Source organism: Pseudoliparis swirei, chromosome 8 (genome assembly GCF_029220125.1).
Source record: "Pseudoliparis swirei isolate HS2019 ecotype Mariana Trench chromosome 8, NWPU_hadal_v1, whole genome shotgun sequence".
Classification (NCBI taxonomy): Eukaryota; Metazoa; Chordata; class Actinopteri; order Perciformes; family Liparidae; genus Pseudoliparis; species Pseudoliparis swirei.
Window position 1 is genome coordinate 13189857 of NC_079395.1, and position 121429 is coordinate 13311285.

The 121429-nt window shown below is 42.8% G+C and overlaps 8 protein-coding genes across 19 annotated transcripts; 2 read left to right on the forward strand and 6 right to left on the reverse strand.

Moving 5' to 3' along the window:
- Positions 1-4612: 4612 nt before the first annotated feature.
- LOC130198150 (cyclic AMP-responsive element-binding protein 3-like protein 3-B) lies at positions 4613-12069 on the reverse strand. The gene is made up of 9 exons (XM_056421247.1): positions 11488-12069; positions 10962-11235; positions 10217-10335; positions 9763-9873; positions 9413-9519; positions 7873-7941; positions 6805-6889; positions 6418-6511; positions 4613-6334 (listed from the first exon to the last, which is right to left on the reverse strand). The coding sequence occupies exons 1-9, from the start codon at positions 11572-11574 to the stop codon at positions 6222-6224; spliced, it is 1059 nt and encodes a 352-aa protein (XP_056277222.1). The 5' UTR covers positions 11575-12069; the 3' UTR covers positions 4613-6221.
- Positions 12070-17566: 5497 nt separating this feature from the next.
- LOC130197601 (elongation factor 2-like) lies at positions 17567-25248 on the forward strand. The gene is given in 15 exon segments (XM_056420351.1): positions 17567-17649; positions 18944-19158; positions 19761-19942; positions 20011-20196; positions 20199-20221; positions 20330-20505; positions 20890-20995; positions 21271-21523; positions 21689-21884; positions 21984-22107; positions 22238-22480; positions 22644-22997; positions 23151-23333; positions 23669-23801; positions 24038-25248. Coding segments are annotated over 15 exon segments (2571 nt in total). The 5' UTR covers positions 17567-17646; the 3' UTR covers positions 24232-25248.
- Positions 25249-25488: 240 nt separating this feature from the next.
- Positions 25489-29542, reverse strand: LOC130197599 (BTB/POZ domain-containing protein 2). Of its 2 annotated transcripts, none has more exons than XM_056420348.1 (9): positions 28991-29542; positions 28752-28871; positions 28346-28502; positions 28148-28253; positions 27859-28056; positions 27539-27731; positions 27238-27325; positions 27033-27131; positions 25489-26567 (listed from the first exon to the last, which is right to left on the reverse strand). In XM_056420348.1, exons 1-9 carry the CDS (start codon positions 29509-29511, stop codon positions 26406-26408), a joined length of 1644 nt encoding a protein of 547 aa, XP_056276323.1. In that variant the 5' UTR covers positions 29512-29542; the 3' UTR covers positions 25489-26405. The 2 variants fall into 2 exon arrangements, with proteins under 2 accessions (XP_056276323.1, XP_056276322.1); XM_056420347.1 differs by having other exon boundaries at positions 26985-27131; positions 28991-29541.
- A 1152-nt stretch (positions 29543-30694) lies between these two features.
- On the forward strand, positions 30695-58470 carry LOC130197600 (protein unc-13 homolog A-like). Of its 2 annotated transcripts, none has more exons than XM_056420349.1 (41): positions 30695-31247; positions 34986-35015; positions 35233-35332; positions 36926-37043; positions 37191-37314; positions 37887-37957; positions 38166-38220; positions 38626-38655; positions 38849-39062; positions 41300-42385; positions 42528-42630; positions 43840-43883; positions 44469-44547; positions 45131-45205; positions 45310-45529; positions 46159-46386; positions 46549-46690; positions 46948-47117; positions 47242-47357; positions 48101-48264; positions 48465-48618; positions 48894-48962; positions 49237-49326; positions 49650-49784; positions 49941-50068; positions 50560-50645; positions 50797-50923; positions 51008-51104; positions 52488-52631; positions 52749-52826; positions 53261-53338; positions 53419-53507; positions 53616-53759; positions 54131-54254; positions 54857-54913; positions 55019-55099; positions 55320-55467; positions 55773-55829; positions 56176-56262; positions 56366-56522; positions 56619-58470. In XM_056420349.1, exons 1-41 carry the CDS (start codon positions 31226-31228, stop codon positions 56905-56907), a joined length of 5610 nt encoding a protein of 1869 aa, XP_056276324.1. In that variant the 5' UTR covers positions 30695-31225; the 3' UTR covers positions 56908-58470. The 2 variants fall into 2 exon arrangements, with proteins under 2 accessions (XP_056276324.1, XP_056276325.1); XM_056420350.1 differs by having other exon boundaries at positions 38178-38220.
- Positions 58471-63341: 4871 nt separating this feature from the next.
- Positions 63342-72408, reverse strand: LOC130197797 (RNA-binding protein MEX3B). Of its 2 annotated transcripts, XM_056420688.1 has the most exons (4): positions 70982-72408; positions 69952-70500; positions 68418-68725; positions 63342-67789 (listed from the first exon to the last, which is right to left on the reverse strand). In XM_056420688.1, exons 2-4 carry the CDS (start codon positions 70436-70438, stop codon positions 66566-66568), a joined length of 2019 nt encoding a protein of 672 aa, XP_056276663.1. In that variant the 5' UTR covers positions 70439-70500; positions 70982-72408; the 3' UTR covers positions 63342-66565. The 2 variants fall into 2 exon arrangements, with proteins under 2 accessions (XP_056276663.1, XP_056276662.1); XM_056420687.1 differs by having other exon boundaries at positions 69952-72408.
- Positions 72409-72491: 83 nt separating this feature from the next.
- Positions 72492-78980, reverse strand: mbd3a (methyl-CpG binding domain protein 3a). Its single transcript, XM_056420689.1, has 7 exons — positions 78840-78980; positions 77873-78038; positions 76631-76768; positions 76278-76368; positions 76010-76187; positions 73508-73669; positions 72492-73411 (listed from the first exon to the last, which is right to left on the reverse strand). The coding sequence occupies exons 1-6, from the start codon at positions 78851-78853 to the stop codon at positions 73513-73515; spliced, it is 744 nt and encodes a 247-aa protein (XP_056276664.1). The 5' UTR covers positions 78854-78980; the 3' UTR covers positions 72492-73411; positions 73508-73512.
- Positions 78981-79881: 901 nt separating this feature from the next.
- On the reverse strand, positions 79882-83195 carry LOC130197723 (cytochrome b-c1 complex subunit 10). Its single transcript, XM_056420568.1, has 4 exons — positions 83084-83195; positions 82668-82765; positions 81592-81722; positions 79882-80254 (listed from the first exon to the last, which is right to left on the reverse strand). Exons 2-3 carry the CDS (start codon positions 82715-82717, stop codon positions 81602-81604), a joined length of 171 nt encoding a protein of 56 aa, XP_056276543.1. The 5' UTR covers positions 82718-82765; positions 83084-83195; the 3' UTR covers positions 79882-80254; positions 81592-81601.
- Positions 83196-84062: 867 nt separating this feature from the next.
- tcf3a (transcription factor 3a) lies at positions 84063-113275 on the reverse strand. Of its 9 annotated transcripts, XM_056420560.1 has the most exons (21): positions 112958-113273; positions 112760-112857; positions 108357-108453; positions 107895-107982; positions 99423-99496; positions 98366-98441; positions 97651-97691; positions 97352-97487; positions 96885-96934; positions 95402-95501; positions 94875-95011; positions 94596-94740; positions 94429-94487; positions 94206-94284; positions 92705-92781; positions 92383-92556; positions 92096-92207; positions 91817-91949; positions 90409-90647; positions 86708-86836; positions 84063-86585 (listed from the first exon to the last, which is right to left on the reverse strand). In XM_056420560.1, the coding sequence occupies exons 3-20, from the start codon at positions 108408-108410 to the stop codon at positions 86715-86717; spliced, it is 1896 nt and encodes a 631-aa protein (XP_056276535.1). In that variant the 5' UTR covers positions 108411-108453; positions 112760-112857; positions 112958-113273; the 3' UTR covers positions 84063-86585; positions 86708-86714. The 9 variants fall into 9 exon arrangements, with proteins under 9 accessions (XP_056276535.1, XP_056276534.1, XP_056276537.1 ...); XM_056420559.1 differs by having other exon boundaries at positions 112760-113273; XM_056420562.1 differs by having other exon boundaries at positions 107895-107967; positions 112760-113272.
- Positions 113276-121429: the final 8154 nt, after the last annotated feature.

The window sequence follows — 121429 nt, forward strand, 5'->3', positions numbered from 1 at the left end:
CCTTCGCTGCTTTGTGACAACGGGATCATCAAATCTACTTTTGTCTCAGAGCAGACGTCAATGGGAGGAGGACCGCATACCCCAAACAAGCAAACAATGAGCTGTGAGTGTGTAGATCATTACTGCAGGGCACATGTTGAATATGTAAGGCACTTTCTCTCTCCACATCTAAACAAGCTCAAACACAACAGCTGCCACTCAAACGCGACCACACGGTCCTCATGACGGCTCTTATTGTGCTGAGGCTCCTTTTTAATGTACTCGCCCTCGTTTTATGTCTCCATGGCAACCGCAGAGGCATTTTATTTTCAGGTCACTGTCCAGTTCATTCTCGTAAACGGCATGAGGGAATTTCATCGAATTTAGCACATGAACTCATTAGATTTTTTTTGCTCAGAGTTCACTGTGATGTCACAAAACAAATTGTTGAGCGTAACGCAATAGTTAGTTTTCTAATTAGGGCAGAGTTTTGTTTTAAGACAACATTTTGAACTGAGCCATGTTGTTTTTTGACCAGCTGACCTTTCAGAATGAAATGTCTTGTACATGATTTTCATGAAGGAAGTATTTTATTCTCCAAATTTGCCAAGATGTTATCTTATCTATCAAAAATGTGACAATTAAGTTTTTGAGAAAATTAACTACATTTATGTATTTATTGTGAAATGTGAAATTATTTGAGTTAACTTGTGCTTGACACTCCCCGTGGACCAAAGTGTCGGTGTTTCTGTGAGCCAGATCCTCTTTTAGAAATCCTCATTTTTCTGTAGCAGGGTCCACTCGGTCCTGGTTTTGCTAGGTCAAGCTCCAAAAGTGCTTCAGCCTACGTTTCCCACAATGCAACAATGGCATCTTCCAGGAGCCCCTGCCTGGTAAATGACATGTCTCAAACTCCTTGCCTCCTCTTTGTAACGTAGCAATAGAGGAACACCGAGACAGGTTCAAGTCAATTTGGAAGGCGACAGTAACTCATGTAACAGCAGTGCTGTTCAGAGGAGCGTGTCAGACCTTTAAGACGACGCGCTGCAGCAGCAGGAGACCAGCAGGCAGTGTTGCCAGATCCGCGGTTTTCCCGCGGAATTGGGCTACTTTTGAAGTGTTGCCGCGGGTTGAATTTTTTGTCCGTATTCTGGTAGACCTATTTTGCATGCAAATTACATGAATATCTTTAAAGAAAAATCCATATTTTAAATGAAATAATTTATTTATACTCAAATCCTACAAAACTGACTCCAGATCAGCACGTACACACATGGACATGGACTTTAAAAGCAGTGTATATGGTTTGGCACGGGCATATTTTGAGTTCTGATATTGGGCTGGTTTTTGGGCTGGTTTTGTCACACAGACCTGACAACCCTGCCAGCAGGTTCCCTTCCTGGCAGCTCAGAGCAGGAAAGAGAGGCTAAGGAGACTCACCAAGAGGAGATTCAAAACACGCCTGCTGCAACACACTGCGGTCAACTCAGCCGACACTTAAATTTCTGTGCACCTATAGACTGATGTTCACGGTAAACGCATTCGATCGGGAGCGCGCAAGGGTTTTGATAAAGTTAGCGGCAGGATTCACGTGACACAACATCCGGTTTTACAAAGTTAGCGGAAAGAACTACGTGAAACAACATCCGGTTTTCAAAATAAGATGTCGACAAATCATACACTAGCATATACAAGTAAACAATTAACTGATTTTGAATCTTTCTAGATCGTTTCTGAGATTTAGCTTAAATTATGCTAACATTAAAACGTTTTACTGTACCAAGGAAGAGTTTATAAAAATAAAACTCAGACTTTGTATGATAAAAAATTCCTGTTTAAAGAAATCGGTCATTTCTTTCATGTTTGAAGTGCTTTATATATGTTTTTCCTCATAATGCCCGGCATTGACTGATGCAGCTGTGTTTAGGACAATCCAGACTTCCATTATCCTGGGAATCAGACATATTTACCCTCTGACATCATTTTCAAAATGAGCGATATTGATAGACATCAACAGCCAAGAGCAGTGGTCCTCAAACTAAGGCCCGCCTCCACATTTAGCCCGGCCCTCTGAGCAATACCAGAGAGGCCTTATGATTTGTTTTCAGTCTGGCCACGAAAATCCTAGACTAGCCCGTTAAATAGAACGGAATAAGAATTCTCTCTCTCTTTTCTCTCCTCTCTCTCTTCTCTCTCTCTCTCTCTTTTCTCTCTCTCTCTCTCTCTCTCTCTCTCTCTCTTTTCTCTCTCTTCTCTCTCTCTCTCTCTCTTCTCTCTCTCCTCTCTCTCTCTTCTCTCTCTCTCTCTCTCTCTCTCTCTTCTCTCTCTCCTCTCTCTCCCTCCCTCTATTCTCTCAACATAACTAACGTCAGTAAACAGCTGCAAGGCTTTGAAATCACGGATTTCGTGAGTTTTTGTTTATTTATTTTTTAGGAAACGTCGGACCAGTTGTGACGTCATGTTTTCAGCAGCGCTAATGTTGTGGTTGATTTATCACAAAACAACGTCAGGGGACAAACACCGTCAGGTGTGTCTGGTGCTGCGGGTCAGAGGAGAAGGAGGTGCAGCCGTTCGGTGGCGCGAGGAGCACTGCGCGGAGGAGGAAGTGGAGGAGGAGGAGGGAGGGGCGCGGCGGGGGGAGGGAGAGGAGGGGGGGCTCGTGAGCGCCGCGGAGCATGTCGGGGCGACATTCTCACAAGAACTCAAATAAATGCCCCGTCGGATATTGAAACACATTTGGGGGGACTTGATGACAGAGAGAGTAACTTTGATTCTTAAATACGGATGAATAAAAAAAACGTGTCTCCAGCAAAAAGGGCACTTTTCTCATCCAGGGCAAAAGGGGCTGGTGCTTGAGCACCACTAGGGCTCTATCTGTGCACGTGCCTGCTGGGGAGGAATGAAGCTCCACTTATTCTGGAATTCTTTAAAAAAACATGTTGTTTTCTTGCAGAATGCTATTAGTTAAGGATACCCAAAACATAATACAAAATACACAAAGTGCAGATGGGAAGTTTCCTCCCCACCTTTTCTGGATCATTTTGCAGGTTTTGCACTTTGGCCATCGATACGTGAAGTTAAATTACACCGGAGGTTTTTTATCAGAAAGGCTTCCTTGGCCTACACAGGATTGTTAATGCACATCTGAAACAATGCACCAGAGGAATGAGCAATTAGATCAACACAGCAGTCAGTCTTTGTGAGGGAGCCAGATCGATGTCTCCATCCACACCAGTTTGGTCAGGTGTGTGTGCATTGGAAAGAAAGGGAGGCTAAACAAGTAATTCTCTAAAGCAGCTTAACAGAAAGTAATTGATCAACTGCTTTCCACAAATCTAATTTAAAGTCCAGTCAAGACAAATAACTATTCACTCTCATTCATTCCCTTTGTGTGTGGCTCCATGTGCCGTCAGGGACAACTTCAAAAGAAAACATCACTAATTCGTTGACAGTTTCCTTTTATGTTGGACCAAACTAAGTATAGGATGAAGTTTAAATGTTAGGAGTCCGACTCTAAGGATTTCTGTGAAGCTGCTAATTTGCATTCTGCTGGAGCTTTACAAGAAACTCAAAGAAGTCCTTTTATTTTCACACTCTTATGTTTTCGTGGTCCCTTTTGACTGCCTTTGTTTGTCTATTGTCAAGGTGATGGAAAAGTAAGAAACACTTTGTGAAAGTGAACATTTTTCTTGGTCAAGGTGAAACAATTATTATATATATAAGATTAAAAAATAAAAGTGGCATACATTGTTAACTGTGAGCACTGTAAGGGGCTAATCGGTTCTTTGATGACCAAGGACATTTATTGTGCTTGCTTTGTCTCATTCTTTGGAGAATCTTGTAGACAAAGTGACTTTAACGCTCTGTAGGCAAAATGTGAAGTACCCCAGCTCATGTTTGCAGAAATGCTCATGTTTTTGTTTCTTTGCTCAACATGTCATGAAACCACAAATGGACAAACTAAGCTTGCAACAATAATTGCAGGTTTCATTATTTTCCCCCCAGGAGCACTGTGCTCAACTCTGACATGATTGATTATCTGATGTTCAGTTTCAAAGTGAGCTATAGGTTACCTCTATATCACCACCACAGATCACCCTGTTTAAAGCAACATGATCAATAGTTAATCTCCGACTGAGTGCAGATGGTGTACTCACAATATCGTTTGGGTTTCTTCAAATCGTGCATTTTTTTATTCACCTCCTGAGTTCTTCTAACATCTTCTACAAACAACACTCAGAGATAACTGTTTAATATAAATGAAACCTCTTCTGCAAACAAGTTTTTGACAAGCCGCCTACAGAAATCTGTCAACAATAATCACAACAAGTAATTGTTATCACCTTGCCTTATGGTCTGGTTCCAGGTATGTGTGTGTATATATATATATATATATATATATATATACACACACACACACATATGCATATATATGTATGTATATATACAATTATATATATATACATATATATATACACACATATGTATATATATATGTATGTATATATATATATACACACACACATATGCATATATATGTATATATATACAGACATATATATATATATACATATGTGTGTGTGTGTGTGTGTGTGTATATATATATAATAATATATATATAAAATTCTGAAATGTGGTCCAGAACATATCCCCTTACGATGTAATCACTTTGGTGATCCCCTTAACTTTTTATCCAACCTAACCTAAATATGAATATGTCCTGTGACGCCCCTCTGGCTGGAGGCGGGGTTTGCCAGGACTTCATGTGTTGCAGGTGCGGAGGAGGCGGAGCATCATCACAGCCGGGAACAGCTGACGCGTCCCCGGACGCTTTTTAGAGCTGTCAACAGCAGTAGTCGGTGGCTGGAATCTCTGTACTATGTTAATGAGAATTAAAGACTGTTACTCTTGTAAACAACCCGGTGTCTCCCTTGTCTTTGTCGTGGCCTAAGAGCCGGGTCGTGACAGTCCATACTAATGGTAGTACTTACAAAACATACTGTAAATCATGAAGGACATGACCTTGTATATTGTGCTTAATGTAGGAAACTGTATCTAGTGACATTTCAACACATGCTGTGTGTGAATACCATCGTATGGGACTGGCCTCAACTGAGTTCATGTTATTTCAGTGAGCAAAGGATGCTTGAACATCAGCGCTTCATAAATCCACATGTGAAATTGATGTTCCCCGCGTTCCTTCGCTCGGAAGGCATCAATCCTTAAAAAATGTTTTTTTGAGATGCACATTTCGCCCCAGACAAAACAGATGAACTGAATTATGATGCGTTACATTCAACAGAGGAGATGAGCAAGGAAACATTGGAGGTTTTGGACATAATATAGAATATTAATAGAAAATATTATGTGCAGCACCAGCAAACCAGAGACAATAACTAACCAATGAAGTGTGAGGTGGATTAACTCTATGTAACAGAGGGCCGTTCAGTCACTGTCCTTGAAATGCAATGAATGACAGCTTGTTTATGCAACAACTATCTTTGGCATCACTGGAAAAAAGCATGTTACATAATTACATGAGCCGCCAATCATTATATTTCCACAAATAAAATAACAAAGACTTTTGCTCAACAATTTTGATAAAACTGAAGCTTTTCCCACATTGACAGCTTTCATGAACATTTTTTTTAGTTTTCCCTCATTTTTTTGTGTTGCAATCTCTTCCAAATGAGACACATGGCATTACTGGGATAAACAAATCCCACAGGGGCTTCCAAAAAAAATCACTCGAGTAAACATTTTAATTATGTTTTGCTGTTGTCAGCATTGCAAACTAAACGAGTACAAATCTTTTTTGATAAATATTTTTCCTAACATATACTTTAAAAGTAAATAACAAAATACAGCATTTGCAGAATTTACATATAAAACATGTCCCCGAGGCTGTTTTCCAAAGCAACATGAACATATGTTTGGATGACCTCCTCGCTGACCTCCATCTGAGTGAGTGAATTTCATTTACATTACTTTGAACGAGCAGTTTGTATGTGGATGAGTGGATGGCAAACCCACCATAACACACAGCATAACACTCTCAGTCTCTGCAGTAAGAAACAGATTTTGAAAAACGATCAAAATTGCTCATTTGGATACTCCGCCTGCAAACAAGCCCGATTTCCTTTGCTATGTCTTTCTTTTGGGGGTTGCAAGGAGATCAGGGATTGCCTGCAATCCTGGTGGTGGGAAGACGGGAAGTCTACCACGGGGAGATATGTCCAGGCTCAGAGCTTTTCCATCACCTGACCCACAGCCTCAAAGCCTCTGGAGATGGAGAAGAGAGGAACGGGAGCGACGTCTCGCACTTCATCCATCGACTGCAAGGTGCGGGACGGCACTGAGGGGCAGAGACGCGGTGGAGAGGAGTGAATGTGTGTTTGCGCGTGTTGTAAAAGAGAACATGCGTTTATATCTACACACCTTTGGTCTGTGTGTACTCTCCCTGGCTGGGTTGGCTGTAGGAGTCTGGCTGAAGATTTGAGGAAATGATCAGGGAGAAGGAGAGGAGCAAAACCTGGACAGGAAGAAAAAAGAAAGCAGGACAAAAACAGGCCGAAGACAGAGGCCGAAGAGAAGTGACAGAAAGAAATGGAGATTTTAGGCATAACCTACATGCAATTTTGCACAACAGATGAGCACAGGTGCTCACTAAAACCACAAAGGTAATCAAAGCAGTAGTCAACAGTGGGAGTGGTTTAATGATGTGCTCCGGCACTCTAGTGTCTATTGTATAGCCATATACCTTTATTCAAGTGGTGCAGATTATGCAGTCAATGGTGTAAATCAATGTAGAGTCGTGTTTCTCACCAGGAGACAGGTCCCTCTGTGCCTTGTTTTGCTGGAGCAGTTGGGGAGGAACGCCTGTAGCCGGCTGAGCTGCTCCAGCAGATCACTGCAAAGCAAATGCAGAGAGGAAGAAGAAAGAGACTGTGACATGTGTACATGAGGGCCCACCGGTGTTATTTTTTACTGATAACTAAAACAACTGGAAGAAGAGCCGCATGTGGCGGAGAAGTGCAGGTCCGTGGTCTCTTTTACGCTTTGTTTTTTCAGCGTCAGGAAGAAAGTAGCATAATGCGACGGCAGGATGAAGAGGAAGCAGTCAGAGAACGCCGCTTGCCTTATAAATTGAACGAGCTTAGTACCATGGCAATTTTACACTCAGCCTCCTCTGTCCTCATTGTAAATAAGTTAAACATGTTCTGGGTTGCCCGCATCTGAGGCGGCGGGAGGGTCCAGGGTCAGAATCAAGATCATTGAACACTGACTGACGTACTCTAACACAAGGTAATTGGTAAATGGACTTGTACATTCATGCACCGCAGGCAAAGCCCTCGTGGACTAGCGGAGCCGATCCTCTGATTGAAGGCCAACCCTCTACCACTGAGCCACAGTTGACCCCACAACACAGATAAGAGAGGATGACACATGACTCATACACACATTTTAGCCATGATGTCATTGCTGACTTTTTGTCCGGGGCATTACATTACAGATTGAGTGCTTCATATCATCTAAGCATCAACAGCACATATCGACTTTAGGGGGTCATGTAATTCCATTTTTACAAAAAGTCAGCGAGAGTCTGCTATTAACCAAACCGAGGAGCATTATAATGTAAGCCCGATTAATAAGCTATCACTGAGGATATCTGCCAGTGTAGTTAATTATTTGAGATGGCAGTATGTTACATGATATTCTCTCTTCTAAATCACAGTAAACTGCTTATATTTGGGTCTGTCCTGTTGGTCAGACCCAACGAACTACCTGAAAATGTAATTTCAGGCAAATTGTGATGGGCATCTCCCCTCGACTCTCTGAAAGTACCCAAAAAGATCAATAATGAAACGTTAGTTGGCTGATTTGAGGACTCACTTGTTGGTCTCCTCCAGCTGCTGCATCTTTCTCTGCAGCTTGAGGTTGTGAGCACCGCATGCAGACATCCTACAGAAAGCGAAAGAAAAGAAAGAGGGGAAATATAGATACAATTAGTAAATACGGGTGTCGTATAATACTGTGTTGTGATGCTGTTTTGTGACTCCATTTGTTTCTCTCTTTGCCAATATCCGTCTGCTGAGTGCTATCTTGCACCCCATTCTGTCATTCAGCGAATCCACTGCTCCCCCCCCCCCCCCCTTCTTCTGCTGTCGCTCATTTATTTTAGTCTCTATGAGTCATGCTCTATTATGGCCCAATGACTGAGCTGAACCACAATTGATACTGACACCATGTTGATGTGCTCGGCGATGACTGCACACTGGAGTGATAATCTTATTATGAAACTTTTGTTTTACAGAAGCAACAGACTTGTGGTTGAATGCGATGTCGATATCACGCGCGATCAGATATGTAGAGCTCCCATTTGGTTAATACGGTTTCTAAATGGTTATTCTGAAGTGAATCGCTGACGCTTTAGAGTTTAGTGGCGCAATCATCTGAAGCTCAGCATTAGTAAGATTAAGCATTCCTACAAATACCTGCTGAATAGACCGGGAGGGATCTGAGACAGTCGTGTGGGGATGACACGAATCAAACTACAAGCTGTACCACTCTGTCTTGTTTGCGGAGGTGTGATGAGGAGGAAGGGCCAACATGGGGGAGGCAGGCAGGATTACCAATTGTGGGGACAATAGCTCATTTGGTGATACTTCACAGCCTGGAGGAAGAGGAGGAGGAGGAGGCGCAGTAAACTGAGCTCCATCTTGGCAAAACCTCCAGCTGCTCTATTGTGAGATGTTGCATCTTTACAAAGCATTTTCAACTTAATCCCCCCCACACCCACTCACAGCTGCAACAGATCAGACAGGAGAGCTAACTGCTCGCTGCCAGCTGTACTCATCATACTCTCATAGTACTTTCATTTGCCATCAATATAGCCTCATATAATGCATGTGTGATTGTTTATTCTGGAAAAACCTGCAGTTTTGTTGTCTCTGTACAGCTCGTAAATTATTAATAATGTACATTTTTAAAAACATCAGTGGATAGTGAGAGTAAAGATCTGCAGGATCCTTGTTTGACTTTTTCCGACGTCAGGGCTATCTCTTATTTACTTTATGTGTTGGCTGCAGCTCTGTGAAGCCGTTAGAGTTTCTGTAATGTGCTCTTTGTTTGCTCAGTCGTGACAGCTGTCGCAATTCAGCTTGAAGACTTTTATTCCAAACAAACCACTTCTGTTGCTATGAATGTCCTGTGATCTTGAGAAGTCTGATCGTCAATAATGATGACAGTAAAGTGGATATTTTTCTCTCAAATGTTCCCGTCCATGCAGCAGTGCAGGTTGGAGCTCATTACGTGCCTCGCCGAACAGGTTCGACACAGGTGCACAACACATCACCACATTAAAGGTTTAACGTTGCCAGGCCGATGCAGCGGAGGTTATGTCGTGTGAAGCGAGGATGCAGCCGGCTCCTACCTTCCCTCCAGACTATCAACATATTCTCTCTTCTTCTTCCGACTTTCTTGAGCTGAGTGCTTGTTGCGGATTTTCCGCCGGATCTTCTTCAAAACCCTTTCTTCAAACTTGTCAGGGTGATCAAACACATGGGAGGACCGGGACAAGAGGGGAGGAAGAAGGAAAGGGGAAGTGAGAGTAAACTGGGTTGAGGGGGGAGAACCGTCAGAGAGAGGTTGCGTGACTGAGGATGTAGATGTAGGTTGTGATGCGTGCATGTGTGTGTGTGTGTGTGTGTGCCAGAGAGAGAGGAGGCGGTGGATGTGTATGGTGCGTGAAGACGTCCTACATGCGTGAGTGTGCTCGGGTACCTTGGACAGGGGCAGTTTGTTGGGTAAGTTCACCCCTTCTTTAACCAGGAGCTTCTTCTCCTCCTCATTAAGAACCAGCTCCTGTGAGGAATGCTGGGAGATTTGCTGCGCCTGGAAACCAGATGGACAGAATATTCCTGTTAAAGCGACTCTCTGGGCAGTTTACTTAAAGAAGGCCGTGCACGAGGTTCATAACATTCTGTTTAATGTTGTGCAAAAGGGTGCACGCTTGCTCTCCGAGTGGCACAGGTCACCTCGAAAATATCTCACGTGTATTTATTATACAGAGAAGTAGTGGACCGTACAGTGAGTTCATATTTTATTCATTCAGAGCCCGGAGACTGAATTACTTTTTATTTAATGGCCCCGCTGGTAAGAAAAGTCAAGTGAAATAAAGAATCAACTGAAATTTGGTTGGTACTTATTCCACAATATTCCACTCTTCTCTCCTTACTTTCTGTCCCGGACTGGTAAGCAGCAGGTCCTTGACGGTGAGCGTCTGATTGGAGGGTTGGTTCGTGGTGAGGTAGTGTGCGATGCCAAACGGCTGTTGGAGGTCATCAGACTCCCAGCCTACAGATTGAACCAAACTCACCAGTAAATGTCACAGAATTGCCCTCATATGCCATTCAAACAAAACGCTCCATATTTCGGTTGAAGCCCTTTTTCCCAGAATTATCTGAAACTGCGGCACCCAGCTGTTCTTCAACAAAACATTTGACAAAATACATGTCACACTTTCCTCTGTATTCAATATATTTGTGTCATTCATAATTCATAATAAAGTGTTTCAGCACGGTGGGGTCAGCAATCATCAATGCGAAAGAGGACCATATTTCAAAAGAGGACGAAAAAGACAATTTCCTCAGGCGATGAATTTACCCTATATACTGTATACACTCAGAAATGGGAAAACCAAATGATTGGTTATCAGAAAGGAGCCTGAACGGTCAAAAGCCTCAGAAAGCAGCTCTCATTATTCTGCAACAGAAAATCAAAAGGATAAATCTCCCATCAAGGATATTGCAGTCTGACTGTCCAGTGCTCTGTTTCACATTGTCCTTCTAGTTTCTAGTCTTAACATGACATGTGTGCTCAATTTGAAACTATCTACTGTTCACAGCTCAGTCTTTAGCAGCAAGTATCACAGTGTTGTGTTCACCACTATGAAGTTTATAATTCTATCATTCTTGTCCTACCTATATCAATGTAAACGTCGGATGTTCTTTCGTGCGGCGGGAGCTGGTTCTCTGGAAGTGGAAGTTGAGGGAAAGACTGCGTGTCAAAGGCTGTAAACACTGAGCAGTAGGGCGGGTGGAGGGTCTCTCTGGGGTCCACCAGCGCGTCCTCATTGATGCCGCTGTCAGTGGTGCCGGGGGACCACAGGGGGGATGCTGGAGCAGAGGAGGAGTCGCTCCCACCCAGCAGCACACCCAGGAAGTCATCAGCAGCCCTCCTTCTGTGGCTCAGGGTCTGAGGTGGACGAGGAGAGTATGTACTGAATAGACTGATATGCTTAATGAAATAACCATATCCCCACGCACAAGCACAGACAAGATGTCCAACACACCAGCCATTAATGTCCCTGAGCCCATCGGCCCGTGCCTCTTTGCCTCATTGTTGTCAGTCACAGTTGCAGCCACACGAGGAAACACAATGGAACCGAATGTGCTCAGCAACACACGAGCCTCGTTGCATACTGAGCAGAATTACCGCCACACTCACTTCATGAATCGTGATAGTACACGGCTGGTTGCTGTGGCAACCGGTGGTTTCGTCCGGGTTCCTGAGCAAGAGGTCAATGAAATTCATCCCACTACGCACCTGAAACAAAGGACTACTCTGAGCATCGAGTTTAACATGCAGATGATCCTCAGTTTCTCAGAAGTGAAGCTGCGTGTCCGACTGCTTGTTTCTAAAAACACGACTCAGCCCTCCAGTTGTCCCACACTTTGCCTCGGACAAAGACTCCTCAAGTTAACACACATTTAACTTCTTCAAAACTGATTTTTAAGCACACTCAGTCTGAATCCAACTCTTACACACATAGTTGTATCCTGTGGTCGGATAACAAAGCTGTCTTACCGTGTCTGTATTCAGTGTCATAATTCCAACATTAAAGCAGCAGCTGATTAAATTACAGTAAAACTATCCGGCAGGAATAAAAACACAGATCAGTAAGTTCCTCTGCGTGGCGTGGACGTCTTGGAGCAATGCCTGAGCCTGTTGAAAGGGACAAAGTTGAAAGGCCATATCACACAACTGTGTTCTCTGAATCCAGTTTATCACTGTCCAATCAAGCCTTTAGTAGACAGCTGAGCCAATGGGGACAAAAACAAGACTTCCTGGCCAATGAACCAGATGAACTACTCAGAGTAGCTCACTGTGACAGTGACCTTTGATGTCAACATGATAAGGAATTTAATTCCTGGCGTAGTTTCACATTCATTTGTTGTTGGGCAGGGATTTACAGCTTATTTATTGTTGTATTTCTATCTAAGGCAGAAGGTGGAGGGAGTTGAGTTTTTCTAAGTAGAAAACAAAAGATGTATTTGATGATATTATTACCTGATCCCTCACTCAGGATGGTACAAACAAAACTGTCTGCTCTTTTCTTACCTCATCAGTTATCTTTGTCTTTATATCAAACTGACTGCGTGTATTTCATGATTATTATGAATATCATTTTGTAAAGAACTTCACTGTCACATGACAGTGGGTCCCGACAATCATGAGATAATTAACAGGGGAAAACTTTTCTGCCATGTCAGCAGTGTGATTGATTTTTTGGGACAGACATTTCATGGTTCACACTGACGTTGGTGACCCTGACTTTTAATCTCACGGCACCATAACGTTGACTTCAGTGGTTTAGAGTGAAATATCTCTACAACATTTGCAACAACTACTCTTCACACTAACCAAACTTTTACAACACTGACTCACTCTAAAATATATTTAGATCAACTCCAAATGGGTCAGTGAACTTTTTATCAAACCTCTTCCACAGTTTCTTTGTGTCTTTTAAAGAGAGACTCGCTGCTGTGCCGTTTTCAAACATTGAACAATGACAATTTATGTCAGTTTTTCTACAGCAGAACAACCTCCACGTGCCTCACTGTTGCTTATCTTTATTGCTATAATTAGGGGCATCTGTTTCGTGCTATTTCGAATAACATTATAAAGCAAAGAGATTAGTCCTCGGAGCAGTAATACAAGAGGGACATTCACACTTATCCCACTATTATCCCAGTGGGGAAGATATTCGTTAAGTGGCAGAGCTTTTGTACTTATATTCGAAAAAGTACAATCAATAGTTTGTCGTCTAGTTTCCAGAAATAATATCATCAGCACAATCCTTTCATCACTCTCTTGGCTTCAATCGCCTCGGGAGAAAGAGACTCAGCCTCATGTGTAGATCTGGTAGTAGCTCAAATAATTGAATTAATTTATTTTCTCTTTCATCCGCCAGTTAAAAGTTAATAGAGAAATTAACATATTCACTTTTGATTTTGTAAAGTTTATTTTCTCAGGGACATTGTGGGGAGAACAGAAATAGAAAGAACATGGAAGGAATTATTTGTTTTGTCATCTTTTCTGATTATGTGGTACAACACAATTTGAATAAATCAAACTGTAAAGCAGCTCCTAAGAGTTTGATTTTAACACTTTGTGGAGACTGACATTCATTTTGCAGCTCATGTGCGCTTTTCAAAGTGTCTTTGCAGAAGAAAAATGCAATTCAAGAAGGTCTAACAATAAAACAATGAATATACAAGGATAAGGTTCAAGATTAGTAGATGTAAGCCTTGTGAAGCCAGTGTGAGTTAGAATGCATTGCTATTTTATAAAACAATAATAATTGGCCATGCACTGTGGCCCTTGCATGAACCCTGAGTCATCAACATTTCTCAGTCTGTCATGCACTTGCCTTAAATATATATGCATTGCATTAAACTCCAATATTCTATGACAGAGAGCCCAGGATTATCAGTACTGTAATAAGTGTAATTGCAGGAGAGCTGAGCTCCACTATCTTTATTGTTGTTCTTTCTTAGATTAGAGAGTTTCAAAGTACACGCAGATATGATAGAAGGAGATGTTCAGCCCATCACTGGATATCAATAATAGTTTTCAGCTCAGTACAGATAATCGCTGTGTTATTGCAGATTGCTGATATCGCACTGGCAATTCACCTTATCATGTCCATTTTCAATGCACGTGACTGAAGATCAAGAATAGTTACATCCCCTCATAATTATAGTGACGACGAAAGGAGACATATTCAACATTTCTGGGAGTGATTCACCAAATAATAAGAAACGTACCATGAAATCACTGTCAAGCTGCTGAATCTGACGGGTGAAGAAACGTCACAGCTACGAGATGAATCCAGAAAGACCCGTTACTCATCTCCATAGCACAGAGAGCCAGAGACTGTGCTCTAAGAATACAGATCTATCTCCACCAACCGTGAAATGCCTGTTGGGTGGCTCTCATCAGTGATAACTCTGCTGTGCACAAAATGATTCACTACCTGCAGCTTGTGGAACATTCTCTCTATGAGTCAGAGAAACAAAAGCAATTCTGTATTGTGCGGAGTGAAATTGGTTGTTCAGGTCTGGAGCACCTCTTAACTGGTAAAACAAGATTGAGATTAAAGAATTTGGCAACTCAGCACATTTTCATTACCCATCATCATAAACTCGAAGTAACGGCCTCCCTGTCCAGACTGGTCTCCTTAACTTCCTCGCCACAAGTGTTTAGATGGTTTCCCCGACTGCAGGACTGGGATTGTTTTCAGTTGTTGGTCATCTCTCACATTTCTTTAAAGAGCTGGACCCGAGGTACCCCATTACTCTTCATAGGTCTAGATTGAGATCAGTCTCTGCATTGCTCCTCTGAGAAGGATTACAAATCTTGTTCCCAAATATGCCATCAGCATGGGAACCAATATTTAAACGATTCCCGTGTTCAGTGGTGAAATATAATAACATACATTTGATAATCTAATCATATAATTTCAATTGGTATTTATTATTTGTAGTCTAATCTTCTTTTTTTTACGTGTTGGACAGTCCACATCCAAAGAAATGTTTGGCACTATTTTTCAAAGTAATCAGTGCTGATGTCTTTGAGTGACTGGACACTTGGCAGCAGGCTGCCTTCACACCAAGCATCACTGTCAGCATCCTGGTGAAAACATGGCACAGCAAACAGTGCTACTGAAAACAAATAGTGTTTTGTTTCTCTCCAGAAACGTTCATATCTTGCCTCCCTGGTGTTCATAAAGGTTGTAGATATTGTATTTGTTTAACCTGCACCATGGTTAACAATGTTTTTATATTTGTAAAATTAATGAAATGGTATGAAAAATACATTTCACAAGTGCGTATCCTCCTGCAGTATAGCCTTGCTTTGTTATTTCATCTTCCTGTTAAATTCGTAGAAAAAGTGAACCCCTTGCCTATTTAAAAGATAACTAAAAAGCGCCTGGACAAAAGTTTATTTATTGCTAATCATGTAATCTTCGATTGAAAGAAACATGCCCATTTGTGAGATGCTTTTTGTGAAATTATCCCCTATATGGTTGTAATTTATCTATTGTCATTTCAAAAACATCCATACAACAAACTATAATGCGAGGCACGTATCAGCTCTCAGGGCCTGTTGTGGTCCATCCTTACAATGCAAGAGTGCATCTCTCCTCTGAGCATCTTGAGTCTACATTGGTAACAGGACACATCTCACTCAGCAAACACACATGTGCATGTTCATATGAACATGTTCACCACAGCACGGATTCAATCACAGCTTTTCCCTCATTCTGTTCTCATTATTTTGTCCCAATTCAGATTCTGTCAACCATCCTAAGATGTGTTGCCCTGCTCTGCCCTCAGCTGGTGGAAGACTGCTGCAACATCCTGAAACAGTGCCGCCGTGGCTTTGTTCACAGAGGATCCATATCTTCCAATTAGAAAAGCTGTGTGCCCTCTTTATTAAAGGCAAAGACATACCCACCAGCAAAGTTACACCCTGTTAGTTCTATGTCTGTCTCCCCAGTGTCTGTTGATTGTTCATTGCCTTCACCTGCCCCCAGCCACTCCTCTGCCTCCCTGATTGATCATGCCCTACACCTGTGGTTTCCCCCTTTTATATACTGCCATTATTTCCTGTGTACCCTGCCAGTTTGTTATCGTTAATTCCTCTCGTTAATTCCTCTTAGTTCTTGTTAATTCCTGTTGTAAATTCCCATGGTAAATCCTGTGTGTCACTTCGCCTTATAGCCCATGTTCCACATTTGACTTTTTGTCAGTAAAAATAGTGTTTTGTTTCACCTTTACCTGGACCGACTCCTGCTAGTTTCCTCTGCGCCTCAGCTTTTGCCCCACCACACACCCCGTGACAACCGATGGTGGTGCTCCAAGTGGTAGATTTGTCTTACCTGCTCAAATGTCATCAAGACGAAGTCAATCATGTGAACAGGTTGACCACTTTGCTAACATTTTTTAATTAGGATTGCAATGCAGTAATCTAATGATTGTAATGTCTTTTTGTTTGGTATATTCTATAGAATAATATTGTATTGTATTACAATGATTGACTGAATAAAATACACAACAACAACAATGTAAATACCTAATTAAATCAACACTGTTAACAGATACATATTTTCCTACATAAGATGTTTGAAGTAGAGATAAATGTTTCTCTATTTGTATATCATTTATGAGTGTATTGCTAATTTATTCAAACAAAGATAGGACTAATAACATAGTTTAGGAATTGGTAAGTCTATTTCAAATTAAAACAAACCTTTAAAGATGAACCTGACATGTTGGTGGAAATAGACCAGCAGAGTTGACCCTGAAAGGCTCAATCAAAGTCTGACATGTTCTAAAAATAACCACAATAAAGAGAATAAACCGTTCAAATCTAGGTCACAAAATGGCCCTTCTTCTGGCTCCCAAGGTTGCAATTTCCCAGAAGAAAAAAGACAACTGTCTGACAATTCTCCTTGATCATAAACCCATTAAGGGAGTTGTGTTCTCAGAAGGAACGGATCCCACCGGATAGCTCTGTACTCATTGCTTGAACACCAACTGAGTCACAGGCAAGTGTCGGCCTACAAGAGTGATACCCGGCATGTGCTTGAACCAAAAGATACGACTTCTTACTTGTAGTTGAATTACCTTTTCCCTGTGATGAAGATCATGGCCAAGATACATGTTCTCAGCAGGAGTAGTAGTAAGATGAGCAGTAGTATTAGTATTATTCTTATTCTTATGATTGTTATTAGTAGTAGTAGTAGTAGTAGTAGTAGTAGGAGGAGGAGTATCCTAGTTGCAGCAGGAGGAGGAGGAGGAGTAGCAGTATGCACTAATATTCTGATAAGTTGGTTTGTTATCACATAGTTTAATTAACTAATGGAGATATGACACAGATACATTGGTCCTGCTAAAAAGGTAACTATAGTCTAGTTTAGCAGAGTAATGTTAAGCAGTAATCTAACTGCCATTTTAGCTTTTGACTCCAGTTCAATCATTTTTGCTTTCATAGGGCCTCATGATTAAAAATAATAAACAGTCGCAGAAAATGTAATCAAAACACTGAAAATGCATGGTGGTGTTATTTTTGGTTCTCACTCGGGGACACATCGAAACCCAGTCAGCAGCACACCAGTGGACACACATCCGGACGGGAATGGGACCTGACTGTTGAGTAGCAGCGCCCCCTGCTGGTGGAGCCGCGGTACTGAACTCCTCCAGCTCGCCCGCAGCAGCAGCAGCGTCTCTCCTGTCACCAGCGGGACTGCCGCTCCTCCGAGGCAGTGTGTTACAGAAATAAGCCGTTACACGAAAAGACCAACTATCTGCAGACAAAATGGTGAGTATACTGGGCAAATATTCGCAATTGATTGTGTCTTTAATATATTTTTTGGAGGTTAAACGCGCCCCAGCCTGCAACCTTAATGGACTCGGTGCAACACGCTGCAATGAGTCAGCTGTGTGTGAAAAGGATGCCGATGCTCTGGGGGCGTCCTGTGGTCATAGAAAGGCTCTGCAGGCGGTCTGTGGAGACATACGCAGCTGCAGCCAGCTGATAAGGCAGCAGGGCCTTCACCTGCTCGGCCCGCTCTGCCTCACCGTGACGGGCATAGAACTTTAATACCGAGCTGCAGCTCTGACTGCACACACACACACACACAAACACACACACACACACCCACGCACGCACACACACACACACACACACACACACCCACGCACACACACCTACACACACACACACACACACACACACACATCACGTGTTAACAGGCTGTGAGAAAGATGCTGGCACGTCCAATGCACTTATGCGGAATCATGTTTCTACTCAATTGTAGTTTAGATTACATTGGGCCTTCAGCATATACTCTCTCACATAGCAGGTGACACCATATTATGACATATTATACGTCACTGACAGCGAGAGCTGCAGTAGATTAGCTTCCATGGGGATTTCTAATGGCTTATAATAAATTATTATTATTATGTAATAGTATTTGATTGTCTCGGTCAATGTCTGGGAATCCCCAAGCTTCCTATTTCTATATTTTTTACGTGGAGTAGACATTTTACATAATAGACATGATGTAAAATTATGCTGCTTATCTTTTCATATCAACAAATACATGAATGCTACTGAAGCCCACATAGGCTTGCAGTGAAACTGTGATTTCCCTATTCAACAAACATCTCTTTAAAAGCCTTTGTTATCTTTTCAAAATGCCTTAGTCTCTTCTTAATGCATAATTACATTGTATTACTACATAGTAGGCCTCCCTTGTCTTGTATTTGTGATCTCGGAGGATTGAGCATGAGCAACATATATTGCTTAAAATAAAATTCAACATGTACATTCGATTAAATTTGAATAATTCAAGGTATGAAATTCTGATATGCCTTTTCCCTCGTGAAATGGTTCCGCTCGGCCCAGTCAGCTGCAGCATGGTGACTCAGTCATTCCTGGTGTTGCTTGATTAGGAACCAGAAGTATTGATCCAGTGCTCACCCTCCTGCTTGTTCTTTCTTTTAATAACTACTTCCGGATGCAGGGATCTGGTAGTGGACATACATATATTATGATGAATTTGATGAACCTCTGCTGGCTGTAAATGGATGAATGTGACCCCCTCCAGGTGAACTTCACTATGGATCAGATCCGTGCCATCATGGACAAGAAGTCCAACATCAGGAACATTTCTGTGATTGCCCACGTGGATCATGGGAAGTCCACTCTGACGGACTCGCTGGTGTCCAAAGCGGGGATCATTGCTTCATCCCGTGCTGGAGAGACACGTTTTACAGACACGCGCAAAGACGAGCAGGAGCGCTGCATCACCATCAAATCGACGTATGTGTCAGAGAAGTGGCTTTAGAAACAGCTCTGTTTTTGTTTTGGTGCAACATATTAACCTATTAATACGGCAAATATCCTAGTAAACATGAAGTCATTTAAGATGATTGAGTAAAAAAGGTTTTGTTATGTAGTTATGTTCCAGCGGAAAAACACACAGCCGAGTTGAACATGGGGTTTGTAGCTCAACTTATTCACAAGACACACGTGAAGACTCCCACAGGGTCAGGTCTCGGATTATATTTTAACCTTTGCATGGCCACCATTTCGACTTCCTCACTCCTTTTTTACTTCCGTTATTTAAATATCGTGTTCAAAGATGCGTAGCACGTTAGCAGAGATGCTGCTTTCTCAAATGTCTAACAAATAAAATATTCACTGAAATCATTCCAGCTAAGGCAGTTTGAAGCATTTGAACTGGAAAGTCTCCACTCAGCATGTCTGCCTCGTTTAGGGGACCATGTGGCTCATTCCAGTATCGGGATGACTAATTGAACTTCATTTCAACCACCCAGGTCTTTACATTTCTTATAATTAGTAGTGGTAGTGATAGGTGAACAGTGAACAAGCCTTTTCCTGTTCCCTCTGTGACGACGCAGGGCCATCTCTTTGTACTATGAGCTTGGAGATTACGACATGGCGTTTATCAAGCATAGTAAAGATGGAAACGGCTTCCTCATCAACCTGATCGATTCTCCTGGTCACGTTGACTTCTCGTCTGAGGTCACTGCGGCCCTGAGGGTCACTGACGGAGCCCTGGTAGTGGTGGACTGTGTCTCGGGTAATAATCCCTCCACATCCCACACTCGCACTCTTCCCAAAGGCTCACCGGTTTGTGTCCTCCGGCAGGTGTGTGTGTGCAGACAGAGACCGTGCTGCGGCAGGCCATCGCTGAGCGCATCAAGCCGGTCCTGATGATGAACAAGATGGACCGGGCCCTGCTAGAGCTGCAGCTGGAGCCAGATGAACTTTTCCAGATTTTTCAGCGCATCATAGAGAACGTCAATGTCATTATCTCCACCTATGGAGAGGATGAGGGGGCCCCATGGGGAACATCATGGTGAGGCAGATGCTCAGACACAAAGATATGCTATAATAGCTGCGACGTGTTGTTACACATTTACTCTAGCTGCGGTTTCTGAGAATGCTGAACCTTTCTTTCCCTCAGATTGACCCTGTTGTTGGTACCGTTGGGTTCGGCTTAGGCCTCCACGGCTGGGCGTTCACCTTAAAGCAGTTTGCTGAGATGTACGTGACAAAGTTCACTTCGAAAAATGCTCAACTGGGACCAGCAGCGAGGTGTAAGAAAGTAGAGGACATGATGAAGAAACTGTGGGGAGAAAGGTAAACCTGATGACCAACATGGCCAGACAGAAACATGCTTCACTGAGGAACTTAACATGAGGCTGAAAAGCAGCGTTTGACTTCCTTCTCTGGTTGGAAGTTGAACGTTTCTTCTATCTCAGAAGTGTGCTCTGATGCACCTGTAACCACGCCCATCAGTGACGCACGGTGCACACAGCACACACTGAAGGGCACTTCTACATTAAACCCCCAGAGGTCAGCACAACCTAGACTTTCTGCTGGTGTTAAATTGCTCTTTAACATTTTCTTGCACACACCAAGATATTTTCATAATAACTGGCATATATTGCACAATTAAAAGTCATTATGAGCTAGATGCCAATCATCTGAGTGTCATAATATTGTGCAATAATTTATGTACAGATATTTCGATCCAAATGCCGGCAAGTTCAGTAAGACTGCCACCGGTGCTGATGGACAGAAACTTCCCCGCACCTTCAGCCAACTCGTTTTGGACCCCATCTTTAAGGTGAATGGAGAAGTGACATATACCTACAGTTAATATGTTTACGTGAGTCATTCAGGCCTTAATTGTCAGATGACCTTCACATGGATGTACTTAGCACCTTTTAGTGATAACAAAATAAAAGTGTTTGATAGAAAAGGCATAAAACCAGGAGGGTACTAAGATGAAGAGGCTGAAAACAACGCATAGAGCGCACAAACAAATGTTCTCGATGACTACAAGGCGATGGCTTTGGGAGGCGGTTTGATGTTGTCGTTTTGCCCTTTCTCACTGTCTAGGTTTTTGATGCCATCATGAATTTCAAGAAGGACGAGACAGCCAAACTGATTGAGAAGCTGGATGTGAAACTCGACTCGGAGGACAAGCAGAAAGAGGGGAAGCCCCTGCTGAAGGCTGTGATGCGGCGTTGGCTGCCTGCTGGGGAGGCCCTGCTCCAGATGATCACCATCCACCTGCCCTCCCCCGTCACTGCACAGAAATACCGCTGTGAGCTGCTCTATGAAGGGCCGGGGGACGACGAGGCCGCCATGGGCCAGTGGACCATTTTCACAGCACCACACACCTTCACAGTCTGGAGAAGACATTTGAGATGGAGCGTTTAATGATTTGGTTTCAGAAAATAATGACCTCATTTGACCTAAAGTTGTATTTTAGCTTTACTATAGTCAGGGATTACTATCTCTCCTGTCTTCTCAGGTATTAAGAACTGCGATCCTAAGGCTCCTCTGATCATGTACATTTCAAAGATGGTCCCAACCAACGACAAGGGCCGTTTCTACGCATTTGGCCGTGTATTCTCTGGCTGTGTGTCCACTGGCCTGAAAGTGCGTATCATGGGGCCAAACTTCACCCCTGGCAAGAAGGAGGACCTTTACATCAAACCCATCCAGAGGTGAGCAGGTTTGGGAAAAACACTCAACTGATGCCTGAGATGGTAGAAAAGAAAAGCAAATTAGTTTTAAATGAATGTTTTTTTCTTCCCTTCATCCAGGACCGTTCTGATGATGGGCCGCTATGTGGAGCCCATAGAAGATGTCCCATGTGGCAACATCGTGGGTCTTGTTGGAGTAGACCAGTACCTGGTTAAAACAGGGACTATTACCACCTTTGAACACGTAGCGTATTTATTATTTTCCTAATTATTGTAGATCAGTTGGTATTTACACTGAGTTATTGCTTGCTGTCGGCATAATTCTTCCCGTTGCGACAACACTTGTAGCCCGGTGACTCTGGCTCTGTCTGCAGGCCCACAACCTGAGGGTGATGAAGTTCAGTGTGAGCCCTGTGGTCAGAGTCGCTGTGGAGGCCAAGAACCCCGCTGACCTCCCCAAGCTGGTGGAGGGACTGAAGCGTCTGGCCAAGTCTGACCCCATGGTGCAGTGCATCATCGAGGAGTCCGGGGAGCACATCGTTGCTGGAGCGGGAGAGCTGCATCTGGAGATCTGCCTGAAGGACCTGGAGGAAGACCACGCCTGCATTCCCCTGAAGGTGTGCCACGGAGAACCAAGACGTATTAAATTTACAATAGTTCTTTCTGAAACACTTAAACATATGACAGGAGATTAAACACAACCAGTGTGCATTTGCTGTTTACTTTGTTGCACCATCACCACACTGGATTTTGACTGCCAGTTTCTTCATCTGGTTCCAGAAATCAGACCCAGTCGTGTCTTACAGAGAGACGGTGATGGAAGAATCAGATCAGATGTGTCTGTCCAAGTCCCCCAACAAGCACAATCGTCTCTTCATGAAGTCCCGCCCTTTCCCCGACGGCCTGGCTGAAGATATCGAGAAGGGGGAAGTCAGCCATCGCCAGGAGCTCAAGGCCCGTGCTCGTTACCTCACCGACAAGTACGAGTTTGAGGTGACAGAGGCCAGGAAGATCTGGTGCTTCGGCCCGGACGGCAGCGGGGCCAACCTGCTGATCGACATGACCAAAGGGGTTCAGTACCTCAACGAGATCAAGGACAGCGTCGTGGCCGGTTTCCAGTGGGCAACTAAAGAGGTGGGCAGCAGTTCACTTTGACTGCAAGTACATTTCAAATGATTAGCCTCGTGCGAGACACACACACCATCGTTCTGATGCATTTGTGACAGTGTTCTTTTAAAAGTGTGTGCTTGAGTTCGTGAGGCTGCGGTCTCTGTCCTCATCGTGCAGGGTGCTCTGTGTGAGGAGAATATGCGGGCGATTCGCTTTGAGATCCATGACGTGACACTGCACGCCGACGCCATCCACCGTGGAGGAGGACAGATTATTCCCACAGCTCGCCGGGTCCTGTACGCCTGCCAGCTCAGTGCTCAGCCGCGACTCATGGAGCCCATATACCTGGTGGAGATACAGGTGTGTGTGTGTGTGGAGGCCGATTACCTCCAAAGTGTACCTTTAAAAACACAGTGTGAAAAGGTGCAATTGTAAATGACCCCAAATCTGTTTTGTAAATCTATCAATATTATTGTAACATTCAAGTTTCTGTTATAATTGATATCAGACTTAAAGTGATTTTGTTATGATCAGCAAGTAGAAAGCAGGACTCATAGGGCACTTAAAGGAAAACAGGAACACATCATTTTTTGAATGTACCATTATGGGATTGTGTATAATCATAACTATGCTTGACGATTCTCTGACGCCCGTCCACATTTCCGGTCTGACCGCTCTGCGTCTCGTCCCTGCAGTGCCCGGAGCAGGTGGTCGGGGGTATCTACGGTGTGCTGAACAGGAAGCGAGGCCATGTGTTTGAGGAGTCCCAAGTGATCGGCACGCCCATGTTCGTGGTGAAAGCCTACCTGCCGGTCAACGAGTCCTTTGGTGAGTGTTTGAGGATTTTCTTTGTGTGATCTCATAGTCGCTTACGTAGTTTCAGGACAAATCTGTATGAATCCGACTCGATTCTCAAGTTACACCCAAATGTAATGAATTTTTGTAATGCAATAAAATGTGTAGTTCTTTTATAATGTATTGATATATTGATTTGGTTTCAGCTTGTTATGTCCTTATTAATGTCAGATATTTAAAACATGAGTGTTTATCTGTATTGCCTCCAGGGTTTACAGCTGACCTGCGCAGCAACACTGGAGGCCAGGCCTTTCCTCAGTGTGTGTTTGACCACTGGCAGATCCTTCAAGGAGACCCCAGCGACGCCGCCTCCAGAACATGCCAGATTGTCGCTGAAATTAGGAAACGCAAAGGTCTGAAAGAGGGCATTCCTGCCCTCGACAACTACTTTGACAAATTGTAAACAATGAGTCTGGATTATTTAATACCAAATCAATCTCTAAACCTTACCCCGTGGGCACTTTAAAATATTTGCACAGGCTTAAAGAAACATTGCAAAGCTTCAAGCTTCAAGCTTTTGTTGTAGGCTCGTCAAAGCAGCGATGCGTTTGTCCATTTCACAGCTACAGTACACCAAGTGCCTAGGGCGAGGGTTTTGGGGAACAGTGGGATAACAGTTGATTACCATGTTTCTTCTCTTCCTCCACATCACTCCCCTCCCCCTTCATCTGCCATATGGGCCTATAAAGTGCACTGTGATACTGCAATAATGCATATTTAAATGGATTTTGGCCAGATTAAACCACAATAAAGTGTTACAGAAGTCAAATTCTCTGGATTGAACCTTTGTTTAGTCTTTGAGTACTATGAAAAGCGCTATAGAAATTGTATGTCTTATTATTAGTGGATGTAATTAAGAAAAACATTAAACTCATGATGCAACTGTGATTCTGGCCATTTCTCTAATGGACTTCAGGGAATAGTTCACCATTTTGGAACATATTTTATTTGCGATTTAAGATGAATAGCATTCTCACATTTATATGATGAATATAGCCCGAGGCTATAGCCAGCAGATGGTTTACTTAGCTTTGCAAAGAAATGAAAATTGAGAACCCATTCTTCTAAGTCTTCCTAATTCATCTGTGAGACAAATAGCTAGCCAGCCTTTATCCAGCAGTATCTTTAAATAGAGCTCACTAGTTAACACAATGTGAACTTTGTACAAAAACTGTTAAAACAATAAAAACGTTTTCAGGCAACCACCAGAAACCAGTTTCTTCAAATATTGGGTTAAAACACAAAACATGGAAAATAAGCAGTAACATAAACTTTTGTTTTTAATAGAAAATAAGCAGTACTTGTAAGAATATTAAATTGTGTAATAAGAAAACTGAATGACTGCAAATAAGTGTATGAGTTTTAATATCTTTATTTGATTATCTTGTTTTATTTGTATTATAAATATGATCAATTCATATTCTTGAAATTGTGTTCCTATTACTTCGGCACTGTGGACTCCCTCATACCATTTCGTTCACAGGGTTGTACTTTGTCATTCAATTAAGAATGGAAAATTAATAAAAAGTTCCACACAGCCCATCTATTTGAGTTTTAAAAGGTGCTGGAAGGCGATGGACAGAACCGGGCTATTTCGAGACTTCATGCTAAGTTTTACTCCTAAAATGGGTGATTTTCTAAAAACAATAGCAACACAACATCTTTCTTCACACTTTAATCAATAGTTATTTCAAGTTACATATATAATGTTAATAAATGACACTTTAATATACAACCCTTTAAATTCCACACCAAGAGGGAAAGCTCTTCCATCCACACTTTTTAAAACAAAGCTAAAAAGAAACTTATCTGAAGAACTAGTGTGCATCCATAGAACAACCAAATGAACATATGCAAGGCCAAGAAGTGCAAGGTAACTTGGGAATAGGCAACTACCAAGCAAGGACACAAGATATCACAGATTGAACTCTATGTAGAAACCTGGAAATTGCTTACCATTATCATGTCGTCTAGATTAACATGAGGTTTGGTTCAAAGAGTTTATGAAGCCTAAGAGGTCTACCGGTCTATGGAAGTTACAGCTGATGCGGAATTGATGAAATGCTGGTCTGTACAGAGCGGTGATGAGAAACTTGTCTTGGCAGAGCTGTACATTCATACAGTTTGCGACTCCTTTGCACTAATTCTGTGGAGTACAGGAAGGGGAATCGTACAGCTTAAGTAGAATTCAGTGTCAAGCTGTATGCCGTCAATCCACAGCAGTGACATCGATACTGTGACAGATCTGAGAGGCTCCTCCCTCCTTCTTTTCCTCCTTTGTGGAGTCGGTAACAGTCATGTCCGTCTCAGAGGCGGCATCACTACAACACAAAAGGGATAAAAGGAAGCTGCTGATAAAGAGAGGCAGCGTCTCAAATGACAAGCTACGCCCCATGTAGTGACCTACATTGCTTTTTGGCTATTTGTCTTCCCGTGTGGCCAACAGTAGTGCACTATATGGAGGGAACAGTATGATGTCTGAGAGATTAGTCCCCAGAACGGCTGCTGAGGTATGACCCCCCGCGCTGGTGTCACGTCGTCACATTTGATGGAAGATCTTTGCAATGTCAGAGGTGACTATGTGTAGAAGATGACCTCAGGAATCTGTCCGTCCTCTACAGAAGTGCCGTTGTTGTTGCCCGCCGCGTAGCAGAAAGTGAAACACGTCTTTGTGCCAGTAGATGATGACTCGTGCGTTACCTTCCGCATTCCCTTCGTCCCGTAATGAGAGTCTGGGCCCTGCAAGACAGACAGACGGACACGGAGTAAAGCCAACGCTGCATAGTGACGGATTAGATATTCTAAAAATCACACAAAGGGGGGAAAGAAACGATAGCTGAAATGATTTGTCAATTAATCGATAACTCAAATAAACAGATTATTATTTCATAACTATTATTTTTAAAAAGCTTCTCTGTTTTCTCTATCTTTTATGAGAGAATATTTTAATATATTTAGATTTTTACAATGTTGGTGAAGCAAAAAAAGCCCCTTGTGATTACCAGTCTCACTTTCTTTGGACATTTGAAAGACAAACGATGAGGGTAAAAAATCATGAATAAAAATAAAACATGGATCTTTTCCCAGAGTGGAATGCACTCCTAACAAGCTCAGTGCTGCTTGTGTAGCTGGTATTACCACCAACACATTTCAGACCTTCAGTGTAGCACAGGCAGTGTAGTTGACATTGGGTAATATCTCCACCGGTTCTTTGAACATGACTCTGAAGGTGTTGGCTGACCCATCACAGTTGAAGCCTGTATCATTCTGGCCCAGCACCGTGTTGCTGTCTGTGTGAATGATCTACATTGAGAAAAAAACAGAAACACATGTCCAAAATAAGTTATCGCACATGCCTACGACGTACAGTGAAAACAGACACACTTCGTGACGGGTTCAGGGTCCACACCTGTATGTTAACTTGGTAGTCTGTGGGTCCGTGTATAGATCCGTAGAGACCGAAGCCAACCACAAATATCCGCCTGTTTACTGAGAACCTGAGAGGGAAAACCGAACAGGAACACATCAAGAGGGGCGAGCGTATGATAGTGTGGAGATGCATGTACCATGGCTGTATAAAATCATAGGCATTTTCAATTCATAGACAATAACTAAATATTTACAACGTCATTGATGGCTTTTAAATTAATATAACATCACTAACTTCATTGGAAGAAAAGAAAAACACGAGTACGCTGCTCCTCACTCACCGTATGCGGTCGCTTGTCCCGCTGTAACCCCAGCGGCTCTCCACCTGTCCAAAACGTGTGATGTTGCACTCCTTCCCGCGGAGGCAGCAGCGAGGCCGGTCAATGAAATCAACGCGAGGCTTCGGGTTAACAGTGAAGTGAAGGAAGAGACTCACCACCTCTCTGTCAGTCAGAATACTGGACTGGGCTGGACCTGAAAGGGACGAAGACAGGACCCGAGGATCAGGCTCAGAAACACAGGATGCGTGGGGGTTTTAGCGGAGAGTACGGCAGTCGTGAATGTAAAGCTACGCTGTTGGTTGCTTTGTGTTCCTATTCACCTGCAGCAAACTCCTCAATGGTCATGAGAGGGAAGCGGATGAGTGTGAGAGCTTTGCCCAGCACTTTGCGTCTGTTCTCAGGTGTGGGCTGCAGCTGCTGCCTGTGAGCCTCGGCCTCTGCCCAGCGCACCGAAGCACCAAACAAACGCACCTCCCTCACCCCGAGAGTATCCCTCTCCAACACCGCCACCAATGTATCTGACAGAGGGAGAAGTGGAAACTCAATGGTCAGTTAGGCTGTTATTCAGAAAAACAACATGTGACAATGACAAACACAAGGTGTAATTACCCAAATCTACGTCCGTAAAGCCTTCAGCGGCGAGAGCATCTCCAGTGTTCTTATCAATGTTCTCTAGACAAAGGCTGGCAAGCTGCGGCTCATCAAACAACCGTGCCTGAAACAATTAATTCACAACCAATTAAATAAACATTTGACATCAAGTCACATGCAAAAACTGGTCTACATTCATTGCTGGGGTAAGCGGACCTGTGTGAGCAGCATGAAAGCGTTGTCTGCTCTCAGGTTCTTCTTGAGGAACTCCACACAGTGAGCCTCCAGTGCTGGCACGGCATACTTTTTAGCTGTATATAGTGTGGTCATCACCGTCTCCGGCCCAATCTGGACTTCATCAGAGTAGAGAAACCTGCAATAGGCCGACAAGTTTGATCAGACATTGCTTTTTAAAAATCCAACTTATTGACTTGTATGTTCGATGAATTCTAAAAATAATAATAAATGCATCTACAATGTTGCGTCACATTGTTTGAGTGTAATTTCACCGCAAATTCTTGTTATTTCTAAAATGCTGTGATGAAAAAATGTCAACAACAACAAAAAACACGCCCACTTTCAGGGCACCAATCCATCAGTTTAAAAGGCACGCGCGCCTTACTTTAACAGGGCCAGAAAGGCAGCCGGCTCCACATCAGGAAGCTCGATTTCCGTTGAAGTCGTCGCCATCCCGCCGTTGAACATGGCATCAAACACTGCGCTCCCCACAGCCAGAACAAACCTGACAACGTCAACAATCAGCATCAGCAGAGGCAAAGAAGTCGTTTCGCTTTTCAGAGTCAGTTAGCTAGCTAATATTTTGTAAAAACTCAGCTGCCGGCAGTCTTATTGTAACGTTACCTGTGCGCAGGTATCCTCTGAACTCCCAATCCTTTGCCCACCAAAAAATGAACGTCACTGAGCACTTCGTTGTTGAAGAGGAAAGCAAATCTCTCCTTCACGGTGCTCTTCGTCGCCTGCCAGTTGTACACCGGCTCTCGGTACACCAGCACAGACGGAGCCGCCGGAGTGGGGGTCGGTGCTCCGGACGCCAACGCGTTTGACGCTGCGGTGGTTGCCATGTTGGAAGCCGGGGTGGCCATTACTGCGGCTGCCGCAGCACCTGCCGCAGCGGACTGCTGCAGGGAGTTGTGCGCAGTCGGCTGAGCTCCGCTCGAAACGCCGTTGCTGTCTCCGCCGCCAGGCCCCACCTGCGGGTTGGGCCGCCTCGCTGCTCCCTGCGCTCCGCCGGCCTCACCGAGCGCTCCGCCGTTGGACGCCGGCATGGCGAAAACGCTGTTGCTGGGCTGGCTGTTTCCCAAAGGACCCGGACTGGAGAAATTTAGGCAAGGAGGCCTACCGCTGTTGTCTCCAGCAGCCATCTTGAACCGAGTGTAGGCGTAAACAACCCTCTTCGTCGCTTTAAGTATTTATCGTGCTCGACTATCGTCGCGGCCCTGAGCTGCCCCCTGGCGGCGATCGTTGGGACTACTACGTGCTCCCCTGAGCATGAGGTCCATTTTATTCGATAGCAAACACGTCTGCTTATGATTGCTTGTATCTCAAATAGGCTATTTACTTTTAGGGTTATCGCGAGGCACAATCATTTGCATTTGGGAGTTCCGGTTTTAAACATCCCCTCTGAGGAGAGTTTGAGAACTGTTCCATTATAGGCCAGACCTCTGCCTAAACTCAGAGTCCTCTATTTCAACAGTTATTGGGCACAACTGGCCAGATCCCATTTCAACTCAGGATTTGCTTTTGATAGAAACAATGTAAACTCACACATATATTGAAGTTGTTCTATTTGACTAAACAAAATATAAGAATAAATATGAGAATATGATTGCATGAAACAAGTATTTTTTAAATAATCCCAGTTCATCAAAACAACATATAGAGCCTGCAAAATGCCACTCAGACGTTGGTTCTATTACAAATGACTGCTTGTGTAATTGAGCAAACACATTACTTTGGGACATAAAAAATAATGAGTTAATAAAATATTCCTTATTATCCTTATGGGATCTATGCTGTAATATGTGTATAAAGTGCAATCTTTGGAGAGTAAATATTAGGATTCACTTAATTATACAAAAGTACTTCCCGATGTATGTGAGCAAGTCAAGCGATTAGTATTGATCATGTGCTCTGTATTTTTTCTGGGAACACGAGGGTTATAGGAGAGTTTACATTCTACAATTGAAACTAGATACGTTGGTTTACGTACAGGCTGATTCCTGTTTTTTTAAAATTTATCTTATTATACCTGCAGGTCAACCTGATACAAATCCACCCTATAATAATGTTATCCATGGTAGAGTGAAGAAACGAGGACTTGTCCTACGGGAAATCATGACCTTTAGCATTAGGAATCACATCATGTCATTTCCAAATTATTGTAGCCAAACATTAATGTTGACAAGCAGGTAAACATGAAGTGATTGAAGAGTCTGTCGAGTACAATTTAATAAATACAATAATACATTTTAAATTAAGAAAACAAAGCTGGGTATATTAGATCAAACAAATCCTAGAAAAGACAACTTTTCTAAAATGCTTTGCAACTGAAAACAATGAATGAAAACCCTCGAAGACATCATGGAGTGCAGCACACCGGCCAGGCCGCTATTAATTCAGCCCCATCCCGCCTGTGTCCCCTCCGTTCACCCCACGGCGTGCCCCTCTCTCTCTCTCTCTCTCGCTCGCTCGCTGCCTGCTACTCATCAGCCGTGACGTCAGGCCGGCACGGGGGAACTGTCCTCGCGCGCAGGGTGCTGCTGAAACAAGATGGCTGTGCGCGCAGGAGGAGCCGCGGAAGAGAGCTGAGGCAATGCAGAGGAGGATGAAGAGGGGGGCGAGGATTTCACTCCCGTGTGTCTTGTCCTGTCAAAAGAGCAGCAGCTCTGCGGAGAAAGAGAAAAGCGGTTCCGGTATGAAGCTAATTGGTTTCCGTTACCATTTACGGTGACGGTTGGGCGGTTTGAGTTTTTTTTATTTTTTTATTTTTTGTAACCAAGAGACGAACGGACTGACCAAACAAATCCCGGAGCTCTCAGTAGAGGACCGCCGGGGACGCTCCCACCGCTACCAGAGATGTCCCTGCTATGTGTGGGAGGTAAGAGAGGACCCGAGAGGGGCGACGAAACCCCCGGTTTGATGTGATTGAAGTGTCACTTCCTCGCGGTTGGGCTGCACCAGTTGTCTGACAGAGCCTGCGGGCTATCGGCTCCGTGGAAAAGTCGTGTACGGTGAGCAGCGAGAGGGATTGTGCTGATCCATCAGTAAATCACCCGGGAGCCGGGCTCCGTGGCACGTTTTGGGGATGCCACTGGGATACTTCTAAGGGCTCTGTTGCCGAGTGGCATGCTGCTTATTTACTCATGTAACGACGCCTTGTGTGAATGGGTTCTCTGATAGTAAAAAAAAAAAAATAGATAGAATTGTTGATGATCATTCGTTGATCATTCATTGTCTCTTTTGAGTTTCTAAATGGCTTCATGGAGGAGGAGAAGCGGTGTGTGTGTGTGTGTGTGTGTGTGTGTGTCTGTCATCGGCTGTGTTCATTCATGCGTGGGCAGTCAAAGGAGGTGGAGGACGGGGAAAAGCCCCTGGTGCTGATGCTGATGATGCTGATGATGCTGATGCTGATGCTGCTGCCGCACCGCCGCCGCCTCCGCTGTAGTCGTGAGGGAATACTTGTCTCGTCAGCTGGAGATGCTCGTCCCTTCTCAACGTTGTCGTTTCCCCTGAAGCGATGCGTCACCCTTCCCACCAGACTCCCCGATAGCTCGTGATGCTGACACCGTCGCCTCTCGGTGCGACGAGTAAGCATCTGCTGTGATTGCTCTTACGGTAGCACCACCAGGGTGCAGTCATGAGAGGAATATACAACCTGGGTGTAGTGGGGACCCTTCTGACACGCATGTTGTGGTCCTCCGGTGCGTGGTTGGCTTTCGTTGAACAGACAGAGGTTGAATCAGCATAATTGCCAAAACAACTCAACTATCAACTGAGTGTTGTGTTCACACATTGAAACATACACGGATGACAATTAGCGAGGTTTTGCTTTGCAGTTTTACTGCAACGTGACTCGATTTCTAAGCAGAAGAGGACCTGAATGTGTGTCGAGTATCTTTCTACCAACCCCTAAACTGTGAATCAGTAATCTGCAACCAACCATGATTAAGTCTGTATATTAACTGTGTATATATTCTCTCAATGAATCGATACATTGTTGGTCTCTAAGATCCCAAAGTCCCACAAATATTTAGTGTTTGAAAAAAACAAGACCAAAAAATCACACATATTGATGATAAAAACATGTGCGGGTTATTCTCCCGTTCTCTTTTGTTGATCGTCTAACCGATTAATCCACGAATCCATAACGCTCTCAATCTGATCACAACCCGGTCAGTAAGCATGTGTGTGGAGGCGTGTTTGAGTTCAAGACGTGGAGATGGACGAATGGAAACAAGAAGACCGAATGACAATGAAAGTGGTTTCAAAGTCACCTTTTATACATCAGGTGCATCATGGATCCCCCCCCCCCCCCCCTCCTGTCCTGGCCCTGCACCGAGTCGGCCCCCGGTGTCATTCAGACCCCGAGCGTTATTCATTCATAAACACCGGCTGCGGCTGTCAGCGTCGTAGACTACGCGCCTTGGCAGAGAGCCCTCTTTCTGCTCCGTTACATCATTCACGCTTCCCTGACTGGAGCTATTTCTGGCCTCCACAGTACTTTGTCCTTCTTGAACAGGCAGCATTTTTTGGAGCATCTGCAGTCAAAGCAGAATTCAGACACGGATACAGATTAACTTGGAACAAGTCGCCGTCTTCTCCTGCAGATATTACGCATTTTGAAATGTAGTTTCCTCCGTGTCCCGAGATCTGGGGTATAATGTCTCTGTCGGCAGTTGAAAGGACGACTGCAGATCTGCGTGTATGTGTAATCCTTAAAAATGAGGCGGCGTCTATCTAAATCATGTCAGCCCTCAGTTTGTGAGTGGATGGCTGCACTCTCCCGCTCCCCCTGTCAGTCCCTGACAGTTCGTGTTGGAGGGTTTGCTTGACTCCCCGTCAAGTCTCTGTTCTCTTGGCAATCCGCTTAGTTCCCATAAGTCAGAGTCTGCTGTGTCGGAGGTACTTCCTGAATGAAATAATTGGGGCTGCACGAAATGTACTGTTGGGTCTTGCAGAATATTCTGCACATTCTGTGATTTATGAACAAAAACTCTTTGATTTGTTATGTCCTTAAAGACATTTAATCAGATTTTGATCGATAGTAATAGTTGACCTCATTTTCTGAACCTAGGCTACTACCTATAACCTATATTTGAGTCAGTTTATCCTTCCTGTCTATGAGTTATGGGCCCTGACGTGGACAGTAATTGTGTCGTGGTCCTCTTATCTGCTTAAAAACGTGTGGAGCTTGTGGACATTTCTCATTGTAACTCACCTTGTCAGAGAGATTTATGATTGTGTGCTATTATCCAATTCCATTTGTATTGATCCTCCTCATGCTCTGATATATTTCCCGGGCTGTTTTAGTGTTGACACTAAAAGACAGCATGAAGCCGGCTCTGATCCGCCGAAACAATGTGGAAGAACTGCTCAAAGCACCGCTTGGTTCCCGTCGTGTCTTCATTCGTTGCATTGAGTGATGTCATTTTCTTTAACATTTACAGCGCGCATTCAGCTGCATTAAAAACTGAACTGGACATTAAATGGATGTTGAGTCAGAAGGGCACAGCGTGTGTGTCTATGTGTGTTGCGTTTTCAGTTGAAATGAAGATTGGTGAGGTATGAATGGAAGCAGAGATTTCTATTTTTATTTCATTTTTAGTCATTACTGCAGGTGTATGTGAGTGAGTCACTGCAGTTGTGTGTGTGTGTGTGTGTGTGTGCGCGCGCGTTTCTGTGCCTGCTGATGTAACAGCATGGCACTTAAACTGCAGATTGAGCTTGGATTGGTGTGTTTCATGAAAGAAATACAAAGTAAAAGTCGTGAGCAAAAGAAACAAGAAAAGTGCGTTGCTGACTCGGGCAATTTTATGTCAACTTTTATTTTTTTGGTGGTTACTATGGCGACTGGTTCTGGTGTGGATGGATGGTCTGTGGAGAACATTGTGAGATAAGTCGTGAATTGGTGAGAGAGAGAGAGAGAGAGCTACTCTTAAAAACCCTCTGACACTGTTTTATAAAGGTGGTATTGACCATTTGAATGTTTGTACAATAAATACATTATTGTACACTTGCATCTTTATTTTATTACTATGAAATATGAAATGGTTTTATACCACATCTACTATTACAACTGGAATTCCTTCTCATATAAACATGTTGTTAATGAAAATATGAGTATTTAGGACTTTTAAATATGTGCTATATGGTTGTTTTTATTTGCATGTACCGGTGGGTAAAGTGTACTTCCAGGTTCTGTATCCCGAACTGATGAAGCGCAGCAGGAAAGCTGTCCATGTTTTTCCAGCTCTGTCTGTTTCTATATTTTGCTGCCACACTCAGTGCCAACATGGACCGACCTTTTGGCAAAAAAGGGAGAGCACTTATTCCAAATCTTCCTAGTTGCAAACTCAGTTTCCTGGGTTAACACTCAAGTAGTAAGTGAGTATCCACTGAATACATGTCAGTCAGTGGGGATTAGAACATACATGTCTGACATGTATTAAAATGGTTAGTCCAGTTCAATGTAGCATAAGACTGACTTAATTTATCACGCTTATCCTCTTGTTGCCTGTTCTCTGTGTAAAAGCCAGAAATAGGGGAGGCAGGAGCGCTCTGAGGTGAAAGCAGATGGCGTTCCTCTGTGTGACTTTGTCCCTCTCTGTGTCCACAGTGAAGAAAGCCAAGCTGGATGGACCCCAAGGTAAGACCTGGGATCCTGGCAATGGAAAGAGAGACTCGCTGTTATCTGACATAAATCTATAAGCAGACTGGGGACACATTACATGCTGCAGCCATTACTGGAATAGACGGGATGTAATTCTCTGTCGACTGTAATATCTAGAGCTCACATTCTTATTACGAATGCAGACACATTTCACTGTAACCCATCTCTTTCTTCATCCCTCTCTCCTGAACAGAGAAATTCAACACTTATGTGACTCTAAAGGTACAAAATGTGAAGAGCACAACCATTGCTGTCAGGGGCAACTTGCCCAGCTGGGAGCAAGACTTCATGTTGTGAGTCCCTCATTATCTTCAGACAGAACTCTCTCTCTTCTTCTCCTTCTGTTCCTCCCTCGCTCTTCCGTCTGCTTTCTCTTTTCATCCTTTCGTCTCCTCCACTTCAGCAGCTTGAGTGCTTTAAAAAATCTCCTACTTTCTATCAAGACCCCTCTACTCTTTTTTCGCTCCTTCATCCCTGTATTGTTTTAAGCTGCTCTTCCTCATCTTCACCTCCAACATCCACCTCATCCTCTTTTTCATCTGCTCTCCCTCGACCCTATTGCCCCTCTCATCCTCGTTCTCAACCGTGGCTCCTTCCCAGCCCATCCTTCCTCTCCTCTGTCACTTCTTCTAAACACAACTCCTTGATCGTTATCTACCCCCCCCCCCCCCCTCGCCTTCCCAATTCAGCCGTACCTTTGCCCGCATATTCCCTCTCCTCCTATCAATGCTCTCTAGGCGTCATGTGCAGCAACGCTCATCTTAAATGAGTTTGTTTGAGATTATATTTCATTAACTATTGGAACGATAGCTTGTTGCAGTCATTAAAACATTATATGGTGTTTAGCATACAAAGAGATTACCAGTGTCGCATTGAAAATGTAGCAGCATACGGGCGATAAGTGGTGAGATCCGTTCAGCGTGTGGGATGCGGCAGGCAGGCTGACAGCGAAGTCCTGCGCATTTGTAAGATGTTCGGAGGCGTTGAGCGTTGTACCGGGCTGGCATCAGGGAAGCTGTGTTATGTAATGTTTGGGCTGCTGAGCGAGCCTCTTCCCCTCCGTCAACCTGCCTCTTCATGCCCGGCCCCCTCAGTCACAGCCCGGCAAACAGGCCCGTATCCTGAGAGGAGCCACCACTGAGACGGGAAAGACAGTCCCCTATTTCTGAAATAAACGTCCCACTCTCTTCCTCATGGCATGCGATACAATCACCTCCTCCCTTTATCACACTCCTCTTCTCTCTCTCCCTCTCTTTCTCTCCCTCTCTTTCTCTCTCTGTCTCTGCCTGTCTCTGTCTCTCTCTCTGTCTGTCTATGTCTCTCTGTCTCTGTTTCTCTCTCTCTCTCTCTCTCTCTCTGTCCTGCTTTCTGCTGTTTTGTAAATGTTTTATGTTAGATTCTTTCAGCCTTGCTCCCACAGAGACACGTCTTATATTTGGCACAATGAAGCCCATGAGTACTTCCTGTGCGTTGTGTGTGTATATGGCTGCCTCTGTGTGTTTAGCATTTTTAAATATCTTTTGTTCAAACACCTACTTAAGTAAAAGTATTTTCAGCAAAATATACTTTTCTCCTGTAAAATATTGGGATAATTTGACCTTGAACGACTACAAGTTTAATCTTTTAAAATGCCCTGTATTTTATAAGTTAATAATATGTTCTTTAATGTAAAAACTTAATCTGAGTAACTACAGCGGTCAAATAAATATTTCCTTTTGAAATGAAGTGGAGTATAATTATAAAAAAATTAAAGGCAAGTCAAGTACTCGCAAAAACGTATTTAAGTCTAGTTGTTCAGTAAATGCACTTAATTACTTTGCACAGCTGTCTTTACATTTACTTTGTTATATTAAAGCAGTTTTGTTTGTCTTTCTTCTTCTATCCAGCGAAATTAACCGATTGGACCTGGGTCTGACGGTAGAAGTGTGGAACAAAGGGTTAATCTGGGACACCATGGTTGGCACTGTGTGGATTCCCCTCCATGACATCCGACAGTCAAATGAGGTTTGCCACTAATCACTGGAGGAATACTGTAGCTGAACACTCTGTAGTCAAGGGACTCGCTCAGCTGGTGGTTGGGCATGTTTTCATCATGCTCATCCATTAGTGTGTTGTTTGTGTGTCAGCTGCTAAATGTCTTTCTGTACGCAGGAGGGTCCGGGGGAGTGGCTCACACTGGACTCTCAGGTCATCATGACTGATAATGAGATCTGTGGCACCAAAGAGCCCACTCTCCACCTGGTGCTGCTCGACACACGCTTTGAGCTGCCCCTCGGTGAGCAATCAATATTCACATCAATGTCAGACACTGTTGATAGTATGGAGCAGATGAGAATATGAAAATATAGGAAATCATCAACCCTTGAAGGAAGGAGAAGAGGACTTGAATAAATGATGTCTCTCTGTATATTTCCACACCAAACAGTGATAGATTGACACCAAGAATCTCTCACTGATTAATATAACTGACCCACTTTTCAGGGATGTGTATTCAACGCTGTCTGTGTGTATGTGGGGAAAGTGTTACTGTCCTTTCTCTCTCAGCTGTGTTCCTCTTAACATTGATTGGGTGTTATTTTCTTACTGTTTCTTTTTCCTCAAGTCGATACTTTAGGAGACCTGTCTCCTCAGCTTGTGAACCTATTGATAGGGGCTTGGCTTTCAGGCTGTAAGTGAAAAGGCCAATTGTCTATGTCTCAGGCCAGAGTATATGGGTCAAATAATATTAGAAAATGGGTTGTATTAAAAAACTTTTTTCAGAATCCATTTGAGTTTGTATGGATTTCAAAACAGTCTTCATATGGGTTGTTTTTGTCCACCTGAAACTGTCTGGCTTGTCGTTTTCAGATATCCCCGAGGATGAGGCACGATACTGGGCTAAAAAACTGGAGCAGCTCAATGCCATGAGGGACCAAGATGTAAGCTGTCAACCCATTTAATTTAATACCTCAGCAATCATATTCAGGGAGCATGCCAACATGATTCATTAGTGTATGAACTATATCATACTTTATAAGATGAAATCCAACTCTACATTTTCTTCACAAACTACATATAGGCATAAGTTATATTTCTTTAAATGTTAGTGCCTTTCATAGTGTACATTTGATGTTTGTCTGACTCCAGTATTCTTACCAGGAGGAGCAGGAACGCCCTCTACGTGCACCAGGAACCCAGTGCTGTAAGTGACAGTCACTGTTCGTATTAAACCACTCGTTTGTTTGTGCCAGAGAAGATAATTATGTGTTTAGCTGTTGAGATGTAATTAGTTTGCTTAAGATCAGTGTGTGTTATGCGTGTAAACACACAATGGTTTTTATGTGTTAAACGGTAAAAGATTGCTGCGTTGTACAGGATGGATAGGGGCATCAGATGTCTGCAGCCATGTTCCACCAAGGTGCTGAACAAGCTGACAGGTGCAGGTGCAAAGACTTGGAGGCACAGCCCTCCCTCTGTGTCCCCCTCTCTCTTCCCATTCACCAGATCAGTGTGGGAACATTGATGGTTACATCGTGTAAATGTATGTTCATGTTCGGACACCAGCGCAATTTAGAATCAATACTGACACCATCCTGTCTCATTGCAGGTAACTGGAGTCTATGGGGAGAACAACAAAGTAAGTGTACACAGGGTACACACATCAGATTCTGGAGAATTAAATAGGTGCTAAAATGTATATTGTGATGAACATATTTACTTTCTTATCTCTTTCTCTCACTTCTCTGTTCTCCTATTACTGCACATTGCGAGGAGACCTTAAAAGACTGCTGAATGTGTTTCTCTTGCCATGCGCATGTACCTCTGTGCAGATGAAGACCCAGACAGTGCTGTGGACGACAGGGACAGCGACTACCGCAGTGAAACCAGTAACAGCATCCCCCCTCCCTACTACAGCACATCCCAGCCCAACGCTTCTGTCCACCAGTATCCCATCAGCCAGCAGCACCGCAACTCCAGAAGCTTGACTTACCCCCGCTCGGGCGTCAGCCATGACCACGACTACCAACATCAGAGGACTGTCAGGTGTGTAGCTGCTTCAGTGCAGTTAGAAAGTTCAAGATACATTTTAGCAAACCGTGGAGAGATTTCACTGTGTAACTGATCTTTTGTAGTTAGTTTGATGACTTTATTATGACACTTCTGTTCGAGCACATTTTCTCACATGTATCATTTTATTGTATGGGACATGTCATGCTCACATTCATGTTCATGATTGTATTTTGGATTTCTACATCTTTATCCACCCGTTTGGTGAAAGTCTAGTTCTGATTGGTTTACCAGAAAAGTTGAGTTGAGCTATTCAGATGGTTGGCGGCATATTCTACTGAGCCTGCATTTGACGAAGAGAGAGGAGCTAAATCTGAGTGGCTTGTTGAGTCACATTTTTTCTAATCAGCCAACAAAAACATTACATCATTGTCTTATTTCACAGTTTGTGGGTTGGTACTCCAGATACCCAAATCTTTGTTCATGAACACTGAAAATGGGAGTTTTCATTATATGTCCTATTTCAATGATCAATTTATATCAAAGTTAATAATTGACGTTCATTTTCTGTCGATATCCTTCAAGATTAATTATACATAATATTTTATTCTAAATGATGATGAAGTGCTTTGAGAAGAAACGGTTCCCCAGCACCCCTCCTGCTGACGCTGTCGTCCCACGACGCCGCTGACATGAAGAGAACTCTCTTGTGAAGTTTGCAGATCACACTGTTGTCATCGGAAGATCACAAACCACAGTGAAACTTCATGTTTGAGGAAACAACAGGTTCTCAAAGAACATCCTGCTGTTTAACATTAATAAAACCAACGACTTGATGGGTAATTTTAGGAAAGGGAGGCAAAGACGCACACTCTCTACATTAATGGAGGTGAGGTGGAGCAAGTGAACTGTTTTAATTTCCTGGTAATCCGCATCACAAACAATCTGACTTGGTCACCATCATTCAGTTTATTATTTAGACCTGTCCTTTTTCCTTGTGTGTGTGTGTGTGTGTGTGTGTGTGTGTGTGTGTGTGTGTGTGTGTGTGTGTGTGTGTGTGTGTGTGTGTGTGTGTGTGTGTGTGTGTGTGTGTGTGTGTGTGTGTGTGTGTGTGTGTGTGTGTGTGTGTGTGTGTGTGTGCTTCAAAGGGTCATAAGGACCAACTGTTGTTTACAATTCAGTTTACTTTCTCATCTTGTATTGACATACAGGACTGTCTCGAAAAAAATATATTGTGATAAATAATTTTATTTTTTTCTTGCATTTTAAAAAAAAAAAAATAAATGTTCTTCATTCTTTCAAAAATCAAACTGAAATAAAAAAAACCTTTATTCTTTTTTATATATTGATTGCCAGACCAAGTAAAAAAAGAAGTTTTCTTAAGCTGTAAACATATATTAAAAAATAAAAAGCTTTGCAATATTTCAGTTGATTTGTATGAATCCCAGAATGCATTTTTTTTTTTTTTTAATTGCATTACAGAAAATAAAGAACTTTATCACAATATTCTAATTTTCTGAGACAGTCCTGTATATCTCAGGGTCTGGGATTGAAACTATGCATCCCTTCACCTCTTGTGTTATGCATTATTCAACTGGCAATCTAATGGTCAATACTGCACATAAGATTAGCTGCTTGTGTGAGTGTATTGGACAGGGCAACATCCTCTAGCCCTGCCCATTGTTATTCATCTCTTTCCTCTCAGCGCTCCACACTCATTCCCTCACTCCCTGTGCTCTCTCCTTCTATGTTATCTCTGTGCCCACCACTCCCTCATTGTCTTCACTATCCCCCTCTACCCCCAACCATCCTCCTTCCTCTCTGTGCCTCGATTCTGTTTTTAAAATCCCCATTCATCCAGGACCAAAAATACTTTGTTCCTGTTTCCGGAGTTTTCTTTTGTCGGCTTCCTGGAGGCCTCTCACCTTTCTGTTCTGCTGTATTTCTCGCTGCTTGTCTGGTACTCTTGTATCTCCAGTGCTTTTCATCGATTAGCCATCAACAATACTCAGGCTGCCAAAAGACATGTAGAAACGTTTTTTAGTTAGGCTGTCCGAGTGCAAAGTGTACAGGCCATGGAGCGCTCTAATAAAGTGCTCTAGAAGCAGTTTTGAGATTATGGTAAATGGGGGGAAAACCATTTATTTAAAATGCTTATATATACATACAATAATAGCCTGAATGGAAGTGCCTGTACAATACTGCATCCCTCAATCATTATAATTAGCCTCCTCTGAGCTCCGTTTCTGTTTTCTCCTCACTTCTCCCTTCAGTCCGTCGGGGAGCTATGCATCGTCTGCAGAGCTGAGTCGGTGCAGCAGTCAGCTGAGCGAGGAGGACTATGGGGTTGAGTATGCAGAGAGGGACCCTTACGATGAGAACGACTCTTACCACTCCTGCCACTCCTCGGTTAGCTGCAGTAAAGGCTCTCCAGACTGGGACCCCGATGAGACCCAGGGGGCGTACAGCGACGAGGGCGGCTACAGCAAAGACGGAGGAGAGGAAGGGGCTCTGTACGAGGAGGAGGATGGAAGACTGTATGAGGGAGAAGTGGAGGGCCTCTATGAGAATGAGGAGATGATATATGATGATGAGGATTTGTACAACTTGGAAGGGACCCTCAGTGAGGACATGGAGCCCCCGTTTACCCCCACCCCAACGTCAACAGCTCCCCCAACTCTGGATGTACCAAGCTCCAGACCTCCTCTGGAGAAACAGCCTACTTTACACCAACAGCAGCCCCCTACTCAACCTCCCAACCAAACATCCAACCAGTGTCATCCACCTGGCGGGGCACCATCAGCACAGCCCCCCTCTGGTCAACCAACAGCCCAACCACCTAAACAGCCACAAGCACAGCCAGCCCCATCTGCCACTTCCTTCTTCTCAATGGCCAATCCTCTAACTGCTGCAGTCTCAGGCTTGGCCTCTACTTTCTTGTCTTCTGTTCCCACCAGTCATCCTGCCCAGTCTCACCCTCCCGCCTCAGCCGTAGCGCAACCAAGCCAGTCTGCTGCCGCCACTGTTGTCCTTCCATCCCACCCAGCCCCCGTGGCTAACTCATCCTCCCAGCCCCCCTCGACTGCCATCGGTCCTTCCTCCCAACAGACCCAATCCTCCGGGCAGCCTCAATCCAATCTCGATGGAGCGGCCACCACAAAGTCAGCTTCCCCTGAGGACCAGGCGCTACAGCTGGAGGAAGAAGAGCCTTTGTTAGAGGAGGAAATCATGTTGAAAAAAGAGGCCAAGACGCCACCTGCTCAGCCAGAGGAGACATTCCCCATGGAGGAGAAAGAGGAGGAGTTTGACGAGAGCTGTCCGCCCACACCAGAAGAGGAAGAAGAGATGTTTCCTGAAAGGTAGGGGTGAAGGGTGACGGAATCAGATCAATTCATTCAACCACAAAAATAGACTAGAGGAGTAACAACACGTTTACCACTAATCATATAAATGTTTTAGCTATAGACATTTTGGCTCAAAGTCAAACTCTGTTTGTTTTAGTCCTCCTGTCATAGAAGAGCCCAAAGAGCCCGTGGATCCAGCAGTCAGAGCCAAAGAGAACTGGCTCCGGCTCTACAATAAAGTCTTAGAACAGCTTCGGGAGGTAAGATCACTGGTTTGAACCCCACCCTCTCGTTCCACATTTAAATTCTGTCCTCCACAACAGTCCAGTCCAAATCTTCTTAACAGTTCCACCCTGGTAACGAAAAGATATACCCGAGTTAAAGAGACTCTAAAAGTGTTTTTTAAATATGTATGTGCAGTGCATTATTTATGTGACGGACAGGGCACACACAGTCAGCTCTTGAGTTCTATTTTGATCATGTTTTTTGCAAGACAGCAGAAAGCAGACTGAATGTGTTTCATATTCTATGGCTGCTACCGTTTAGTTTTCTTAAAATACAAATACTGATGGCTCCAAAGACAGAAAACCTTATATTTGAGTTGAGGTGCTGCTCCACACCATTCCTTCACAAAACTGCTTGACATTTTTTTTTTTTACACATTAAGTTCCGCTTGATCCGTTTTCACTTGCATATTTTATCCACATATTATGTTGCTATTCATTCCCTTTGAATTCAGTTGGGCAGAAAATGAATCACTTTCTTTGATGTTTATGTTGATGTGTGTCACGTTTGCATTTTAGTCCATTTGGCTTCTTTTTGCTCGTCTTTTTATTTCTTTTGTTTGTGCCGAAACCCCCTTTGTTTGCTTTCCAGTTTCATGTCATTGCCATCGTGACACTCGCATGCACTTTGCTCGGCCACCATTGGAGCATGCTGACAGGTAGGTACAACCTGATTGGATGCTTGAGCGAAAGAAGGAAAGCAAACTTCTCACTGTGTGTCACTAGACATCTTCACCATGCTCACTCATCTTCACAGCAGTTTGATCTTTTCTGTTATCTTAAGAGCTGTGATCATAATCCACACTGTAAAGATGCCAAACCGGTATTCTCTAATGACATGAATACGGGTGATATTTACTGAGTGACTAGTTCCTATGGAGTTCCCAGCTGTGCTGGCCCGATTCTTTTAAGTCTTGGCAGGTTTATTTCTCAGTTTTAAATTGTGAGGAGCATCTCTGATGTTATGCTGTTGCTCAACAGTTGTTACTGACCCAGCCCACTTTTAACCACCAATGAAATAAATACACAAATGAGATAGACATGTAGCTATTTCATAATGAGATGCTTAAACCCTACTGATGCAGCCTTGTTTATAAGGTACATGAATGCTAGAAAAAGCTGGAGGGGATGGGCTTACGGCTGCTTGTGTCTTAGTCTGATATTCCTTCTTTGTTTTTCTCTCAGGCTCGAGGAGAGACCTCCAGCTCACTATGGTTTGGGAAAGGAGGGTGAGTGTCTGCTCTCAGTTCCTCAAGTAGTATGCTTTTTCTTACTCAGAACAAATTGTACGTTACACATTGTATTAGTCAAGCTATTGCAATAACTCCATAACCTCAACTAAAAGGATTTTCAGATCATTGTTGAAATCTGCCACCACTGCTTTGGATTGAAAATGCTTTTCTTTAGTCTGGGAATCCTCCGTTCAGGCTCATTCCCTTCATGGCATTTGGCCAGTGAGTATCGAATGCGGTGGGCTGCCCTGACTTAGCTGGCAGGTCATTTGTCGATGAGGCAGACCTCAGACTGGAACTGAGGCTGCATACTGAACAAGTGCTAAGTTAGCTAAATAAAAACTCAGAAATAATACCCTGGTGTGTGTAGTGTCACTCCCACTATTTGAGACGAGGCAGTCTGCACAACTCTCCAGTCCTTGACGGGAGCAGCGTTAGGAACAATGATAGAGGGAATTACATCTGCCCCATGGTAACAACACACAATTTCATAGGAAAACTTTTGATGATCGTTAGCTCTGCTGTAAATATTGATGAAGATATTTATATGAATGTATAATGGTTCATTCCTTTCTCATTCAGAGTGGGAGGTGCACTCTACAGTATTGACAGCATGCCTGATCTTCGCAAGAGGAAATCCATGCCGCCTATACGAGATCTGGTGAGAAACAAACATGGACACACATACGAGCAGTCATGTTTACCAATATTGTGAGGTGGCCTGAAATCCTTCTTGTTCATCATCAGTTTCACTAAGTCTCAGTTTACTCTGACCCAATCATCTATTCCTGTCTCTAATGCTTTAGTTGTAGTTAGTTTCCCTTACTCTGAAAACAGCTAATCATATTCATGCTGAGCTTTGTGAATATACTCATAAAGGCTACTCGTGTTGGTATCCCTTCATATGCTTGATTTGTTGATGAATGAAATGCTTGGATATCTGATATTATTATAATTATAGTAAGTAATCAATATAGTTAAAATGTTCTCTGGAGTTTAGGGCATACCTTTCAGATGCATAGTGGCTCACACACACAATGCATCGTACATATTTCTGCAGCTCGTTGTTTGAAATTCCTAATAGAGTGTTTCTTTTTCACTGCCTGGACCCATCAGTTAATGGTGAGTGCTTGTTCACCCCATACAAATGTACCCATTGCTAAATCCAACAACAATATGAGGTTCAGTGTGTAGTTCACATTGAAACATGAACCGTTTGGTTGTGTTTGCCCTCTTGTCCCCAGTCTCTAGTGCAGAACTCTCGTAAAGCTGGAATCACCTCCGCCATGGCTTCCACCACGCTCGGCAATGAAGAGCTGGTGGGTTTCCTCATCTCACTTCCACACTATTCTGTTCAGGATGCTCCAACCTTCAATCACTGCTGGCATCAAACTCACATTTTTCTCCTCCCTGTCCTTTACAGAAAAGTCATGTCTATAAAAAGACCCTGCAGGCTCTGCTCTACCCCATCTCCTCCACTACCCCACACAACTTTGAGGTGTGGACTGCCACCACACCCACCTACTGCTACGAATGCGAGGGGCTGCTTTGGGGTATCGCCCGGCAAGGCATGCGCTGCTCTGAGTGCGGCGTCAAATGCCATGATAAGTGCCAAGATCTGCTCAATGCCGACTGTCTGCAGAGTAAGAGTCGCAGAATCAACTCACGCACACATTTCTGTACACCTGCAAAGACACACTTTTAACCAAATGCATATGTTGTACTTTATACACATACTCATTGCTCCACACAAACCATAAACCTATTTTTGCACCTCCTGCACATCACATTATTATTGTTCTCTATCCACTCTCACATTCTCCTCCCTCTTCCCTTCCAATTTATCTCTTGAGTAGTGTGCTGTCATACCCATGCCTCTCCTTTCTTTTCTACTCATAGCCTTTGCATCCATACGGCTTTAACTAATTCTGCTCCACACGGGGTGACTTATCCAATTCCTATACTGAGTCAATCTATAGAATGCATAAGTCATCACTCCGCTGTCTAAGGAGTCTCATAAGATCGTGACAACATCTTTTGGTCTTTTACTCTCTGACTATCTAATTTTTCCTGACCAGATCAGAGGTTAAATGGAAACAGTTTCCGCCATAATAGTGAAATATTTTGGGGAAGATCCCTAGTCAACGAAATGTCTAAGATGTTTTAGATTGATTGGGAGGAGATAAGCTGCGAGCACATGCACCATATTGCCTTAAATATACACTATAAACTGTTGTTCCTACATCCCTCTCTTCATTCATCCGTCTCATAGGAGCTGCAGAGAAGAGCTCCAAGCACGGGGCAGAGGACCGGACACAGAATATCATCATGGTCCTGAAGGACCGCATGAAGATCCGAGAGAGGAACAAACCAGAAATCTTTGAACTAATTCTGGAAGTGTTCGCCTTCGATAAAACAACACACGGCACGCAGATGAAACAAATCAAGCAGAGTGTGCTTGATGGGACCTCCAAATGGTCCGCGAAGATCAGCATCACTGGTGAGTTACAGGGTTCATCTGTCGTACAGAACAAAACTGACATGCTGTTTCTGATATTAAATATCATGTTGTTTTCTTTTGTTGTTATCGATAAAATAAAAGAGCAAATAGTCACAGAGCTGCATGGGTAATTGTTTTAATGTTTTACTGTCTCTTCCTCAGTGGCTTGTGCTCAGGGCCTGCAGGCTAAAGACAAAACCGGCTCCAGTGACCCGTATGTAACTGTTCAAGTTGGGAAGACCAAGAAGAGAACCAAGACCATCTATGGAAACCTCAACCCTGTCTGGGAAGAAAACTTTTTCTTGTGAGTTCAGTGGGATGTTTGAAATGCTGATATGCCATTGTATGTCACTATTTGGTGTAGTGCTCTATTTTAGGGTTATATCTCAGGAAATGTATTTAAAACACTCCATTGACTTTTTCTTTACTCACCAGACTAACATACAGAAATTAGAGATTAGTCTATTTTCCCATGTTTCCTCCACCATTAGGATGTGTTCCTCTGCATCACAGTCGTTGACCTCTACTGTTGCCAACAATGTTGGTCTCTGCATTATACAGTGAATGCCACAACTCGTCTGACCGCATCAAAGTCCGCGTGTGGGACGAGGATGATGACATCAAGTCACGCGTGAAACAGAAGTTCAAACGTGAGAGCGATGACTTCTTGGGCCAAACCATCATCGAAGTCCGGACTCTGAGCGGGGAGATGGACGTTTGGTACAACCTGGGTGAGTTGCTAGTTAAGAGAAAAGATGCTGGAGAATTGGAGACAGCAGCAGGTCACACTGAGAAAACAGGACAAGAAATGGATGATGTAATGCATGTACTGTATATCTTACTTTCTTTTGACAGACAAGAGAACTGATAAGTCTGCTGTGTCGGGAGCCATCCGGATGCACATAAGTGTGGAGATCAAAGGAGAGGAGACGGTGGCTCCTTACCATGTCCAGTACACCTGTTTGCATGAGGTCAGTCAAGTGGACATCTGGTGGAAATCTTCTCAATGTTGTTGTGGTTATTTTCACTTGAAATTACAACATTAGAGATGCAAGAGCAACCCTGTCAGGTTATAAGTTCCAGTTTAACGTTAACACACTCAATCACCTTGTGAATTCTGTGTTTCGGCCCTTATATCCTGGGAAAATTTGTTGGTATTATTAAATGGCCAACATCAGTTTTGTCGTAACAGTCGTTCAGTTTAATTGTCTTTAATTATTGAGCCATTTTCATAAATACATATCGGGGTGCCCTGGACAGGCACAGACACAGTTTTTCATATGAGACTCTCACAAAGTCCAATTGACTATTTCACAGTTTCATATCTAATCCTGTTACACTACAGGATTGTAAGAAGGGGATGCAATTATTGAGGAGCTGTGTTCAAATTATGAACTTGAGTGTTAAAATGGATTTGGGGATATTTTTAGTTACAGACTGTTTACCTGAACCAAATGTATCTGCCTCTATATTGTCTCCTCACACCAGCTGGATGTGCATTTTAGATCAGCAGATAATTAAAAGTCTTCTAATCATATAAAAACACATGAATAAGTTGTTGTGTTCCCTCGCGGTCACTTGGTTGGTGTCATTAAGGCGTCTGACTACCCAAACATTAACGCTGACAGTAGATCTAAGGCCTCAGATAATTCATCTGTATGGCTTTGCCTTTATGAGATGTACATGTATTTAAAATTCTATTCATTTCTTTCAGCATCTGTTCCAGTACACCACTGAGGATCAGAATGGCGGTGTCGTAAAGATCCCGGATGCCAAAGGGGACGATGCCTGGAAGGTGTATTTTGAGGAGACTGCTCAGGAGATCGTGGATGAGTTTGCCATGAGATACGGAGTAGAGTCCATCTACCAGGCCATGACGTCAGTCCCTCAGCCATTACTCTCTGCTTACCTTTGAAAGTTAAATAAGAAAGATCATATCCTGAGTTAGAAGCATTGGATTTATTATACCTGTGTACAGACAGGGATATGTTGACTACTGTACATATAATTTATTTCTCCAATCCACGGGTAACAGAAGCAAGTAAAAGCAGTAAATGTTGTTTTTGCCACTTCCACAGCCACTTTGCCTGCTTGTCATCGAAGTACATGTGCCCAGGCGTGCCGGCTGTGATGAGCACCCTGCTTGCCAACATCAACGCGTACTACGCCCACACCACCCAGTCCTCCAACAATGTTTCTGCCTCGGACAGATTTGCTGCATCAAACTTTGGCGTGAGTCCATTCTTCATATATGTGACTATATTCTACAAGAAGCCCCATATTCAAACTGTAAAATGCTATACTTCAGAATATTGCTTTTAATAACTCCTTAGAAATGACTCTTCGGTCCCTTAGGCTGTAGATGAGTCAGTTCAATGTGGCCCCGCCTACTTATCCAAACATCCAATAGGCTGAGCCTCGTCAGTTCCAGTCGAGTGTTTGTGTAGTTAAATTGTAACAAATAATCTTTCAGCCGCGGTTTCTTCTGTTTTGTGTCTTTGGTTTAGAAGGAGAGGTTTGTCAAACTGTTGGATCAGCTGCACAACTCGCTGAGGATTGACCTGTCCATGTACCGGGTACTGACCGTATCTCTGTCGTGACTAATGCAAGACGCTTCGATTCTAAGTTACTTACGTCTTCAATCCAGTTTAGCTTGTGCTCTTTCTGTGTGTACATGTGTAGGAATGTCTGTTCTGTGTTTGGGATGAAATGAAAATGATGTTGTTTTTATTTGGTCACTGCTGTGTTCGGTGTTTATTTCCTTCATGTTATTACTTGAAGAAAAAGAAACTTAGGTGAACATTTTGGGCCGTTTTCTAATTCTCGCTTTGTTTGTGAATTTGTTTTCAGAATAATTTCCCTGCCAGCAGTCCTGAAAGACTCCAAGACCTTAAGTCTACAGTTGACCTCTTGACAAGCATCACATTCTTCAGGATGAAGGTAAGGATCACTTGAATATTGATCTGATCTTTTCTTTTCACTTAAGCACGTAACAACTAACATGGTACAAATTCACAGAACTTTCTGGAAAGTAGCCTACGGCATGAACTGAGAATCAACTTAACATTACCCTATCCTAACACAAGCGATTATCATTTAACTCTGTGTGTGAGTCAGCGTGTTATTGTATTTTGGTTGACTTTGTGCAGCTCAGTGAGTTTATGATTAAATTCCTACTAAGATAACCTCCGAGACTGTGTGTCTGACAGCTCTTTGAGGTGAACTGGATTCAACCATATTGTTGTTGTAACATTTGTGTTCAGGTTCAAGAGCTGCAGAGCCCCCCCAGGGCGAGCCAGGTGGTGAAGGACTGTGTGAAGGCCTGTCTTAACTCCACCTACGAGTACATTTTCAACAACTGCCACGACCTCTACAACAGGGAATATCAGACAGACCCTGTAAGTGTGTGTGTGTGTGTGTGTGTGTGTGCATTTGCAATCAATGCCATTACAGTATTCCTGCTCTTTAGTGCCAATACTGTGCTCTCACTGCAGATACATTCTTTCTAAGTGTAGCTGTTACGATATGAATCCAGAACTTCTTTGTGTCTCCAGTCCAAGGCCGTCCCTTCAGACGAGCAGGGCCCCAGCACCAAGAACCTGGACTTCTGGTCCAAACTTATCACCCTCATCGTCTCCATCATAGAGGAGGACAAAAACTCCTACACTCCTTGCCTTAATCAGTGAGTCTCTGTTCATATCATCGACTTACTTCCTCAAACTATTCATGCAGAGGCACTGTTGGAACTTTTGAGGCCAGTCTTGGAAAAACTAAGCCTTCATGAGCAGCTGTATGGGATCTGTTTAAATAAAAAAGGTAAAGCAACAGAATATAAGGTGAGGAGTGTTGAGCTATTTGTTTGTGTGTTACTGTGTGTAGACAGACGAGTCATTCCTGTACAACAGCCGCTTTGGTGGGTGGGAATCGTTTGATGGGGATCCAATGCTACTTTTAAAATCCATTCATTTATTATTTATGATTATGGATTTAAAAGGAACTCATTGGCTTTATTTTGGGTGACAATTATAATAACTGTCTTGTTAATATAGAAATGCAGAAGAAGCACTGATGGAGTTAGATCAACAATGAGGCTGGGGTATCTTGTGAAACAATAGATTACTGTTACTGGGTACAGAGCTGGATTAAGACTGAGTGCTGCCTCTCCTCTCAAAGGTTTCCCCAGGAACTGAACGTTGGCAAGATCAGCGCCGAAGTCATGTGGAACATGTTTGCACAAGATATGAAATACGCCATGGAGGGTAGGTGTTTGTGTGTTGTTGGGATGGGGAAGATCCCAGGCCTCTTAGTAAGAGGAGTCATTAGCTTGGTGATGAGTGTGTTTTGTGTGTAAACTACTGTATATAAGGAAAAGAGTGATGACATGGGCCTTTGTTTCTCTTTGATATTCAGAGCATGAAAAGAACCGCCTGTGTAAAAGCGCAGATTACATGAATTTACACTTCAAGGTGAAGTGGCTCTACAATGAGTACTGCAAGGAGCTGTCCACCTTCCAGAAGCACGTACCTGAATATCCAGCGTAAGTATGAACAGCGGCTTGTCCTCTAGAGCTACCTCTTTGGCACGAGACTCATGTTGTCTCTGCTCCTTCCTCGTCCTGCAGCTGGTTTGAACCATTTGTCGTCATGTGGTTGGACGAGAATGAAGAAGTGTCCAGAGATTTTCTGCATGGAGCCTTGGAGAGAGACAAAAAAGACGGGGTAATTGCTTTCATATATATCCTTCACAAGTAAGATGCTAGTGCTATAAAACACAACCTCACAATATGAGACGACAACCCCCAGTTTTCAAATGTTCCTTTTTAAATGCCAGGTTTAAGTTTTTTACTGCCCTAATTTTTATTCGTAAGGACTACTTTTGTTCATCAGGGAAATACATTTATTTACTTTTTGTCCAAGAGTTAGATGAGAGGATCAAACATCTGTAACGTATGAAACTACCATCAGCAGCGAGCTAATTTAATTTAGCAAACAGACGGGAGGAAACAGCCAGCTGGGCTCTGGACAACAGGAACAAGATCTACTTACCAGCACCTGTGAAGCTCACTAATTAACATGTTATCCGTTGTTTGTTAAATACATACAAAAAATGTGAAAACAACACTGGTTGTACTGGTTTTACGAGTGGTTCTTGGTAGGGTGCCATGTCTTCCTCTAGACTGTTTTCAGTCTTTGTGCCGAGAGAAGCTGCAGGTGGAGAATTCATATTTACTGAAGAGACACGAGTGGCATCTTCTCATCCAATTTCAGGAACAAAAAGGAAACAAGCATATATCTCAAAATGTCTAACCATTCCTTTAATAAACAATATCAGTTTACACGGCAAAGTGAGCTGGAAAAAACGTGGAGAAAAGAGTTTGGAAAGAAAAAGTCATGTGAGATCAAAGTTTGACTAAAATTCAACAATCCAATTCTGCTGACAGTAATAAAATACACGATGAAAGCTTAAATCTGACCTCCTACATGCAGCATTTCCCTCTCATGAAACGTATTCATGCGTTTCTCATGAAAATTCCGGCAACTCACACATTTCCTCCTGACTCGGCACATTCAAGGGGCTGAGAAGAACAGGTCGAAGGCCTCAAGGCGATCAATAACGACTCAATACCAAAGGCAAATGAAAAAGAAAAGTCGATGTAGGCGCACACACACACAAGCACACTCAGTCTCACCCGCGCCGACATCTACACACAACCAGAAGGTCGATCCACAGCAGCTGAAGATTCCTCCAGCTCGTATGTCGGGACTTCTTTGGGTCCAATTACTGTCGCCAGAGACAGCTTCTGCATCCCTGCGTCAGCAGAAATAGCGGCCCCCAGGCCCAGTCACATACCATAACACTATATTCACTAATGGCCAAGCTGGAGGTCCTGCAACTCTTCATAACCTCTCAGCCGAAGACTGTCGGAGGAACCAGCTCACAGTCGTGTGCCGTAGAAAAAGGGTTCCATTTCACTGTCGATAAAGCGTAGCAGCACTGAGAACTTCTCCCACGGGGTGGCCTTCAGGGGCATCCGACTCCTCACTTCCTGTGCTGCAGCATCACACATCCACACGTTCCCCCCTTTCTTCTCGTGTCTCCAGTTCCAGGTTACTTCAGAGCACGCGTTGTTCTCCTGCTCGGTGGTCGACGTGTTCTCTCAGCTCAATCAGAGTTTTGAAATCATCCGCAAACTGGAGTGTCCCGACCCTCAGATCGTCGGCAACTACATGAAGAGATTTGCCAAGGTGACTTCCAGCTGCTCATGCTCTCACACACGCTGCCTGTACCCGAGTAGTCGCTCTCAACACGATATATTCTCACTGCGAGTGTGCACTTATTCCACTGTTGCTTCTTTCCCGCAGACCATTGGCAACGTCCTGCTGTCTTACGCTGACATCATCGACAAGGACTTTCTAAATCATGTCAAGAAGGAGAAAGTGGTAGGTGTGAACAGTGTTTTAAAGTAGAAGACATTACAGTGTGTACAAAGTTTGAAATAACAAGACACCAGATACAAATTGTGATTCAGTGGAATAAGTGACTGAATTAATAGTCGTTGGCGTATGTGGTCGAGTTGATAAATTTAATGAAGACTAAACTGCTCTTTACTGTTGGAGCCATGCAGTGCTTCACAGTGAGTCGCGCTGTGTAATTAGCTGAACGTGGAGTCGGCTCTCCCAGAGGGACCAGGAGCCCCTGGAGGAGCAGTAATTACTGACAACTCTCCTGACCTGCATCAACAAGTTATTTTGCCAAAGATGCCATACAAAAGTTAGGAGGAATAACCGTGATTGATTACAATAAAACACTGGGAGCAGACAGAGGAAAGGGAGTGAGGAGAGTGTAATGATGTTTTTTCTTTTTCTCCCCTCAGCCATGTATCATCATCAATAACATCCAGCAGCTCAGAGTTCAGTTGGAGAAGATGTTTGAGGCCATGGGAGGCAAAGATGTGAGTTTACATACGTGCTGTTGTTGTGCTTGTGCTATAACATCGTGGTTGTTGTATTTATCCCATGTGTCTTCTTCCAGCTCAATCTGGAGGCGAGCGACTTCCTCAAGGAGCTGCAGAACAAGCTCAACATCGTCATGGACGACCTCAGCCGCATCTTTGCTGTCAGGTGGGTGTGCAGCTCGATTCCCGTGCGGAACTAAGATATATTGGAATCACTTTGTCCCGATGAATTCAAAGTCCGTTTGCATGTTTCTCCTTCTGTGCGGCGATTCAGTTTCCAGCCGCAGATCGAGGACAACGTGAGGCAAATGGGAGACATCCTAGCCCAGGTCAAAGGTCAAACTGTCCCGGCCAACGGCAGCGTGGTTCAGGAGGCCGACAACGTCCTGCAGCCCATAATGGACTTCCTGGACAGCAAGTAAGTATCAATACTGTTCAATAATAGATGTGTCTCAGAAGTTGGCAGTGAATGTTTGGTCTGATTCTTAGACTTCAGGGTTCAGGATCAGGGTTTTACTAAGACAACATTCAATATTTAGTTTGAGGTATGAATTATTTATGGGAAAAATGTAGATTTTCCTCAAACTAAGCAAGTGAAAATAAGTTTTGTTTAGATACTGACGCTCAAGTATTGCATGGTATCAAAAGGCTTCAAACGATACCAAGTGAGTTATATATTCTGAGTACCTTTATGAATATCAACAAGGCCTCCACCAGCACACACACTCCACACACACGTGTTTCAGTGCCACGTGTCTGTCAGTTGAAAGCTTTGTGTTTGTGTTTCAGCCTGTCGCTGTTTGCTAAGATCTGTGAGAAGACCGTCCTCAAGAGAGTGCTGAAGGAGCTCTGGAAACTGGTGATGAATACAATGGAAAAAACTATTGTGCTTCCGACTCTCACCGACCAGACGGTATGTGGTTAAAAAAAGACATCTACTCCTAAATGTCTTCACTTTTTTTTCTTCTTCTTCTGCTTTTGAATTTCCATGTCCACTGTGATCGTACATTAACCCATCTACCTGGCAATTTCCCCGTTCTCTCGCCCCTTCCTTCTTTTCTTAGGTTATTGTAAGTATGTGTGTGTGTTCTTGCTTGTGCATGTGCGTGTGTGTGTTTGCAGAATCTGTCTGCATGAAGAAACACTTGTTCTGTTTTCCAACTCTTTGTCCTCCTCTGTGGATCTCCGTGCATCCAACCCGTTTCAATGGCAGCATGTTGCACCAGAAGCAGCATCTCCTGCCATGAGAGCTGCAATACTGACTGACACCAACGCACTAGAACCTTCTTCCTCTCCCGAGATATAGCTTGTTGTCTGAATGTTTGGTTCATATATATATATATATATATATATATATAGAGAGTAATATTGCATTTGCAGTTTGACTCTTCCCCCTCTTGTCTTGCATACGCTGCTGTCTGTCCTCACTAAAGCTCCTCAACTCGCATCTCACTAAACTGCACACCGCCCTTTTGTATCTCTCCCCTCTCCACTCGCCTGGCTGTCCCATCACAGGGCACTCAGATGATCTTCAACGCTGCCAAGGAGTTGGGCCAGCTCTCCAAGCTCAAGGTGAGGAAAATAGACGGCGTCGACTAGAAAAACATTTTGGAAAAATAAATAGCACATTTTTAGAGGAATCTGTTTTGTGGACTGACTCCTTGGTTTGTCCTGCAGGAGCACATGAACCGAGAGGAGGCCAAGGCCCTCAGCCCCAAACAGTGTGCAGTCATAGAGCTGGCGCTGGACACCATTAAGGTATTGTACGCCGTGTCACGCAAACACAACAGCTGGCAGGGAAACTGAGGCTTGTGTGTTACTTTTACAATATCTAGTGTATATTGAAATATAAATCACAAAAACATGTAGCCGTAAGCATCATAAACATGAGTGTGTGTGTGTGCGTTAGCTGACGCTGTGTGTTGTCCTCCTCGCCTCTCTGCATGTTCATCTGCAACGCGTCATATCGGATACGCAGCAATACTTCCATGCGGGCGGCGTGGGCCTGAAGAAGACCTTCTTGGAGAAGAGTCCGGACCTCCAGTCGCTGCGCTACGCCTTATCTCTGTACACGCAGGCCACAGACAACCTCATCAGGAAGTTCGTGCTCTCGCAGAGCGCTCAGGGTACGACTTCACTTCTTCTCAGAGAGCTCTGCTGCTTATTCCTACTCTTACCAAGGTCTATGGAATTAAAATTGGATTATGAGATGAAAAATTAAACCTGTTCACAGTGTTGGTAGAAATTATTTTATTACAGTATATCAGCAAATACTGGTTTCAGATGGATTTTAGATGAGGAAAACATGAATGATGGACACTTTAAAATGTCTTGCTCCGCGACACACAGCCGTCTCTGTTTTTGTTGACATGCTCTTCTCCCGTTTCTCCGTCGTTTCCGTCCTCCAACGCTTTCTTTTGTCACCTCTCAGTCCACGGAGGGAAAGGGATCAGGTGCACCGCAAATGAAGACACACCGCCGGAGAAAGGTGTGCATCAACAGTGTTGTTTGACTGACATCTTTGCATTTTACTGTTATTTCTCACCATTTGATGAACAAAAATGTCTATTATGGTTGAGTAAAAACCCGTTTAAAAGACTGGTTGAACTAGAATTACTGACTCGAGGTGTTAGCCTCCACCAAGCAGTTAAGTTGTGTGTATGTGTGTGTTTGTGTCTGTGTGTGTGTGTGTAGTTCCGCAAGTTCAAATTTAGTTCAAAACCTGCTGATTCTGCAGTTCTATACCTCAGCTGTGCTACATTCTGGAGCACAAACATCAGCGGAGACAAATGTGCTCCCATTCAACGAGGTAATCGCTGCGTGTGTGTTCACAGCATCTGGAGTGGATGCAGTCGGCGAGGTGGTCATGGGCGTGGACATTCTACCCCAACCCAACGGAGAGCACAAGATCAGTGTCAAAGGTGAGAGGATACAAAACAAATGAAAACCTGAGCGGACGGCGACGTCGTCTCCATGTTGTTCTCACGTGTCGTTTCTTTCATTCGACCTCCGTCTGTCCCCCAGTGGTGGCTGCTAACGACCTGCAGTGGAAGGCTCAGGGCTTCAGGCCCTTCGTGGAGGTCTACATCATCGGCCCTCACCTCAGCGACAAGAAGAGGAAATTTGCCACAAAGTCCAAGAACAACAGCTGGTCACCAAAGTTCATTGAGAGCTTCCAGTTGTGAGTATCAGCCATGTGTGAACATACGAGGCGACCGAGTCAAACTCCAAGGCAGACGGGGAAGTAAAACGTGGACGTGACTCCTTCTTGTTTTAGCTCCCTGGGCACCGAGGTCGGCCCCGAGAGCTACGAGCTGCAGGTGTGCGTGAAGGACTACTGCTTCGCCCGAGAGGACCGCACCGTGGGCGTGGCCGTGGTGCAGGTGAAGGACATCGCCGGCAAGGGCAGCGTCACCTGCTGGATGCCGCTGGGCCGGCGCGTCAACATGGACGAGACGGGCCTGACGGTGCTGCGCATCCTCTCTCAGCGCAACAACGACGACGTGGCCAAAGAGTTCGTGAAGCTCAAGTCGGACCAGCGCTCGGCGGAGGAGGGCCGCAGCTGAGGAGGACGCGCCTCTCGTAGCCACGCCCACATAGATACACCGCCGTGTGAAGATGCTCCAGTGTACATAGACCTGCAGACATTATGCAACATTCACATGACCAATGCAGACAGGAAGGAGGATGTTTATGCATATTCACGTTTTCACTCTGAATATTTCAACAGCTCGACTCCAAGCTTTCAGTTTGCGGTTCTCCTCCTCACATTAATTAGCGAGCGCTTGTCAACCCGTCACTCCAGCTCACATCGCACCTTTTAGACGGCGTGCGTTGAGGTGTGATGTGACGACGACGACACCGCGAGACAGTTTGAGGACGACCACTTTGCACTTTTGCTTCTCTGTCTTCAGGAGAACTGTCCCCCTCCCCCCCCCTCCGTCTGTCTGCTTGCCTGTCCAACTGTGTATCGTTCTTCTCGTACGTTGGTCTCTCTCTCCCCCCTCGTCGTTTGCTCTGGGTAGTCCCCCCGCCCCCTGTGATGTGTTGCGTGGGTTGGAGAGTTCAGGCACGGATCTGAGGTCCTGAAAAAAAGTCTGTGCACAGCCACTGCTAGTCTGTCGTCCTAACGTCCTGCATGTTGACCCCAGGAACACTGTGATTCACTTTGCTGTAACCATGGCAACCGCACCCCCTCCCTACATAAAAGTCGGGGGCCTTTCAATATTTTACCGCGTGTGAGCATGGTGCATATATAACCCCGGTATAATAGGGTTTTATAATTTGGTGTGTGTGTGTGTGTGTCGACAGAGACGAAGGTCGTGGTCACGATGCGCTTCTTGCTTTTCTCGACTTGCTTCAACATCACAACAAACGAAGCAATACCCCCCCCCCCCCCCCCCCCGAGAGCGCACATTAACTCCAACAAGGGCTACAGGATTAGTGGTCTGGGATGTTTGTTTACGCACTAATACACACTGTCCATGCTTCTTTTGGCAGCGTGCCCTCCTCCTCCTCCTCCTCCTGCTCCTCCTCCTCCTCCTCCTCCTCCTGCTCCTCCTTTGTGTCGTAGAGACACCGCCACACAGAAGGTTTCTCATGAGTGACACTGGAGGAGCCCACAGGACGTGCGATGCAGAAGTCCCTTCTGGTCGCCTGCACACTGAACATCTCTTTAAGGCAATAGTGGTTTGTTTTGTATGTTCACGGAACCTTCTGGTTTTTACCAAGTACAAACCCCTGAGAACACTGTGTGTCTTTGTTATTGTGTGTGTGTGTGCGTGTGCGTGTGTGTGGGCTGATTGTCACACCTGGAAAAATGGGATTTGAGATTGTGAGCAATATATTCTATTTACACACCGACATGTATGGGCTGTCGATATAAATACAGGAGCACCGACTGCAATATCCAGACCCGAGGAATGGGAAAGTTATTACGATTGTTTATTTTATTTTATTCTCGTTGTAGATTCATTTCCACTTGACGCGTGGAAGCTTGTTCTCACATTTTGGATAACAAAGAGAGTGTTTTGTCCTTGAATTCCTATTTGCCTTTTGGACCAAATTTGCACGAACCACAGCTTGTTTTTCTTTTCTCAAATAAAAAAGCCATCGGAGTCACCGCCAAGCATCCATGTTGTTTTCAGTCTTGTCCCGTGCGTTAGCGGAGCGCTTCACGAGCAGAGCGGACACCACCGGCCTTCACACGCCGTCTGAAGACTGTTGAATCCCACCAAGAACAACACTGCTGATGCTCTTCATCCTCAGCTGGGCCTTCTGTTTACGGTCAAAAGCGAGAGAGTTCAACCCAAAACCACGACGAGCTCGGGGACACCAGCTCAACGCTTTTTAAAGTCGGCATCCAAGAGTCACTGAAGTAAACTAAATATAATAAACAAGAGCTTTAACTCACAGTGCAGACGCAATGTTTTTATGGGTTTAATAACTCCAGGGTACAAGACAAAACTTGACATGTCAGGTTGTCGCTGAAAAAGCAACAACAACAACAACACATTTCTAACCCATCATTTCGGGCTCGTTGGTTGCCTGCTTCATGTATGTACGCACACACACACACTGACGACACATGTAAGATGACACATGTAAGATGGCTCTGTAAGATGGCACATGTAAGATGACACATGTAAGATGACATGTAAGATGACACATGTAAGATGGCACATGTAAGATGACATGTAAGATGGCACATGTAAGATGACATGTAAGATGGCACATGTAAGATGACACATGTAAGATGACACATGTAAGATGACACATGTAAGATGGCACATGTAAGATGACACATGTAAGATGACATGTAAGATGGCACATGTAAGATGACACATGTAAGATGGCACATGTAAGATGACACATGTAAGATGACACATGTAAGATGACATGTAAGATGACACATGTAAGATGACATGTAAGATGGCACATGTAAGATGACATGTAAGATGACACATGTAAGATGACATGTAAGATGACACATGTAAGATGGCACATGTAAGATGACACATGTAAGATGGCACATGTAAGATGGCACATGTAAGATGACATGTAAGATGGCACATGTAAGATGGCACATGTAAGATGGCACATGTAAGATGACATGTAAGATGACACATGTAAGATGACACATGTAAGATGACATGTAAGATGGCACATGTAAGATGACATGTAAGATGACACATGTAAGATGACACATGTAAGATGACACATGTAAGATGACATGTAAGATGACACATGTAAGATGACATGTAAGATGACACATGTAAGATGACATGTAAGATGACACATGTAAGATGACACATGTAAGATGGCACATGTAAGATGACATGTAAGATGACACATGTAAGATGACACATGTAAGATGACATGTAAGATGACATGTAAGATGGCACATGTAAGATGACACATGTAAGATGGCACATGTAAGATGACACATGTAAGATGACACATGTAAGATGGCACATGTAAGATGGCACATGTAAGATGACACATGTAAGATGACACATGTAAGATGGCACATGTAAGATGACATGTAAGATGGCACATGTAAGATGACATGTAAGATGGCACATGTAAGATGACATGTAAGATGGCACATGTAAGATGACATGTAAGATGACACATGTAAGATGGCACATGTAAGATGGCACATGTAAGATGGCACATGTAAGATGGCACATGTAAGATGACACATGTAAGATGGCACATGTAAGATGACATGTAAGATGGCACATGTAAGATGACACATGTAAGATGGCACATGTAAGATGACACATGTAAGATGACATGTAAGATGGCACATGTAAGATGACACATGTAAGATGACATGTAAGATGGCACATGTAAGATGACACATGTAAGATGGCACATGTAAGATGGCACATGTAAGATGGCACATGTAAGATGACATGTAAGATGGCACATGTAAGATGGCACATGTAAGATGACATGTAAGATGGCACATGTAAGATGGCACATGTAAGATGGCACATGTAAGATGACACATGTAAGATGGCACATGTAAGATGACATGTAAGATGACACATGTAAGATGACACATGTAAGATGGCACATGTAAGATGACACATGTAAGATGGCACATGTAAGATGACACATGTAAGATGGCACATGTAAGATGACATGTAAGATGGCACATGTAAGATGGCACATGTAAGATGACATGTAAGATGGCACATGTAAGATGACACATGTAAGATGACATGTAAGATGGCACATGTAAGATGACACATGTAAGATGACACATGTAAGATGGCACATGTAAGATGACATGTAAGATGGCACATGTAAGATGACACATGTAAGATGGCACATGTAAGATGGCACATGTAAGATGGCACATGTAAGATGACACATGTAAGATGACACATGTAAGATGGCACATGTAAGATGGCACATGTAAGATGGCACATGTAAGATGACATGTAAGATGGCACATGTAAGATGGCACATGTAAGATGGCACATGTAAGATGACATGTAAGATGGCACATGTAAGATGACATGTAAGATGGCACATGTAAGATGGCACATGTAAGATGACATGTAAGATGGCACATGTAAGATGACATGTAAGATGGCACATGTAAGATGACATGTAAGATGGCACATGTAAGATGGCACATGTAAGATGACACATGTAAGATGGCACATGTAAGATGACACATGTAAGATGGCACATGTAAGATGACACATGTAAGATGACATGTAAGATGGCACATGTAAGATGACATGTAAGATGACACATGTAAGATGACACATGTAAGATGACACATGTAAGATGACATGTAAGATGGCACATGTAAGATGACACATGTAAGATGACACATGTAAGATGGCACATGTAAGATGACATGTAAGATGGCACATGTAAGATGACACATGTAAGATGGCACATGTAAGATGACATGTAAGATGACACATGTAAGATGGCACATGTAAGATGGCACATGTAAGATGACACATGTAAGATGACATGTAAGATGACATGTAAGATGGCACATGTAAGATGGCACATGTAAGATGACACATGTAAGATGGCACATGTAAGATGACATGTAAGATGGCACATGTAAGATGGCACATGTAAGATGACATGTAAGATGACATGTAAGATGGCACATGTAAGATGACATATAAGATGGCACATGTAAGATGACACATGTAAGATGGCACATGTAAGATGACACATGTAAGATGGCACATGTAAGATGACATGTAAGATGGCACATGTAAGATGGCACATGTAAGATGACACATGTAAGATGACATGTAAGATGACATGTAAGATGACACATGTAAGATGGCACATGTAAGATGACACATGTAAGATGACATGTAAGATGGCACATGCATGCGTGTGCGCCGACACAACTCCGTGGAGACCAATGACGCCCACCCTGTGAATAGAATCTACCTACAACTGCATGATGGGAAACTTTATCGTGCCGGCACGTGTCTCTTTGATGTAACTTTTTAATTTCCTTTTCTTTTTAATTTCCATAGCTATGTAAACGATAAGTCATCAATGTTTTTTATTTTTTCTTGTGAATACGTCATCTGTAACCAATATGAATGTAGTGTCAACACAGAACTCGCATGAGAGAATTATTTTCTACAAAGGATATTTCTAATTTGTTTCTTATCATTCTTGATTGTTCTTCGGCGAGGAGACGGGGAACTGGAATGCAGCCTGATTGTGATCTGCTTCCTATTAAAGGGACATTTGTGTCATGATCTACACGTCTGTTATATTATTTACTCCGGTACCTAAGGGGTCGCATTACTGCACTTTGATTTGAATGTGTGGGAATGTGTTTGTTAAATTATTAAGTCGGAATACATATCCTTCAAAGCAATAAGTTACGAAAAGATTTGTAAAGGTTTTTCCCTCAAGACGAGTCGTTCTATTGACACGCACCTTCAGCAAGTCTGTTCTCAATGTGACTTCTTACCTCTCTCTGGGTGGGGGAGGGGGACCAGGTGTTTCAGCTCCTCGACAGTCGACAGAGGTGTGGGGGAGAAGCTGTTGCATTTAGTCTAAAAAAAAAAGTGTTTTTCACACTTAACTTCACACCATTTTATTTTAATTTCCAGCTGAAATACTTGAAAAAACCTGCTGAAGATTAAAGAAACCACACCTGGAGAACATGGATTGTGCTACACTGTGCCACTTTGATGTCGAGACATGTTCTGTCGTTCATATTGTGTTTTAAAATCAGCCTGATCTCTGCTTTGGGAAGGCCTGGGGAAAGGGGGACGTGCATGGACTCTGGTGAGGGCGGTTTGAGCCACCTTCAGTACAACCTCCCCAAAAGGCTTTCCTATGAACAATAAGCCCAGACCGGAGCACTGGGCCCATCACGATGTTGCACTGCCAACATTTGGGATCCTGCATTGAGCTCCTTTTAAACAGGGAGTCAAACAATATCTATAAACTTGCTTATCTCTAATCTCATTCCCAAGAATTTGAACGTTGTAAAAGGTAAAAGAACAGCATGCAACGCTATTAAATAAAAGCAAATGTATAGTAAAAATGTATGCCAAAAAAAATCTTATAGAATTTTTCATTAAAGTAATGCCATAGAAACTATTTGTTTAATACAATTACTGAAAACTGACCAATTTCCACTAGAAACTCTCTAAACCCAAACTGACATAAGCAATGGACTAAGCAGTAAACCATCATTCATAATATATTAAATAACATTTTAAAATGCTTGACAAAAGGGCACTTTTGCTTGATAAAGCACCGTAAACAAACTAAAATGGTTAATGTACTGTTGACTGATGATTTCAGCTCCACTTGTTTCTATTGAAATGGTTGTGGCCCATCCCAAAGTTCTATTTATAATCTGGAGGACTTCACCGACAGCCTCAGCCTCACAGCCTCAGAGCCGCCACGTGTCCGCGCTGCCACCGTGTGGCAGAGACTGCAGCACATTGACCTCAAATAAAGACACGGACACAAGTTCTTATTTTACAGTAAAAAAATGAAACCAAAAACAAGACTTTATTAAAGAAGCATAAAAAATAAAACTCTTGATACATTTCTCATAACCGTCAAGTCAGCTCAAATCATACGATTATACAATTTTTCCAGCTCTTGGTTAAAAGGTCCATAAACTTTCAAATAAAATATATTTCAATTTAAAAATTTCTTCAATATTTTTTCTCAGTTATAAATTGCCTATAATGTAGTACACAGGAAATAAGGAAAATTAAAAAAATGGAAAATAAAAATAAATTTTAAGTAATATAAAGGGTCACATTATTGTCTGGGATATTTAGGTAAGCAAATAAATTGTAAAAAATAAAATGTGTAAAAAGTTTTTTTTTTTTTATATCTTAAAAATTATTAGCTAATGCCAGATGGCTTGAAGACATGCAGATGGTTAACTTACAAACAATGATACATGTTCTTTAGAAACTACTTATCTTCATTTGTCATTTTGCTTTTGAAAACAAGATCCCAATGATTGTATTCAGGGTATTTACACACAGGTCAGGCCTGAAACCTACTGTCAACGTTTTACATTTTGGTTCTGCATACAAAGAATTAAAGCCAAAAATAGGAGAGCGGCGGCTTGAGGGGTGTCACCCCTTACTGGCATGGCTCTCTTTGCATCCCCCCCCCCTCTAATCACAAAAAAGGTCAGAGGTCACTGGCTAGCATGACTCAGGAAACCCTGTTTTCAAACCTTTAGGAAGGAAATGGGGGAGGGGAGATTTTGGCTCAAAAAAATACAAAAATCAGCAGTCAATCTGAAAAACTTTGTACCTTTTAAACAATTAAACTACTGTACATTAAACCATAACATTCTCTCATAGGCCAGAAATATCCCAGTGCAACACGAGGATTTACATTAGACCCTTCTGGCAAATATAACACGTTTAATTCCTTTAACACGTCGCCGTGAACGGTTTGAAAAGGAGCTTGAATGATCGCCTCGGACTCGACGGATGTTCGTTTTGACGCGCGTGCGCACAAGTAACGCAACGCTCGACACCAGAGAGGGGGGGGGGTGTCGGGGGGTTCCCCACTTCTGACGGGAATGATAACGGCGTGTCGGGTCTACTGCGCACGGCTGAGTTTGAGAAGCAAGAGGCCTCCCACTAGCGACGGGGTTTGCGGGTCGCAGTGTTTCAGGAGGGACCAAAGCACCAAGGGGCGCCTTCACGAAGACGACCGCCGTCGCTCCTGGCAGATCGTTCCTACACACGTGGACACATCGATTAGTGCATGGCTGCAACAGGACAGCGGCTTATTAGATTCCTCTGTGCAGCTGCTGCTGCCCCCGTCACCTAACTTCGCAAATGTCGGACAAAAAAAAAAAAAGAGTCCGCCATCATCCAGGCTGGAGCACCCCAACCCCATTAACTGATCTGAGACTCCGTCCAGAGGGGCGGACACACCGGGGCCGCGATGCCCTGCGCTCCAGCGACCGAATACGGATGTGATGACCGCGTAGGAACAGTTAGAAAAAGAGGGGGAAAAAGAAAAAAACATTCTGCAGCAGCTGGGATTTGAACACAAAGTGTGTCTGGAAGCCCTGGATGACCTAGCTACTAGCTGCCGTAAAGGAGAACATCGACCCCCTGCGGGCGAGCCGGAACACGCGAGTGTGTGTCTGGAGTCAGAGGAAGCCCTTGAGAATTAAATGTGTCCTTTAAATTCCGTCGTCATGGCTTGCGTCTCATTCAATGAGCCGATTCCACGCGCGGTCAACCGAGAGCCGCGCAGGGTTAACACGAGAGGAGGCGGCCGCTGCACACGCACTTCTGTTTAAAACCACAAACACAAAACAGAATGCAACCGCCTGGAGTTCCTCGGTAATGCTTTGAAAACATTGGACACGTCTCAGAACGACCCGCGGCGGACAGCTTCGCTGTCAGGGAGGGGGGGGAGACCAAAACAAACAGTAAGAGCCGTTTCTTATCTCTTTAGAGGGGCCGGGAGTTACAGTGCATGAAGAGAAATTGTTCGATCGAGTCCCTTGTTATTGTGTGACGTGGGGAGGAGGAGGAGCAAACCGCAAGGGACAAAACATTCACGTGTGATATCAGAAAAGCCCTATCTTATCCTAGAGTTCAAAATATGTCTGCGAGCCCCACACTCGACAGCCACGAGTCAAAAACTAGTTAACGACAACACTAAGCGAGCCGATCCGAGTGTAACAGGCAGGATGTGAAGGTGTCCTGGTTCTGATGAATCAGAGCGAGGTCCTCCTGTAGGACGGAGACGGAGCGGGGCAGCGGGACCGGAGCCACATCTTCTCCTGGCGAGGACGACATCATGGCGCCGATGTGAAACGGCACGAGTGGCCATCATTCAGACACGCAAGAGAGATGTGGGAACGGACCTCAAACATTCCTATTGTATTACTAATGGTACGTTTCTCCTAAAAGGATAATTCCTGTGAATTAATGCGGCGGCCACATTTGAAATGCGGGGCGTCCAAATTCATCCAACACACTGGTAGATTTGATCAATTTAAGAAGTCTATTAATAGCCTTCATCTGGCATCACTGGTGGCTTTTGTGTGGCAAAGAGAGACAGGAAGTCGTCCGTCAGAGGTCCCTCGGTGTATTGTTCCGATAGGTGCCAGACTATACGTGGATCTTTAGAAAAAAGTTCCACGCTTGCAGAAAAATAGCACCCATGCCGCTCAAACAACAGCACGAGTGGGTCAAGAGGAGACAGCGAGGAGCTTTGTTGGAACGGTTTGCGTCCCGTCAAGAACATTAAAACAAGGAGTAAAAAAGTGCAGGCATCATCGACAGCTTCATTGAAAAATATCTGTTACGTACAAAAGTGTCAAAAGGAAAGGCTGTGAGAGAAAGCAGGTAGACGTCTGAATGAAGAAGAGTTGAGACGGACCGGCAGCCAGCGGGCGGCTTCAGGTCCAAATGAAGGCCTGAAGAGAGATAAGACACTAGTTTCCTTCCAGAGGCTCCCACTGAACCCCACTGTCTGAAGATCCAGTTTCAATTAGCATCGCTCTGAAAATAAGCCATTGTAATTATTATTAATATTGACAACAACAAAAACATCCGTATCGTATCATCATCATCTCCATTATGCATTTATTATGGTCCATCGTGTGTGTGAAAGTTATTAGTGTGAATCCTTCCGTTGCCCCACTCCAGTCTTCTTCCTGCCCCCTCATGTGTGACCTCCTCCCGCTCCCGGGCATTAGGAGAAGATGCGGATGCACTGTGTGGTGGGGGTGTGGCAGACGGGGCATTCTGCATCAGCTGACTGGCAGATTTGGCCGGCGCACTCCATGCAGAACAGGTTGTGGCCACAGGGCACCAGGGCTGCCGTCACCTCGCTCTCAAAGCACACAAAGCAGTCCCTGTTGATCCCGGGGCTGATGCCGACAAGACCCGGGGCCCCGGGGCCGAAGCTTCCCTTCAGCCGGCTCAGCATCACAGAACTGAGGGCCACGCCGCTGCCGCCGCCCTCGGAGTCAGTGGGCGAGCCCCCGGGCAGGGAGGAGGCGGAGCAAGAGGAGTACCCGGTCGAAGAGCCACCGGAGCTGGAGCTAGACGCTCCGGAGAAGGAGCCGCCTCCCGCGCTGCCGGACTGTAACCAGGAGAGCGTGCTGAGGGGGTCGCTCTGTGCGCGGCGGGCCAAGGGGTGGTCCAGGGGGCCCGCGCCCGCGTCCTGAGGCAGAGTTGGAGACAATCGTGGAGTGATGGCGCCGCCGCTGAGGCCGCTGCTGTTGCGACGTAGAGGCTGCTGCTGGGAGGAGGAGCCGGCCGTCTTATTGCCCGGTCCACCGTTGACGAAAGGTGCCCAGATGTTAGCGGCGCTGAACTCAAAGCCCAGTTCCTCTGAGGAGGGCAGTCCTGGGGTGGCGTCGCCCCCGAAGGTGAACCCCCCCCCAGCGCTGCTGGAGCCGGTGCTAAAGGGGCTCGTGGGGCTGCCGCCCTCGTTGGCCTTGCGGCTGCCGCTAAAGTTGTCTGAGCTCATCGCACCGTTGTGACTGTGATAGGTTACCGAGGACGACATCTTCCGGTTAGATGAGTGATGCATGGACATGGGAATAGGAGGAGGGGGTGGGGAGGCTGGCGGAGGAGGGGGGGCAGAATGGTGGGCGGTCGCCCGAGACCACAGAGACGACCCTAGTCCTCCGCTGAGGGCGCCCAGGCCTTCTAGGCTGACATCGGTGCCGTTCGAGTGGAAGTCGTTGTCCCCCTGCAGGTCGACAAAGGTTCCGGTCCGCAGGGTGATGTGGGTCTCGATCTCCTCTCTGGCTCGGTCTACGTTCTCCGGCATGCCGGTCACCTCAAACACCGGGTCTTTCTCTCTACTCGGTGTCACGATGTAGGTGTGGGTCTGCTGCTGGATGCGCTTAATTGTTGCTCCTTTTGGTCCAACCACTAAACCGACTACTCTGTAGGGCACCCTGACCTGGAAGAAGGACAGAAGAAATGCTTTAATGCAACTACAGGAAGTAGAATTGTGTCAAAACATGTTATACATCTAACATCCAGTTAAACCAGGGGTCAGGAACCTTTTTGACTGGGAGAGCCATAAACGCCAAATATATTTCATTGAGAGCATATAGTATTTGTAACGTATAATTTTAATGCGACCACTGGTGCTGCATGATGCTACGGGGGGGGGGGGGGGGCAGGTGACTTTTTCTTTGCTCCGCCCCGATGTGCGCGCACACGCCGGCATCGGAGCTCTGCGGCGCGCGAGGCGGAGAGCCGAGAAGTGTTAACGCGACACGTAGAGAGAGTGACATGCTGCTGGTTAGATACGCTCAATAACAGACGGCTGTTTAGTTTAATAAAAGAACAAAGATGTGCTCTTTAAGAAAAGGGACCGTAAATTACTTCTGCTGTAATCTGGCGCGATAGAGAAAATTATAGGGTGGCGGGCGGAGATTTTTTTCCCCCCAACTCAAAATTGTCTGGGAGCCATATGCCGTCACCGGAAGAGCCATAGGTTCCCGACCCCTGAGTTAAACCTTTGTTGTCATGCAGAGCAAAACAAAAACACTGTATGAAGGCCAAGCGCAGGGTTTCTGTACCTGTATGGTGGTTTGTCCAGGTAAGTGTGGTGGACCAGGAAGAGAGCCACCCCCACCGCTACTGGTGCCTCCTGTCGCCGATGCCGTTGCTGCTGCTGCTCCTCCACCTCCTGCTCCTCCTCCAGGCCCTCCCGCTTTGCAGCGGGACGCCCGGATCATAGAGAAATGCTCAGCTGCAGAGACAATCTCACGCTTCGCCATCTCCACGTCCTCCCTGCGTCCCGTCACGATGAAGATGGGCTCCTCGCCTCGGACTGGAGTCTTTATGTAGGTATTTGTTTTGGCACGCAAGGCCTTAATCTTACAACCTGGAAGATGCAGAAACACAAAACATTTTAATGTTTACAAATTGAAAACACAAAGTAAAAAACACATATTCCCAAAAAAAAGTGATGTTGTTTAGCCTAGTTTATTGGTATAGATAAGATAAGATAATTCCTTATGAGTCCCAAATGAGGCAGACTGTTATAACAAAACTAAAGTATGTGTACCGTATTAACTGGCAATTGTGTTACAGGCCACAAAAAACAAGTATTCAATTTAAAACGGCTACATACATGTTAACGGCAGAAGGCAACACACCTGGTTGCATTAACACGTTAACAGAAACGACACACATGTCGCAACGAAAGCAGTCGACGCCGTGCAGGATGGTCCCGAGGAGTCCGTCACAACACCGCGCGGCCGCTCCGCGCGAGCTCTGTTTCTTTAAATATGGACGCTTCGTTCCCGGCGACCAATGAGGCTCGCGGAGCGTGATGTCATTGTGGGAGCAGAAAGCATGGCTTTTTCAAACAAAGAGAACAATGCCGGAACGATGCCGCGGCTGCGGCGCACGAACCGAGCCCACGACACCGGTCCATTTAAAGTGGGGAGCATACGCTGAGGGTAAACTACCGGGACACGTAAAAAAACGACATGTAAACAAGTGTCGCTCGCGCAGCAGCCTCGGCAGACGACGGCTGGGTGCAGGGCGTAACACCGCCCAGCCCCGTGTGTGTGTGCGTGCGTGCGTGTGTGTTGCTCGGGTTCAGCTTCAAATCTGCTCCGCAGAGACAACAATAAAACACCACGAACGTAGACGTGAGATGTAAAACGTGAGTTCGGTGTCCGCCGCTGCTACTTAAGACCTGTGATTCATAAAATGAGCACATTTTCTTTGTTTGGCGCAGGCTGCTAGACAAGTCCAGACTCCCGACAATCTGCCGCTTTGTCCGACCCTCTCCACCCCTCCCCCTCTCTCCTGCTCATCAACCGCACTCTCACCCACTCCACGTTCAGGCATTGTCTCAAATACGGTTACAAATGTAACGTGAATATCGCAGGTGAAGCTGTGAGCTGGTGTTCCCGCAGTATGCTGCCATTAAAGACAGAAACAGTGGCTGCATACCGAGCAGTTGTAAAAGTTCAGAGACCCTCATCTCACCAGACTGCCACCCAAACAAAGGACACCCGGGCTGCACGCTGCCTCCACGAGCCGTACATAAACACCAAATAATGCTAAACACACACACACACACTCTCGGGGTCTTACCTTGTCTGCCCACTATCTCCGCCACATGTTCAGAGCTGGGCACAGGTACACATTCAGTCATGTTGACACTTCTCTTCCTGCTGCAGAGGACGGAGCTTTGTTCTCCGTGGAGCATCGCGTGCGAGCCGGCCATGTGGTACCCGCCCGAGCCGTAGTACTCCGGAGATGGAGAACAAGACGTCGGCGAGTCCTGGGACCCGTTGGGATGCTCCAGCATCTGCAGGTCCGCGTAGCCCCCTCCGCCCACGCCGTTGCAGCCCTCGGAGCCCTGAGTCCCGTCCATGGTGTCGACTAGCCCGCCGCCCCCACAGTCTACCTTCTCCAGGGCCATGAGTGACAGCTGGTCCAGGGCGAAGCGGAGCGCCTCTTGGTGGTCCTCTTCCCGGATCTCCTGGTCCGTCTCTCGGGACAGACCGACCCCGTTGTGCTGGCTGCTGATCCCCACGTCGTGGTCCATAATCTCGGGGTGGAATAAAGGACTAGGCATAGTGTCTCCGTGGATCTCACATCAGATCGCGAGTGCCTGATGGGGAGTGAGTTCACCCCGTTCTGAAAATTTAAAAATACACACAAAGAGTCAAGTGTTTGTTTACCAATACAACCTCCAGCCGGAGCGGGTCTCCGTGCAGCCACCTGTCCCCGAGCAGCGGGCTGGTTTGGGCGCCTCGCTTTGTCTGCTGTTGCTTCTCGTCTGACAACTGAAACCATCCGGAGGCAGAAAGAAACCTCTCCGAGTAAAACACGTGAATAAAGTGTTCCCCCCTGCGCATTCACGAATACCCCGCGTGGCAGTAACTTCAGAGCCCCGCTCGTGCTCCGCTGGTATTAAAACGTGAAAGAGTGCCCTGTATATTCTGTTGTTAGCTTCGAGCTAGCGGCTAACAGGCTGCACACAGTCACGTTGTCGACCCCTTTGTTTGGGAGCGCAGCTAGCCGCTTAGCTCCGCTCTGACAGTCTCGTGCTCGCCTCTCCTGGCCAGTCGCGTGGCTTTCTGAGAATTAAACAAGTGCGGAAACCACACGAACTTACTTTATCTCGCCTTCGTCGACGAGGTCCTGCCTTCGCTCGACGCCCAGTTCTCGGGGAGGAAAATGCGGAGCAGCCGGGGAGACGAGGAGCTAGCGGGTTAGCGGGCTAGCTCTCCAGACGGGGGGCGTTGGAAGGAAAAACGTTCAAACCCGAAAAGAGAGCGCTGTTGTTTTTCTCTCTTTCCGTGGGAGTCAACGCGTATTCCTGGGTGTGTCACTGGGTCCTCATGCTGCGCACCGTCGGCAGGACGGCGGCTGAAATCCAAGGTTAGCGGGTTCCTCAGAGTTAAAACACACACACACACACACACACACACACAGTGGCTCTCGGCTCTCTGCTGCTGCCTGACCCCGGTCGGTCCGCCGCCTTTGTCTCGCCAGGCGCACACGCCGCTCCGTCTCCCGCACACAGCACTGACGTCACCCGCGACACAACAATAGGTTCAAGGGCCACATGCAGCAAGAAGGAGAGCATCCACGGCGAGTCACCTCTGCTGGCACTCTTGTGTCTGTCAGTCTGGTGGGCACTATTTCATCCCTCTCTCTCGCTCTCCACGCGCGGTGTGCAGCCCGACAGTTAACGCATTGATACGTTTTTTTTATTTAAAGAAATGTGGTCATATCTGGGTGTGTTCATCATGGCTACCAATGAAGAGTTTTGGGTGGTTCGTTGAATGGTGCTCATGCAGTGTGTGTCGGCTGTTCCTTGTGCTTTTTAGGTAGTATGAAAATAATAACTAATAATCCTTGGCAATATGTTCATTTCAAAGCATGTAAACACGTTTTATTATTCAAGGAGCCACCTTTCCGTGCAGATGAGCTGAAAGGAACAAAGGGATAGGTTTGTTTTTTTCACATTGTTACAAAAAATAAATTTTAATACCATCAGTGATGACGTAAATGTTATTGAAACTGTTCATACCGACTGTAAAGATAGTCCTTTCCTAAAATAATTCGTTGTTTCAAGCTCTCTTTGTTCCCCCAGGCAGTGTCTCCTTGCTCATAAGATACAAAGAGGGAGTTTATTAGGTATCGCATTTATGAGAATAGATGTTATGTGTTAGTTATGTGCTCAATTTTACTCATGCACTCCTTAATGCAGTGTTGAGACCTTTTTCAGAAGAAAAGCCGTACATTGGATAGAGGTCACACATTAGCCGTGGCAAGAAAATCCTATATGCAACACACATCTGTATTATGCATTTGTAACCTGTTACAATGATTAATGCATAGTCTCTGACAAATAAATGTAAATTGACTAGTATTCAAAAGATTGAAGCTTTGGAAGATATCAACTTATGAGCTTTGGCTCTACAGACAGCAGCTTTTGGAAGGGAGGAACATTACAGGGTCTAAGGTCCCCATGCATGTGGGCATGTGGATATTGTATTAAGAATAACTTGAACGCCTCCTTTTTTAAAGACGATGGACCTTTGATCACAAAATCTAAAAACATGTCCACCTACTACTAACTGAGAATTATAATGACCAAGAAAAAACTAAACACCAGCCATAAAAGAGCTGCATTTATTTCAGTGGCAGAGAGACAAATAACAATTATTGTAATGAGGTACAGTACATCATGTTACATCAGTGTTTTATTGTTTTTTGTATTTTCTGAAGGTACATACTTGTTCTGTTACATATCAAACTCAAATGTAGCTGGCGAAACACAAATACTGTGACCTAAACTTCAAAACCATGTAAACTTAAGTTATTGTGAGAAATAACACTGCTTTGAACTGCAAAAATTTGAAACCAAGCTAACTACATTTGATTATTCACAGCCACAACAGTGCCGTGTGCATGTAAACATACTGCAACCGTTCTATGCTTCCAAACAACACAATACCTGCAGTGCCAGAGTAAAATATAAAAGAGCAACATGTCAAAAAAGAAACACTCAAGACACCAACATGAAGTGATACATTCAACACAAGCACACACACACACACACACACACACACAGACACCAGGTTTGTGTTTTGTACTTTACTTTGAGCTTGAACAGCCGTTTATTAACTGTAACACTGCCTTGTGTAGAGAATCATCCACAACTGCCGTGAACTGCCTTAAAAGTAAAAGGACTTACAGGAACAGTAATTTCATTTGACTCGATATAGGATCAATGATGAGGAGGTGACGTCATTGTGACATGAAAACGCTAAACAGTATGGAAAGTCTAAAGAAAGTTGCCTTACATTAGTAGAGGTAAAAGTGAACTGGAAATCCAAAGCACCCTTCCAGAATTACACTTGAATGTAAAAAATAATAATAATATTAAAGAAAAGTCTTTTTTTTTTTAGGTAAACAAAATCTGCAGAATGTCTGCATTTAGGGTCTTTTTCAGTTCAAAGTGTATAAAAATCTTCATGGAGCCAATTATTTGAAAAAGAAAGGAGTTTACCAGCAAACTTCATGTCAAATAAGCCTGTGGAGGAAGAGAAAGAGACGTCACGTGAAGGTCAGAACAAGACAAGACACTCAAACAGAAGAGGACTGGAACCTGTTCTGCAGTGTTGTGTACCTTGGCTATAATTCCTCCTTGTCCACCTGCTCAACCTTCTCCTCCACTTTGTTGGCTGCGGCTGCGGCTGCTGCGGTGGCATCCTCTATATGAGCCAACATATCCGCGGTGAGGGCTTCCTCCAGCCGCCTCCTCACATTCTGCACCAGGTCCTCTTGCTTCCTAAGAGACACAGACGAGCATTACGGCTTCGGCTAACCATCATCTTCAGTGAATGGTGACAACTGTGCCTCCCAGTTCCTAGAAGTCTTTAAATGCATCGTTTGGCCAGTCTAACCCCCCAAATGTTTAATACGATACAGACAAGCAGGAATTCTCCATATCTGAGACTGACATGTTCTGCCATTACTGCTTGAAACATTATTTACACTTTCAGGGCAAAGACTTGATAAACAGGATTTAGTTTTCAAACGTAGACAAACATTTATATCAATGTAATATGTTCAGTCCTTGTCCTCTGATGGCCACCAAAGCCACTTAAGGACTGCACACTGTGTGCATGACGGAGGGACGGTTTGCCCTGTGTACCTCGTCTCTGTGCATGACGGAGCTTCACCGGAGGTTCTTTGCATCGACACGAGACCACACCAGTGCAGAAGTGCTGAGACGTGTCAAAATCTGCCGGTCAGCCATTTGGTCAGATACAGGACAGAGAGTAAGTTTACGATACCGCTGCAAGATTCCCTTCACCAGCACGTTGATGTGGTTCTATAAACCGCAGAATAGATTTTTTATCAATGCAAAACAAACAAGACGGAGAAGGTTACACTCAACAGCCAACGGCTGAGCACCATGTGTGTGTATTTTGTGTAATGTATCATGTAGTAGCAGGCATATAGGTGAATACAATACAATAGGAGAGACTATTAATAGTTGTAAAAGCATCATAAAATAACTGTTGAAGCTCTACATGTCAAGATAAATAAGGGGAGCCTTGAGACGTAGAGACAGTCCTCACAATACTAGAGCAACTGAAACAAACCATGTGGACTGGGTGACATGGCATCTTCACAATGTAGTTCATTTTATAGCTTGATAACGATTTCTATAAAAAAACAAGGCATTTTCTTTTAATTCAATGAATGGTCGATATGAAAGAACCACGTGGTAATGCTCTTTACTCATGTGTGAAATAAATACTTTTTTCTCAATGAATTTAGAGCTTTTGTGCAACAAGAACACAAGTTACAAAAACACTGCAGAGAACCAAATAATAAATATATACAGCAATACGCATTTACACACAAAGATAGTCAGATTAGGATAAGGGTTTGATGCAACTACTCTGGGTATTCCCATTGCAGAATTATTATACATTTAGTGTTTTGTTTATATATCCTTGTTTATCAACTTAGACGCTGCAATTGTGTATACCGATATCTTAATGTGATTTTGTCACAATAAGATTCCATTAAAAGACGATAAAGTATCTTTGAATTAGTCACCCAGCCCTACTTTATAAGTGACACAAACACACAAAAACATCCTGGAGCCATTGAAGTTGACTTTAGCTCATTTGCTGCTATCTTTCCTCTTGTGTGACCTTTCTTTCGTATGCAACAGCAATAACACTCGTTCCACTCGTTCAGTAACTCAACATGATAACCCACAACTAGCAAAAGGCAAAACCTGTTCCACTACCGTGTTACTACATTGGACAGCTTGAATGAACAACTTAAAATGTGCAACCAACAGTGGATTGTCATTTTCCAACCAATTCATGATGTTGATCAACTCTACATTAGAGTTGTGGAAATTAATCAATTCTACGGTGTATTGCAATGTGGACAACGACAATTCTGCACTGATGCAGAGAAAGAAAATAAATCGGGAGTCAGGATTAACTTTAGCGCAGTTTAACCCTCCTGTTACCTTTACATTTACTAACATATTTTACCCTCGGGGTCAATTTGACCCCAGCAATTAAAACCTCCAGAAAATTATTAGAATTAATATTGTTTCCCAAGTTTAAGTGTGAGGTACTTTATGTTTGTTTGTTGACTACCTAAATAGCCCTTTAAATATATAAAAAAGTTGATATTTCTCACATGTTTCACAGTGAAAAACAGCCTGGGGTCAAATTGACCCTAAAGGTAACAGGAGGGTTAAGTGTATTTAGCAGTCATTCACTGGTGCGTCCCCTCTCCACAGCGTGGAGCAGAGAGACGACACTCGGGAGCCCCCTTGCCTGTTGCTCTTCCTTCAAATATTCGCTGCCGTTTCAACAATGTTGAATCCCATGTGGATCCCACAGACATTGGTGTTGAAAAGATGCATCTTTTTACATTAAAACCCCATTAAATCAGATTTTTGAAAGCACGCTTTTAGATTTTAAAAAGCCCTTCTGACTGATAATTGATGATAAAGTATTTAAGTGCCGTAATATAGAAAATTGACAATGACGATTCGGTGAATCGTAAAGGAATTGGGGGATCTGTGAAGATTCACATTTCTACTCTACGGTGGGGGAACCACAGCTGTGCCGCTGTGTAGACGTCTTACCTGATGTCATCATCAGTCACTACAAAGGCTTTGCAGAGAGGCTGAGATGTGTTGAGCCAGACTCCAGGATTTTTCTCCACGGCAGCAGTGAGTTGTCCGGTGACCGGTGAGGGGCTGGTGTGCAGAGCGCTGGCGATGGCAGAAAGAAGTGTTTTATCTGAACATGCAGGCCCAACCCCTAGAAAGAGGAAAACAGTTAGCTCAAGTCAAGCACAAATTAATTGCTTTGAATCATGCACGGTTGTTAAATTGTTTTAGTTACTCTCACCCTGTAAGCCTTTAGGAAGATCCATAGTTTTCACCAGCTCCTCTGCGATATCGAATGCATTTAACCCGCCCAACTTCCTCTCCCAGAACAACTGAAAAATAATTTCCTTGTTAAGTTTCGAGCAAAATGTTCCACGAACTGAATAATGTATAAGGGCATTGAAACAGGTTGAGTCAACCCTTCAGCGCCCTCTAAATAACAGAAAAGCCAGCAAGGCACAGAGCACTAGGTTTCATCGTGGTCAGACAGCAATGCAAAACATGACAGATACTTCCAGGAACTGCGATACAATTCACTTTTCTGCAGTATTAAAGATGTAAAGAAATGTGCATGTTTTCTGCTCTTTGGCTTACTTGTTTCGGCTGGTCCACAGCCTTCTGCGGGTCTGTCTTCACCTTGTTGTTGGGGTGGTTTGTAACCTTGGTCACTGGCTGTTTGAAGATGGATGCCGTCTGTCGTACTGGTAGTGTTGTGTTTAAATCAGGCTTGGCCTTTAAGAGAGACAATATGACAACTGATTAGAGTGACATGTTACACAGAAGATACCGTACAAAACTACATAGTCGTATGACTGAGTTATTGTTAGTTTAGTTAGTACCGAAACAACTGTCGCATCCCATAATGAATTCCTTTTGAGTGTGAAGAGACGATGTAACCATTACAATGAACTGGGATTATGAAAAATAATATGTCCTATAGCAGACGTCACCATTTCACAAAAGCACTGAATATCCCGTGTAGTTCAGTCATCAGTCGTAAAACCCTGTCTGTGGGAGAGGGTTAACATTTAGGGAGGTAACAGCACGGTGTACTGTACCTCTGAATGAGCAGCAGGCCATTGCTAAGATTTAGATGTGTCCAAAATCATTTGCTACCTAGTAAACTATACAGTGTCAAAATATACACACGATATCAATATAATCGTGTCAGAAATCTAGTTTTGAAGCGCACTAGATTGAATTATTTAATGATTATCATGTAGACCATAGTCACTGCTGCTTGGGCGATTTATTGGTTGCAACTCTATGGCAGTGTGGCAAAAAAAAGCAACTGTTAAGAATAAGTCTCAAGACATAACTAGTGTTTTAAAAAAGGTGTTTGGATTAATACGAAGTAAAAGGGAAGACATACAATGAGACGTAAACTGAGCTATTTGACAGTACTATTTATACTTAACTATGTTTTGGGTCGAGAGACACATGTTGGATGTGTCCTGGAGACCCGACGTCAATCCAAAATATGTCAATCCACATGTAACTTGGGCTCCAGCAGGTTTGTATGGAAAAAGGCCGTTTCAGAAATACAAAGCTGACATAAACCTATGGCTGTACTTATTGGAAACTCTGCCTTGACCAACTACGATGGTTACCTTTAACATTGAGATACTGCTTTAGTGGTTATGGTCAGAAAGTGTATTTAGAACATTGATTCAATTAAGTAAAAACAATAACATGAAAACCTCCGGGGGGGGGGGGGGGGGCGAAACAAATATAATGTATGAGTATATACACTAATTTAATGGTCCAGAGATCCCTTACAGTAGCACGGCAAAGTCCTTTACGCCTCATAAATCCCAAAACCAAACACATTCTCACCCTATTTTGATGGTTGACTTCATACAGATTCTTGTGCCTGCTGCGCTGCACTTTGCTCAGGAGCGACCATCCAGCCCGGGAGTGGCTGGCGTTCACATCAGGGTGGAGGTTGCTGCCCAGACTGCGGACTATCTGGGGCTTGTTGAGGATGCGCTTAATGGGTACACTGGAGAGAGAGAACAGAGAACTGGTCATCACAAGCTTTACCTCTTTAATAGCCGAGGCATTGAAGCACTCAGGGCACCAACACATGGCATCCCAGTTATTCCAAGTGGTTGGAGTGGACTATAGTTTCGTGGGAGTGACGGTAACTTTGTAAATAAAACATTGTACGTCGTCCCGCAGGTGTAATAACAAGGAGTCGGGAAACATCAGGCGAACACACATCTGCACACGCCCACAGGTGGTGATGTGACTCATCAGTCGGTCGCCCTCCCGGCGGGTGATCTCTGGGCGGTGATCGTCGGTGACTCGTTAACTGAAATACAACAGGCTGCCTTTCCGAGCTCACCGCTGACGTCACTAGCGTTACTCACATTAGGGATTTGCAAACGGATAAGTGGACTACGCACGAGGCAGCATCTCCTTCGTCGCCCACTAGTTTTTAACACGACCACCGAGCTCCGGCCGGTGGTTGGCATCGTGCAGTCGGCCCCCGACGCGCCGCAAGTCATGCGTGTGTAAACAATGAAACTTAGCTAGCTAATCAAGCTAGCGGCGGTCCAGCGTCAACGTACCAACGGCCGCTTCCTCAATTACTATTGTTCAAAGTTGCAAGTTTGCAAACTTAATTAAGTCGGAACGGTCTGAGGCCAACGTTTGGTCAACGTACCAAAAGTGTAAATAACACGGACTTGACAATTAGCTTAGTGTTGTTCTCAACTGCATAACGCATGTATGCATGCGTGCATTTCCTGCTGAGAAACTTTCATCTTGAGTCCTTCGATCGAGCGGTTTAAAGTCTCACCCTTTTCTCTCCATGGCCTCGGTCGTCTTGATTCTCTTGCCTGGGATTCTGGCTTATAAAAAGATAAGAAGCCAGCTAGCTGCCTATTGTTGCAGTCATATTTTTTCGCCGAGTCTGGTTTGTTATCGATCCACTGCCTGTCTCCCTTCAGGACCTTCACAACTGCAGATCACTCCGCCAGAGGGACTTGTAACACAATGAGCGGAAGACATCCGCGGCTCCCCTGTAAAATAGTGCGACAATTACGCGCTTTGTCTCAAATGATGCGTTAGCTGTAAGAGGTGCAGAGTAACTTATCTTAAACTACATTTTATCAAGTGACACACTTTTTTACAACTTTGAGGTTCTTTTTTACCTAACTATATTTAAGATACATAATTATACTTCCTAACTCACAGCTCTGTAAACTGAGTAGTGACAATACTGTAAATACATCTATAAATTAAACTGAGTAAAGTAGTTTGTTTGACAAAACACAAACTGGACCTGGCTCCATTTGAATGCTGCTTAAACTTATAAACAAAATACTTTTGTACAAGTAATTTTACTTATATTTAGAAAATGTTGCTGCAATGTCCTTTTGTGTAATTTTATTCCAGAACCAATACCAGTAATGGGCTGATTTTACAAAATTTCATTATACTCTGCAACCTGTAGTTACATTTGGAAAAAGACTTACAGAACTCCTCTTATACAGAAAGAGGAGCCCCACGATATAAAATGTAAATTCATAGGAACAATCCTCACTGTCAGATTGTTGCTCTTTTAACTCATGGACTGTGTGATGATTTCCGAAGGCTTGTTTTCATCACTGATGCCTGTTAATTAAGCCTTGATTAATATCAGCTGTAGATTTTAGGTATAGACCAACAAGTTAGAGGCTTAATTCTGGATTTTTAATTACTCTCCTTGATCCGACCCAATGTTAAGTCCATGGAATGTGTACTGCTCTGCATTCAGGATACAAATACACATCCATTTATTTGACTTAATATTGAACCATAAGTAACCATAAGGGAAATAATTATACACAACCACGATATAGGATACATCTCACATACTTTACTTCTTTTCAAAACAATTACAGTGTGACATGAAGACAGGTTTTTCCATTTGTGAATCAGGTCTGACACACGAGACCGATGACTAAAATAAATACCTGACCCCCAAATTAAGTGGGAAAAGAAAAGAAAAGTCCATTTATCGTTGTTTTCATATTCCTTCCATCCAAGTTTTCACTGGTTGAGCAACTTTGAAAAGACGAACTCCAGAGCATATCATGTGATGGTGGTGAACAGTTCAATGTTGACAGAGCTGCAGGATGAAGATGACAGCTTTCAGTGGCCTGGCACGCGATGCGGGCTGCAGCCGTTCTGGTTCATTATTGAAGTCTTTGTGTAAAAATCAGCACCGACCTGAGTGGGGAACAGAGTCGTTGGTTTGAAACAGTAGACATTTGGTTTTCCTGTGACAGGCAATTCAAAGCCGGATGTGAAGTCAGCGAGTTCACTGGAAACATGGTGTGTTTAAGTGACACTTAAAGCCCATTTGTATTTGTTTGTTTATAAATGATGCCACTCAAAGTCACTCAACATCAAACACGGTTTGTGAACTTTATTGGATTTGTGGGTTATACATCGACTGATTTTGACATTTTCAAACCAAATAACTAAGCCGCAGAGTGGTTGAAGGATAAAGAGGCATTCCTGGCTCCATCTGGTCTTAAACGGGTCACGGTCCTGGATGCTGGTCCCCTGACGCCTCTGAACTATCTGCCATTTTGTCTCTGAATTTCCCATTGTTTCCTCAGTCCTGACAGTTTGCGTAAACCCGTTTCATGAACCAAGTTTACCAAATAAGCAAGGCTCATTTCAGGTAGTCTGAATAATTTTAAGTTGATTTGGTTCCATAAAGCAAATTTAACATCGGTTTAGCTCAGTTACTGTGGCAACTTCTACTGGGAAACGGACCTGGTTTGGTTTGGAGCAACTAGCTAACGAGCCTGAGTTGATGTCTAACCAGGTTCCCGTAACACGGACCTGAAAGCAATGATTCGAACGCTGACTTTCTGCGTGCTGAAATATTATTTGACTTTATAGACCCCTATCGGTCAACAATGTAATGGAAAACTACTTAAACTAAATTAATTACATTTAATTGCTTCATTCCTACCCCCCCCCCCCCAATACATGTCCATAACTTTACATAAACAAAAAGAGATTTTACAAGATTTACAAACCTTTTATATTTATAACAATACAGTTATAAATATATATACGAATTATAATATTAACCTCTGCTTCTTTTATATGAAAAAGGATCCTGGTCATGAGATGTCAAAGTAAGGACCGGGCATTATGAGAATTTACAAATCGTCAACAAGTACAAGCTGCCTCTCAGCTCGGAGCGTAACGTGACTCCACGCAGAGAACGACCGACTGTTCAGTGACTTTACTGACCGGCACTAACAATAAAGCAATGTTTAACAAAGATAGATTCATGTTTGCTTTGTAATTATTATTATTATTATTATCTAATGTTTGGTTTAGATAATTGGAAATAGATAGTTGTGGAGCATTTTAAATGAACACATGTAAGAATTGTGAGTCTGTTTTGCTTTCGAAGCTCAGGCGTAACGACACTGACCAAAACGTGATCAATCTTCAACTGTGCTCATTCCCCACATGCCGCTCCAGCTCCTCTCTTGTCCCAGTACACATCTGTACACATGCACAACCATTCTGAGACCAACCTGAGTGGCGCTAATCGTCGTTCTTGAATTTGCCGCTGATGTAGGGGACATAATCCAAAATCAATCGCCAATCTGTGAAGTGGACCAGAGCCACTCCTCCAACTGTGCCCCAAACCGCCAGAGTTGGCATCCTGTGGAGCGACATCATGTCAGGAGGTACGAATCGTTCTTCCATTGAAAATAGATATCCACTTAATGAAAAGGACCTGTAGAGACGCGTGTGTATTTCATGGACAAACATTAAGCGGACCAGTTAAGCGAGAGGTGTTTGAGTGTGTATGAGCTTTGAGCAACTTTAATCTTGATGGTCGATTGCTTTGTTTATAGTGTACAAATAACAATAGATCTGATGGTTAAATATGCATAAATACAAATGTTGTTTAATTCAATTCAATTCAGTTTATTTGTATAGCCCAATTTCACAAATTACAAATTAGTCTCGGAGTGCTTTACAATCTGTACACATAGACATCCCTGTCCCAAAACCTCACATCGGATCAGGAAAAACTCCCAAATAACCCTTCAGGGGGGGAAATGGAAGAAACCTTCAGGAGAGCAACAGAGGAGGATCCCTCTCCAGGATGGACAGAACAATAGATGCCATGTGTACAGTTATAAAGCACGGTTATCTGTTTATGGTTTACCATGATGATCTATTATTGCATTATTGTATATTAATAAATTGTTCATTCTATTTTTATTGTTATGCATCTTTCACAGTCAAATTCCAATACATGATTCAGTTCCCACCAGTTACCTGGTTAGACTGCGCACACATTTAACCATCAGTTTGACCTCACACTTGACTCGAGACTAAATGGTGGAAGGACACAGAAGCTTTTTGACTCAACTTAAAACGGAATTCACATGTTTGCTGTGATCACGTACACAATGACGCCATCGAGGACAGGCAGCGCTGACTTGTTTACTTCGTCCCGACGGTAAGTTCACTGACAGGAGCTAAAGTCAAAGCTATGACCTCGGCTATGCTAACAGCTAACGAGGATGTCAGCGAACAATAATCGACAATCTGTTGACCCGCGTGTTACCACCAGGACAACAGAGGCCACACGTACCATGATTTGGCGATGGACACATACTTCGGACCGACCACTTTACTGATCATGTTGGCTGAATGGTCCTCCGACGAGCGCAGGACGTGCGGATTGAAAAGCTGTAAAAGAACTTCTGATGTAGTTTCATGACTATGAGCAGTGCGCATGCGCCGTGTACGACTTTCCGGCAATAACAATCAATCAGAGATGCAATAAAATAGCATATCGTAGCATTTTAAACCAACGGGGATACCATGTCTCACATTGGGGGTTGTACCGTTTCCAAAACACATTTGTTACACCTTTATGATTTCAGTTGATGTTCTTACATGGTGATTATTGAACAAATATATCTGCGTTTATTCAAACTAATACATATTTACACACAGCGAACCAGCAGAGGGCCGATTTGTTTGCAAGGCTCTGTAAAAACCAACCGAGTGCAGTTCTTCATTGGCATCGGGAGTTGGTGAGCGCAGCTCTTTTCTGCCCCACAGCGGGCAAGTCGAGCCAAGGCTCTTCCAGGAACTACCCGGTGGGTCTGTCCCAGTTAGGCCAACTGGATCGGCCGCTACCCGAGGCCTGTCGCGCGGAGCAGGGTGACGTCACGATCACTGCGCGCGCACAAAGCGTGGTACGGAGATCGGAAATGAATATTACACTATTACAAATAATGTAATGTGATAATACAGAAAGCAACACCGCTGAAACAGTTACATGCAACAACAAAAAAGACAGATGGCAATAAATCGCCGCCAGTGTAAATGTTTAAATTAACATATTTATATCTCTGCTGTATCTAGAGCACAATATCTGAATATATGTGTGTATTGTAAAATGAATGGTGCGTGTGACATTTTAGTGAAAGGGACGTGTGAATACACAAATGTATGTAAAAAAATAAATACAGATTTATTCCCTTATAGCATTCACTTAGCCTACCCATATCTCAGTCACAACTTCTCTCCGGTTACTTTTATGCACACTGGATAAGTTATTGATAAAATCCTTCTTACTGCTTAGAATTATTAGTTTTAACACGTACGTTTTTTTTACACAGCCGGGGTTGCAGCTTAAGGATAAAACTGCTTAAATAGTCACACACGCCAAAAGAAAACATCTCAGCACACATCTATTGAACAGAATACACACACATTGTCAGCTGTACTCTCAGTAAGCAGTGGTATTATCGTAGACCTGTCAGAGTACACATTCCCACAGTAGGCAGTGTATTACCAGCTGTCCCTCCTTCATTGGGCAGTTTAACCTCAATTCCCAGTGGTTTGGGTTCGTTAAGCCAGATAACCAGAAGTAACCTGGTATGTTGAACTCGTTGTGCTACAGGCCTCTGGTTGCATTGCAGAAAGAAAAATGCACTTGCACGGCTTGAAAAAAAAAGACATTGGATAAACGTGGTGTTTGTTATTAAAAATGGCACATTTATTGCTACATTACTGTTATATACACAACAGTTCTCTATATCTACTTTATATATAAAAAATAGGAAACTGGAGGCACTTTGAGGACATAGCCTACATAGATGTTGTCCCCAAACATGAGTGAAGACAGAGAGATTTGTAGCAGGTCATCTGTTGTAGAGGACAAAAAGGGTCTGTTAACAAAGAATATCCGGTGCATTTTTGATCCTTGGATACTGCAGACATATCTTTCATGTAAAGAAATAAAAGTACAAGTCTTTAGTAGAGATTTCATATCACAACACCACATTTTTCTGCAGAAAGGTTAGATTGACTTGACAAAGAAAATAATGTTTGGGGCAAGATTTGGGATAAATGACAGGTAGAAAACCAAATACTGTTACATATCAGTATCAGCTTATAATGATAAAGCTGATATATCACAGCTGTACATACATATCAATGCACATGCCAGTCAAGGACAAAATTATACTTAACAAAATCAGTACATAAAAGATGAAACATATTAAGTAGTTTTCAGCATCAAAGTTGAAGACCGGGTTATTAGTCATCTTACATTTAATGACACAGACACTGAAGCATCAGCGTCAGCGGGTGTGATTCTTCATTTAGATGTTCTGAGACACCGTCAGATGTTACTGAAGTATATATGTTTTTATACATCTGTATTATAAAAAGGTACAACCTATAAATCATCAAATGCAACATCATCCACCATGTAGCAGAGAAGTATTCAGGCACTGGTGAGTAACCATTATCAAAACTCCCAAAGTCAGGAAAATGACTAAGGCCACCCTTTTGATTCGTTTTATGCTTCATTTCATAATGAAACAGTGAATTGTGTTGCAGATTGTGCAGACCGCCCCTTCTGCCCCTTCCTCACGAATCAAAACAAGCTCGTCAGAGAACCGGACATCCAAGGAGAGCAGAGGGGGGTGTGCCGAAGAAAAATATTGTGTTTCATTTAAGAAAAACTGTCGCAAACACCAGAACAATCCAATTACAACTGGCATGACAGGTTTGTTTTCAAACATGCATTAAAAAAAAGAAAAGAGCAATATCACAACATGTGATGTTACAGCCAGATAAGTTTGTCATTTCTAACATTTCTAAGCACCTGGCACAAAAGAAAACACCTCACTTTGTTCCTGGAATCTAAATTGAGAGTCGTCTTACATTTAAACAACGTAAACAAAAAAAGAAAGAGCATTCCAAATGATAAAAACAAAACTCATACATCTATCTTACAAAGTAAAAAAAAAAAGAAACAATAAAAAACGATAAGTCAATTCTACAAAAGGAAGATCCTTACAACAGGCTTTGCAATTGTTCAAAAGGGGGAAAAAAACAAAACACCAAATGCTCAACACACAGCAACAACCAAAACAAGTCTGTCAATGGCGAGTGAATTCTCTACAGGGTAGCAGGAACACTCATGATCCCTTTCAATACTCAATTATTTCTGTCTTCTAGCAAAATGCGATTTACCATAATACAAATTGCTCTTCAGTTTAGTCAGTTCACCATGCTGGAACAGAGTCTTCGGGTATGATTCGACCGGGGCAGGCGGCTGTGACACTGGCTGACCACGAGGCCGAGAGCGACTGATGCTGGGCAGTGAGGATGGCGTCTGGATGCTCGAGTCCCGCCTGTCGCGATGTGCATCTGCACATTTGATTCGACGTCACTGCGGTTCCTGGATTTGGAGCGAGTCTTTGCTTGTGTCTGTGTCCGTGGAGGGTCTCTCTCCAGCAGTCTCCACAAGTACAAATCAACAAAAAGTATAACCTAGCACATGTATAACACAGTGACTGTGGCTCCTTTTCAGCCAAAGCAAGAAATAAAAATAAAAAACACATCCAGAAACTCCAGCACACCACAAAGAAAGGAGTCGTCTCTCTGATGTCACCAGGCCGACCTCTGTAATTCAGTCATCACGAAAGAAGATAATAATGATGGCTATTTTATCTGAATGAAACACTATGCATTCGGCCTCATGTGGGCACATGTTTAAACAGGTTGTTCCATCCTAAGATGTGAACCCGGGTGTCCCTCTTTGCCCGTGAAGAATGCAAGACCTGCTTTTCAGATGGGAATGCCAATAATCATCCAACAATACAAATCCTAACTGTGCTTACACAAGCAGTTGATCCAAAAGGTTTCATTTGATCCAAACAAGTTTTGCTCCCAACATGTAAAGCAATTTTTCAAAATGTCTTACAAAAACATGATCATAAGAATGTCCTTATGTCCAATTTCCACTGTCTCCAAACCGGTGTCCTCGGTTCAAAGTGTTGTCTTGTTAAGATTAATACATTTTCCCTCTTCCTGTAAGAGTGTGCTTGTTACTTTTGTATTCATATCAGGAATGTGGCCACCTGCTTTGTCAGTAATGAGGTGTGTGCGTGTGTGCTTTCCAAAAGTTGATTAACACACACTGAGATGCATGACAATGATAGATTAAGGCCACGTGTTCTAAGGGCTGTACAATCAACAGGAACTGGAAGGGAAAGGAGAAAAAACAATGAACATTTTCCCACAATACACAACAGGCTATTGTTTATTATATTATTGTGCAGCGAACGCTCCGCAAACCCGACTGTACAAACTGTGTAGACTGACCTGAGAATCACATATGTCCATCTCCTCCAAGACCAGGGTGACCCCCACCAAGCATCTGGGGGTCAACGCCTGACACTTTTTCCTCCTCTCTCCTCTTGAGGCAGGCGGCCTTTGGGTTCAAATTACGCTCTTTAAAAAAAAAAAAAGGACCAACACACAAATTAAAATACAGTAATGGAAGAAGAATCGGAATTCTTGCGATTATATCATTATGCTTCTCCTTTAGAAATATTTTAAGACATAAAAGCAGAGTTTTGAACATAAAAAAGGTCAACAACAGACTGGGAGAACAGAAAATGGGAAAAGCAAGAAAAGGAAGAGAGACGAGAATTGCAGACGTTTGGCAGAAAAGCAGGGATATACTTCCTCGAATATTCTCCCCTTCTTCTCCTTTTTTCAAAGTGTTACGAGCAAATAGCAAAGAGAAATGCAAAGTGAATGCTACACAGTAAGTAATCAAAATTAAAGAGGAGATTTTCCTATGGGTGAATGACTGGCAACTTGTCCAGCTATGACAAGAGATGATTGGTTGTTTATATGGATCAGACCTTCCTGTATTGGCTGACCTACCTCGCACCTGCTTCTCCAGGCCCATTATGACCTGGACAGCCTGTTGCAGGATGATAAGCTTGGTCTGGGCCTTGTCACTCTGCAGGTGGACCTGAACCATCCTGCCCAGGTCTCTGAAGGCTCCGTTAATGTCACGCACACGCACCCTCTCCCTAGTGTTGTTAGCGTGGCGGCGCTCACGCTCCCTCTGCTCCTTCTCCTCGGCAGTCAGGTTCTCATCGGTCACCGAAACAACACTGCAGCCAGGAGGAGAAGTGGGGGTGGGAGGGGCTGGTTAACAAACCCAAATCACAGCCCTCGCTGAACCCGGGCTAGACGTTCTCCCTTTAACTGCAGTTATACAGTCGTAAGCCTATGATAGAACTTTATCTACGTTTTTCTGCACAGAACCCTTATTTTGTTATTGGTCATTTTAGTTTTTTTCCTATGTCTATGTATGATTCAAATTTCAAGCTCTTCAACCAAGAGGAGACCAGTGGAATTGCTGAAGAAGATCGCAGTCGAGTAGGGCTGTGTTGCAGGAGAGGGCGCGGAGGAGGGGCAACAGTTTTTTCGTCGATCTACAAATATGAATGATAAATAATACATCGCTGTAAACATAAAGGTAACGTCAATCAGTCAGAAATGTAAGCGTTGTGGGTTGAGCAAGCGCGACACTAAATGATCTCAAGCCAAGATACAACAGTCAACCTGAGCGACCAGGTTTGATTAAGCTGTCCAACCAATCAACATTTTAATTTGGTCATTGGGGTCCAGGATGGAAGTTGAGGGGATTTGGTGACTGTCCAGCAGAATGAGAGAAGTTATGAGGAGGGAGAGAGAAAGGGAGAGAGGAAGCAACACCCTCTGCCAACATAGAAAGAGCCACATAGAGAGACACAGAGAAGAGAGACTGAGGGCATCATGTTAAATACATCAGCAGTAGATGTATTTATCTGAATGTGAGGAAGAGGAGGTCCCCGTTGACATCTGTAAAAAGAAAATGACAGACAGGGGAGTGAATGAAGAAATGAAAAGGTTGGTCTCAAAAATAGGATGGCAAAAAAATGTAAAAAAGGGGTTAATGCTTTAAAGGCGGTGGGTGACATGCAGCACAGAGACAGACACTGCAACAAAGCTGAAGACGGGTTAATACACAACACTACTGACAGCCCTGCGGTCATGCTAACCAGGGTGTCAGAGGACAGACAGGTACACGAGAGGGGAAGGTTTACACCAACAACAACAAAAATATTGTGAAGCTGAAATAACATGAAATTATGAATTTGCTACATGAGGCAACGGTGGAAATGAGCACAACAAGATGTGTTAATACAGTCAACGGGTAAGGCGGAGAGACATATAAGCATTTTCACAGTGGAAACAGACAGCCAATTATGAGACAAGGCAACACATACTGCACGAGGACAGCAGTCCTGTATGTGTTACCGGAGGACAAACACCGTAGAAGATGAACAGGAGAATGGGCATGTCTTAAAACAGTCACACAGCCTAACTTCCTTCTGCTATGCCCTCATGTTATTGATCACTTTCAGGATGCTCTGTACAATGTGCTTTGACTCCCTGGTATGAGGCAGGGACAAAGGGCCTCATTCACAGGCAGGATGTACAGCACCGCTCTGCGCTTCGACCATGCGCACCGAGGTTTTACGCACAATCAGTATCTTCTTAAATTAATTTGTTCTTACTCTGCAAAATAATTGAGAATCGTCTCAGACCATGCGCACGCAAACATGATGACGGCCCGCCGGCTGTCTGCATTCATGAGAAAAGGCTCCGATAGACAAAATAATAACATTGTTTATTTGTTTTACTAATGCATTGGCCAAGTTTTATAACAAATGATGACATTGAAGCTCGTATCAATTATTTTCACAATTCAAATATATTGAATGTTTTTAAGCATTATTTGAGGTTTTATAATGACGGTTCATATTTTATGACGCCATAACATCAAAAGAAAAAAACTATCCGATTTGTTTTTATTGTGATTATATAACTGTAATTTATGGTGTTGATTGCTGCCAGCCTGCCCAGTTAAGGGGCAAAGCAGACAGTATTTTGTCAGCATGAAAATGTGGCTTTTGAAAGCGAAAATAAAAATCTATAAAGATTGAAGTAGAATATATTGATAAACATGGCTACTTCTTCCTTTTCTCAATTTGTTTTTACCTTTTGGATAACGCAAGGGAGTCATTGGACATGTTTGAACCACAAAAGTCATAAAACAACGTGGCCACCACTGAAGTCCAGGTCTACAAATAGTAGAACACTAATAGGATTAGTGTCGCCGGATCTTTATCTGCAAAATACAGAGTTAGAAGCATGAATAGACGTGCGAAAATAGAAGCGTTGCAGCATTAAAATGGTGATTTAGAATTTGAATGTCAACGTTATAACTGAAGGCTCAAAGTGTTTGGTACGGCACTTAGGTACCACTTATGAAACAAACGACATCTAGGTGAAGATCTTTGCTGGATGTCATCACTTCCACATACTCCACTTCTCATAATGAGTCTCTCTGACAAATCAGGTGGCCTTTGTCCACCTGTTTCCTTATTTTTCTTCATAAACTTTAATATTAAACCTTAGCCAGACTCCATATCTGAGGGGAGACGACATTCACCACCTGCCATCTCAAATGGCTTTATATTTAATCCTCGTCACTCCTGTGGAAACACGTTGTCACGGTGCGCCTTCCTGCCTTCCACCTCGGTTACACCATTGACTGTCTTCAGTAGTTTTTTTTCAAGTCATGGCCGTGCTTCTCCTTTTTAGGACTACAACGCTTTTTCCACGATAATCTTTGAGCATAACATATTTCTATATTTAGAGAAATGGGGATATGGCAGTATGCTGACCGCGGAGAGCCGGCACATTTCAATTTGTGTGGTTAAAAGGGAGGACATGAATCCGATGGTAATTTATTCTTGGTCACGTGATAACATATATTAGTGAATGAGGCCCAATGTGTTACCAGCACAAGTGGAGTCAAATGAGGTTCCACCAGTCATTAAACAAATAATTAAAAAAAGGACATGTAAGGATCTGGGAAGTGAAGCTGTGTGGGAGTTTTATTTAGTAAAGAGGCCCTTTCCCTCTTTTTCCTTCCTCCCTGGACACCCACTGACCTCGAACTTGCTGCTCCAGGTTGAGTATAACGTTAACGGCCTGTTGCAGTACGATCAATTTGGTCTGCGGTTTCTCGTGGCTCAGATGGAGCTGACACATGCGGCCCAGCTCCTTAAAAGCCTCGTTGATGTCCCGCACACGTAGTCGTTCACGGGTGTTGTTTGCCATCCTCCTCACTTTCTCCCGCTCAGCCTTAACCTCCACTGGTAGATCTTCATCGTCTTCCTCATCATCCAGACTAGCAAAGAGCCAATGGCAGATGAGGCAGGAATGAAACAAAGGTATGGGTACAGTTCACTGATAATAGGTTTCCAATTATGGTGTGAAATCTATTTTTCGAGTAATGTCAACACCACATGTAAGAGGAGCGACACTCTGGAGTCATTTCATGACAATTACAAACACTGCTACAAAAGTAGGCAACATTAGGTTTGGCTTTGGCAATTTTTCAGCTTTTGACCAAAAAAGTACCGTGAACAATGAAGCCCCAGGAACTAAAAGTTTCTACCACATCTGAAGAACCATGAAGATGAACTTCATGTCAGAAAGGTTAAAGCGCTCATCTGAACTACAGCAAAGCTCGCAAACCTACATCTGAACTTGGTTCCTGTGGTCGCATTGCTGCTAAAGAATTCAGAGAGCGTATCCCAACAGAAATAAACCCCATTAACAATGAAACTCGTTGAAAAATAATAGTCGGTAAGATAAGGTGATCGACAAACTGTGGCAGTGTTTACAATTGTGATTTATTTGCTTTCAGGTTGACGTCCCATTGCATGAAGAGTTGATCATGTTTAAAATTAAAAATCTTTTGTCTGTACTTTTGCCGACTGAATTAGAGCCTTCCTGTTCATTAATCGTTATATTGGGTACAGATGTTGTTACGCCTGGATGTCAGATTTAGAAACATAATTATCATTTTACTCTGCCATATCTTGGATGTGGATTTAGATTTTTGGTCTCTACTGGTTATATTTGGTTTAATTGTTTCCTCTTTAATCTTCCACTTTCACTTTTTTTATGTAAATGAAAGCTCCAGCTAGGTATCTTACTCAAGGAAGATTAATCTTGTAAAAACAGAATTGATTGTGTGTAATAATCCAGTGTGTGTAATAATCCAGCTCCACTGATTTATTTATAATGTGTATATATATATATATACACATATATATATATATAAATAAATAAATATAAATAAACCCGTCAGTCCGTCTTACCAACTGAAGTCCTTTCAAAAACCGCCTGTTTTGATTTTGTTGAATTAAATTAGAAATTAATTACTTTAATTATGAAATACCATTTCCTGACACATATTATACTTAAACCACAGCAGCATCTTTATGCCATGAAATATCATGCAGTGATAAAGGAGTATAAATCTTGTGTGGAATAAAAGGTTTTAGACACCTTGATCCAAGCCGATCCTTCATGTCTTTTATCTCATCCTCTGACCTGTCGGTGATTGAGCAGTTTTCATCGTCCTCCTTGTCCTCTCGTTTGATATCAGAACCACTGGAGCGCTTCAGGCTACCAGAGAGGCCTGCACCGGGAGTTCAGAAACAAGGATACCAAATAAGATAACATTATATAAAACCCCAAAAATATGACTTCACCCCCAATGTTGACAAACTACTATAGTCCTTTCTGCCATGAACAATAAATAGAGTACAGAACAATTAGACTCACCTGTAAAACCTTCAGGCTGAGAGCCTGGCTGGACAGATGTGGGGCCGTGGTGACCATGCACCAGTCCGCCACTAGAGGGCAGACCAGCAGACTCCTCGTGGTGACCAGACATCTTCAGGACAACAATTAAAGTGTTTAATGACCGTGTAAAAAGTTTGTAGTACGAACAGAAGAGCATCAACACAGGTTTACCGCTCTCACAATTTACCGTTACTTTAATTTAAAATATCACACTTAATTTAGTCATTTGTGGGTAGATTTCCTGTGCCGCTATCAATTAATCTCACCAATCCAGTCACGCGACTGGCCAATCCAAGTGCTGCACTGGTGAAGGCTGGAGGTAACCCTAAGCCAGACGAGAGCAGATTGTGCATCTCAGCCAGGCCTGGCACTCCTTGTCCGCTGGCGTGACGCTGTAGAACATGGATGGCTTCGTCCAGACGGTCCTCCATTTTACTCGGCTACAGAGAATGAAGAATAACGGACGATGAGACTGCAGAAGGCGATGCGTGAATGACTGTAGCATCCTGTCTTTGCCTCTGTAATTTACTTCAACAATCTTTTTGTGCATCTCTCGCATGAAAAGAAAAAGACGACATGTTGACTCACCATGGACTGAATTCCACCCTCAAAGTTGGGTGACGGTGTGGCCTGGCCAGAGGACCGAGTCCACTGTGATGCAGAGCCTAGAAAAAAGCAGATGCATGGTTTTGCTAAGTACATTTGCACCTCATTGACACAGAAGTATTCTTCCACGCTCGATATTGGATGTTTGACAATACATTTATATATTTTGTGCTTGCCCCCATGTTCACAGGGAGATGGATCGGTCAACAGGAACCACTCCTGTAAATATTGGGGTTCAGTGTCTCGCTCAAGGACACTTTGACATATGGACATTAGGAGGTTTGGATCGAACCGACAAACTTGTGTTTAAAGGAAAACTCGCTCTACACATTGCTTTATATGATAAATATTCAAAAGACACTCTAATTATTATAATACACAGGATTGCAGAAATTGTTTTTGATTGTACATTTGCATCATGTGAAACTAATGTGATGGAGCTATGAAACAAGTAATATGAAATCCTAATTTGTCATCCATACTTGGCCATAGTAGGAATGAGATCCATAATTTTAATGAAAGGCGTTTCCTTATTTCATGCATTATTGGGTTTGCGACAATTATCATGTTTTCCAATGTTTGTTCTTCTCTCACCTTGTGCCAGCAGAAGTATTTAATGTATGAAGTGTGTGATGAGCTCACTCGTGAACTCAATGCAGAGAGAAATGGGGAAGTGGGACCCCACCCTATTTTTATTGTTCTTTCCTTTCTACGGTTATATTTGGATGTTGTGTGTGTGTGTATGTATGTCTGTATGTACACTTTGGATGGTGCACCATGATTTACATTTACAGTATGTACAGCTAAAAGAGCCATTGAGCTATTTGCAAAATACCTGTTTAAAAAATGTATAGAAATTTCAACAAAAATCTGAAAAAATTCTGTAACACAAGTATCTTTTAATCTTGAAAAGAGTTAAGTGAATAAGTGAGACATTTCCTACAACGAGCTTATTGCTAAATCAGATGACCTAAATGTCAAGGCAACACTATTTTATATTTTGTAAACCAATCCAGACTCTAAACTATGCTTCAACCATGCTCTTACTAATTTAAAATGCTGGAGACATTTTGGTTGTAGCGTATAGACTCCTTGTATGTATGTATTTATGATTCAGACATATATACATAATTTGTACATACGCTAGTCATTGTTTCAAATATAAATTAGTAATTGAGAGTACTGATCGAGTCTAACTGACGGCAAGATAAATCCGAGCCAGTATACAGGTGTCCATTTAATGTATTTTAAGTAATATGTTTCACTGACAATATTGAGTCATATCGTGATGGAATGAGAAAGTAAACAGATATAAAGAAATGTAACAGAAAGTTTTACTTTCACCTTTAACCCAATAGATGGAGCTGCATTGGTATTAAGAACCATTCAGAGGTTTTTGTGCACATGTTTAAAGATCGTATCATCCCCTTACACAACAGTAGAAACCCTGCCTATGAAAATAGGACTTGAGCTATTCCCTCACCTGAAACAGCCTGGGGAGAGCCGGAGGGAGTAGATGGAGACGGTGGGAAGGTGTTACTCTGTGGGTCTGAAGGGTAGATCTGGACAGAGGAAAAATGTGCTTGTAATGAAATTAAATGCAACAAATTCCTTTACATTTCTGTTTTTATAGAAATAGGATACTATACAACATTTAAAGTTTTGTGGAAAAATTGCCAATAAATATGTATTCTATTATTACTTACAGATGCCAGGGCTTTTCCAATTTCTTCTCCTGAACTCCCAGGTGCTGTTCCTTGATTGGCTTTTAGGAAACAAAAAAGCATGTCAAATCGATCCTATGCTTAATACATATTCTGCTATGTGACCATTTTCACAAAGAAAAGATCATAGCATGCATTAAAGGGTTTACCCATAACAGGGTCAGCCATAGGGGGTGTGTGGCTGGGGACTCCAAAGCTGCTAGGGCCAGAGTGGAAGCCAGAGGGATGAGTCCCGTTCACCTCACTGCCATGCATGGGGAAGTTCTGGGGAGAGAGGGGCAGCGGCTGCCGTTTCTGGAAAGCAAAGACACAAAAATGATTTACACAGAACCAGAGAGAAGCCCATCAACGATGCATTATTCAAAAAGTGTCAAAGACCTTGTTATCTTTAGAGATAAACAAGAACAAAGTGAGAAGGCACAACTCACCAGTCTGTCTTGGGGGTTGATGGCAGTGAAGGGAGCATGCTGGCTCAGATGGGGGGAATTGCCCAGCATGGCAGAATAACCAGGCTGAACCATCGACCTGGCAGAGCCCCATGGATCAGAGGGCGGGTGGAGGCCTTCTGTAAGGGGGCATCCAGCGGAGGAGGGGGAGTAAGAGGGGCGAGGGATAACCAGTCACAGCAGAAGAGAAAACAATAAAGGCCACATATGAGACATGTCACATTACCGTGATGACTTCATTCAACTGTAATGCACTATTCGGCACCCAGGCACCATAGGGTGTTCACTGGCATACGGCTGGAGCACCTTGGTGCATCCAGACATCCCTAAGGATATTGTGAGGACGTATACACACACACAACCAGACTGGATATAAAGGAATAGTATTATCTTTGGTCGTGTCTGATACATTTACCCCCATTAATAAAAGTGTCTCAGTCAGACGGAACTTGTCAACCCAACACAATGAACAAGGGGAGGCTCTGAAAGCAAGTCTTGTTTTGACTGACCTTGCACATAGAACGGTGGTGGGAAGACGTTTCCTGCCTTGGAGACCGGGTAGCCAGCATTGTCCCTGTTAAAATCCTCTCCTGAGGCAGATGCATAAACCTACAAAGGATACACAGAGGAAACAAAGACCTGTTTAGTTCAGTGCTTTACAACTTATTATATATACACTATATAATTATAAATTATTTACTAATAAATACTAGAAGCAAACTATATAGTGTAACTTACCATTTGCATTAACGTCATGATACTATATATGTAGATACTATATTTGGTCTATTCCTTTTGAGATACTCAGAGCAAAGTTCCCCGGAGCTTCCTTGTGCTTTGTACTAAGCAGGATGACCACCAATTGATTTCCCAATAAAATATGATCTGTACATGTATTAAGTTAAAAAAATTAAAAAGCATTGTATACACCTCATTAAACACACCACTAAAAGTATTATCCTTACTAGCTAGAATATATTTTTACAATCTGGTTTTACTACTCAATTCAATAAACAGGCTGTTGCGACATTGCTGCAGTCTGGAGCACTGAGCGTATTGAATATGCAGTGTCAGTGAATTTACTGGGCTCTGTTTCCCATCTCTGTAGTGCTTTTACATTTCATTCTGTTGAACAGAAACACACTGCGAATGGTTTACAGATACATAATTCACACTCTTTAACACAGTAAGATGAGAGCACACAATGGGAGATGCAGTCAGATTTAGTGCATGTCTAATGGGTGTTAAGCCAATGTTCTGTACCACAATAACAGTCTCAATCAAGACTATTACTATTTTCTACTATAGAAAAGCAAGTATCAAACTGCATCTGCAATACTCAAATCCAAATGGACTGAAGTTTTCTTCTGTAATTTGATTAAACAGAGAGAAAAGGAGAGAAAAAAGAGGGGAGAGGAGAAGAGGGAATGAAGAGATGCACTCCTAATTACTGAACCATCTGCCGAATGCTGGATGGCGGCCAACTCCACTGGCAGCTGGGAAAGAGGGATGGGGGAGGGAGAGAGAGAGAGAGAGAAAGGGGAGGGAGGCGGGGGGAGGGGGGGTAGAGAGGAGGGGGAGGGGGGAGCAAAGAAACAGGAAGAAAAAGAGTGTCCGGAGAGCGAGAGGGAAAAAATGAGGTGAAGTACGAAGCCCAGTATAAATTTCCTTCAATGATCCGAAGTGGCCATAAAGTAAAGCGCCTACAAATACAACACACTATAAATACATACTGCAAACGAGTGACTTGGTTAATGAGTGGCTTTTTCCCTTTGCTTTTCCATTTTTCCCCATGTTGGTGGTTTAGATGCACAGCTGTAAGAGCTGGATATCCTGTATAGCAGCAATTCCCCTTTGCAAGCTAAGGAGAGGCTTAAGATGTCGATGGTATGTGAAAAGGGGCGTAAACATGACAACATGAGCTCCCATGGACTGACTGCAAGGGCTGGGATATAGTTCATGGCTGCAACGTTTTTTGATGCTAGTACTCACCGAGGAGGGCAGGCCAGGGGGCACCTTCCGGATCTTTTTGGGTTGTGGTCCTGAGGGAAGGAAGAAGGTAGTCACATAAGCATTCATACACACACAAAAAGCTTAACTTAAGTGAATTTACAACCACCAATGTAGGGATTCATTCATGTAGCGCACTACTTTGTCTACTTTTCGTCCTGCTAATCTAATCTAACCATCTGTCATGTGACCACTCATTAATGCGTGATAAAAAGGTATTCTAGTCTGATGTTATTCAATTTCACTTTCCTCATTGACAACTCAGGGATTTCACTTTCTTAAATTACCCGTGTATTCTCAAAGTATGATTTCTCAAACACTTTCAAAAACCTCAGCAGGAGAAGTGAAGATATACAAAAATATAAAATCCGAACAAAGAACACTTTTTCTAATATGATATCTATGACTATGTTCAACCCTGTGCTTGAAACTATCCGTAACAACCTTACCAATAGGCTCCTGTGAGGGTCTCCTGCGAGAGTTGCTTCCCTCATAGGAGGAATAAAACTGGGAGTTGGACTTCAGGCCAGATGGGGAGAGGGCATCAGGACTGGGCATGGGCATCTCACTGGGCATAAAGCCCGGCTAGAGGCGGTGAAAAAAGAAGAAGCACAAGCGTGTGTATTAAGTAAAGTAATTCATTGTGGCAGTAAATTCAGAATAATATAGGAAGATAAAACTGACTAAGCGACTAAATTTCCCCCAAAGAGCATGAGGAGAGAAGAGGCGACGCGCCTGACTGGTTTACCTGTGCTGTAAATGACGAGTATGGTCCTCGCTCAGCCTTCCCTGTTAGGAGAACGGAATATAAAATGAGGTCATGATTGGGAATATTGGGCTTTTATTTCAGCATTAAATCTCAATCTGGTCATTCCCCTTTCTCCATTTGGGTGCCTCCCATCTGCTGTGTGAGTGCATTATGATGATGTGTGGTATTTATGGCGGTGGACAGCAAAACAACAACAAATTGGCCCATTATAAATGGTCAGGGGCAATTGTGCCAAACCTCTGTCCCCTCCCCTGACAGTTAAACAGAGGAGAGCTATAGGCTACCATCGTCCCATGGGACAGCCTTGTTTGTGCATGGGTGCCCTTTACCCCCCCCACGCCCCCTCCCGCCCTGAACACATAAACTGCAACAACAACACACACAAAAAAGAACAAACCTCCTCCACATCCTCCCTGATTACTCTGCTCCCTTCATCCACTGCCACCTAAGCATAAATATGGCGTGCACTAAAGTGGTACATTAGTGTCCAACCGATGAACGACTGCCCTCTTAAACAAACAACTCATTGTGTTGATTTGGTCACTCAGTCCATTGATAGAAACGTGTGCATTTCAATCAGCATGTTCTTCTTTCATTAAGTCCTACATTGGCCCCAAATTTCTCAGATTCTCTTTGAATTTATAAAAAGAAGACTATGTGAAGGTTGTGTTTCCTAGTTCAATGAAAACCTTACCAACAATCCCTGATCCATACATGGGGGCCGAGGCAATGCCCTCTTGCTCATTGTAAAGGCCTTGTTCTGCATAACCCTGTGGGAAAGACAACAGAGACATTAGGGATATAAAAATAGATACAAATAAATTAAGCCCCAAAGAAACTGCTGTGTGTTCATGTGAATGGGTTGATAAACATTATACAACTTGGCTGACCGTGCACCATACCTAGTTTTACAAAGGCAGGTCTGAAACCGTTTTGGGATGAGACAGTCAGAAACTACAGGGTTACTATAAAATAACCACTGGATTACGATAGAAATCTATAAACATCAATATTTCTTATTGTTTCTAATGAAAAACAGATGTTTTTTTGTTTTAAACAACAGTATATTGGGATATTTTGTTAAAGATGGAGACAGGTTGACATGCCAGAATATCCATTTATTTGCACACGGTATAATAAATCTATCCAGTAGAATCTGAATCATCCATAACATCTAATCTTCCCAAGATACCCCGGTACCCACCCTGTTCAAGGTATCTCAGATGAAATATGGCATTGTTATTACCAATATTCAACCAGGGATATCTGGTAATTTGATTGGTGTAGAGATGAGATCATAACCCTTCTGAATTGCTGCTCCTACAAATGGAAACCCGTTTTCTATAGTAAGAATCTGGACGGTAACATTTAGGCTTTTTGAGCGTCACAATATTCTATACTGTGTGATGAACAATTGTTATAGGATTCAGTGTGAATGTGTTTATGTTTTTGTTTGTAGATCACATGTCAAATGTCTCCCCGTGAATGTAATATATATTAAATTTCTAGTTAACGTCTCAAATCTGAGTCTCATCTAAGCAGTAAAGTGTTTTAGACTAAGAGCTAGATAGAGTCCATAGATTATTGTTTTACCAACGACCAAACTGGTGCTGTATCAGTGGTTAAAATGTTATTAACCCATATTAGACATTTTGTTTGTGTGTGACAGTGGTATAAACTACATGATCACTCCAAACTTGCATTGCGTTTCGCTCAATAGCAAGACAGCTACAAGGCCAGAGAACACGTACCCTTCCCTGGTTGAAAGATGGACTGTTCTGTTCTGCTGGGCCCCAGGGACCGGACCCACTCCTGTCATCCATACCTGTAAGACAAAGAACTGGGTTAGGCCTATAACCACCAAAATGCACACATTCTTAACAAGGATTTGCGCTTGGGCTTTGCAAAACTAAGTCGAACTTCACGGAATGATAAAGTTGACCTGCTTTGATTCAGTTTTTTCAGGCTGCTCAAAGTAACCTCAATTGAAGAGCTTCACTTGACAGCTCACACAGAGACAGCATAGTGACAGCGCTGTCACATAGCGTGGATATGAGCTGTAGGAAGTTTGAATAATTAACACCCAGTATGAGGTTCCCAGAATCATCCTCGGCATTCTTCATTCTCCCACTCCACTCCTTTACATTTTCCATGGCAACAGTCACTCGTCCACCATCCATTCTCTCACATTTAGCCAACGCCGTTGTCTTAACACAGGACGCATGCCGAAGGTCTCAATCTTACATGGCTGACACACGTATTCTCTGGCCAAAGCTCTACAGCTTTGTTTTTCAAAAAGGAGTGATTTTACAGATTGGTGAAGCAGAAATTCCTGCCCGTCCCCTTTCTCTCAATCTCCTCTCGTACTGCAACACAGCATCTCTGGGGGAAAGCTGAAGCTTAATTGCGTACTGATTTGCATAATTGTGCATATTAATGAAGCTCGGGCCTATGAATATTCATATTTTTGTTTTGTTGCCTAATTAAAAAGGGGGAGATGGGAGAGGGGAGGGGGTAGAGGAGGGCTAGAATCATGACAGGATCAGCAGTAGAACAGACTGATGGGTCCACAGTGCTGAGAGCAGCTAGATTACCGTGACAACTCTGATCTATACACACGACACCAGCGGAATAAGAGATGAAGGAGACAATGTCTTGTCCCCTCTCTATGGCTGACTGTCACTCTCCACGTCAATCAAACGCCATAAAGAAAATGTAGGAACTATTTGTTTCCGCTGCGTGTCATCAGAACCCAAGCTCCAGACAAGAAAAGGCTCCAATTCAACATGTAATGTTCCAGACAATTTTCAGGGTAACACAAATGTAAGTAAGCTAGTTTCAGTGTCAAAGTATTGCCAGACAAGTTGAACAAGCTTTAATTTTTGGGGAAAAATGTTATCTTCCACTCACCTACATTATTACCATGTATTTAGAACCAAGTAGGATATCAGAACAGTCTGGAAAAAAAGATGTACCGCTAATTATCGAGACATTTTTACTCTTTCGAAGAAATGAGGATTGAAGGCACTCGGAAAAAAGCACAAACTGTCACCTTTCATTCCACAAACAGCAGGGTGCATATAGCACTTTGCAGAAAACTAACACACAACCCCTCTCGTATAAGAATACCCATTTTAAGGATCTTGAGTGTAGGGTGAACAGGTGTTAGTTATACATGAATTTGTGATCACATTTAATTGAATCAATGGATTGTGTGAGGATATAATGGGAGGATTAATGTGAATAGTCACACCTGAAGGAGTGGAATTATGGGATCAAGGCGAGAGGAAATAAGATGAACCAAGAGACAGTAGAGCCATTTTAATTAATGTAAATTCTTTCTAATCAACTGATCTGATGATAAGCAGATGAACACAACTGAGTGAGCTCCCTTTAAATCAATTGGAAATGTCATCTTGTTTTTAGAATGAGTCAACGCATTAGAAATTAAATTTAACACGAAAAACTGATTACACCGGGGGTCCTATAGTTGTCGTCGCTGTATTGTTTATTTGTATTAATGTGCCGGAAAAATAGTACCTCTATACACAAATCTATTGTGGTTTGAACCACAGGAGTCAAACAATAGAAATAACATGCAAATATACATATATGCATGTGAAAATAGGGGGAGAAAGAGAAGAAGGCGGGTGGTGAGCGAGAGACAACGAGAGGTTCCGACTTACTCGCCACTAATGAGGAGGCAGGGAGAGACTGAGCCAGTGTCATTAATTATCGTACAGTATATACTCAAGATATTTTACTTCAGAAAATTTACTAAAACCACTTTTTTTAAACACGGTTTGAAAAAGTATGTATGAGCATAATAAAGAAAATGTACTTTACGATTCTCTAGATCACATTCAGGGCATTAATATAGCAGCAATGATCCATTATCAGATATGATGGAATATACTCAAGTACCGGAGTAGAGTATGATGTCACTCTCTCTCTGTATGTGTTGTAATCCGAGCTTCTCTATGTTTTGTTTACATAGCCACCCACACGTGCCTTCTAGTGTCTGCGCTCTTACAGCGGTTACAGCTGATAATGCTGTTGCTGCCGACAGCATCCTCGTAGAAGCGTAGCGCCCACCATCCAGTTCCCCCTCGGCGTTACACCGTTAGCTCCGACAGCACCCGAGCTGGGAGCCGCCTGCACAGCGTCGCCACGTTGACACAATAGAAACCCTTTGAATTTTGACTTTAGCACCATTGAGGTAGAACGCTCAAAGTATTCACTCAAAAGCCAAATGGACTCTTTAGTTGTTACATTACATTATACTAGATTATTAGATTCATATTATTAGTGATGAACTAATATGATGCATTTAAAATGTGTAGCTGATTGCAATGTAGCTGATTTTATAAATGTGTATACTGTCGAGTGGTTTAAGTTACAGTTTAACAATGCATTGTATTTAATTATAAATAAATGTAGTTTAGTAAAAACAGACCAACTGAGAACGTGTGTAGCGCTGTTAGTCTGGAGTCCTGAGTAAAGTAACCTTGTCTAAGTGACTACACACAACAACACAAACCAGTTTTATTGGGGAACAACTTCATAGTTTGCAACTTAATAACTGTGTTGTAGTTTTGGTGATTTTTAAGGCCCCTTTGATACTTTTACTTTCACAGAAGATCCAAGAATTGAAACTCGCTGAAGCTCGGCTGCATTTCGTGATCGGTAGAGGAGGCGCGTTCAGTTTGCTCTCCATCGGCCAGGTTGAAACAGTTCAAAGCAATCATGTGAAAATGGTATCGTTGACTTGTTTTGGTCATTTTGTTATCTTATCGATGTGCTCCAGAAAAACTAGGCCTGCCTGGTCTTCTCTGCCTGTGAATGTTAGCGAGTTCTGATGGGCAGGTAGTTGCCAATAATGACAAAAAAAATATTATCATTCGTTTAAAAAAACACGCACATGAGTTTCATGTTGTGAACAAGCACAGTTTTTGTCAGCACTGGGGTTAGATATGTTTTTCTTTCTCTCTTGTTTTCCCCCTCACTATTACCAGCAGGATTTCCTTGATCTCGACACATGTTGTTAATTCAGTTGGTATAACAGTTAATAGTTATTTATTTTTTCTATTTGTAAAGTGTTGCTTTTTCCTTAGCTGTGTAATTTTTACGATTTCCATTAGCGACACCAGAAGTGCCAAAACCATTAGAAAACCATGAGTAGTGCACCCCTCAGACCGTCTCACAGGACCGGAGGAAGAAACCCCAATGCACTTCTCCTCCCAGCGTCAAACGCCCCTTTAAGCATGGCTAGTCTTTAATTACACAGGAAGAGATACTGGAAACAGACAGCCAGCCTGAGTCACAGGCTTCATGAGCAAAAACTCCTGCACATACATTGACCAAACTTGCAGACATGCCTTGGCTTTTATGTGAACAGAGCCCCAGGCACCTAAAACCGAGTGTGCCATTTTGTCCACATACATTCTTCCTTCCTTTGCCAAAATGAGTCACACAGACACAACGCATGATGTCAGGTCAAATCTTGAGAATGAGCACTGTTAATGAAAAAGTTAACAATGTACAATGTACAATAACACAGGCATTGCTTTTTTAACCTGTGAGTCACTGGTGACTTCTGAAACACAACAGTGTTCAACCCACTAAGAAATACAGCAACCTCCTGGTTCTGACTCTTAATGAAATCATATACATTCTGACAGCAATATGAGGAAGAAATAGGAATGCACCAATATCAATTTATTATTTTATTAATATATAACAATTCAGTAAAATTGGATCCGAGTACTTAATTGTTATATGTTGTATGACAAAGTTAGATAAGCAATTTTTAAGTCAAGTTTGATGTTACCTTACAAATAAAAGAATGATCCCAGTCACTTCCACATAGTGAGGCCAACGGGCCGGCCAAGCAAACACTCAAATCGGTACTGAAAACGTTGCATCAGTGCATCCCTAGCTAGAAATTCCAATTTGGGACCAGCAAATTACTTGTGACTTAAACATCCTTTAGTCTTTGTGATTATCTAACACTTCGATTTGAAAAAGCCCAAAAAGCATGCAAATGTCAAACTCTTCCCCTTCTGCATTTCAGCCCTACCCAAGTTTAAAAATACCTTATAGGATTCTCAGTTTCCAGTCACCAAAAAACGAAAGTGCACTGAAATTACTTTAGTCACAGGAATTGAACGGGCGCAAATGACCAAAGCAGAGATATTATCTTCACCAAGACTCTAAAAAGGAGGTTCCCCATAGCCACACATGTTAAACCTCCACATATCCCAAACCTTAACCATACGGGGGGAAAATGGGATCCAACTGACTTTATAAGGAAAACACGTGGCAGCTGCTCCACAAAAAAACTACCGAGACTAAGTTCGGTTCTTTGAAACCAATCGTATGATAGGCTGCCAGAAAAACTGAAAAGCATTTCCCAACTTTACTACATACAGACATGCATTATTCTTTAGAAAATATATATTTTAACCACAGACGCCATAACAATATTCAGCCGTACTGCTCCAACGTATTTTAAAAAGTAGAGCCTTGTACCAGATGGAGTAATTTAACATTTAGTAAAATATGCTTTCTTTCTGGGAGTGAACACAGATTTTCGTACAGATCTCTGTAGGGGGTTTGTGTCATCAAAACTGGCAACCTCACAGTGACAACAAGGCTTCAGATGCTGTTACAGCATGTAACCAACTACTCCTAAAACCACAAATGGTTCTTTTTACACAGAGCAAACAAATTAGTGTTTAATCATAGTGAGCTTTTGAGATGTTGGGAGACAATATTTTTTACTTTGTAAAGAGCCTGGCTTCTTAATTACCCCCGCATCCAGTCTTGATGGCTAGATAAGCGAAGCTAACGGTTTCCTCCTGGCCCCAGCTTCGTACACACACTAAAGCTCGAAAGACGTTTTAAATTTCTAATTTGCTCCTTTACAAAGAACATTCGTGCTGTAGTCAATCAAAGAAAATCTTGTTTGACTGAAATTCTTCCTATTTTTCCACCAATGGATTGGTGATCCATGAGGGGACCATCAGTTATGTTATTTAGATTAACAAAATGGACACAATGCACTCCTGGTAGCCTAAATGAATGATACATAATGCACATACCTGCCTACATTAAGGAACATGTGGGTAGTAGCTAGAGGGCTTATTTGTAGATATTGAATATAATATTCATAACTACATTTTAATCAGTGTATAATAACCCAGAACAAAGAATCGTTATGTTTTCTTAGCTTAGAAAAAGCCATCTATGTCTACATGGGAGCCTCTTCCTCAATGTCTGCCATCTTGCGTCGCCATGTTTCTACAGCAACCCAGATTGAACACGGGCTGTGGCGAGAGCCTTTTGCATTTTACATCATCTGAACGCAAGGATGCGTTCCAAAACACATTATCAAACGGGCCCCGGGGCTAAATAATTAAAGATCGTAGTATTGATCGACGTCACTGGTGTTTTTTTAATGTTTTGGTGTCATGTATTTTCACACAGCATTTACTCTGCTCTCGGGGTTGATCTACTCCAACTACACTCACACATAGACACACACGAGCAGATAGGCCGCGAGTGAAGATTACTAGAGTGACAGCAACTACTCTTGTTACTGTATGTGCAATAAAACATTTTAAATAAAAAGCCAATATGTTATTTTTACCTGTGCAACAACCAGACATGTAAACGAAAGTTCACAAAATGTTCTATGGACCCCATGAAACTTGATTCCTGGTGTGAAAACGGATCTCTAAGGAAGAATCCAGTGGATATTGCATTTATTTAAGCAGATCGCAGTATCTGCTCTTTGTGACAAAGCAAGCTGCATTTTTAGATTGTGATTAGCAAACAGGGGTGAGTGTTTGGTACTTAAAATTATTTTGGGAGGAGCATAATTTTGCGCCTTTGGGACAATGCCATGAGCAGCCGTTGGATTGATAACATCAATGGGTCTCTTTTGTAAGTACACACCTTGCTCTAACAAAAGAACATGCAAGTGGCCCTCAAGTGAATGGAAGAAATAGAGCCCCCCAAACCCCACCCAGTCAACGCTTGTCTTGTCTTTCATCTTAGCTTCAATATCCTGTTTCATTTATATTACCAACCGAAAGGCCTACTGCACTTCTGGAGATTCAAGGCTGACAGAACGGTTGCTACAGGGGAAGTGGATCTGCTACAGTACGAATAGCAATGGACAGGTAGTCATTTTTAAAAGCCAACTACTTTTTGTGGAAGACAGTAATACACATACCTGCAAACTCATGAGGGGTGAAAAAGGTGACAACGGGGGGGGGTGCAGGTGATTTTTTTTTTTTGTCACCACACCACATCCACGTTGTTTGAAGCCTCAAAGCTTTTAGAACCACAACTACAGTCATTTTATTGTTCTGACCACAAATCTAAATAATGATAATAAACAGTTTAAGAACAAAAGTTCCTCCGCTCTGACTCAGCCCTATAATGATAGTAATAACAAATATACATTGTCATTATATATAATATGGTTAAAGTCATTCATGAACCAACTTCCTTTTTTTTTCCTGAACAGTCCTCATGGACTTCTCCCTGAATCTGTTCTGTCTCTACCTGTTTGTCACGATACTCATATTATAACTTCTATACATATTACATACCTGCCATAAATATCATGATACCCGATACCAGAATTCAATACAATAAAAACAATATGGTACCATAAATACGAGACTGGTATATGTATCTATAATAGTAATAAATAAAACATCTGTATGGTTCACTTTTTACCAACTTTTTCAACACTTAACAAATGTCAGTAATATTAGTATTAATACAGCCAGATATGAATGAAACTACATGGTTCCATCATAGCATTGATTATACACTATGAGGCCGTTAGTCTCTGACCAGATGATACAGAGTTCATCAGGATGAGCAGCTGTAGTTACAGAACTTTACAGACAAACATTTCACTTCTGGCATCTTTTTATTTTTTAAGCCGAAGTCTCTAAAGCTGCGCCACTTCTCTCGCTGTGAGCTGCGCAGCGCAGTGTGCGCAGACAGCTCGACACGGAGCAGCGCGTGCGCTCTGATCGCTCTCTTAATGAAGTATCGATACTAAAAATATGGTAAATCACATCGTGTTTAACGTACGGGTACTTTGTTAGCATCGCTACACCGTGCAGCGTGACAGCTGCAGCGGTGTAACATTCAAGCTAACCTGAACCCCCAAACGCTGTCGACATCTGAACGCTGATTGGCCGAGACGCGACACGTCCCATCAAAGATGTTTTATTGCGAAGAGCAACACTTCACACTTTTCTCCGCGTCTCACTGCAATCTCAACGGCAGCGGGCCAGGTGACCCCCCCCAAAAAAAAAACTCTTCGGATCTCAACGATTCACGTGGATGACCTATTTTGAGTTCAAAACGGTGAATTTCACCGAAAGGTGACAAGTTTGCAGGTATGAATACAAAACATAAAATAAAGGAAACTGTTATAGATATTGAGTATCTCTGAAGCTGTTTGTTTACAGTAACCTGCATGCATGTCACAGAACTGATGAGCTAACTTATGGTCTAAGCTAATGGTGAAGATGGGGCATGGCTCTAAGTGAAAATGAGTTATGTGAAGAGGATAAGTAGGGTAGGAGATTGCAGGACACGGGAAAGCACTTAGTCACAGTGTAAGCAGAGAAGATTAATTGGGCTATTCCCATCAACTCCCACCCTCTGTCTTTATCCACAAGTGATTGAATGGCAATAGCTGAGTAGGTGAGGGAAGGACACCTGCAAGGCGAGGATGAGAAAGTGCTGAGAAGATGACGCCTGATCTACATAAGATTAAATAAACTTGTAATTTTCCTGAGGTTTCTTCCAATAATCTGTGATCTGAAATACAATTAATGAGAACAAGAGGAGAACAGGAAGAATTTCCTTTTCTATTCCCATTTAAAACACCACGGAGGAATGAAAGGTGGAGTAGTGAGATGACGGTCAGAAAACTGCCAGGCTTTACTTTCTAGAGTTGTACTAAGGAGCATTACAAACTAGTACAAAGCTTTATGAGAGAGGAAGGAACGTGATTTTTTCTTTTCTTTATCATAACATTTTAATGACATTTCTTTTTTTCTAATCAAGATATTAGAATTTAAAAACGAACAAAGTATTTAATTTACTCTGGAAGCAAAAATAAAAGAAGAAGACAAAGTAAATCCGAAAAATATATATAGAGAAAAACAATTTGTTTATTTTCTTACCCGAACCTCCAAACTGACTGCTGGCGAGAGTAGTCGGACGGTTCTTGCCGTTTGAAACTGGAGGCTCAAACATCTGAAAAGAGACAAACTAAACTATCAACTGTAATCCATCTAATACTTTGTCGAGTTGTATCATTTTTACTTGTGTAAAGGTTGATTAGGTGGTAATTCAAAGTATTCTTTCATGTATCCTATCCTATTCATGAAGTAATCTACACATTCTCACCTTGACTGAGTGACGAACGTTTAAGTGACACAACAACAATCTCGGAAAATAATGTCATGTTGCTATCCCTGAAAAGCCGGACCGACAGGCCCATTCACGGATGCTCTGATATTCATTCACATTTCAACCTACTTGACAACTGTTCAGAATGATAAAAGTTGAATAAAAGTGTGTGCAAGCGTAGAATGAAATGTATAGGATGCACATTCAATTCAAGCAATGTTCAGAGATCTTACCGCGCTAAAATCCAGCAAGTCGTTGAGCTCCTTGTCTGTTTCCACTGCAGCCATTCTCTGCTGCTGTTAACTTGGCCCTTTCAGTCTCAGCAAGCGACTACAAGCAGAGGTAAGGAGAATGTGAGTATATTTGTGCCCTATTCTGACCAGCAAAGGTATGCAGGATTAGAGCTAGTTATCACCAAAGTCAAGTATCAGTGTTTTTCCATACCTCAATCTGACAATATTGTGACTATTGGTATGTACTAAGCCATTTCGTGCATTCATTTTTTTCCCCATTAAGCTGGAGCAGTCTATTAAAAAATTAGGAAATTGCATTTACAGCCTTTAAAAGTAACATTATCCAATATGTTATACAAATGTGGTCATATTGTCAGTGTTTAGTTCATACTGTGTTCATGTTAACAGTTCAAGTGATTAAATATGGTCATGGGACATTAAAGGTGTCTTCCTTTTCAGTGACAAACAAGTCAGTGAAAATAATAAGTGAAAATATTGTTGAACTTGAGCCTCATTTAAACATGTTTGCCTAAGGTGTCCACAGTGTTGTCTCTTCCATTGTTGAGTTGTTTCTCGTGGTGCTGTTGAGTGCCCATAGATCAACAATAAAGCTGAGGAATCAAATGTTGCCACATCCACTAGGTGGCAAAAGTTATGAGAATAACAAAGAAGATATGCACCAGAAAATCTTACAATCAGCACCACTCCATGTCCAAACCTATAACCATTATTAACCTTTACCATTAACAAAACATAATGATTCAAATGACTCAAAAGTATCCACGTTGCTCAATTTGACTATGAAAAGTAAATTAAATGACATATATATATGCATATATACAGGACTGTCTCAGAAAATTAGAATATTGTGATAAAGTTCTTTATTTTCTGTAATGCAATTAAAAAAACAAAAATGTCATGCATTCTGGATTCATTACAAATCAACTGAAATATTGCAAGCCTTTTATTTTTTTTAATATTGCTGATTATGGCTTACAGCTTAAGAAAACTCTAAAATCCTATCTCATAAAATTTTAATATTTCCTCAGACCAAGTAAAAAAAAAGATTTATAACAGCTGAGTGTTTGTCAAGGCTCAGGAAACCCTTGCAGGTGTTTCGAGTTAATTAGACAATTCAAGTGATTTGTTTAATACCCTACTAGTATACTTTTTCATGATATTCTAATATTTAGAGATAGGATATTTGAGTTTTCTTAAGCTGTAAGCCATAATCAGCAATATTAAAAGAATAAAAGGCTTGCAATATTTCAGTTGATTTGTAATGAATCCAGAATGCATGACATTTGTTTTTTTAATTGCATTACAGAAAATAAAGAACTTCATCACAATATTCTAATTTTCTGAGACAGTCCTGTATATATATATATTTTTTAAACTACACTCAGAGAAAATGTTTCTATTGATACAATTAAACCTGAAGAACTAATGCCTACATTGTAAGATGTAATTGACATTCTAGTAGCACATTCAGTAGCACATACGTTCTCCTTTTTAAACGCATGACCTTTATGTATAGCATTCTCACTACTACTTTGTAGAACCCCTTAAAAGGAGACCGCTTAAGGCCTTTTAGTTTGAAAACTGTGGGGTTGTGTTTTAGTTTGACGGGCAGTAACAGGGATATGGGTTCCATTGCCTACACGCTAATGCTTCGTGACCATTCCTGTGTCCAGCAGTGTTGAGGAGCTGGTCTTGGGTAAAGACAGGAGGAAAGAGCGCATGTTGGAATAATTCTACGAATGAAGTTGTGGTATGCCCCGCACATGGCGAGTGTATGTGAATGTTTATGTGATAAGCATTTTCAGGCATGGTAGTATGGTTGAGATCATTTATGGAATGTGGCTGAAACGCTCATGGAGAACGAGATCATCTTCATTTCAAATGAAAATGTGGTCCTGTAGATGGAGCCTCCGTGCGAGATCATCCAACTATTGAACAAGTACTGAGAAATCCACTTAGTTCTAAGAGTTTCCCTGCTAGCCCACATCTAACATGTGTGACGACGGTTCTCAGCCACAGGCCACACTGCATTGGTTGTTAGTTGGGCCCTGAACTCCGGCAGCTTCCTCTACCTCAAATACCTACATGCTCTAACAGCTCTTTAGACAAACTTAAGAGGAATAACAGGACATGCTTAATTCTCAAATAAGAAATGTATGGTCTGACCAGCCAGTAGAAAATGGAAATTCAGGCAATGTGTGTTAAACATCTAACTAAGTCATCATTTGTACACAAGGCGAGCAAACCAGCAGACGCTTTACAATACAAAAGCACCGCAGTCAATACCAGCAAGGCGAAATCATAATGTTATGACGATATGCCACTTTAAATAGATTTGAATTGTTTGACAATGATGCAGAAACGCTACACCTCTGTTAATTGCCCTAAAACTAGCCTATACTGGCCTAAGACGTTTCGTACATCTGCAAATGTTGATATAACGTATTCACTATCTGGGTACAATAAATATTATCGAATCGCTGAAATTACTATGACTGCAAAATGATAAGTACTAGCAAAAAAAAACATTGGAAAACTGTGTTGCTGGAAAGAGAACATTGGGTGCAGAGATCTGATACTAACTAACATGTCACTTCAAGTATAAAAACTACTATAACTTCAAAAACGTATATATAATTGAATTAGCAATTTGGCAGTTAACCAACAAAAGCAATGAAATGTTCCAAATTTATATTTTGTCTACTTGTTGCAAGTAGTTAGTCCAGTCAAAACGGTCAAATAACAAATACGACAACGGTCATACAGTATTTTAAACCATTTGGGTGGGGTTTTAGATTCTTCTGAGTCATGACCTCAAGTAGGCTACATATGTAAATGCTCCTGAGATGATTTCCCTTCTAACACAAAAATAACTGAGTGTCATTTTCAGGGCATGACTGAAGATTCACTTTAAGTCTAAAAAGATGTATGAGACAGAGAAATTATTTTAATAATGTGTTGCAGTTCATGGCAACTACAATAATATTCATTAAATGTATCTAACTTATGTTATATGCACTACAGTGAAACTTTTACCAGTGGTCCTCTTGGAATATTGGGAGTAATGTCACTACTTTGTTTATAATCAAGTAAATCTAGTCATAACGCCAAACATCAAAACAATTATTGTTGAACATCCGATTCTGAAGGCACGAAAGGATGCAACCATTACATCCATCTTAACAGAAAAATGTATAATACAAATAATGGTACAACATGTAATCATTTCTGAAAGAGAAACGAGTAATGAGAATTGTGTTCTTACATAAGCACAAGCGAAAATACGTTGACACTACATAATCTGGTAATTTCTGTCTTCCACTGGGCTGAGGTCAAAATGGGGGATAAGTGTTAGCCCCTCCTAACAAATGGAAGTTGCATACGCTTGTCTTGAGCACCCCCACCTCCGGCCTTCCCATTTGGCGAAAAGTTTAAAGGCAGAAATACCCCCACAACATTTCATACCTGGCGTCAAAAAGAAGATTTCAGAGTTTTAACGCCTCATCGCGAGGTTTAAAGCCAGTGGGATGTTTAAAAGGGCATTAAAACCTGTTGCCTGCCCCTCACGTCGAGCAGCAGAATGGGGCACTAGTGAACACAAAGACTCGGGCCACCAAAGTTTCAGTTGAACGGCCACAACGCAAAAAAATGAGAATAAAAGTCAAGAATTCTTGAAATAATGGTTCGAAACGTGTTTTAAATTCAGCCCGATGGAGTAAATCCGGCGTTAGCTGCATTCGTGTAGCTCGTTAAAGTGTAAAGCTGTTGGTGGAGGGGGGTAAAAAAAAAAAGAGAGAGAGAGAGCGAATACCCCGAGAGTTATACTTATAACTAGGCTTGTATTATCCTTGCACAATGTTGTGTTTACGCCTACGAGTAAAGAGACCAAAGCTACACGAGTGAAAGTCTTACATATTGATACTAGGCGGAAAATACTGGTGTGGTAGCTCCAACCGGGACCGCGGTACCGTTAGACCGAACAAACCACCGACGTATGTAGACGGTAACGCTTCATGGCTAACGTTCACACGTTTGCTTCGCGAAACCCCACATACTGCAGACAGATAGATTCTGGGGGAGCTCATTTGGTCCGGCAGTTTGCTAATGTACCGTAACAGCTAACGTTAGAGCCCACTGAAGTGAACAAAGAAACCTTTTCCACCGCATACGAGCCCCTGGTACTCAGAATAGTAACAACGCCGCGAGCTCGCTCAGGCCGAAGGGACGAAAATCCAAGACCCCGCTTTTCCCGGCTGTGACACTCGGTTACAACTTGAACGATGCGCTTAAAACTTGATTATTACTCCGGTAACAACGCGACAGACGACTTCTGTTTGACATGCATACGTTTCTCACGGATGTATATGTACACACATATTTACCTGGATTCAATTATATGGCATCCAACAGGGAGAAATCGACGGCTGCAGTATAGAGAAAAACAAAGTTGGGGATCGGATCCTTCCCCCCGTGGTCCGGACTGTGGGCTCGATGAAAAGGAGGAAAGACAATATGAACCACTCCTCCGTCGCCTCGTCTTCTTGTTGCTTTCGTCACGAAACTGAAAACACGTTACTAACCATAACGCTGAAGCCGCTCTGTTTCCTTATTGTTTGAGAAAATGTAACAATTTCATTTTCCAAGTAGACATTTTAACAGCCTCCACATTGTCGGTTCCAATGAAGTAAAGATCACTCCGCAGCAGCACAGCCTACGGGCTGACATGGACGCTGAAACACCAGCGATGTCCAATCTCGACTCAAATGAACAAACCAAAAAAAGCAGGCTTCGATAATCCGTGTATTGACGCGGCAGTTATCTTAAATGACACACAATACCTATGTTCTGTAGGTGTAAACACGGCACTAAATGACCGTACTTTGCAATTCGCAGGGACCTATGTCGACTGGCGGATGAGGACAACGGAAAGACCAACAGCCTCGACCAGTAGAAGATGGAATGATAATATCAGAGGGTGGACCAATGGGAAGCGGCGAAAGTGTGATTGACAGGTGGAACGTCCAAGTATATTTCATCATCCACCTTTAGGGCAGTCTCATTTTGCCTTAGGGTTGCTCGCGTTTTAATTTTGTTCTCAAGCGGTCCTTGCGCTACAAAAACATTTCGCGTTTGTTTGTGAGTATAAGAGCGATAGGAGTAATGGTAAATGGAGTCGGCCGTCGTCAGTTATTCCCTTTTGCTATACATGGTTACTTAAGACCGTAAGAAAGTTTTTCTTGTGAGGATTGTAATTGGCCATGTTGTCTGAATTCATGCCCACAAACCTATTGTGCGACCTGGCTGTGAATAAATGCCACAATAAGATATATATTTGATACCATGTACAAGATTGTACATGGTATCAAATATTACTTATTATGCATTCGCAATACCCATTTTTTCTTCAAATAGTTTCAGTTTAGTGCCTAGTTCCCAGGTTAGGGTTAGTAGTACATGAATATATCCCTAATAAGTAGCTAATTTATAGCCTTAACAGTAGCACGTATGATCATATTTGACAACTTTTTATATTACACAATCACAATGTGTCCAATGGGCATACCTTAGGTTTAGATAAGTGATTAGGGAGGGACGAAAACATGTGCAGTTAGGGAATGAGTGCAACATGTGTGAATGCACAAGTGTGTGTTGTTTTATCTATGTATGGAAGAGAGAAAGACAGTGACTAATAACATGGGACAGCTACTTTCTTTTGCTAAGCTGGAATCAAAAGAGTTTGCAAGAACCCACATCTAACTCACAGAAATGGGTTGGCTGCTGTTTTCTCTTGAGTTGTACCTTGGTGGTTATGTAAACAAGTCTGCAGTTAATGTCAGCGTTTGCTTGGAGACCTTTCTAAAGAAAACCTCAACTGGTTTGAGGGGAAACAACCTAAATAACATCTGTGCTGGCCTTTATGAGAAAACTCAGCCATCCACTTTGTGGTTCACACACAGACACACACATGCTCAGCATGCCTTGCACACATGCAACTCAAGCACACACCTGTATGTCATTAACAGTGATACTAAAGACTGATTACCATGTTATCTTTTAGGACTAAATGAATGTATAACAATGGAGGCTACAATAGTATATTTTAGCCAATGCATGCTAAGAAATGCATTGTTAAAGACAGATGCAGTTAAACACAACTTTATGTTTTTCCAACAGGGTGAGAAGCATTCACTCAACGCGAGCAGATCAACCTCATTATGACAAAACTGGTCTCATGTCACAGATTCACTTGAGAAGCTCCTGCAGCCCACCTGGGGCAAGATGGTGCATATATTTTCCATGGAAGTGATCGTATCAAAGCTCTACACAAAACATCAATTGTTTGGTTTGTTGCCTCTTAAAAAGTAGGACACACGGCATGAAGACAAACCAACGTCAAGTGTATACGATAAGGCGCAAGACAAAAAAAGCTATATTTAGAGTGGAATTCCATTTTCTTAACCCGAAATGTGTACCCTCCCCTCCACCCACTCTTTCCTGGGATCTCTCTTCTTCTAGGGGATAACTATGTAAATGGGTTACCCCATGCGGCCACCCACGCTTCAGGTACAGTATGCAAACCTGGGGCATCCTGTTATGACTTCTGGTTTCCTGTTTCCTGCGAAGAATACAGACCCCCCTCTCTTTCACACACATGCAAACACACTCATATACTCCACCACTCGTCACATAGAGCAGGCCTGGGATCAGCTGCTACAACAAACCATTCCAAATATATCAGTTCGAGTGTGTGCACTTATAATCCTGGCTCAAGTAATTGGGAGTGTACTCAAAATATAAATATAAAATGTATTCAGTGGCATGCTTTCTCTTTTAGGATTATTCCCAACAAGACTGCATCTAATATCCAATGTATTTCTGACTGGCTATCACAGACATTGACATTGTTGTGGCGAGTATGCAGTACTGTGAAAAACTGCTGCATTGTGAGAAAGTCATTATGCTGTAAGGTGACAAGAGCAGCTGTTTTGCCCCATTCTTCACAACATTTAATTTGTTTTTATTCCTTGTATACACATTCTCATTTCACATGCCAAGGAGGGAGGAAGACGTACAAGTGTCAAGGGACCACTGAAACAACGATAACAGCAGTGTGTGCTCATGTGTGAACTATAGGCGCCGGTTCTCCAGATATATGAAAATAACAGTTTGTGACACACAACATGCTGCAACTGCACACCCCCTGCCCAGATACCTGAGCATCTCTCTCAACAGGGGTCAGCCACATCGCTCTTAATGACCACAAATCTCTATTCCTGGCTGTAGTGGCTTTAGTGCGTCATGCCGAATGCTTAGTGACGGTGTATATGGTTAATTGTCCTGGCACAAACTCATAGCCCTGTTTCCCCCTTTTATGCTGTGGCTTCTCTTAGTGCTCAAACAGAATTATAACATACTCACTTGTGCCATGCGATTATAAAAAATCAGTTTTGGTTGGGCGTTGTCGTCTTTCTTCTATCGGATGCGAGTCTAAAAGCATCAATGGTCAGTATTTTCTTCTGTTAAATAGGGCCTTTACATTCTATAGACCACTCACTATTCTTTCTTTCTTTTTTGCAAGCAAAAGCACAATAGCATCCTGTTCTTTTTTCGTTTTTTAGCTCATCCTCCCCTCCCCCTTTCTTGCAGATTTGAATTCATTAGCAATCAAAGAGCCACTGACAAACGCCCAATCTTAATTACCCTCTCATTTGCATATTTGCATATTAATGACTGCAGACTTTGCTGTTTTTCTGCTGCAGTAGTCCCCCTCCCATCAACATTGCTCAGACTAGCCACCCCACACATTGCAACACTACGTCTTTATATTAGCTCAACGGCTCACATCTTCCGCCTAAAGTTAACAAGACATTCAAGGGAAGACATTTCATTATTACTCCAGACTCGAGCTAAACAGATGAATCATTGTGCTAGTAATTTAAATGGAGGACTAATGTATTTCAGCACGTTTTTTTATTTTACGCTCCTGCTTTTCATTTCAGTCAACACACGCTTGTTAACTTGGTTGTAGCAATGTAGGCACAATACACTACACATACACTACCAAGTATATTGTGATATTTCTGTTTGGTAGCATATAGTTTGGTTAGTAATTGAACCAAAGTCTACAGTGCATTTCATGTTAGTGCTTCCCCCTTCTGGTGAAACGAGTGCTGAAACAGTGAAGTGATAGTCTGGAAAAATGCAGACATAATCTTACAATACATGCCAATCATCGACAATTCAGACCTAATGATGAGCTTTCAATAACACTATACAAACAATCTAAACGGTTACTTAACAAATAGAACAAAACAAAAGAGGAAAAATGCCCAAATTCTGCCTTAACACAGGATGATGCACTCTAATGGAGAATATGTGTCCTGTTGTTTATAGTACTGCAAACAACACAATAATATTTTGCTTCCGTCAGAGAGCCGCGATGCAGCTTGCTCACATGATAAAAGCAGTCTGGTTACAGCAGGTACTGTCCAGGGATGAATCTCCAGCATGTTCAAAAGCAACCTCTGCCCCAGTAGAGCTAATCTGAAGCTAATGGTAACACAATGAGGATGCTGAGTTAACAACCCTGACCTACAGAGGAAACAGAGAGTACATTTATGGTTGTAACATCTTTTTTATTTTTTAACTTTGACACAAGGCTCATGCTAACATGTATTAAAATGTGTGCTTCACCTCTAGACATCAGTCACATCACCAAATGCAGAAAACATCCCAGAATCAATCATCTCTTGCTAACACAGGCACACCTGAGGTCGTAACCGGAGGTCAAAATTGACATTTATTTAATAAAATAAACACATTTTGCATTAAACATACACAAACAAATGGATATACATCTTCCAGTACACATGTTCGGATGCATAACCATGATTGTAGTAACTGGGCTTCACACACACCTGGCTTACTTGTCAGTAGAGTTCATTTGAGATGAATATGGAAACTTCGGAGGTTCACCTGAGGGAGGAGGTGGCAAACAGGGTGTGAACGTGGGTGTAAGGTTTTAGGCAGCAGCTTCTCCATGTGTTTACATGTAGAGACAGTGCATGAGTGTGTGTGTGTATGTGTGAGTGTGTGTGTGTGTTCAGTCTGCAGTGCAGACATGGAATATTTTACAGACTGGCCAGGTTGGTATACCTTAGTGCTTAATTTACTTAGGTTGCATTACTTCTCATGCTGCCACCTAGAGCTACATGATTGCACAGTTACCTACTGTAATTAAAAATAACCATTTTACACAGCTGTGTGAGTTGCTCACCGCTGACAGGTCTACCTGATGGTTTAAATCTGGGTGAAGTGCTGAGCGTCTCTCCTTCACTACCAATGAAGATGGGACGTCCAAATATGGCCTCCAGTTCTTTAGCATTTGGAGGAGGGATGGGTGGCGTCCGATTGAAACTCCACAAGGGACAGCCCCATTCTCCACACATCTGACTGCACATAATAGTGGGTTCCCTGCAACATCTCAGGCTATTCAGCAAAAAAAATACAGCATGAAAAACACAGAACAATAAAATAAACAATTACATTTCATCATCAAATAGAGGGAAATGTTGCTTACTGCACTAGTCTTAAATGATCTGAAATCAGATGGCTGGGATATTGTTTATTTCTATTACAGTAAAGTGAAGGAACTAAACTAAGTTGATCTTCTCTGTGTTATTGCTGAATAAGCACAGGTCTTCTGTGGGATATAAGGTCAGATAGTCATTTTATTTCCCGATTATCACAATAAATTTGTTTGACATTTTACTATGAAAAATAAATCTCACGCCACATAATTTAAATTTACATTTAATCATTCTACAAATGTTTTTGTCTAATCCACACAAGTTAAGTACAATTAGATCAGTAGATCATGTTAAAACATTTTATTTTAATTGTTTATCATTTGCTTTATATTTACTTAAACATGGGATTCTAGGAGCCATCTTTAGATAAAGGTGTTCTGTACCTGACCTTCAGTCGGGTACATAAGATAATAACAATGTGCAAAGGGGCAAAAGAAGATAATATCCCTTAGAGGATGAGTTGGTCAATACAGAAATATATGTAATACCGTAACCTGCTATCCACACACAGTCACTTCCTTTCTCCCCATGTGCTCCATAAAGACGCTGTTGGTGGAGGTGGGGAACCCATCACCAGCAGGAGCCATGTTTAAGGCCACTGGTCTCTTTTTAGGAGTCATGTCCACTTTTGGATAAACTATGGGGTGGGTTTAAGTTTCCTTTGGGTTACAACTGATAATTTACTTATCTCAAGTGGAGTCTTCTAAGATGGAAAGTAAAGTTACAGTATTTGTGATTATAGCAAAACTGGTTATCGTGTAGATGCTATCTGGACTAACTCATCTATGGGAACTGTTAGTATTCAGCAGGACTGTTAACCTAGGTGTCTCCTCTCTAAACTAGATTATAGTAATGGTGTCTAGTTGTGTCCCCTCTGACCTAGACTAAAGTAATGTTGTCTAGGTGTCTCCTCTCTAAACTAGGTTATAGTAACATTGTCTAGGTGTCTCCTCTCTAAACTAGGTTATAGTAACATTGTCTAGGTGTCTCCTCTCTAAACTAGATTATAGTAATAGTGTCTAGTTGTCTCTCCTCTATACTATGTTATACTAACGTTATCTCCCCTCTAAACTAGGTTATAGACAGTAATAGTGTCTAGTTGTCTCTCATCTATACTAGGTTATAGTAATAGTGTCTAGTTGTCTCTCCTCTATACTAGGTTATAGTAACGTTGTCTCCCCTCTAAACTAGTTTATAGTAAGTGTCTAGTTGTCTCTCCTCTATACTAGGTTATAGTAACGTTGTCTCCTCTAAACTAGGTTATAGTAACGGTGTCTCGTCGTCTCTTACACTGGTAAACACGATAACTAGCCGTGTGGTTGCACTAAAGGGGAATATGGATTTTAACTACACCGCTCCAACGCACCATATTAACAACCACAGCCATCAGCAGCAGCACGTGAGCCCGCTCGCGAGCTGCTGCTCGGTGATAGCAGCACATGCAGCACATGTACCGCTAGCTGATAGCAAGCGACTGTTCCCCTGCGGACGCGGTTACCGCGTCGCGTGCCCGCCCGGTCCGTTACGACCGGAACACCAGCCTAACGAGGCGGTGGCGTCCGGCGAGGATCATCCTCGTCATTTATTTAGTTCTCTAGCGGGCGTGTGGTCGCTGCAGACAGAAAGACAGACACCGTAGAGTATCAGCAGCGATAGGGCCCATCGCAGCTGGACGGGGCCGACCAGCAGCCACACGCGCGCCAGGCTCGGCCTCTGATTGGCAGAGACAGCCACATGCGCGCCAGACTCGGCCTCTGATTGGCAGAGATAGAGCAGCGCTGGCAGCCATATCTTTTTTACACATGGGAGAAGTTCGCCTTCGAGGCTTTCTGCCAGAAATGTAATTAGGTTTGGGGAACACGCGTACATAGTTAGGTTTAGGAAAACATCACGATCTGTCAGAAGCCCTGAAGGCAACCGTGTGCTCGTTTGTTTGTCTAAGTATATTGTGAACAACGCAGGGAAATGGGATTATGTCGTGGCCAAACTCTTCACGCATTGAATACAAAATGTACATCCACAATCATCTGTAGCCTGTGTTCCACCCATGTATTATGTTATAGCTTTGCAATATGTGCTGTTGGGCCCTTATTGACACCACCCAATACATATTGCTCTGTATTGTGAAGAATGAACGGTTTTACAAGTTCCTATTTGAAACAGTATAAACAGTCAATGCATGACCACATTTTGGGGTATACCAGTGCTATTTTACCAGCATAGCCTAATAAGGACTGTTTTCAAGTTAAATATAATTCCAACGAGTTGTGCCGTAAACCACTCAAATAAATACAAACAAATTAGATTATAGCTGTAGGAGTGCATTGTGCTGTGTTTTACTTACAAGCAGTGTGTGTGTGTGTGTGTGTGTGGGGGGGGGTCATAAAGCGACTGTGCAACCATGTGTTGTACATTAACAATAAATCAACCCAGAATCTTGATCTTTGAAGTCTGTATTGTCACAAAGAAACCATAGTTTCAGAAAATGTAACCCAGCTACCAGCTACCTTATTGTATAAACACTGATACACATCATTTCGAGACCTGAGAAGCTCAGAAGTTCCCTCCTATAAACAACATTAATGTCTGCTCAACTACAGTAAACAGTGGACTGCCTGTGTGTTATGGTCTGTCAGCAGAGGGCGCTATTGCTCATTACTTTACAAAGTTGTATCTGACTGGGGTTGTAGCATGGATTAAAACCCATTTAATCCAATTGGTAAACACTAGGTTTTAATTTATTCATAAGGCTCTTTAAAAAATTTTTTGTGAATAATGTATCAATACATTTCCAGCAAATATTGAAATAATAGTGTGTGTAAATGTGTGTAGAGCCACATGTTTATACATGGTCACATGACCAGATCTGATCACTTCCTCACTGCATCATAACAAGAGGATGGCTGAACCAAAGCTCCCAGACAAAATGATACGAAAGAATCTTAAAATTAAGAGTGTATTGTGTTTCTATATGCATTTGCATTTACTGAACTTTGTTCAGTGTGTATGACTAAACATGTTGACGGCATCAACAGTATTTCTCTTCACTTTTTTCTTCCCATCATTCTAGTACAAGTTCATCTTGGTTTCATCTTCCAAAGAACCTTCATCTAAAACTGATCAGGCTTATTCAGATGTTTTCTTCCAACATCTGGCCTTCCTGTTCTTTAGTATTCTTCAGTGGTTTGCACCTTGGTGTAAACTTTCTGTATTCAGATTCATGAAGACACCTCATATTGTACACTTTGACGAGATCACAACCCACGTCCTCCAGAGTATTCTTGACCTCAGTATTCATGTTATGAAGGGTTTCCTTCACCAAGGAAATAATTCTGCTAAATATTTACTTGTCTTTTGTGTTCTTCCGTGCCTTTTGATCTGGTCAATCCTAATGTTTCTGCTATGCCTGATAGGTTTGTCAGCCTTCTAATGGCCTCCTTCACTTACATTAACACCTCTTTG

Bases quoted from the DNA above. Each gene is read 5' to 3' on its own strand.
- tcf3a (XM_056420560.1), bottom strand. From the start codon at position 108,410: ATGGCTGCAGTGGAAACAGACAAGGAGCTCAACGACTTGCTGGATTTT. The intron at 95,502-96,884 runs GTGAGTACTAGC...TATCCTTTGTAG, and splicing joins CCCCTGGCCTGCCCTCCTCG to GTTTATGCATCTGCCTCAGG. The intron at 92,782-94,205 runs GTGAGGGAATAG...GCTTTTTTCTAG, and splicing joins CTCTCCCCAGGCTGTTTCAG to GCTCTGCATCACAGTGGACT.
- LOC130197723 (XM_056420568.1), bottom strand. From the start codon at position 82,717: ATGATCAGTAAAGTGGTCGGTCCGAAGTATGTGTCCATCGCCAAATCA. The intron at 81,723-82,667 runs GTACGTGTGGCC...GTCGCTCCACAG, and splicing joins GTGTCCATCGCCAAATCATG to GATGCCAACTCTGGCGGTTT.
- mbd3a (XM_056420689.1), bottom strand. The intron at 76,369-76,630 runs GTAAGCCAAAGA...ATTATTTTTCAG, and splicing joins CTGTGGACCAGCCGAAACAA to TTGTTCTGGGAGAGGAAGTT. The intron at 73,670-76,009 runs GTAAGACGTCTA...TGTGTCTCTTAG, and splicing joins GTGACTGATGATGACATCAG to GAAGCAAGAGGACCTGGTGC.
- LOC130197599 (XM_056420347.1), bottom strand. From the start codon at position 29,511: ATGGCTGCTGGAGACAACAGCGGTAGGCCTCCTTGCCTAAATTTCTCC. The intron at 28,503-28,751 runs GTAAGGCGCGCG...GGCCTATTGCAG, and splicing joins GCCTTTCTGGCCCTGTTAAA to GTTTCTCTACTCTGATGAAG. The intron at 28,254-28,345 runs GTCCGCTTACCC...TAATTGTTTCAG, and splicing joins CTTTCATGCTGCTCACACAG to GCACGGTTGTTTGATGAGCC.
- LOC130198150 (XM_056421247.1), bottom strand. From the start codon at position 11,574: ATGAATTTCATTGACCTCTTGCTCAGGAACCCGGACGAAACCACCGGT. The intron at 9,874-10,216 runs GTAAGGAGAGAA...TCTGGTTTCCAG, and splicing joins TTACCAGTCCGGGACAGAAA to GCGCAGCAAATCTCCCAGCA. The intron at 6,512-6,804 runs GTGAGAAACACG...CTTCCTGTCCAG, and splicing joins ACAGAGGGACCTGTCTCCTG to GTTTTGCTCCTCTCCTTCTC.
- LOC130197797 (XM_056420688.1), bottom strand. From the start codon at position 70,438: ATGCCTAGTCCTTTATTCCACCCCGAGATTATGGACCACGACGTGGGG. The intron at 68,726-69,951 runs GTAAGACCCCGA...TGCATCTTCCAG, and splicing joins GGAGATAGTGGGCAGACAAG to GTTGTAAGATTAAGGCCTTG. The intron at 67,790-68,417 runs GTACAGAAACCC...TCCTTCTTCCAG, and splicing joins CTGGACAAACCACCATACAG to GTCAGGGTGCCCTACAGAGT.
- LOC130197600 (XM_056420349.1), top strand. From the start codon at position 31,226: ATGTCCCTGCTATGTGTGGGAG. The intron at 35,333-36,925 runs GTGAGTCCCTCA...TCTTCTATCCAG, and splicing joins TGGGAGCAAGACTTCATGTT to CGAAATTAACCGATTGGACC. The intron at 45,206-45,309 runs GTGGGTTTCCTC...TGTCCTTTACAG, and splicing joins CGCTCGGCAATGAAGAGCTG to AAAAGTCATGTCTATAAAAA.